The sequence below is a fragment of the Ceratotherium simum genome, chromosome 9 (assembly GCF_057802395.1).
Source record: "Ceratotherium simum simum isolate JZ-2026a chromosome 9, ASM5780239v1, whole genome shotgun sequence".
Lineage (NCBI taxonomy): Eukaryota > Metazoa > Chordata > Mammalia > Perissodactyla > Rhinocerotidae > Ceratotherium > Ceratotherium simum.
Window position 1 is genome coordinate 41652415 of NC_141908.1, and position 144179 is coordinate 41796593.

Genomic DNA, 144179 nt, shown 5'->3' on the forward strand with positions numbered 1-144179 from the left:
GTGTTTGTCTTTAGAGCTGAGATGTGTTTCCTAGAGGCAGCAAATTGTTGGTTCTTGTTTTTTAATCCATCCAGCCATTCTGTGTCTTTTGATTGGGGAATTCAATCCATTTACATTTAGAGTGATCATTGATATATGAGGGCTTAATGCTGCCATTTTATCTCTTGTTTTTCAGTTGTTATGTATTTCCCTTGTTTCTCGTCCCATGTATTTTGGACTGCTAATTCGGTTTGGTGGCTCTCTATGATGGTTTTCTCAGTTTTCTCTTTATTTATCATTTGTGTCTTTGTTTTGGTTTTTTGTTTAGTGGTTACTTTTGTAACCACCAGTTACATACTTCACATTGCAACACATCAGGAGACTCATGATATCACTTTGCCCCTTTTTTGGTGATGTTAGGTTAGATCACTTAGTTATGGTGGTGTCTCTTTGGTTCTATTTTTAAGGGAAAAGAAATTTGTTTTAAGAGAGGCCCCAGCTAACTTCCCCTCTCATGTCATTGGCCAGAACGAATCACATAGTCACCACTAACCCATTCATTGACAAAGGAGAAGGATGTCCTGTGACTGGCTTAAAACAATCATGATTCCATTACTGGGGCTGAGGAACAACCAGCCTCCCTGGAAGTGGAGGTTTGTCAACCTATGGGTGGGTCAACAAATGAGGGGAGCTGTTAGCCTGGAAGAGTGGCATTTGGGTAGACAATCAGGAATACTCGCCATACTTACCTAACATTACAGAGCTCGTTAGAGGAAAAACTGCTCTCTGATTCCTATCCCAACATGGCATGCTGCCTCCTCAAGAGATTAAGGATTTATTGCTTATAACATACTTTATAGGCCTCCTGTGAGAAATCCAATATTTATTTACTCTGTAAGATAAAAACAGAAATTTATTTTTTCTTATTTTCTTTTCAGTTTTTCTCAATCCATGATTCTTCACAGTGTGATAATGATATAGCCATATATATCCTGTGCCAAAAACCCCACATTTTTCCTTACAAAATGAGCAAATAATTTACACACAGAATAAGTTCATGGAATGTAAATAGTATAATTTTAAAGCATTTTCCACTCTATTATTCTCTTTAAAAGTTCTAGAGGTGGAAAATCAAAAGGATTTATAATTCTATCAGGACAAGAAGCCAAAACTGTGGATGTTTTCATTAAGTTTATCAGGACAATTAGTAATGGTCATCTAAACCTCTGGCATCTGCAGAATTGGGTTGGATATTTGCAAATGTAGTTTTCTTATGAGAATTCTGGCACTTTGGAATCTTGTTCCAGCTAGAAACTAGATATGAAAAACATTAAGTAGATTCTGAATCTCAGAAAGGACTTGGTTCTATGCTGAAGATCAAATGTAGGGTCTTGGGGCTGGGTACAAGGGCCATTGGTTGTGCCAACTAGTTGTATTTTTCTCCCAGCTGTAGCAATCTATTTATTGTTCAGTGCCTTCAGAAGAAGTAGGATAGGCAGCACTCTACATCCTGTGATTTAAAGGGTTCAAAAACAGTTCTTTTACTAGCTTGTACAGCACCTAAAGTTTTTACCATTTGAGTCTTAAAGTTACTCCTCACTCCACTTCCAACAAAGCTCTCTACCCCCACTCAACCTCATCCTCACTGGGCCAAAGCCATTTCCCCTCTTTTTGTCTATATAAGGGGCCCCAAAGTTGATTCTGCATAAGCCTAAGCTATAATTACTGCCCCCCCCCACACACACACCTCTCTCTTAGGCATCAGCCAGCACTTTAGCAATACAATTTTAGGTTCCCTTGAAACCTAAGTGCACAGAGGCCCAGATAGCCATGTGGACAATGGGCTTTAGGCAGAGGAGAGGAGTGCAGTCATGGGGAAAAGAAAAAGGAGAGAATATTGAAGGCAATCTTTACCTGTTTCACAGTTTTGCCAATACCAAGCTCCCATTTTTAGAGCTCACCACCCTGTTTTCTACAACCACTGACCTCAACCCTCACCAACTCCTTCTTTCTTTGCTCTAACCTTGACTTCAGTAGAATGGTGCTTGTGATTCATTTAACCTTGTTTCACCCTGAAACAAAAGAAAAAAAAAACAGGAGATGCCTGAATACCAGGGAACTGTGGGGTTATTTTTATATGAGCACCAAACAGCATTTCTACATAGATTTGTCGTCTCTTCCATACAATGAATGGGTTTTAAAAACGTGGAGAAATTTCTCCAAACTATTATTCCAGCTATTTCGTTCTTTGGAATTTACCCACATACCCCAAGGGAGGTAGATATGAAAAAGCAATATTTGACCGTGTAGCTATAGTTACAGGCCACAGACAGCCAAGGGAGCAGAAATTTAAAGATGAATGTAATATGCAACATTGCCCTGATTCTGTCTTCCTGGATAAACTCTACTCACCATTTAAATCAAAATGTTCCCTAGTCCTAGATAATTGACAGGCAGTAGGAGAAGGTAGAATCAAGTAGAAATTGAACAGTGAATAGAAAAGCACCTCCTTTCCAAGAAAATTTCCATTTCATTGTGGAATGATCAAAATGCCCTGTTCTTTTGTTTAGATAAATTCCAATAGTGTTTATGCTGATTTCTCTACAGGGAGAAAAAGAGACTATTTCTTTGAAAAGCCGTTGACACAAAAAGACTCAAGTTCAATTTGGTTTCATCTTGAAGGTTTAAAGTAAAACAATCCTTTGTAAGGACTTATAAATAAGACATTCATTAATTAAGCTTCACAATATCACTTTGAAGTGAATACTACTGAATTCATTTAACCAGTGATGAGATTCTGGCAGAGAAATTGAGCAATTAGACTTGTGCAGTAAAGCATTTAAAAGCCTAGAAAAAGAATCCAGGAGTGCTCAAGGCCTCCTTCTGCGTGTTGAATTACTCTCAGCTTTGGAATTAGGTACAGAGTATAATTGTAGTAGGAAGGGAATTCTGCTGTGACCCAGCTAGAACTGTAGGTATAACCTACAAAAACTGCTTAGAGTATCAGCATTTCCCATTCAGAACAGATATCCGATACTGTCACAGCTGGAAGAAGAGGCTTCTGGGAAGTCCATGAGTGCTTTCCAGAACTGAACATCTGCCCTGACCTCTTCTCTAATTCTAAGGCAACCTCAGTCCACCAAGTCAGTGCTGCTACCAAATGTTTCTGATATTAATGGCCCAAAAGCATCTTGGGTATCAAAGGCTTTTCCCCAAGGTCAGCCTAATGATCTAACTTGGATGTAACTGTGCCTGCCTCTGGTTCCTCTCTTTCCATACTCCACCAACATCCGCACACGTCAACTCACTGTTGGTCCCCAAGTGCAGCCATTTTTTTGTGGTCATATCCCTTTTCACTCTTATTCAGGACTTAATTATAGTACTTTGTACTCCCTACCTTCAACACTCCATTCCTGCCTGTCTGTCCTTCTGTCTATTGCAAAGATTTCTGTCATTTTGTCATGAAGAACACCTTCACTGCCTGCCCATCACCCTCTGATCCAAGTCACTTTCCCCCTTGAGCTTCAGGATCTTTTCCCCTTGAGCTTCAGAGTCTTCTCCCCTGATATCCAGTATCCCTGATTCTCACCTCTTACTCAGGCAAGCAAGGCCTCTCCAGGTGTCCAGTGGCACAGGCATCTTCCTTTTGCCTCGTGTCTTTGCTTCAGTAACACATCCCTCTGGTTTCTTTTTGTGTCTTCAGGATCACCTCATCTACTAACCTTGAACTGATTCTGATGCCCCATTTCTTGTCCATGCTTTCCTTGTGTAATTACAAACCTTAATTCAATAAATATTTGTTGATCTGTCCTATGTACAAAGTACCACATGTAACAAGGAAGATACAAGGATAATTTAGGTATGCATCCTGAACTTGAGGACCTTACCATCTGTAGAGGGCTAAAATGTAGAGCAGTAACATAAATAATTCTAATACACAGAAAGTATTAAATGCCACTACAATGATACAAATATGGTGATAGGGCAGTTCAAATTCAGGAAAAATTACTTCCAGAAAAGGTGAACAAGAGCATAATCAGGAAGACTTCACAAGAGAAGTAGCTTCTTACCATAGCCTTGTAGACAGATATACCAGGCAAAGAAAGGTATTTCAGGTGTTAAAACTGTACTAGCAAAGGCATGGAGCAAGGAGGAAACCAGGAGTGAGACAAAATTCGGGCTGGCTAGAACGTAGAGTATATAAAAGGATGTTTGGGGAAATAAATATGGAGCCAGGTGCACAGCATTGCAATGATATGCTAAGGTGTCTAAACTATTGTTTTGAAGCCTTTGAAAGCTGTGTTGAGGAGTGAGATGATCAGTGCTAGACTCTAGAAGATTAAGCTGGCATTGGTGCAGGCAAAAGCAAGGGCAAGGAATTTTAGGAAACTATTAACAAACAACTCCAAGGCAAAAAGCATTGAGAATCTGAACTAGGGTAGTGACAGTGGGAATGAGAAGGAAAAACATATCTAAGAGAGATTCCAAAAGTAGCATCAACAGAAATTGGCAACTGGCTACATTAGAGAATAAGATAGACTGGGAAGGAGAACGTGACTCCAAGATTTTATACTAATGCTGGTATATGGACGCACTAGAGAGACAGTTGCTCACTCATTCAGTCAACAAATACTTGTTGAACACTTACTGTGTGCCTAGAACTAGGAAGGAAATTGGAGATAAAGTAGCAAATGAAGAAAATAGACTCCTGGCATGAGGGAGCTGCCAATCTAAAGGAGGAGCTACATACATAGAAAAAGTGTCAGAGACGCTGTGATAGATGCTGGCTCAGAATACAGAGGGAGCTCAAGGAAGAGATGGTTAAGACACTGTTGGATGGAAAGATCCTCAGAGACAGGTTGTGTAAGAGCCAACTGCATATAACCATATGCACAACTGCAAAGAAGCTTATCTCCTCTGTGAACATTCCTCTCCCACTCCTTGGGTGCCTGCGTCCCAGCCTCAGTTGAAAGGAATACATAGATTACACTGCATTCTTTCTTTCATTGTTCATTTTTACCCAAAAGATGTCATTTCAATTGTAGTTGTATCAGGTAATGGTTTCAGGTGATGTGACATGTGGTGGGGAAGGTAGGGGACAGGCAGTTTGACGCAGTGTAAAGAGCTCTAAATTCAGTCATTAAACCAGACATGCTCTCTGGTTCTCTCACTGACCAGTGGAGTGAACTTTAACAAGTATTTAACTTCTCTTGCTCTCAGTTCTCTTATTCATAGAATGGTGATTTTTTAAAAGTCTGCCTTATTTACATCGTGTCTTGTTGTAAAGATCAAAAAATAAATATAAAAGCAATTTCAAAACATAAAATGAGTTATAAAATATTACTAAATATTTTTGTTTCAGTCAAGATTCCTAGGGAAAGCAAATGGCATACTCACATTAGATTAGAGGAGAGTTTATTTACAAAGAGACTGTTTACAAAGTGCAGGCAAGGTTAAGGGAACAGCGCAGTACTCCAGGGCAGGTAACATCAGAGGAGCTGTTACCGTATCTGTGCCCAAAGGGACAAGGGGCATGAGTCATTGTAGGAACTGGAAAAGAGAAAGTCTTGGGGGTTGCAGAAGGCCGTCTGCAGGCAACACAGCAAAGAGAAAGCCCAGGAAATAAATGCCTCCATCACACTCCTCCATTCCTCCAATCAGCTTCCAGGGTCCATTGGCCAGAGCCAACCAGGAAGCAGAGAGGGAGAGATTCTAGTGATGTAGTTCACTTGGGTCATCCTTTGGGATCAGTGAATTGATGGAAAAGGTATCTGGCCCATCATCAGTGTTTATCTATTAATCAACTTCAGTGAACATAAGAATCACCTGTGGGAGCTTGTTAGACGTGAAAGTCCTATGTGCCCAGCAATGTGGTGTTTTACTGAGCATCCCACAGATTCTCATGCACATTGTCGATGGACCACATTTTCAGAACATGGAAATAGATAGGTTAATTTCTAGATAGGTTAATAAGTTATTTCAAGGAGCTTAATCCAGGTCTTTTCCCTTTTCATGGGGGGATCTTAGGAGTAAATTCAGACCAGCCCATGAGGAAAAAAGGCATTTGATCCTCTTTCCAAGTGACTTGCATATCCTGGAGACTGTTTGTGTGAGCCACAGGAGTTTCCATTTTTGGTAGGACTCATCACTTGGCATAGTTCAAAGGGACTCTAAGACTTCCTTTGCTTCTAGTAGGACCCAAATCAGCCCAGAAAAGAGACTTTGGATACGATGTTATGTTTCCTTATGCATTTGTTTAACCAACTTATACAAATGTCACTCTACAGGGAAGAGTTTTTAATTTTTTTTTTTTTTTTTTTTTTTTTGCCAAGGAAGATTCACCCTAAGGTAACATCCATTGTCAATCCTCCTTTTTTCTTTTGGCTTGAGGAAAATCAGCCCTGAGCTAACATCCACGCCAATCTTCCTCTATTTTGTATGTGGGACCCCACCATAGCATGGCTGGTGAGTGGAGTAGGTCCACGCTGGGGATCCGAACCCATGAACCCAGGCTGCCAAAGCAGAGTGCACAGAACCTTAACCACTCAGCCACAGGGCTGGGCCGGAGTTTTTAATTCTTTTATGGTATGCTATTGCACTGGAGATCACCATGTTTTCTCCCTCTTTGTGTCTCCGGTACCAGTGCATTGAGTAGATGGTAAGTGCTTGGTAAATACCCCTGGGCTCCATTTTATTATTGGACACAAAAGGAAAGTCAGTGCAGTTTAAATGTATGTTGTAAAGTCTAGTGTGCGTTTATAACAAAACCAAAATCTTTTTTTTTTTTTTGCTGAGGAAGATTCACCCTGAGCTAACATCTGTTGCCAATCTTCCTCTCTTTTGTATGTGGGTTGCCGCCACAGCATGGCCGCTGCCGAACTTAACCACCAGGGCTGGCCCCCCAAAATCTTTTTTTTAATGAGGAAGTTAAACTTCTGTTTAAAACCAAACCCAACAAAAGTACAAACAAGTTTTAACATTGTATATGGTTGCCATATTCCTCAAACATACTAAGCGGGTCCCCGGGAAAGAGAACACTGCAAATTGCAGTCTATCACTCCTCTCAGGCTCCCACCTACTGTTTTGCACTTCTGTGCAGTTGTTATTCAAAGTAACTGAAATTTTTTAGAAATGATGAATTTGTGAGGATAATGCCACAGTGGAAATGTAGGCTTCTCTTTTTGAGTCTTTCAGCGTTTCTGTCATATACCTCTTTTTCTACATGTGTTACTCAAAAAACCACATCTTAGCAACTAGATTACATAGCTTCAGCCTACAAGTGAATTTATTCCATTCCAGCATACACTGCCCGTGCAACACCTGTTCCCTGCAGAAGACATTAAGCATTTTGTGCACACCTACACAGATTCTTGGGGCAGGAATCACAGCTGTTTGTAATTTAACTGTAACTGTAATCCCGAGTGTGAAATAGAGCTGAAATAGTCAGTTATGAGACATTAAAATAAGAAATCATGCAGATGATCCTTTCTTGATAAGGTCAAAAGTGTAAAATAAAGAACAAGCTAGTTATTCAATAATTTCCAAAAGTACTGAGCACAGTTTTATTATTTTCTGAATATGAAAAATGTTTTCAAGATTTCCTTCCACAGCATGAAACAGCCTATAACCATAGGAGAAGATCTCTTTGCTACACCTCTTTTCCTACTTTTATATTGGTCCTATAGAGAGATAATAACTAGTTTCTGGACTCTAAAATGCATTCATTTAGTCTGACCTTCTAGGCAGTGAAAGTAAGTTCTTTGTCATCTGAAAGAAAATGACCCAAACACCAATATGTCATCATCTTAAACTCTCTAGGTTTGACTAATTGTGATTATATACATGGTACTAATTGTTTTCCGATGGTTTTTGTATTAGTATAGTACTTTCAGCTTTAAGTAACAGAAGACCCAACTAAAAATGGCTTAAAGAATAAAGGGATTTATTTTCTTTCATCATGTGGAGTCCTAAATAAGGGAGGCTCCAAGATTGATTAACTCAGATGTTCAATCGCATTATCAAAGACCCAGGTTCTCTCCATGTTTTTACTCTCTTATCTGAATTTCCAGACTGAAAAAAGGATGGTGTATCAATCAGGGTTCTCTGAGAAACAGAACCAAAAGGATATCTATCAATCTATCTACCTATCTCTCTCTCTCTCTCTCTCTCTATCTCTCTCTCTCTCTCTATCTATCTATCATCTATCTATCATCTATCTATCATCTATCAATCTATCTATCATCTATCTATCTATCTATCTATCTATCTATCTATCTATCTATCTATCTATCATCTAGCTACCTATTTTATCATAGCTTGGCTTATGCGATCATGGGAGCTGGCAAGTCTGAAATCTATAGGCTAGGACAGCACGCTGGAAACCCAGCAGAAGCTGACACTGCAGGCTTGGGGCAGAATTTCTTCTTCCTCAGGGAAACATCATTTTGGCTCTTAAGACCTTTCAACTGATTGAAAGCCCCTCCAGATTATCAAACATAACCTCCTTACCTAAAGTCAACTAATGGTAGGTAGTAACCACATCTACAAGATACTTTCATAGCAACACCTAGATTAGTGTTTTATTGAGTGACTGGATACTATAGCCTAGCCAAATTGACACATAAAACTATCAAGACAGTTTCTTCCCTGTGCAACTCTCTCTAAGAGCAAAGAAATCTTTCCCAGAAGCCCTCCAACAGATTTCTTCTCAAGTTCCATTGGCCAGTGCTGGGATTTATACGCTTTATGAAATCAATCCTTCACAAAAGAAATGAGATCAAGATTGGTTTAAACCGATTGGGTTTCAGCTGAGCCATGTGGAGCAAGAGTAGATGTTAGAACTAAATCTGGGCTATGCCACATAGAAGAAGGCGAAAGTTGCTGTTGGGAAGGCAAAAAGAGTATCTGGGACACAGTAGGAGCTCAATAAATACTTGAATGAGTGAATAAGTCAATGAATGAATGGTGACGCATGCTAAAGATAATGTGTGCTAGTGATTTTTTCCAAATATATAGCCCAGTCAAGACACGAATTTGGCAGGCAAACTGTGTATGTGCTGTAGGTACGATGTGTGACGTTTGTATGCTGTCACATTGAAGTCTTTGCCACACGCTGCTGGGGACTATCACTCGTAAATACTAAGTGAGTGCTAACTGTGCTCAAGGGGCCAAACTGGAAAAGAAAAGCAGAGAAATACCATTCTAAGTTTATAATCTATTTAATTTAGTACATTAAATGTAAGGGCTTTCATGTAGATGTACTTAAACTCCTAAATATAGAACATACACCAAGATATTATTTTTTGATAAATAAGACTACAGTTTAGAGACATCTCCTAGGAAAACAGAGACCCTCACCCAGGGATGATTTATTTCTCCAGGGAGTATCAAAGTGTGCTCAGAAAAAAATTATGCTTTTCTTGTTGCACTTGTTAACAGAGCTCTTTGTTTATGTTTAACTGTCTTGTCAGGACCCGCTCTGACCAAGAGTCTGAGTTCATATCACAAATGATATAGGAACAAGATGGAGATATGTTCAGAATAAATGGAATACTGATTTATCTCACACACGTGCACATGCACGCATGTGTGTGTGCATACACACTACCGCCACCACACCTAGCATTTACTGTGTTCTCACCACCTTAATAATTAGGGACAGTGTTATGTTCCTTTCATATTAACTTTTCAGGAAAAAATACTCAGCTGGTCAACAAGAAATTACTTTCCAGTTGTCTGACTAAAATGCAACTTTATGTATTAAAAATATTATCAGAAACTTGTGAGGATCTCCTGTGGATAAGAGGAAGTCTATGACTAATTTCTCCTTCTTAAGCACTTTGAAAACTACTTACTCTTCATCTCCCTTCTTTCTGTGTGGATCCTGGCCAACTGCCACGTATTAGTCTTGTAACCCTGGCACAATCTTTTAATCTTTCTAAGATTTAGTTGGTTTCTTTCCATGCAAAATAGGAAGAACAATAGTTTTCTGAAATGCCTTAGAATGTTCTAGATATCTGTTCCCAAAGTCAGTTTTTTCCACTAAAATGTGATATCCTTGGGGGCAGGAATTATTACATTTTCACCTTTATCCCTAGGTGCTCAATAAATGTTGACGGGCTGAGGTAATGAAATATCCATGTTCTATCAATTAAGGTTGTACTACAAATATTTTTTTATTGAGGTAACATTGGTTTATAACATTATATAAATTTCAGGATTCATCATTATGTTTTGACTTCTGTATAGCCTACATCGTGTTCACTACCAAAAGTCTAGTTGCCATCTGTCATCCTTAAAATGTGCCCCTTTACTCCTTCCAAGTATTTCTAAAGTATTTCCTTCTATCAGCCTATTTTTTGATTGTTCACATGAGCTCTTGCTATAGAAGCACTTTTGTATTGTCCTCCATACTTGTTCTTCCCAGTGGAGTTGTGTTGAGTGGGAAACTCTTGAGAAGACTTTGTTTTGGACCTTGCTTTTGGTCACCAGGTCTGACTTTTAGCTAAGATTGGTTTGGGCGTGGACAAGACTGTAGATGAACCTTATACAAGGTAGGAGGTTGTTAACAAATACATGTTGATATTATATTTGATGCATATTAATAACAAATCATCACACATTGCCAGTCATAATATGGTGGTCGTTTAGAGGTTTGAATAAGAAGTTGGAAATTCAACCAGGAAGACTAAGATTCCACTGGGAAAACTGCAGAAAGATGTTTACTTCATGTAGACCAATTGAATGTGGGAAAATCAGTGGTAATTGAAAGAAAGTTTTATTAATGAGAAAAATAAAAATAAGGTCCATACACAAATATTTCCATTATACCAAAACAAAATAGACAGGAACAGTAGTAGGTGTGTTTTTAAAAGTGCATGGTTTGAACAAAATAATCCTCTCCCCTTTGATTAATTGAAAGGATTTCTAGATGTGGTTAAATTATCAGGTGCTGTTTTAATAAGATTTGAGAGAGCGCCTGGTGACCTGAAAGTAGAACTAAGGCTGAGAAAGGCAATCCAGGACCAGAGAGAGTATGTAAGAGTGGGGAGAAATGGCAGCAGGATCACAGATGGAGAGAGGAGTGAGAAAAACTCAAGAAACAGGTGTATCAAGGAGAGATGTAAGCAGCCCAGGTTGAACATCTGGGTACCTAAGGAAGGCGAGCAGGCTCATTAATGCTGCCATCTTGAATTTACTTCTCAGAATCTTGAGCACACAGAGGGGACTTAATATCCTTAATTTAATTTCCTGCTAGAGACCAAAAGGAATAGAGTGTTAAAATGCAATCATTATGTCCTTTTTTGATGGGTGTGCCTCTACAAGTGCAGAAGATAAGACACCTCTTAAAAGGTGCTAATGCTCCAAGAACTTTAATGACTTTTGAACACTCTTGATATCTCCTCGTCATTTTCCAAATCTGAAGTGAGAAATTTTCCAAAAATGTAATGCTAAAGGGACGGGGGGTATTTTTTAATTTACTAGACTGTAAGGAAGCAGTAGACATTTTTCTAATAATGTATTGTCTATGCAGAGAAGTTTGAACTATTTGGCTTCCCTAGAAATTGAGAGCAGGGATTTGCAATTGTGGGGGGCCGTGGGCCCTGTAGTGGGGAGGAGAGGACATATAGTGTGGCACATCATTACTTTACCCACCCAGGAGATGAGTGGGGAGAGTAGAACCTCACCTGCCTTCCTTACTTTGAGTTTGACTTCTAGAAGGCAATGAAAGAATGCAGGCAGCCATTGGCAAATTGTTGTGCGAACTCACTGGAATTAGATATGTACATACAAACAGTACTTAACATCTGTAAAATCAGTCTAGTTTTTTCTAGATTCTACAGGATTTGGAGTTCTGTTCTCTACCTTCAGATTTCCATCTGTGGTATGCAATTATCAATCTTCAAATATATTGCTAAGACAATTTTGCCCCCTAAAACAAAGCCGAAAAGTGTCATTCTAGGCATTGTGTAATGTTCTTCTGTTGGGGATACTTGAGATAACATAGATAAACATGCTTTATAAACCATAAGTGCTATCTAAATATAAGGTTTGTGGCTAAGGCATGGACAGACTAAGCTTTGCAGTTAAAGGGGAATTGTGATTGAACTGCAATTCTCAGTCTGGAGCCCACTTTCAATTAGGTTTACAGTTTCATCAATTTGTTATTTAATTGTTTTAAGTCATCCAAGTGCCAGGCAGTGTTCTTGTACTCGTTCTTCAATACAGCATTCAAACAAATATTTGAATGAGTTTAATGTAAAAGTTGACAAAGATAGAGGCAATACTTTTGTTTTTAGAACATTAAAAGGCAGATATTTGGGGAAATGCTTTTAAAAGATTTTGAAATCTGGCGAAGTCCATGGCTCTCACTAGCTGTGCCCCTAGTTTGTCTTCTCAGCTTCCTCCCCTACCTTCCAGGAGGCAGCAGAGGAACACTCCTCACTGAGGACAGTTGCTTCAGCAGACTCCACACGTGGTCAGGACCTCTGGAAGTCCAGAAAGGCCCATGTCACTTTTTATGTTTAGACTCTTAGTGACTTAAAAATTAAGAAATACCATAATGACGTTAACAAAATTATGGCATATTTTAAATGTTTACAGTTAACACGTGAATGTCTTTACCACACAAGAATACACACATTAACAACTTAAGTTAATGCACAGGGCATAAAGATGAATAAGACATAACACTCCCCTTCAAGGAATCCTCAGTCCAGCAAACTGTGAAATATCGTACAATAAATAATTGCACACAAATGCTGATAAGGTCATATAACCAGAAAGTACTTAATGAATAGTCTTTTTTCGTAGAGAATGTCAAACTCTAAACTGAAGGTCCTTCCTGTGTAGAAGCCTAAGTCAAGTGGCTGTCCTGATCCCTTCCTGGGCCCTGAGTGCAATGGTCTGTCTGTTTGCCTCCCCAGGGACCCACTATCTGGGCCATTGAGGTTGCTGGGCATATATACAGCCGTACCTTTGTTCATTGCTGTTTTCAAGGTGTCGGTGTGAGTTGCCATTTCACAACTGGGGAAGCCCCGTTGTCTCTGGCCCATCAGCAGTGCTGAAGCTTTTTTCAAGATGGTTCTCTCACTTTGAAAGCTCTTTTCATGTTTCAAAACACCAGAAAGAACAAACTGATGCTAAATTAGGTAATCTGTAGAGCAATCCATCAGACTAGAAAAAAAGTTGGTATTGCTATTCTGTTCCAGTCTCCACAGATAACACCAACATCCTAATGGAACTAAAGCACATTACTGTCTAGGGGAGAGAGAGAGACTGAGAGAGGGAGACTGAGAGAGAGAGAGACTACAATAACAAGTAGTCAGTTTTCCTTCCTGAAAAACTCCATTTTGAGAAGACATATATTCTACACAAATCCTAGTTCCTGCTTGCACATTGTAATGCCTCAGTATACCTGAGGATTCTCTGCCCTAACGAGTTTCCTGCCCAACCCATGATTCCCTCCACATGCCCTATATATCTCCTTTCTCACCATCAACTCAGAGCAACTTGAAGAGACTAAGAGATTAAATTCTGAAAAACAAGCCTCATCATAATGGAAAATCCAATTAACTTTAGACATAGTTGCTGCATACCAGCAGCAGCACTGTAATTTTACCTTCTATGAAAATAGTTTAGCAGTTCATTAGGTAGTATGTCAAAAATTAAACAATGCCAGTTATTTTCCTTGTCCTGAAATCTAGCATTATCTGGGGAATTAGAAGACTGACTACTGATATACATTTTAACTAGATGTAATTCCTGCAATCTTTGTTTTTTACTGTTTTATCTTTTCTTGCATGTCCTGGTGTGAGGGAAAATAATTATCTCTGGGGAACCCAGACTGAACTCCTGTACAACGGTTTGTAGATTGGGAAATGATGATGTCGATAATGTTGATGTCATTTTTAGCTTTCCTAAGTGAAAAGTGATATTAAATAGTGATATTATCATGCTTACGCTCTCAGCTGCTTTGTGAGAGAAGTAAGAAAGTGATTGCTATCCCTGCTTACAGGGAGATTAAACTGGGAGACCACAGGACTTGCTGAAATGTTCACATGCGATTATTGGTAGAGCTGGAAACAAAAGCCAGGTCTTGACACCAAGCTCAGTGTTCAGCCTCTGGACTGTGGTTGCTCACATTCACAAAGCTGACACCCCCTGAGTTTCTATTGTAAGCCTTGTTTTTATTACTTTTTACAGACTTGGCTTAGTTGCATTAAAAAAAAAATATCAGTTCTTTACCACAAAATGGTGAAGGATAGAAAGACGGTTAAGATGTAACCCTGCCCTCTACAGAGTTAAAACAGTACCACAAATACAAAGCAGAGAAATAATAACTAGCATATTAGACATATAAGAAAGCTATATTAAAGTCTGTTTGAAAGTAGGTGAAATTCAAATTATGGGTGTGTATATGCATACTTATAAGTACAAGAGTGACATGGAAGTTAAAGGAGATCTCATCTGGTTGGGAGTAAAGGAAAATGAGGGAAAGCCATTGAGGAAGGAGGGGATGAGGACTGGGCTGCACTTCCTCCTCTGTGGTTTCTTTTGATTTAGCCAGCATGCCCTTCCCCATGCAAAGTTTCTCCAACTTATTGGTGTGAATAAGACTTACTGAAGGAATTTCTTAAAAAATGCAGATTCATGGGTTCCACCCCAGACATCCAGATTCCACGGGTCTACAGTGGAATCCTGAAATCTGCCTTTTTAGCAAGCCTCCTGTGGCTGAGAGTCAACCTTTGGAGTATGAGTTGGGAAACAGTGCTTTCAAATCATGCCACTCACCAGTTTTAGGGAAAGGAGAGCAGTGACTTGGAAGATATGGATAACGTAGGGTGGTTTTTGTAAACTCTGTCTTACATAGTGGTAGAATAGGATTGAAAGAGGAAAGAAAAAGAGAGATCTAGGTACTTGACTAACGCGTCCTCCTTACAGCTCGAGTGAACTTGAGCACAGCCCCATCTGCATGCATCAGAGAAATTTGACTCCTGATAGCGCTTCCACTTTCCCTGTCCACCTCCTACATTTCCTCTGACCCTCGTATTATGCTCCATCTGGGGCACGGCTGCTCTCATTTTCCATTTATGAATAATTTGGGGCTATATATAGGCATCTCCAGTCATTAGGTACCCACATTCCTGTATACAGCCTGTAAGGTTTTATTGTTTTAGAATTCTAGAAATTCATGAGAAAGAAAGCTCTTAATATTGGGTCACTTAGTCAATTACCTCCTTTCCTGCCTAATGCAAGATTATTCCCAATTGTCCTGTTTCTAGTGCTCTATTGCCTATTTTTAAATGTACTAACTGATGGTGATTCTGCCACTCTTCTCAGGAGACCATTATCCTGGCTCACCATTCTCAGTGTCAGGGGGCTTTCCCTGGTAATTAGCTCCAACTTGCTATTTCTTCCCCTTCCCATTATCCTTGGTTATCAATTCCCTTGTAACAACATTATTTCGCTCACATTAGTTATATATTTTTAGATAGTTTCCACAGTTTCATAAGCCACTGTTGAAAAGAGGAGCTACTCAGTACTAGCCCATATCTTAATTAGTCCCACTGTTGGAGGATGAAGATGGAGTTAATGAAAACGGTCACTGGGTTCTGCTGTGTCTAGCTACGTGCTGTATCATCATGTGCCTGCATCTCTGTGATTGCCCACATTGATTTTATCAGTCTGAGGTCATCCTCCTCTACAAAGCAATGTGTCCTTAAGCATAATGTGTCTAGGTCATATGAAGGTGTATAAGAAAGAGCCACTTTATTATCTGAAAAATGGAGATGAGACTGCCTGCTTAGTTAGATGGCTATGAATGTTAAATGATACCAGGTACACAAACAATTTGGCAAAAATTCTAACATGCAGTAAACATAATAAAATCCTGAGACATATCTATATACTAAAATGAGTATGCCTCATTCAATTTTTACCTTTGACACTTGCTGGTTCTATGACCTCATCAACACTTATGTGCAATTATTTATTATATAATACTTCACAATTTGCTGGACTGAGAATTCCTTGAGGGAAGGAATTGTGTCTTATTCATTTTTATGCCCAGTGCATCAAACTTAAATGCATCAATTTAAGTTGTTTAACCTTCTTGAGCCTCGGTGTTCACTTCTGTGAAACAAGTGCATATTAGTGCATATTATCTACCTCTGTGTCAGACACATTTTATGCCCTGGCTCACATCTTCTTAGCCCACTTTTTTGCTGCAGCCATTGCTACAGCTACCACATGTGCACAGGAATAGCCTGGTGGCACCTCACCTCAGCTGCACCCTGAGGAATTCTGCCATCACCCAAGGAACGTCTGTAGGAGCCTGGTTCCTATCATCCAAGCAGTTGTTCTCACCAGGGATATTTGGTTTTCACAACCGAGAGAGGGAGGTGCTTTTGGCATCTAGTTGATAGAGGCTAGGGAGGCTATCCTACAATGCACAGGATAACCCCCCAACAACAAAGAATTATCCAGCTTAAATGGCAATAGTGCTACTGCTGAGAAACCCTGAGCGAGTGACCCTGCAAAAACCTCACCTGAGGAAGACGCCTCGTAAAATATGCTCCTCCCCCTCATGTTCAGACCCCATCCCCTTCACTGCTCCAGACTGGACCTATCTGAAGGTTATTTCTCTGCTCTATAAGTGCATGTACTAAACAGCTAGCATTGGTTCCTATCCTGTGGAGTAAGAGCTATAACGATAGGAATGTTTAGGTCACAGCACAACTGCGGGGGATATATGCTCCCTGCTCAGGGAGGAAACAGCACAGCCAAAGAATTGCAGAATAGAAACCAGGCGAATGAGTGTAGGAGTAGATCTTGAGGGGGCTCATATATGAGGTTAGAGCATAAAGCTGGAGAGGGGAGACTTTATTGACTTTGGAACATTCTCCCGTGATATGGAGTTCAATATCTTAGCAAGGACAGAGTTGGCCCTAATACACGCTGGGATGGTTCCTTGAAGATTGGACCTTACCAAAGTAAATCAGGTTTAGAACTGCCTTGGCAGAGGACTAGGGAAGGGATCAGAAGGCTGAGGGAGGTGGGAATGTTGTAATGGATTTATTATGTTAGATCAAAGAACCCACCACCTGACTATGTTTCCTGAGGGGGTCCAAAGGACACTCTTCCCTGGAGTCAATAAAGAACACATAGCGAAAGGAAGCACCAACATTGTGGAGAAGCTTGGTTGTGGCTGTTGACAGTGGAAGGTACTTCATTGGAACTGGTTTCCTTGGTATTATTGAAATTGATAGAATCCTTAAATAACAGAGGCTATTTTGTCTTTACCAAAACAGGATGGACATAATTATTAAAATGGGCAGCAAGGCCAGAGTGACAGTTAGAGTGCCTTGACCCGTAGGGATCTGTGGCAATTGTTAATAGATCGTAGGAGCAAGATGGATGGGCAGCCAACTAGAGTTTTGTTTAATCTGTATAAACAGAAGTTGAAATCTGGCAAGGGAAAAATGGTGTCAGCCACCACAGTGGAAAATCACAATCACTCACCCATTTTCTAGATCTAAGTCAATTCTCAGGCACAGAGCTCAGCCTCAGACCCAGAACCCATTGACTAAGGAAGAGGTTAGGTTCCCTTGAGGAAGTATCCTGCAACACCACTACAAATATATGTAATAAATATCTCCTGATCCTTCCTCAAAGGGATCTGAAAGTATTTACCAGAATAAATGTACACTGGGGAAAAGAGAACACCCAGACCATTCAAGTGCTGTTAGACACAGGGTCTGAGCTGACTTTGATAGCAAGGAATCCAAAATGCCTTTGTGACCTTTCGTTAGAGAGAGGCTTATGTAAGCCAGGCAATGAATGGAATCCTGGCCCATGTCCAACTCGTAGTGGTCCAAGGGGTCTACAGACCATCTGTGCAGTTACTTTCCCATTCCCTTAGTGCAATTAGAATTGGTTTCTTGGCCAGCGGAATAAGAGCCACTGTGTTTGGAAGGGACAAGAGGAAGTCCCTGAAACTTCAGTGCTACATCTCAGGAGGAATTGTAGAAATTAGCACCACCATCAAAGAGTTGAAGGATGAAGGCATACCCCCATTCAATTCATTTAATTGACTCCTGCAAAAACTAGAGGGATCATGGTGAAGGACAGTGGACCAAAATAAACATAACTAGGTGGTAGCCATAATCACAACTACTCTGCCAGACGCAGTATTTCACTAGAGCAGAGTATGACAGCTTCTGGTACTTAATAGGCAGCTTTTGAGCAGACAAATGTATTTTTCTCAATCCCCACAAATAATAAGGATCAAAAGCAGTTTTCTATTTTTGTACACATTGTGTACAGTAGCATATATTGACAAGTTAAGTCTCCTGCTCTCTACTACAATATAGTCCACAGAGACCTTAATTGTCTTGATATTCCACAGAACCAGCACGATTGCTGGTTGACAACACTGATGATGTCATGGTCATTGGACCTGATGAGCAGGAAGGGGCAAGTATTTAGGGTACCCTGGTAAGAGACATACATGCCAGAGGGTAGATGATAAAACCCTCAGAGTTTCAAGGACCTACCACATGGGTTATGTTTTTAAAGATCCAATGAGTTGGAACATGTGGGAAAATCTCCTTTAATATAAACAACAAATTGTTGCACCCACACCTCCTACCACTAAGAAAGAGACACTTGGTAGGCCTATTCGGATGCTGGCATCACCATATACCACACACGGTAATACACAGTTAACCATTTATTGGTGTCTTGGAAGCCTGCCATTTTTAGGTGTGGTATATGCTGCCCAGAACAAGAGAGGATCCTGTAGCAACTCCAAACTGCAGTACAAGCTGCCCTGATGCTTAGGCAGTATGACCTAGAAGATTGATGGTGCTAGAGGTATCCTTATAGCTTAGGATGCTATACAGAGTCTCTGTTAAACCTCAATATGAGAGTCACAGCACAGACCCCTGGGTTCTGGAGCAAGGCCAAACCTTCAAAGGCAGAGAACTATTTGCCATTTTAAAAACAGCTCCTGGCATGCTTTTGAGCCCTAGTAGAGGCTAGGCCATCAAGTGTGACTATGCAACTGGAGCTGCCTATGATGTGTTGGGATTATGAGATGCACAAAGTCATAAGGCCATCCAGGAACAGAAGCAGTCCACTGTATGATGTAAATAGTACATTTAGGATTGGGTTGAGCAGGTCCAGAGAGCACAACTAAGTTGTATAAGCAGGTGGCCTTGACTTCCTTGTGACTTTCCTCTGCTACTCTGATGCCTTTCCTTCAACTCACACCCATGCTGTCATGAAGGCTTCTCTATGACCAACTCCTGGAGAAGGAAATATTTGAGCCTGAGTCACAGACGGATTAGCTCAATATCTATGCTAATTGAAAATGGATTGCCACAATACAGCCCCACTCAAAGGTGGCCCTGAAGGGTAGTGGAAAAGGAAAATCTTCCCAGTGGGTATAACTCTGAGCAACACATTTGGTTATACACCGTATATACAGGGGAAAACTGCCTAAAGCACAGATATACAGACTTCTGGGCTGACAGGGGGTTTTGCTGTTTGGTTGGGATCCTGAAAGGAGCTTGGAGACAAGAAAGTTTGAGAAACAGGTTTTTGGATGAGCCTTTGGCAGAGGGCCCAAAACAGGTAAGGGTGTTTGTGTCTCGTGTTAATGCCCACTGAAGAGCATTCTAGAGCATCCAGAGAGGCACTGAACAATCAGGTGAGTAGGATAACTTGTCCAGTGGATGTCAGTCAGCCTCTGACATCAGCCACCCCAGTGCTTGCATAGTAGTCCGTAAATGAAGCAGCCTTGGCAGGGATGGAGGCTATGCATAGGCCCAACAGCATGGGCTCTCTCTCTCACTATAGCTGATCTAGCTACTGCCACTGCTGAATTCCCAAGCTGACAGCAGCAGAGGTGCAATATGGTGCCTCAATATATAAACATCTCTCAAGAAGGCCAGTTGCTTGGTGACAAGTTGGTGACATCCTAAAAAGGCAGCAATATAGCCTTGTCAGAATTTATACCTACTTTGATTATGAGTTTGCCTTTCATAACCAAGGTGCCTCAGCCAGCATCATCTGAGGGCTTGAAGAGTGTGTGGTTTACCAACACAGGATCCCCATAAAATTGCCTCAGACCAAGGGACACATTTTACAGCGAAAGTAAATGAAATGAGTGCATGACCAGAGAATCCTCAGATGCCGCCATATACCATATCACTCTGAAGAAGCCAGCCTATTAGCATGATGGAATCGTCTATTAAAGGGCCACCTAAGGAGCCAGCTTAGGGACCACATCCAGCAAGCTTGGGTGCTGTCCTCCAGGATTCTGTATGTGTGGTGAATCTACAGCCGATATATGGTGAAGTGTAACTAGAATACATGGGTCTGAGAACCAAGGGGTGGTAGTAGGATTGGCCCCTCCCATCATCACTCCTAGTGACCCAGTTTCAGAATGTGTGCTCCCCATCCCTATGTCGTGAGGCTTTCCTGGATTAAAAGTCCTGAATCCTGGCACTAGGGGTGAAGATGGAGGGTAAGGGAGGAGGCTTCTGACAAAGAACACAGAAAGGCAGAAAGACTTCCATGGAATTTAAAGCTATGACTACTATTTTGTCATTTAGGGCTTCTCAAACTGATGGACTGGCAAGCAAAGAAAGGAGTTGTCACAGGTGGAGCAGCTGACCCTGATTACCATCAAAAAATTAAGTCTTTGCTACACTATGGTGGCATGAAGAAATATAGCTCCAACCCATGATATTCACTGGGGCTTCTCTTGAGGCTTCCATGCAAATTTAGCAAATGCAACCTGACAAAGGTAAAATAACTAAGGGATCCAATCCCCAGGGATAAATGTGCCAACCCGGAAATACAAGGAAGTTGACAGCCTCCGGAGTAACCTTTGGCCAAGGGGGGCATGGAAGCTGGTGGGTAAATACTTTCCTCCTATCTCAGGTGGATAATTTTGAGGCATAGCCTACTTAGTTCCTCAGAAGGCCCCTAAGTGGGCCCTAGTTGCCCATGGTGGTAACCACCTCAACAATGCACTCCTAGATTGGCTTTCCCTCCTTCCCCATTTCACTCTTCCCAGCACCCCAGTCTTGTTCCCTGTGGTAATTTCCCAAAATAAACTACCTACATCAAACCATTGTCTGAGGATCTGCATTGTGGAAGAACTCAAGCTAAGACAACCTCCAAAAGTATTATTGTGAATATCTAATGAAATAGCCCAGAGTGGGGGTAGAATATTGAAAAAAATACAAGTACTTAAATAGATCCTAGTAAAATTTCTGAAACACAAAGATAAAGATAAACCCCTTCAAGCTTCCATGCAGAAAATAATGATAATAATAATAAAGGAGTCACCTGGAAACAAAAAAAAAATCAGACTGGTATTGAAATTCTCATCTGTAACACTAAAAACTAGAACACACTAATGTTTGCAAAGGACTTCAGCGGAAAGAATGTGACTCTGATTTATAGCCAGACTATCCTTGTGTGACAACAAGAGACAGACACTTTCAGATATGTAAGGATTTCAGAAAGCCCCACAACAGCATAGATTGAGGAAATCTCTACCCAGAAGAAACTGCAGAAAGGATTCAAGGAAATGGAATACATGGTATATAAGAAATAGTGGTAAATATTGAAACCAGTAAAATGTGTAAGTCAGTCTAGCTATAATAATGATGTATTATTAACTTTTATAATGGCTAAGAAAAACTCCTAAAATAAAAAAACGTCTAATATTAAAAACATGAGATTACATATTTAATGTGCCTATAGCAGGGCCAGGCATTAAAAACCAATTAGTTCTCTTCCATACTTGTTATTTCTTGTTATCATCATGAAACACACATACATAGAAAAGAGTGCATATAATATATTGCAAATAGCTATAGCTTTAAAAATAATAATGATAGCAAAAAATATGTGCTTCTTCCACCTAGCTTAAGCTATATCTGCCCACTTTTTCAATATGCTTAATTTTCATAGAGAAACCTTCTGTTTTTTATGATGAAAAAGCTCTCAACTTCTTTACTTACTTTTTATGTACTTACTTCTTTAAGTAATAAGGCACTAGAATAAATCCCTGCTATCACTGTTAGCTGTGTGAACTAGACTCAGGGACTAGATCTCCTTGAGCCTCAGTTTCTCCTTTTGTAAAATGGTGATCAAAATCCTTACCTTCCCCACAGAAACACATTGAGATGGGAGTAGGAGGGAGAACACAATTACTGTGGAAGATGTGGTGCATAAATATAACTATTACTGTTATAGTTTCAGCTAAAGTGGAGCACAAAAGAGCATAAACATCAGAAAAGCACCTGGTACAACATCGTCAATCCAGTTAGTCTCTTCCCAAGCGCGAATGATATCAATTCTGCAGAAAAGCTTAAACAGGGCTGGTTTTCTCTGGATAAACATCTTGAATGTCTATGATCTGGCATGTCCTAGTTCACTCTCTTTACCATTAAAAACTGTGCTCATTAATACACTATTTTACTCTTTTCTCCCTTTTAAAAGTCCAACACACGAAGGAATCACCATTGTGTTAGAAAAACTGCTTGAAGGAAAAGCTAAAATATACAAATGTATCTGTTGCAAAGTACTGGCAGTAAATTTTCAAAATAGCTCTGTGCAACGGACAGAATTAACTTTCCTTTTGTTCTTCTGGCAGTATGTCTCTGTAGAGTCTGGCAGAGCCATTTAAGAGAACAGAACAAAACTTTATTTTCTCCTTGTACTGATGCGATGCTGTCAGCCTGAGCATCTTTTGGAATGCCCTGGTGCACTCAGAACGGGCTCTGTGAGCTCACAGGAGGCAGGAACAATGGTCTGCAGAAGGCTGAAGTGGACAGTGCTGCAACCTGGAGCCACACCAGCCCCGCTGGGAAGGAAGCCTGTCTGTTTATCAAATTGACAGCAAGGCAGCAAAGGGAGCAGCTGAGGCATCCTTTGCCAAGGACAGTCATATTGCAGAAAAATACGTCATTGCTGCTGTGAATAAATATATTTCTGGTTCCATTGTTGGACTCTATCACTAGTCATCTAAAGTAATGGACGGTAAAGAATGGCCAAGAGTTACATCCTCCAAACAAAGCTGAAAATAGGTTTATCTAGAGTGAGATACTGAGTTGGAGTCAGACTTGCTGGCCTCATATAAGGAGTAGAACATTGACTAGTATCTTACTTCCATCCCAGGGTCTATTGAAGCCCTCACCCTGATGAACACCCAAGGTACCATAGCCTTTTCCAGATCATGAGTCAAGTTTACCCAGCTTTAGATTAGAACCTCCTCTTTTCCATATGGTTCAAACTACACTGGCAAGAAGCTGTTACTGTTTAGACAGACTTCAACTAAGCAAATTCTACAAGACAACACTGGAGACAATACTACGAGACAATACTACCTCTCAGAAGGGCACCTTCCAATGTATTTTGAAACAGGATAAGAAACATTTGCACTATTTCTAGCTCCTATTTTGCCATCTCTACAAAAGACCATTTTGCTTGGGAAAGCCAATATTACTACTAAAATATAGAAGGCAGAATAATTGATTGTCATTCTTTTCCATAGTATATGCTTTCTTCAAATCAAATACATCTCATTTATAGCACCATCGCTATTGCAATTTTACATGTATTTACGAGATTATTTGATCAATGTTATCCCCATCACAAATTATAAACTCCACGAAGCCAGGCTATGTCTCTTTTTGCTCACTTGTTACAGTCTGTGGTACACAGAACATAACCAAAACATAGTTGTTGAATGAACATTATTTAGCAGGATCATTTTCAATGATTTTGTATTAATTACTCATGATGTGCTAAGAATTGGATAATAAATAAAGGAACTAAGAGTGTAGGCTCTAGTCTTGAGAAGTTTACATTCTAAGATTGTTCTAGGTAACAGTTAAATATAGTGAAATATTCATCAGTATATCAGTGAAATACCCACACATCCCACCCCAGCATTCTCTGTCCATTTCTTTCCCATGAGGTATTTACCACCTTCTAGCATACCATACAATTCACTTTTTTGGTTTTTTTTTTACTCTGTATCCCCTCACTAGAATGTCAACTGCAGGAGCAGGAGTTTTTCATCTGTTTTGTTCACGGATATTGTCTCTGTGCTTAATAATTATACTAATTGATCATTTCTTCCTCTTTGAAATACTTCTGATCTGGCCGTCTTTTCTCTCCTCCCTTGTCTCCTACATCACTCACTCCATTCCAGCCCCGTGAACCTCTTCATTGTTCCTCAAACAGGAAGCTCCAGCTTTGGGGTCTTTGTACTTGCCATCACTTCTCAGTAGAAGGCTTTTCCACCAGTTATTCCCATGGCTCACTCCCTTACCTCCTTCAGATCTTTGTTCAAAAGTCACCCTGACAGCGGTCTTCCCTGATAATCTTATTTAAATTTGAACTCCTCCCTTCCCTGCAACACACACACATACTCTTGGAACTTGTCATCTTCCTGCCTTTCTTTTTCTCCATAACATTCATCACAGTCTAACATACAATATTATTTGTTGTCTGTCACTCTCCCTCCCCACCCCCAGACACAATGGAATTCTAAGCTCCATGAAGGCAGACATTAGCCTCTCCTTCGCTCACTAACATATCCCCAATATCTAGAAAACTGTGTTATATTGGCACTCAATAAATATTTGTTGAATAGATGAATTATCATAAAAGCAATTTTTACACATGAAACACCAGATTTTAGAATGCTCCACTTTAGTTCAGAAATCATAGACATGATTATAATAAGATGTTTGAATTTCAAATAAGAAGTCAAATATGAAATAAAAAGTATAATAAGAAGCAGCTGGCTTGGAAAGGTTAAGTAATACAAGGCACACATCTTTGCTTTTTGATGAATACACTGCTAGCATTTAGGTGGTTGATAAATTTTGGCTTGAAACTCTCTAAGCAGTTGTTTGCTATCATATGCTATTTTTGAAGGCAGCAATCAACACATACACACACACACACACACACACACCAGCCTTCATGTACAAGATTGCCTCTGGTGCCCAGGGAAAATGAAAGGAAATGACTTTTAAACGGCTAAGGAAAGTATTCATGATTTATTAGTTCAGTGAAACAGCAGAGCAGGAGCCCACTTAAAGCAGGCAGAACCAACCTTAGCCAGGTAGATGTCAACGTGGAGACTCATTGACCAAATGCCTACAGTTACAGCTGTGTGACTATGAATGACCCTGAAAATCAGAAACCCCACCGTAACACAACAACATCTTCTTCTTTCTTTCCCATCAGCCTGGAGACAGGAAATTTGCAGGGAATAATTTTCTCCATGTGAAACCCAATTCAAAGTATGCATTCTCCCGTCCATTCAGGGACTCCTGAGTAGGATTTGGAAGAGCGGAAGCGGTTGTTTGCTCTCTTTGTGATCAGCAAAGAATCACAACACTTCAGAGCACAAAGAGACTTGCATCATCATGCCCTCCAATTGCAGCGTTTTCTGAAGGAAAAAAAATGAACTAAGCCAAAATTCCCTCAGCTAACTTGGAGAGAATACCCCAACCAGCCTCAAGATCTCTGAGACCCATATCAATGACCTCTCTCTACACCAAAGTGTCATTGCTGGCGTCCTAGTTAGATCTCCAGATCAAGTATTCATTTCAGCCCGAATTAGTGCATGCATTCAAATCTCTATATGTATGCACAGGTAGAGAGACAGAAGGATAGGTATAGATAAATACAGATATGCCATGTATAGAAAATCAGTATCATAAACTTCATTGATCTTGTTTGTTTTTTAATAAAGAGAAAAATGAAGGAGAAAATAGAAAGTATCCCATAATCTCATAGTTCTGATAACACCTGTTGATATTTAAATCCTTCTATCTTTAATGCTTTTATGTCTTCCATCTTAGTTATATAAATATAGTCACCATTCCTTGACCAGTTACTGTGTACCAGGTCCTGTCCTAGGCAATTTATTTATTTAAACCTCACAACAACCCTGTGACGTAGGTATTATTAGTCCCATTTTATAGAGGAAGGGATGCAAGTTCAGGAAGTTTATTCAGAAAGTAACTTGGCCAAAGCCAAACAGCCAGGCATGGCTGGGTCCATCCTCAAACCCAAACCAGTCAATCTCCAGGGTCGGTGCTGTTCATAGTGCCCCACAGTGCATCCCCATCTTCCCTCTGGGAAACGAAAGCCGGGTTTCCTTCCTCTTTCAAGATAGGTACTTCAACCCTATATTTATGAGGACAGATAACAATACCCAATTACAGTCACTCTATTTAGATAAAAATAGAAGTAACATTGTTAAAATTTTAAAAACAAACTCGATTGCAGTTTTAAAACTATTTAAGATTATTGTATTTTTTGACAAAATGCTTTTGACAATCAACCTGAGCAAAGCCCTCTGGGCGGCAAGTTGTGCTTCTCCTGCTGCCAGGTGAAGAGTTTAGCTTCATGTGGAGACAGAAGCAACTCAGTGATTTTTCTTGTCCATTGCCTGCCTAGAACGCTTTACTCCAAGCAGAACAGATTTGTACATTTGTAGGGGAGGGTTGGCTTAACCAGGCAAGACATGGTGGCTCCTTTTGAAATGAACAGGCAGAGCTGGGAGGAGACTCGGCTGTGTTCTTCCACAGAGGCAGTGCAGGTGAATCACCAGGGCTTGGCCCAAAAATGCAGCTGGGATTCCCTGCACAGCACCTCTCCAGAAACGGCACAGGGGCAGGCAGAAACATCCGTGCTTCTTCAGATAACTCGTTCCTGCTTTCTACACCCCGCGCCCAGGTCAAGGAAAGATTTCTTGTCAGAATCTTTGGCAGCCAAATCATATGATTTAAAGAGGTTCCTGGAGTCTTTCCAGAAATAGCCAGAGCCCCACTCTGGCCCTCTGGCTATTTCAACCTCCTGGGATCCAAACTCTGAAAGAGTGGGAGATGGCTGTCCAGAGCTCCCTCCCAGCTCTGATCCACTTCTGCATTCTCCTCTCTGAGGAAACTTGCAGGGTGGAGGCCAGAGGAGGGAAGGAAATCTTTGGGTCTGCTCTTTATCCATTGTCCCATCATTCCGGTCACTGCCAGTCTTTATTTTTTTAAGCAATGAACACGTAAACAGCGTTGCTTTATTTTTCTTTACAGGAGATAATGCTCCACTAAGAAGGAAAAAAACTTCTTTGTTGCTTCCAAAGGAAACAAGATGTTTAGTTTTGACTTCAAACTAAGAGGTTTCAGAATGTGCAAAGTGAGTTCTGCCTTTCTTACTTAAGTTATCCTGTTTTTTATTTTCCTATTTTCTCACTGGCAGAGAATGCAATTATTGCCACCCTTTTTTGACTAGCTAGCTGGCTCTTGCTTATGAAAATGTGAACCATAAGTTGAAGAGGCTACTTGGCAGGTCTGTCTATGGTGAGTTCTTCCATGCCGTAGGTCACTAAAATGCTCTTGGTAAGATTTCCTTGTAATTTTTTTGTTGTATTGTTCTCAGAAGACACAATTTATTAAATTGCCTTGACTGAACTACATAGCATAATTCACTCCAGGAAATTTCCTTTTTAATATTTTTCACTTCAACCCATCTTACGTCTACTAGTTATGTTCAAATGTGTACATATGTACAACTCACTATTGATTCTCAGCAGCCAAAAAGTCTCAGAGGTGCCACCACCATGTACATTTATACATATATAAGCATACATATAGATCTGATAAGGTTAGTGCACCCAATCATCCAGCATCAGTGATCTCTGCTTTGAGGAAGTCAGAATGATATTTTTAGAATGTTTTCATAAATGGAAACATAGATGACAGTTATTCTGCATAATACAAGATGTTATCTCTATATTAACTAGGAGAACAATATGGATGCTAATAAATATAGTTCACTGACGTTCAGCATTATTGATGTTCTTTTTCTTTGTTCAGTTTCTTCCCCAAATTAAAATTCTTTGCTAAATATGGTCTTGTTTATCAATTTCTCAATCATTTAGAATGTGGGTATACATGTTCCTGTTTCCTATTTACTGAATTCAATCACAGGAATTTAAACATGCATAGAAGCTAAGAAAGAAGATAATACCTCTGAGTATCCTTAAACACATTGTCCTTCTAGAACCTATTTTATCACCAAATAATACTCAGAGCTTTGTGGAACAGAAAGTATCCTCCTCATTGTAGAGAAAATGAGTCACAAAGAACTCAAACAAGTTGTTACACACTCACTGATAAGATAATAGAACTCAAAAATCCTATTACTGTCATATGTTTTTTCCATATGGAGACAGATGGAAAGCCATAGTAAACTTTGGTCAAAAATGTAAACTCTCAGGGAGAATAATTTTTAAAATGGAAAAGCCTACACTTAACACTTTGTTCAATATACCACTGTGCTTAATGATAAGAAGAAACAAAACGTTCCTTTGTGGAGATATACTCCATTTCATTCTAAATAATTCACGCTCCCTAAGACACATGTGGACCAAAACCTAACTTTTCTTATGAAGTTCATAGTATTCCCAAAGCAAGTTGGGAACTGGCTTTGTGAAGCGACGGAAGCTTCTAGAAGATTTCATCTGTGACACCTGCATGCTATACTTAGCCATATATGGCAGTATACCATTGCCAGTGAAGACGTTTAGGAAAATAATCACTCCACAAGCTCCCAAGCTCTGCCCTGCATAACTCACTTCTGCTAGACCACTAGTGTGAAGAGAATAGACAATGCCAGAATTTTGAAAGAAATCACAGAATTTCCAGGCTGTAAGAGACCTTAAATTCTATCCAGTCCCACTGCATCCAAGTAATCTGCAAGCATCCTTGAAAAGTATTTTAAAGTAAGATAATATTACAAATTCCGGAGGGATAATGGCAGACAAACCACCACGGCAACTATAGGTAGAATGCTTTAGATACACCAAAGAGAATGTGGCTGGAACTCAGAAAAGCACACGAAAAAGATTTTGTTCTTCTTTGAAATTTGAGAGGTAACAATTCCTTCAATGCTTTCTAGTACCTCTGCAATTAAAGGGCAAGTGTTACAGATTTTGGATTGCTTTTTTTGTCATTCATTTATTCAATAATATTTATGTATTGCCTACCGTGTGAAAGATAATCTATCAAAGTGAGGATTAACACTCATGACCACTACAAAAGTAATTTCTGTTCCCAGCAGTATCTCCACTCAAACTTTTTTTTACCATGTCCCACATAGGTCACCACAGATCATATACACTCCTGCCCTTCAGAAGAGAAAAGTATTTCATAATAACAAAGATTGAAGGAAAATCTCATAAAAATGATAAAAATTTTAGAAATCCTTAATAACTCACTAGTTAGTTACTCAAGAAAACAGGCACCAAAATCTGATAGATATCTGAGCCCAGAGATAAAACACCAGAGTATTGGTTAGTATGAATAAAGAGAGATGAGAATAAAGAGAATGGAGAAATGAAATCATGCGAAAATGTTAAAGTAGGTGCTGAGGAAAGTCTCAGTTACTGACCTATGGGAAGATTATGAAAGGGCAAAGAGCAAAGAGAGGGAATTTTGTGAGGAGGTTTTCTCTGGTGCAAGCTGAGCTGTGAGTCTCCATCACTCTCCTCTTCCCCAGCAGAAGGGGTTGCTGACACTTCTCTCCAGGACTAGAGCTGGGGGCTCCAACAGGACCTCTCAGAGATGTGTGTTCCCTGAATTTGGAAGGCTTAGTAGACTGGGACCAGACTCACCTGATAAACTTCAAGCAGCTCATGGCAGCACAGAGAGGACTGCAGCTGGGATATAAATACTCTTCTCTCCAATGTCAGGTCAAAGAGGCATGTCCCAGGGACGAGATGTGGAGTCCACAATAGGAATGCCAGGCAGACGGCATGTGAAATGGAATTCTGCCTAAGAGATCAGACTGCCAAGGTGAAAGGACCACAGGAATAAGAGGCTGAGAGCAGAACATGTGGGGTATCATGAGTGCTCTCAGCAAGTATATGTGTCCTGAGTCTTAGACCTTTATCATCAATTCTCCATGACTCTGACTTGCAAACATTAGGGCCAAGACCATCCTGTCAGGTTGGCACCTCCAGAGACTATGGAATGTACTAATAATGAGATCATTGAGAACGTCAAGTCAATATGAACTGACAGAGAAGGACTCTCCCTTATGGAAAAATTTAATTTTACAAAAACAAAATTTGGATGCATAGCCAAATTTCAAATTCAGAGTGTGAAATCTCTGAGTGGGAAAAAAGGAACCAAAGTCAGTGAATAGGAGCTTAAACCAAAGCAGCTCATAGTTTATACCCTTAACGGATATAGAACTTAATAGGGGCAGGGACTTTGGAACCATCACAAGCAGAGGGGTTTAAGATGTTATTCCATGTGTGCAAAGAGACAACATAGACTAACAGGAGATGTCCCATTGGTGACAAAAGATGCCAGAATGCAATGGAGTAATATTTTTAAAGTGGTAAAGGGAAGTTACTATTCACCAGGTAAACTATGTCAAGTGAAGGTAAATAAATACAAAGACTGAAAGAGTTTACTACTCATAGAAACTTACTGAAAAAAATTACTAAATAACCTTATTCAGCAAAAATAATGGTAACTCTAGAAGAAAAGAGTGGATGCAGGAAATAATGATGAGAAAAAGAAGCTAGTAAGCATGTTGGTAAATCTAAATGAATTTTGGTTGTAAAAGAATGATAACATACTAATTTGGTGGTTTAGGTGCAAGAAAAAACTAAAATACTAGATAACAATTTGGAATATACTGTTCAAGAGGAAGGTAGAAGATTTGGTTGACTTTACATTTTGGTAAGTCAGATATACATGTTAGAAACTTAAAGGAAAATTACTAAAAGAAATAAAAAGCAAATGTATATTTACCAAGTGTGTTGAGAGGAAGTAAAGAGAATAAAGATTTAGTCAATTCAATAAAAATCAATAAAAGAGAAAAAACTCCACAAAAACATAAAACCAGATAGTGAAAATAGGCAGTAATATATTAGCCATTATAATAAATACAAAAAAAGATTAAAATTACCTCAAGTTGGATTTTTTCAAGAGAGAATAACATCCAGCTATTTTTATTTTAAGAGATATACACAAAATGTAATGATACAGAAAGACATGTACAAGTATAAACCAGGCAAATGTTGATCAAAAGATAAGTGGTGTTGAAATATTCAAATCAAACAACATGGAGTTTTAAGCCAAGAGGCCTAGCTAGAAACATAGATACATAAGAAAAAAATAACAACTCAACTTGGGGGCCAGCCCGGTGGTGTGGTGGTTAAGTTCACATGCTCCACTTTGGTGGCCTGGGATTTGCTGGTTTGGATTATGGACATGGACCTATGCACTGCTCATCAAACCATGCTGTGGTGGCACCCCATATATAAAACAGAGGAAGATTGGCACAGATGTTAGGTTAGGGCTAATCTTCCTCAGCAAAAAGAGGAAGATTGGCAACAGATGTTAGCTCAGGGTCAATCTTCCTCACTAAAAAAAAGCAGTTCAACAACAAAATAAAGCAGTCATGAAATTGTACGCACCTAACAACATAGCCTCAAAATACATAAAGTAAAAAATGACAGAATTAAATGAGGCATTGACAAATCTACAATCACAGTGGGAGATTTTCATACAGCTCTCTCAGAAATTGATACACCAGGCAGACAAAAATGTATTAAAGATTTACAAAATATTTGAACAATGCAAAAAGCTAATCTAAAAGACTTACTATATGTAGAAACCTGCACATAATGAATAGAAAGTAGAAAATACGCTTTTTTCAAGTACAAATGGAATTGTCAGAAAAACTGACCACATAGCAGGTTACAAAGGAAGGTTCAAGAAATACCAAAGAATCTATAGCACATATCTGTATCATAAAAATAACCTATAGTCAAATAGGAAACCACATGAGGATATTATTTAGTATTTTTAAACTATACAAAAATAAAAGTGCTATTTGCCAACATTTGGATATGTTTCTAAAGCCATAGTTTAGCCTTAAATGAATTTACTTAAAATCAAGAAAGAATGAAAATAAATGAGCTAAAGATTCCATTGAGGATTAGGAGAAAAAAAGCATAACCCAAAGAGAGTAGAAGAAAGGATATAATAAAAATAAGAGCAGAGGGCCGGCCCTGTGGCTTGGTGGTTAAGTGCGCGCGCTGCGATGCTGGTGGCCCGGGTTCGGATCCCGGGTGCGCATCGAGGCACCGCTTCTCCGGCCATGCTGAGGCCGAGTCCCACATACAGCAACTAGAAGGATGTGCAGCTACGACATACAACTATCCACTGGGGCTTCGGGGGGAACAAATAAAATCTTTAAAAAAAAAAAAAAAAAAAAAAATAAGAGCAGAAATTAATTAATTGGAAAACAAAAGAAAATCAATAGAGATGATGAGGCCATCAAAATATTCTCTCTGGGGGCCAGCCCCGTGGTATAGTGGTCAAGTTTGCACGTTCTGCTTTGGCAGCCTGGGGTTCACAGGTTTGGATCCTGGGCATGGACCTACACACTGCTTATCAAGCCATGCTGTGGTGGCGTCCCACATGTAAAGTAGAGGAAGATGGGCACAGATGTTAGCCCAGGGCCAATATTCCTCAGCATAAAGGGGAGGATTGGCAGTAGATGTTAGCTCAGGGCTAGTCTTCCTCACCAAAGAAAAAAATTCCGTCTGGCTCCTAAAGAGTCCCTCATTGTCCATGAAGAGGGATGAAGCTGTTTCATTTTTCAGCTGCCTCTGGTGTAGAGTTCCAACCAGCACTTCCCAATAGAAATACAACATGAGCCACATATGTAACTTAAATTTTATAGTGTAGCCACCTTTAAAAAAGTAACAAGAAACAGGTGAAATTAATTTTAAAATATATTTTATTTAAGCCAATATATCAAAAAGATTATTAGTTCAACATATAATCAATATTAAAAAATGATTGAGATATGTTACATTTTTTTCCATACTAAGTCTTTAAATCTGGTTTATATTCCATACTTGCAGCACATCTCAATTCAGACTAGTCACATTTCAATTGCTTAGTAACCATGTGCTACTGTCTAGTAGGTATTGAATTGGACAGAACAAACCTGTACTCAAATGGCATGCCATATTATTTCAGAATTTTTTGGCCTTCACAGGCACTATTTTATCATATTTGTTTCTTAATTTGGCCTTTGGGACAGGATAAAGACTTGTACAAGCATTGTCTTTTTGTCTGCATTCTAGGTCCTGCAAGATGGTGGCAAAGCTTCAGTTACGCTGCTGCCAATTTCTAAGTCTTTTCCAACCAGATGTAAAGGCATTAATTTAGCAGGCAAAGTTTTGATGGCCACATAATTGATGCCATCTGAAAAAGTCACCTCCTTACTTTTCATATTAGTGTTTGCACAACAGAGATTCTCTACAGTCATCTCTATTCCCCAAGAGTTTCATGTTGAAATAACAAAATGGCCTAGATCCACCTGAAGATAAATTGCTTTAATTATTAGGCAGATTGTGAAGCTCACAGTTTCAAATATCAGGTCAGCGCAACGCCCAGCGTCAGCAGTGGTTTTACTGTGGTATTTCTCCAGGTGATACTATGGAGCCTTAATATCAGTGAAATGCCTCCATTTAGGACTAGCTTTATCTGTGGGATTTGTTCAGTTCTTCAACAGAATAAAAATGATCTCAGTAATCGTTGGAAGAGACTATTATTTTCCAATGTTGCAATATTTGCTATTTGACATTTTAGTCTAATTGTCAGCATTGTTGCTAATATCTACAGAAATCTCACAGAATAATTATTTTTTTAGGTCTTAGAATTGATATTATGAAGCTATATAGATATTTAACTCTTGCATTTGTGTGTGTGTGTGTGTGTGTGTGTGTGTGTGTGTGAGGAAGATTAGCCCTGAGCTAACATCTGATGCTAATCCTCCTCTTTTTTTTTTTGCTGAGGAAGACTGGCCCTGAGCTAACATCTGTGCCCATCTTCTTCCACTTTATATGGGACGCCGCCACAGCATGGCTCGACAGGCAGTGCGTCAGTGCGCGCCCGGGATCCAAACTGGAGAACCCTGGGCCACCGTAGCGGAGCGGGCACGCTTAACCGCTTGCGCCACGGGGCCGACCCCCAATTCTCGCATTTTTAACACTTACGTGAGATCATAAAAGAGAATATAGTGGTTAAGACTAACAGCACGTGGACTGAAGTCGGACTACCTGAGTTTGAATCCCAGCTTTATTACTTAACAGCTGTGTTCTGAACCTCAGCTTCCTGAGCTTCAAAATGAGACAATATTAAAATTGCAAAGAGGATTACACAAAGTAACATATGAGGTGCTTAACACAGTGCCCAGCACTCAGAAGTATTTCAGAAACATGAGCTAGGTCATCTGTAGGTTCCTAATTCCTTCAGGCAAATTTGGGAGCATTGCAAAAAGTGACCATCTGACAGCATTTCTAAAGCTCTGAAGACAATTCTCTCCAAAAGAAATTCCAGTTGACCTGCTTCTCTCTAAAACCTTCATCAGAAAGGTTTCCCTAAATGTGATGACATTGACTTCCTTTCTAGATATTTACTATGCAACTATGCTAACATTTTGACTTGGAAACTCCCCCACTCAGATCCTATTATCAAGAATCAAGCCAAGTTAAAGCTTTCTAAACGTAACTGGCATCAGCTGGTGGAGTAACCCAGTTTTGATAGGTCACTTTCCCTAATCTTGTCATTCTGAATCAGGAGTAGGCATTGTAAGGCCAAAGATTTAATTCTCTTTTTCCTAACTCTCTGACTTTTTTATAACACTTTCACTCAAAGTAAGGGGAGGCTAGGTCTGAATTGAGTAAAGAGAATAATAGAGTTTGTCAGCAAGGTACTCAGATTGGAGTTTCATCTCAAGGCATTTTCTCCTCTTCTCTTCACTGTGAGGATGTTGTTCACCTTTATTTTGTTGTTGTTGTTGTTCACCTTTAGAACTCACCTGTCTGGGCGGGCAATTCTCCCCTGTCTTGCCATTTGGATTTATACTTCTTCTGTTTGAGGTTCACATTCATCAAAACTATAAATTTCATGCTCACACTATCCATCTGCTGAAGTTTTAGTATTCTGGAGCTAAAACTGCACTTTCAGATACTTTTGTCAATTAATTGAGAGTGTGGTATAAAACTAGACAAGTTTTTGCAATTTTTCTCGTAAACCTACTTTAATGTTAAAATAGTTTCTCTTGAAAATATTAATAGTTAATATAGTGATTAGTATGTGCCAGGCACCATTCTATTTTGTTTTACATAAATAATGCTATTAATCCTCACAATAGCCCTATGAGGGAGATATTAATTATTATTATTCCCATTTCATAGATGAGAAAAGTAAGATATAGAAAGGTTAAGAACTTACCTAAGGTCTCATAGTTGCCAAAAGGTGAAATCAGGATTCGAATGCAGCTCTCATGTCAGAGTCTAAGCCTTGAGCCACTATGACATATTCTGTCTCTCACAAAAAATCGTTAGTAGCATACTAAAACGAAAAAGAAAACTTTGTGCATTAAAAAGAAAATTTGTCACATTTTCACATATCTCTGGAACCAAAACTATATAACCTACTCTAAATTTATACATGTCTCAGAAACCATATGCCTCATAAACCACCAGGGAGACAGGCAAGGATATCAAATAATTATGAAAATTAACCAAAAGGTCATTGTAGCTTCCACCATGGTTACTGTGGTACTTTGGTGCTCTTATTTACAGATTAGGAAGTATCTTTCTTCCTCTCCCCACATTCCCAAGTTGTGAAAAGGTAGGGAAGAGATCCTGTGCTTTGGATGATGTTTACATTGTTTTGTTTTGTTTAGTTGAGCAGGAAATCATTATCTAAGCCCAGCCACAAATATGTGCAACAAAACAATTTGTCTACCAAGAGTTCATGGGCAGCCGGATTGGGAAAAAAACACATTAATTATCATTCAAGTGGAAATGCCCCCATAGACATACCATTTAATTAACAGAGAGGCCAGTACTAGAAATGAATAATTTGAGGCAAGGCAGAGAAAGATGTGTGAGTTAAACCCTTAGGTGATTTCAGGCTATTATCTGTGTATAAACATACAAAAATACATGAAATAGATCTCTATCTTATAGACCCCTTAAAAAAATAAAATGGTACCTTAGAAAAAAAGACCCTTCCGAGGCTTTTCCTGGCCTATATTAAAAGTCATCATCTGTGAGCAGGAAACTGCTTGGGAACATCAATTCCTTAGAGCCTGGAAGATCCCACTCCCATGAACTCAAACTCTGAAAAGATGAGAGCTAAAATCGCTTCATGTAGCAGAGTTTCTCTGCCTCCGAAAACCCTTGAAATTTGTAGCTCTGCCAAGATTATAAATAGAAGTGATATGGCAGCAGCGGATTGATCATTCTGCTAAATGTGCTCATCCCACTTGGGATAGTTTTATGAAGCATGGTGGCAGCTGGGGCAGTGGTGGCTGCCGCCGCCGCCTGTTCTTGCTCCTGCTGCAAAATGCTTTTCCGTTTTTTATTTCTTTACCGAGAAAAGCCAGAAGAGATTTTCCTAAAGCATAAAAAAATGAAATAAAATTACAGCCCAAAGGCTGTTTTCCCAAAGGAACAGTCTGAGAAACAAAGAGTCTGAAACAAAATCACATGCACCCATTGACTCCCTGAAAATAAGCCAAAAATAGGAATTCTGGGACCCAGTTCGGCATCCTATGTGGGCTTCCGTAGGTTGTTGAGACACTGTCACATTTTGTGTTAGGATTCTTGAAAAAAAATCACCCTTAATAAGATAAGCCAAATGCCCTATCTAGCTGGAGTGGGAGGTAGGATTTCATTTTAGACCTTGGTATTTCCTGGCAGCCATCTGTAAAGAAAGACAAGTTCATCTTCAATGATCTTTCCTTTTTTTTGTATTTTTGCCTCGACTCGCAGCATCTCTTTTCTTCAACAGCACCAGGGTTCTTAATTTAATTCAGTTCAAGAAGTATTTATTGAACACCTACTGAGCACCCAGTATTGTACTAAATATTTGGAGAAGAGAATGCACTTAAAAAAAAATAGCATCTTGGGGCCGGCCCAGTGGCGCAAGCGGTTAAGTGTGCGTGCTCTGCCACAGCAGCCCGGAGTTCGCAGGTTCAGAACCCGGGCGTGCACCCCTGCACCACTTGTTAAGCCGTGCTGTGGCAGCGTACCATATAAAGTAGAGGAAGATGGCCATGGATGTTAGCTCAGGGCCAATATTCCTCAAGAAAAAAGGGGAGGATTGGCATCAGATGTTAGCTCAGGGCTAGTCCTCCTCCCCCCCCCAAAAAAAAAAAAGAATAGCATCTTCATAATAAACTCCCTTTAGCACTGAAATAAGAAATTGGGGCAGGCAGAAGGGTGGGGAGAAGGAGCTTCAAGACCTGATTTCTGACCTCCTCGCCCATATTCTACCTTCACCTTGGAGGCTTTTCCCTCTGGTTTCCTCCATCATCCCCATGGTCACCTCTAGGAATGATCACAATGTGAGCAAAAACTTTCCCATAACCCAGCTGAGATACTTTCAACCAAGATACTTTCAACATTCTAAGAATTAATAAATGAAAGAAACATTGAGAATGCAGTAATCAAAATAATCTAGACTACAAAGAAGATTGTTTTTTCCCCTAATATTTTTTTTCAGCAGGAAAACCTGTATTTCAAATAGACTCTTACACAAAACCCTAACAGATACAACAAAAAAAACCCTGGAGCTGCTCTAGTAAGTGCAGAGGAGGGACACCCCTCCAGGCTCTTACTCACTACTGACCTGCACCCCAAGGAGACCCAGGAGACTCCTCTATGGAACCCTGGGGAGTCTCTGAGCATCATTCAAAAACAACCTTAAATAGAGACTTCTATGTGGTAGACACTATCTTTAACACACCTTATGACTACAACCCCCACCCCGCCACGCACACGTCTCTGACATCCAAACCCCTCCTTCAACATCAAGACCAAGACAGCACTCCATTGCTCTCTTGCACTCTACTGTGCTCTACTACATATATTCCTTCCTCAAGTGACAGACACTAGTCTTAACCTTACTTTTCAGCTGTGGCTGGGTCCCTGGTGTGGGTGTGACCTATCCCAAATATAGGTCCATAGTGTAATACCATCTTAATACAAAATAACAACCTCAGCATTCACATAATAGTGAAGTGATATAGAAGAAGTAGTTTCCTCTCAAACTGAAGTGGTTCCCATCTCCTGGAAAATTACATTTTAGAGAAGACAAAAAAATGTCTATAAATGAAGTAATCTGACTTGAAACAGATATAAAACAAGGCAGTAAAAAATAAGTTTCTAAACTCAAAGTGAACAAATTACTAAAGGTGTAAGTATTGGGGTGATAAGAAAGGAGAGGGATCAATATTGGCTGGAGTGGTCAGTGAATGTTTGAAAGAAACTTAAGATGGACCCTAAAGGAGGGATTTAGAAAGGATAGATGGAAAGAAAGGGAAAGGTATTCCTGGCAAGCATCTGGCACACTAAGGCATATTCTCCAGGACATATTTGCATTCTAAGGAATCAATGCCCAAATAGATCTAAGTTTACTCATAAAAATAAACTTCTAAGAAGAAATTTAAGCGACACTAGATCCTTGATAGAGGAGATGTAGGTGGAGCGTCTCAAATCAGCTTCAGCAACCCAGAGCTACCATCAGTCTCTGTGTGATGAGATTCCTGCCCAAGGCATTTTGGAGGGAAATATGGAAACCTAGTAGTTTGCTTTCCAGTGCGTTACCTTAATAACTTTGAAACACTAATATATTTCTCTTCCTACTTTTACCTCTCTTCATCTTCCCTTCCAGCTGTTCTAAACTCATTGCCTGAGAAAGAGAATATAATCACAGAAAGTAGAAAAGAAAGGAGTCTTTTCCTGGGTTTGACTTTCAAAAGCCTAGATGAAAGATTTGGAAGAAAATGAGACGACTCTTAGGAAGTTATCCTCATCTATACCTCCATCTCCCCACCCTCCATCCTCTCAAAACTAGAAAAGAATTCCCCAGGCTTGGAAGATGGGAGGGAAGTGATGTGAGAGAAAGGTCCTAGAAGAGGGCATTGGATCCAATGAGACCTTAAGGACAATAGTAGAACCAAGCTCAACAGCCAGTGCAGCATAGGGATTATGCTGCCTGTTCCTTCCCACGGGTCACTAGTCAAGACTCCTCTTTACAGCATTCAGTACTTCAGCCATTGACTCACTTGAGCTCCATCCCTTTCTTCCAAATGACATGTAGACATTGTATAGGTCAGTGGCTTTCAAACGTGAAAGTGCAACATAATCACCTGGGAGGCTTGTTAAAACACAAATGGTCAGGCTCCACCTGCAGAGTTTCTGATTCAGTAGGTCTGGGGCAGGGCCTGAGAATTTGCATTTCTCACAAGTTCCCAAGTGATGCTGACATTGCAGGTCTAGGGACCATACTTTGAGAATCACTGCCCGAGGCAATGCTGAGCACAGAGAAGGGAGATGGGATTCTATACATCTAGATTTTAGCAACAAAGATGAATGAGAAGGCCCCCACATTTGAATTTGGGGGGGTTAAACAGAACCAGCTTGGGATGTCCTCTAAGCTTGAGCAGTGGTCCAACACCCCGGAAAAAAACAGTTTGAAAACTTTGGTGTGTTTTATCCTTGGGTATTGAAAACTACAGTCTCAACTGAGTATCCTTGGTCTCCCCAGTTTTATTAGCAAATCTTTGCCCCAGAAATTCTCTGAATAGATCACTGGAGAAAGATATCTCGGGTCACTTAGGTGCACTGTTCCATGTGGAGCTCCCCTGCCCAAATGACATCGGGTTCACTGAGGGCCTGGTTCCTTTAAGACTAAATGTAGCACTTAGCAGAAGGAAAGTACTGGGATCTAGGTCTCCCCTTATCTGGCATTCTTAAACGGTTACCAAATACGTCTAATGTGAACTTGAGAGCTTGATGTCTATGCTATGTCATCTATAAATCACAATACAAGGCAGCAATTGATCGAGTAGGCTCTGGTGTTAGAAGGCTTGACTTTGAATCTCAACAATTCTACTTACAAGTTGCATGACCTTAGCCACATTTCCTAACTGTCTGTCCCTCAGTTTCCTTATGTTGAAAAAAAAACGAGTGTAGTACTTAACGTCATACGGTTCTGGTGAGGATTAAATGACATGTTGCTAAAGCATTTGGCAAGGGGCTGGCTCATGGCTACATAAATACTTCTGATTATTATTTATAACAGCACTCAATATAATGCCTTTCACATAATTAAGTGTTCAATGAATGTTTTCTGGCTGGTTGAATTGTCACCAAATTTTTGACAGTCTCAAAAGTAAGTTGAGTGTATCTACACACTCCCTTCCCCCCTCTGGATCCGTGCCCACACCTCAACAATGACAGGACCAAGAAATTGCCCTCTGGTTTCTACTGCCTGAAGCTTGAGTATGTGTCCCTCTAAACCCATGTTCCAGACCCTGCTAAGGAAATTTAAAGACTGTGAGGCAGCAGGCCTCTGTTGTTAAGGAGAGGCAGTCTCCTAAATATGTGGTCCCAGTAGGTATTCTAAACCTCCAGTATTCTTAGCTTCCGCTTATCTTGGGTTGAGCCTTTGTTAGGGTTAAAAAAAAAAAAAAAGCCAAGCAGTCTTGTGAAAACCAGCTTCTCAGCAAACCATATAGGCACTTCCTGGTTACCCGTGATATGAGAATAACCTTTAAACTATTTCCATTTCTGATCCCGGCTGGAAACAGGAAACGCATGGGGTACAGCTTTAAACAAAAACAAAGCGACCAAAAGATAAACCAAATTGTCCCAGGGTTCAGAAGAGGTTTATGCTAAGTGCTACAAGGTTCAGATTGAATGAATCCTCCCCCAGATTCTGCCATTCCAGAAATTCCTTTTGGGAGGAGGAGGAGTGGGGCGGGGGGAGGAGCCAAGGGTTGTACTAAATTGCACAGCACTGCCATCTTCAGGGCCAGTTGGGAAAATTTCTCAGGGTCAGTCAGATAAATCATCTTCCTAAACTTAAATATAATCAGATGGTTAAAAATTTGACAGCAGACAGACTGGAACAGATTTTTCTACTGTTTCCAATGTTTGAAAAAGTCAGTAGACACAGCTTTTTTGTGGTGTATGCACATTTTTTAAAAATATTTGCTGATTGAAAAGCCATTTACAATAAATAGGAAAGTTTAAATAGCTCATACTGCATTGCCAAATGATGGGAGTAACACAGACACAAACATATTGTTCTGAAAAAAAAAATTCCTTAAAAAGAAAAGTATGAATCAAATGATTTAGAAGTGCTGTTGGAACAGATGGTGTGATTAACAGCTAGCGTGTTAGCCATCTCAGGAGCTTACAGAGAAATAAACAAATGCCAGGGGAAAAATCACTTTATTCCCCCAAAGAGTGTTTAGTTCATTTCATCAGGAAAATTTGAAAGTCTGCATTTTGAAAGTTGGGTATCCCTAGGGGATATTGGGAATAAGGAGCGAGGAGAGTCTTTTTGGAGAAGGACGAATGCTGAGACTCCATACATAGCCTAGGAGGAGATGGGAGAAGTTTAGGCTGTCCCAAATGCTGGAGGCAGGTGGTGCAGCACAGAGCACACTGGCCTTCAAGTCAAAGGGCCAGGTTCTCATCCCGGCTCTAGCACCAGCTGATGCTGGCCTGAAGGCCTTCCTTGCTCTCTCCATACTACAGTTTCTTCATTTGGAAAACAAGAGTGAGAACTGGATGAGCTGTACAGCTGTGCTTTAAAAACTTTAATGTGCACCTGGGGATCTCATTAAAAATGCAGATTCTAACTCCTAGGCCTGGGGTAGGGTCTGAAAGTCTGAATTTCTTACAGGCTCCCAGGTAATGCTGTTGCTGCTCATCCACAGACCACATGTCTACTCCCAGGGCTCTAAAATCTCTTCCAATGATGATACTCTAGCATCTTCTGATGTGCTAGATGCTGCTCACAGCAAGGTAAAAAAGACCAAGTATCTTCCTTCCAGGTAGAATGACTCAGAAATTTGTATGGATAAAAGTGCCTAATGAACATGCCAAATGTTGAATTGATTTTAAAAGCAAATCAAGTATGTATTTACATTACATAATAAACAGTTTGAATTGACTTTTGTGAGCAGGTGAGGGGAGGGGAGAGTTCTGGGAATTGGATGTGGAGACCAAATATATGGGGATGAGATGAGAGGGAGGTTGGGAGATTGAGTAATCAACCAGCATCCACACAGAGTAGTCAAGACTGATCCTGAGACTTTATCGGAATTAAAAACCTTTACTCTATGAAAGACTCTGTTAAGAAAATGAAAAGACAAGCTATAGACTGGGAGAAAATATTTGCAAATCACATATCTGACAAAGGACTTGTATTCAGAATATATAAAGAATTTTCAAAACACAAAAGTAAGAAAACAACCTAATTTAAAAATAGGCAAAAGATTTAGATACTTAGCTGAAGAGGAGGTATGGACGGCAAATAAGCATGTGAGAAAATGCTCAACATCATTAACCACTAGGGAAATGCAGATTAAAACCATGATGAGATACCAGCACAGACCTATTACAATGGCTAAAATAAAAAATATTGATAATACCAAGTGCTGACAAGGATGTGAGGAAACTGGATCACTCATATATTGCTGGTGGAAATGTAAAAATAATATAGTCATTCTGGAAAACAGCGTTTGGCAGTTTCCTATGAAGTTAAATATAAATGTACCATATGACCTAGCAATCCCACTTCTACATATGTACCCTACAGAAATAAAAACTTCTTTTCACACAATAACCTGTTCAAGTGTATTTATAGTAACTCTATTCACAATCACGAAAAACTAGAAACAACCCAAATATCTTTCAATAAGTGAGCAGGTAAACAAGCTGTGGTACATTCATACATACAATGGAATACTACTGTGAAATAAAAAGGAGCAAAATATTGATACAAACAATGACTTCGGTGAATCTCAAAGGCATTATGCTGAGTGAAAGGAGTCAGTCTCAAAAATTTCATCCTGTATGATTGCATTTTTATGACACTCCTAAAAAGACAAAACTAAAGTGACAGAAATCCACAGTGGTGGCCAGGGGCTAGAGGTGGGAGGAGGGTGTGAGTACAAAGGGGTAACAAGGGAGTTTTGGGGGGAGATGTAATTATGGTTACATCTGACTGTGGTGGTGATTACACAAATCTGCACATGTGTTAAAATTCATAGAATTATATACCCCAAAAAGTCAGTTTTCCTGCATGCTAAATAATTTGTTTAAAAAAAAAAACTGATCCAAAAAACATTGAATAGTTAGCTTTTTAAAAAAACTTTGAGTAGAAGTGAAAAGATTTTGAAAGTCTGATTAATAAGGTAAATGTTTCCTAGCCACTGCTATAATACTTTACCAGTGGACTTTTAGGGTTAGCTGTCACGTTCCTATCTCGTCACACAGCCTTGAAAGACACTCCTGTACTCGAGTCCCAACAGCATATCATTTTAAGTCTACAGTACCTTTTCTTTTTTTGATAACTTATAAGATGTCAAGCAAGTCTTTCCCTACAAGTTACAGCCCAATCCTTAACACAAGTTAGGGGTGAGTCCAGGAGACCAGCTCATTACTGACAAGGCCTTGCTCTCCAAGAAACTTAACACGTTTGAAAAAATAAACTAAGTCAGTTGATTCTCCCATTGTTTGCACCACATAATACTCCTCCAGAAATTTCACAGAAAGAACATATACTAAGAATTCCTAAAAAGAAAGAAAGAAAAGACAGACAGACAGACAGCAATATGAAAATATTCAATCTCGTTAGTAATTAAAGAACTGCACATTAGAGTGAGATGGCCTTTTTTAACCTATCAGCTTTGTAAAGATTAAACAGAATGATGCTATATGGCATGAGGAGGGTGTGGGGAAATGGACTGTGGAGGTACACTGATTCACCCTTCAAGAGGTCAGTTTAGCAGTAGGTAGCAAAGGCCTAAAAAACGTGCATCCACTCTGGGGTGGCAATTCAACTTTTAGGAATTTATCCTAAGAAATAATCAAGCAAGGATGTTCAGCTTAGCATTGTTCAAATAGTGAAATATGGAGAGCCAGGGCTCTAAAACCTCTTCCGGTGAATGGATAAAGATACTCTATCGTTCTCTGCTGTGCTAGATGCTGCATAGAGCATAATATTATAGTCTGAGAGCACAATATGATTCAGAAATCTGTATGGATTGGGCGCATACAGAATACACTGAAAACCAAATATTGAACTGATTTTAAAAGTAAATAAAATATTTATTTAAATTATGTAATTTAACATAATCTATATATCAAAAAGGTAGAAGATTAAACAACATAATGTCCAGACAACACGGACATTAAAAATAATGATATGTATCTCTATTTATTGACATGGAAAGATCTGCATTTCATGAGTTTTTAAGTGACAAATGCAGACTAAAGAATAGTAATATCTTATTTTTATATAAAATTTACAAAAAGACGGAAAATGTATGTATGGAGGAAAATCTCTAAGAAGATACTTTAAAATGTTAGAACGGTTATTGCTGGATGGGGGGATGATAATTGATTTTTATGTTCTTCTTTATATGTCTGTATTGCCTAGATTTTTTTTCAATGAGAGTACATTACTTTTATGATTTTAAAAAAAATCCAATAAAACTATTTTTAGAAACAACTAGCAGATTAATCGGGGAGTTCTCTTTATATTAACATTGTTGCCTTTCTCCCCATGGTGGTTATGGTTCTTAGGTGTTTGGAGTCCTGCCCTTCATCACAGATTCCACAGGCTCCCCAGGGGTTCCAACCACTGCCCCAGAGCATTTAGAGTCACACGGAAAACTCCCCAGCCACTGGCACAGGGGCCCAATTAACAGCTGGTAATATATCTTCAACTATGGCCGTACCTAAGTCCATTCAAAGATCTTGGGTGGGGATCAGCCTCTCCCAGTGACCTTGCTGCATGCACCCTGACTTTTTCCTTAGTAGCTCATACCTGTCTGCTTCCAAAGTTAATTTGGAAATGGGATTCAGCCTTAACATCTTTCCATAACATCTTCCTTTGAAATAGAAAAGGCTATGAAACTTTTTTCAAGCAGTTTTCCTTAAAATTGGGTTTCATTAAAAATCTGGGATGTTTCTAATTTTTTCAGGTAGTAAAAAGTCAGACAGCAAAAGGGAGAAAATCTGTCTTTTCTAAATTATTCTTTTTTCTTCTTAGATGCTGCTTAGGTGCATTTCTATTAAGGAAAAAAAAGAATAAATGAATTCACTGGATACATTACTTCTTTTTCATTCACATGTTTAACTTTTGCATATCTATGCAGCTTGCTGATTTGATGTCTTTAAAAATAATCTTGTTATTACTAATTTCAGAAAACTTTGCAACATGCCTCCAGAATTATTTAGTCATTTAGTTACTAGTTCACCCCTGATACTTGGACATTTTGATTTATCTGTGGCAAACAATTTTCATGCGTTTACAGTAATGTTTTTACTCAACCATTAGGCTTTTTAAAAAGTTATCTTAGGGCCGGCCCCGTGGCTTAGCGGTTAAGTGCGTGCTCTCCGCTGCCGGCGGCCCGGGTTCGGATCCCGGGTGCGCACCGAGGCACCGCTCCTCCGGCCATGCTGAGGCCGCGTCCCACATACAGCAACTGGAAGGATGTGCAGCTATGGCAGACAACTATGTACTGGGGCTTTGGGAGAAAAATAAAAAAAAAAAAAAAAAAAAAAAGTTATCTTAAAATCTATTGCAGCCAAGTTTTTCTGATAAATGCTTGAATTTTATCTACATGAATGTTTTTGGCTTTACCCCACCTGCTAAAATGTTGGCCTTGATGTGCTATGATCACAGAAAGGATCACTCATAAACATCTGACTAACCAGCTCCTGTTCATGACTCCAACAGGCTGTGCCACTCGGGGTTATTCTACTTGGTTAGAATTAGTCATTTGTCTCATCCTAAAATCTCATCTCTGCACTTCACCCTGAATTAGGTAACGTGACAACTGACAGGGAGATAATTGAAGTTTTTAATTTCTTACCTGACTTAACTTTTCAGCTTCCCCAGTTTCCTTGGGAAACTGATTGTCAGTACGCTGGTCAGGCACTTTTTTTCTATTTTTATTATTTTTAATTTTTTTAAATTATGGCATTTATGCTGGCAGAAATTTCAGAGAGAATACTTGCTCAGAAAGAATTTTTGCTGTCATCTCTAATGGTATTTTCCCTCACAAAGATACAACTCCCTGAACTCCAGCCGCAATAGACCATTTGTTACTCATCTTCCTCCCATTATTTCACACTGAAATAAGTGTCCAAGATCACTGATTTCACACTGTCCCCTCCCTCACGTACCACCAAGCATTCCATTTCATCCAGTTAATGGTTTTTGAATTTTTGTATTTTGACCTGACTTTTCTCCCAATTCCCACAAATGTCAAATAGCTTTCTACTGATAAATTGGACATTATCTTCCTCAAATAAATCACTGACTTCCCTCCAATGACTCTAGCTATGTATCACATGTTTTTCTTGACTTGTTGGTTTCCCTGTAATTTAGAAATTGCTCTATCACCTAAAAAAATTTTAAACCAGCTTCCTGATATTCTCCTTCCTAATCTATTCCCCATGGCCCCAAAAGTCCCCTCATTAACAATAATAGCTACTAGCTATCAACTGCAATGTACCAATCACTTTTGAGACATTGTATCTTATCCTTATAAGAGCATTGTGGGGGAAAAAAATTGTTATTTCAGTTTTACAGATGAGGAAACTGAGACTCACGAGTTTAAGTAACTTGCCCAGGCAAGCTCAACTAGTAAGTGACAACTGGGATTCAGATTCAGGTCTCTCTGATGCCAAAGCAATTTCTTTCTTTATGCCATGATGTCTTCCGTGAAACTAACGTTCCCACCAGGCACCCATGTCTGACCATCTTATCTGGTTCATGGACCACTGCTCCAGTATCACCGAGGATGCTTAGCTTCCTGCCTGCAAAACTAGCCCGTGCGAAGTGAGACTGGCATGGAACTAATCATATGTTTCTTTCCAATTCTTACTATTTGGCTTTCTCTTCAGGTCCTTAAAGATCCTCCTAAATGCATTGCTCTTTTCTTTCAAATACTTAATTCTCTTTCTAAAGTCGTATGTGGTTCCTCAAACTAACACTGCTTTTCCCTGCTTTCTCAACAAAGCTGGTTATTGATTTATTACTTCTTCAATGTGACAGCAAATCAATACACCAGGAAGCAGTTTGTCAGATGATCCAAAGAATACAGAACAATTATTTTCTTGGGGTAACGAACACCAGGGCTTCCTTTCTGGGAATTATGGTTGACCCCATCTTCCCAGCCCGTCTTTTGTTCTGGAGCAGAAAAAGCTGGTTTGGTCATTACTCACATCACATTTCCAGCTTTGCCATTCCCTTGGGCACTAACTTATTTTCTGGCATTTGAAAAGATGACTCCTCTAGGGTTTAATTGCAATTAGAGGAACAGGTTGGAGAGAACATCAAATTGTGTTCTGGGAAAAAAAAATTTTTTTTAATGTGGAGGAGGGGAGCTAGGAGATAAGAAGAAAAAAAATTATTAATTTCCAAAATACGTTTTACAGAAACACAAAGCTAATAACTTATACTTGGTGTTCATTCTATTTGTGTTATTTGGCTCTTGACGGGCAATTTTATTTACCACTTTCTAAATTAATCGCAAAATCAAACTACTGCTTGGCATGTCTGCTCTCTCCACAGATCATCTCAGCAGCCTCCAGCAGACAGGTCAAACAAGCGCAGATAGCCCCCGATTGAAATGCTGACCTAAGTCTATCTGAGATATTGACATCTCTTCTCCAACCCTTCAAGGGTAGTTATCCCTTCCGCAGAACAGATCGCCGCTGTCTTAGCCACCTAAACTTTCCGTGGTGTCCCTTCAGCCTTTTGGGCTTTCCGGATTTTGTAGAAAACAGCTTTTAAGAAATAATTATTCTTTTTAAGGCATTTTGACTATGGAACTTTTGTGTGTTTGGTAAAATATAAAGGAACTCTTTTAAACATACCAAACTTGAGGTCAAATTCATTAACCAAATATCTTAAAATTAGATTCAATCACAGATTGAGTCGTTACTTGCTCTTCAGAATTCTAAATTATCTACTCCTCCATGCTGGAGTCCTGGCTCCTTGGAGTGATCCCCTCACTTGCTGTGTGTCTCATATTTCATACTTAGTTTTTAAGAATTTTACTCTGCCACTTTGTTTTTTATATTGGTAAGCCACTTTAAATTCTCTTTGGAACAAAGGAGGGTATACATAATAAATCAAATGTCTGGAAAGGATCCTAGACCAGGAATTAAGATGTGCCATTAATTAGCTGCAGGATCTGGAACAGGTTACTTAAATTTTCTGGGTCTCAGTTCCCTCATCTGCAAAGTTATAGGGTTAGCATGAAATGATCTCTAAGGGTTTTTTTTCTCATTCTGATGTTGGTGTGATAGAACTGTCAGTCAAAGCAACAGATAAAAACAGAGGGAATAGCTCAACCACCAGGGCCCAATGTACTCACTTGGCACCTATCATCCATTCCCACTTCCTCCTCATGTGCCTTTCCATACCACAGAGGCAGCAAAGCTAAAAATTGCATTCTCCAGGCTTGCAGCTAAGGTCTTGGATGCAAATGAGGTTCCACAACTAGGTGTGCTTGCATGAGATTTCAAAGGTGGAAATGAAGCAAAAACTATCTTAGTGCCTTTCGTTGCAGTTAGGAAACAGTGTCACAGAAATACCAGTGTCTAGTCTCCAGCTTCAGGGGGCAGGAGGCAGTGCTAAGAGTGGTGGATGTCACACTCCGTGTTCTGGGCCTGATCACTACATCCCACTGGGGGTTGTCAGGAAGCATTTGTGATAGCAGTTTGTGGCTTCCTCAGCCTAGATTTCTTAACCCCCATTTTCTATTTTGTGGTTGAGATTGCAGCACCTCGAGAGGGTCATATCCGTGGTGTTCTGGAAGTCATTGCTTGTCCCCTGCTGGAGCCTGCTCCTCCATTCGTCTAATAGTTTTGTGAGTATCCAGCTCTTTGTATTAAAGCTATGTTTCCTTAAAATACTGAAAAGGGTCAGAATATTCCACCCCGAAATATGCTACTTTGGCATAAGGATTACTTTGAGCTGAAGGCAATTTAGAAATAGCAGATGCAGAGAAAGCTCTCCACTCTCTCCCTTTATGCCTAAAGACAGAGTACAAATTTGCCTTTATGAAGGTGTCCCCTCTCTCCTCTCCAACACCAGGAAGAGGAAACAACTCTTATCACTGGAGACAGCACCAACTTGAATCTGCATAAACAAACCTTACTGTAATAACACTTATCTCCCATTAGTCTCTCTCCACACATTTACTTTCCCACAATTTACCACTCCTAGAAGCCCACACACTTTTCCTTTGTCTTGTCACTTCTCCACAAATGTATCACTTTTTGTTAAAATGGTATATAAGCTTTCAAGCCTAACCTCTTTGAGTTTTCGTTCCCTTTTCTGTGACTCCTCATGTACACATAAAACTTAAAATATTAACATCAAATAAAATTTGTATGTCTTTTCTCCTGTTAATCTGTCTTTTGGCAGTTTAATTTGCATGAGCTCAGTCCCTAAACATAAGAGGGTAGAGGAAAAAGTTTTTTCCTACCTTACAATATGTAGAGTGTTTTTTTATCCCTTTCCTCTAGCCTATATCTATTTTTGAGTTCAAGTTTCTTCTTCCTTGGTTCTTTTTCATTTTTGTCATCCAAGTATATTTTGTTTACATGATGCCAAATCTGACAGACAAGTGAAAATGTAATCAACTCGGTCCTGTGAGAGCTTATTTTAACATCCATTCCAATTCGACCTTATTTTTTTCTTTGAATCAAGCCAAATGGTCTTCCAGCCTTGCTCAGTGTGATTATCTCCTAACTGCTTTTTTGTGCTGTAGCATACATGACCTCAGGATTTTCTTTGGAAACTAGGTGTATTATTTATTTGCCTCTGGTTTGATTTGTTATTTTGAATTTAAGCTTTTTCCCCTTCAAATATCTGAATTAATTTATATATATAAGATCCTGAAATACATTATTCATTATGTTTTTTAGCTTTTTACTTTGAAATAATTGTAGATTCACTGGAAGTAGCAAAAATAGTACTGAGAGGTCCAGTGTACCCTATATATTTTTTGTGTGTGTGTGCGGAAGATCAGCCCTGAGCTAACATCCATGCCAATCCTCCTCTTTTTTGCTGAGGAAAACTGGCCCTGGGCTAACATCCGTGCCGATCTTCCTCCACTTTATGTGGGATGCTGACACAGCATGGCCTGACAAGCGGTGTGTCGGTGTGCGCCTGGGATCCAAACCCGGGCCGCCAGCAGCGGAGCATGCGCACTTAACCACTACGCCATGGGGCCGGCCCCCAGTGTACCCTATATTTTAACAAATACTTTTTACCACCAATAAAATTTTAGTTACTAACCCTCTAACTTTTCTAACACATACCACACCACATTGTTTCCCTCCTCAAAACCTGAAGTAGAAGTGACATCACTGAAAATGGGAGAGTAGGAAACTCCAGAGCTTCCATTCTTTCATAAAGGCAACTGATGATAGAAGTGATGGTTGCACAACAATGTGAATGTAATTAATGCCACTGAATCATACACTTAAAAATGGTTAAAGTGGCAAGTTTTATATGTGTTTTACCACAATAAAAAAATTAAAAATGAATTCATGAGAGAAAAAAAGCACCTACTAAGCTGGCAAAAATTGTCACAATCAACTTTTGCAGAACTCTGGAATCTAGTCAAAAATTTACAACAACTAAGGAAAACTTAATGGTGAAAGAAGCTGCCGCACTGTGGTCAGAGCACCGTGGCATTTCGGATTCCCCTCCACTCTTCCCGAACCCCCAGAGCAGCAGTGGCCATGGAGGTGGTAGCATGCACTCCTGGTATCAGTTGCTAGTGGCAGAGAAAGCAATACAGATATTAGTCTCAAAGAATTGCGGTTGTGTGTTTCAACTTCTTTGGTGGCTCCCTAAAGGACCAGTGCAAGGGCCTGCCTTTGTTTTGCTCGACTGGGAGCATTCCCAGGGCTGGAGCGACTTCCCAGGCATTTGCCAAAAGCATTTAAAAGCAGAAGTATTGGGCACAGGAGTCTGAGGCAAGGGATAGCAGTCAGGACAGACAGTAGACAAACTGAAAAGCCTGGGAAAGAAGTGATAAGGAAGGGAGATACATGGGAGGATAAGGGCTTTTAAAAGCTCCTACATATACTGGGGAATTGATAAGACCACACACATTCTCCGAGCTGGAGGAATGCTCAGAAAAGTCCTCAGAAGACCCTAAGCATTCACCTCTGACTGACCTTCAGGCTGTGAGCAAGCAGGGAAAGGCAGAGTTGTAAATGGCCTGGCTAACAGTTTAAGAAGTACCCCCACCCAGAGCCAATCTTCAAAGAGTGGAAGAGGTTTTTTTTCCTTTTTTTGCCTCCAGGCATTTAAGGAAATTCTGTCAAAACACTGGGTGACCACTGAGCTAACAGAGCACAGACTTCAGTAGCTACACATGACAAAGAGTACAGACTTTATAAAAATAGTTTATAAAAGCCACTAAACCAGCAAAGAACCACCAAAAACAAGCAGCATCAACAAAACACAGGGAGGGAAGAGAATTTGATTTTCAGAGTGGCTACATTATAATATTAAAGATGTCCAGTTTTCAATAAAAAAAATTTGAGGCACACAAAGAAACAAGAAAATATGGCCAATTTACAGGGCGAAAAAAAAGAGAGAAATTAATAGAAACTGTCCCTGAGAAAGCAGAGGCATTGGACTTACTAGACAAAGACTTTACATCAACTTAAATATGCTGCAAGAGATTTAGGACATCATGGACAAAGAACTAAAGGAAATGAAGAGAACAATGTCTCACAAAATTGATCTATAGGCTCAATGCAATCCTTATCAAAATCCCAACAGCATTTTTTGCAGGAATGGAAAAACTGATCCTAAAATTCATATAGAATTGCAATAGCCAAAATCATCTTGAAAAAGGAAAACAAAGTTGAAAGACTCATATTTCCCACTTTCAAAACTCCTACAAAGCAACAATAATCAAAACAGTGTGGTATTGACATAAGGAAAGACATATGATCAATGGACTAGAATTGAGAGTGAAGAATAAACACATACATATATGATGAATTGATTTTTGACAAGATTGCAAAGACTATTCAGGGGGAAAGAATAGTCTTTTCAAAATATGATGCTGTGAGAGCTGAGTATCTACATGTAAAACAATGAAGTTGGACCCTTTCTTACACCATATACAAAAATTAACTCAAAATAGGTCAAAGACCTAAACGTAAAAGGTAAAACTATAAAATTCTTAGAAGAAAATGTAGGGAAAAACCTTAATTACCTGGGATTTGGCAATGGATCTTAGATATGACACAAAAAGCACAAAGAACAACAACAATAACAAAAACAGGTAAATTGGACTTTATCAAAATTAAAAATGTTCATGTATCAAAGGACACTATCAAGAGAGTAAAAAGATAACCCACAGGATGGGAGAAAATATTTGCAAATCATATTGCTGATAAGAGTCTAGCGTATAGAATATATAAAGAACTCCTACAGGTCAACAACAGAAAGACAATCCAATTAAAATATAGGTAAAGGACTTTAGTAGACATTCCTCCAAGGAAGATATACAAATGGCAAAAAGCACATGAAAATATGCTCAACATCACTAATCATTAGGGAAATGCAAATCAAAACCACAATAAAACACTTCACACTCACTAGGATAGTTATAATTTTTTAAAAATGGAAAATGACAAGTGTTGTTGTGGCTGTGGAGAAATTGAAATCCCACGTATGTTGCTGGTGGGAATGTAAAATAGTGCAGCCATTATGGAAAACAGTTTGGCAGTTCTTCAAAAAGTTAAGCAGAGAATTGTGTACAACCCAGCAATTCCACTCTCAAATATATATCCAAAGAATTGAAAACAAGTATTCAAACAAAAACTTGTACATAAACGTTCATTGCAGCACTATTCATAATAGCCAAAAGGTGGAAATAACCCAAATGTCCATAAAGTCTTGAATGGATAAATATGTTCAGCTATATCCATACAATGGAATATTATTCAGCCATAAAAATGAATGAGGTACTGACTGATACATACTACAACACTATACTAAGTGAAAGAAACAAGACATATATGGTCATATATTATATGGTTCTATTTAAATGAAATAGCCAGAATAGGTAAATCCTTAGAAACAGAAAATAGATTAGTGGTAGCCAGGGGCAAGGAGGAAAGAGGAGTAGAGAGTAAGTGACTGTTTAATGGGTACAGGGTTTCTTTTTTGAATGATGATATGTTTTGGAACTAAATAGAAGTGATGGTTGGGCAACATTGTGCATGTACTAAATGACACTGAACTGTATATGTACTTTAAAATGGTTAGTTTTATACTATGTGAATTTTGCCTCAATTAAAAAAACGAAACAAAACCTGAACAGCTTTCCCTTATCTTGTCTGCAGAATAAAGGACAAACTCCTTACTTAATTTGGCATTCACCACTTTTTATTATTGGGCCCTGTCTCTCTCCAACCTCATCTCCTTCCACATCCCAAACTCACCAGGGATGTACTGGCAATTGCTTGAATCTTCTACACTCTCATTCGCCTCTATGCCTTTGTACATGAAACGTCCTTTCCTTCCATTTTTTTGCTTGGCTAACTTCTACTTCTCCTTCAAGATTCTGCTCAGATCCTCCAAGATTTACCTTCTCTGGAAAGCCTTTCCTAATTCCCTCCCCCAGTCTTATTCCTTAGCTCCAGCTGGAGTATCGATCTCTAACCATAAGCTCCCATAACACCCTTTGCATACTGCGTTTGTCACACTGTCTTCTAATTATCTCCCCCTCCAAACTGTGAGATTCTCACGAGCAAAAACTCTGCCAGAGATAGCTCCTGACAGTGGTCCTGGCACACAGCACATGCTCATGGAGTGTTGCATCGTTAAACTGGATCACAGCTTTCTCCAGCATGATTTTCGCTCATGTGCCTCCTTGTTTGGGCACCAATCTTTCTCTGTTTCGTTACTTCAGACCACAATCTAATATAGTCAATGTCCTCAACTTCGTGGACTCCACCACCAGGAGCCCCAGGACAGTGTGTAACTGGATCCTAACAAACACATGACCTCTGGAAAAACAGCTCTGCATTTATGCCCTTATTCTGGAAGATCAGGAATGCCATCTTTGTTCAATGGTATACAAGGGTAAGAACATGAGGGCCTAGGAGTCCAAAGAACAAAGTTCAAGTTCCTATTGCACTATTCGCTTGTGCAACCTTGGCCAAGTCACCCATGCTCTATGGGATTCCTATAAAACAGGGATAAAAATAACTGCCTTGTCTTATTCACAGAATCATTTGAGGATTAAAATGAAATCAAACAATGTATTCATATAGATTGTATTTTTTAAATGTTATAGGCCTCAAAGCTTTTTAAATCCATTCATAATAGAAATTTAGAGTCAACCAAAATTGACTACCTTCCCAATCATGGTCAGCAATTTTTTACAGAATACATGTAAGTAAATACAAATGCTAATACACTAGAGAAATGTCAATGATTGTGTATTTATCTTCATTATCTCCCTAAAGCAGCGTTATTGAGACTTATGCTTAGAAATAGCAGTGTTCTGGAGAGTTCTGTCCCACATGCGTGAGTAACTAAGAGAACTGGAGCAAGTCGGAGGATCTGGTTAGTCCTGATATCCTGGTACCTGATCTACAATTTCACTGTTGGGAAATGGGATGTCGTGGAGCACTTACGCCCAAGCTCATCACACCATGAAAGTTGCTTAAACTCCTGCCCAGATTTGACAATATAAAAAAAAAATCCACAATAAATAGCTCCCTAGCTTGAAATTGGAGTAAAAATTCTTTAGAGAATGGAGTTGCTTAATTTTACTACATTTGGGAAATATTGCTTTATACTTTTCCAATGAGCTATATTTTTTAAAATATTCTTCTTGCACTGAAATATTTATGATCCCATTTTGTGACTCTCACTAGTAATGACTTAAGGGTCACTTTAACCTGTCCATTTATCATGGAAACTTGGAGCCATCTAAGATTGACCAGCTTTCCCAGCTATGGTCTGTTTGCTTCTTGTTAATGGCTAGCCCATAACTATAGTAAAATGGATAAATAAGCAATAATTAAGTGGGTACTTTGAGCTCCTTTTGTATCTGTTTGCTATGAAATAAAAATTGAATCCGATTTAAATAAAGTTATTCTTGTCATAACCTATCATAGGAGCATGAAATTATCTAAGAAAAGGTTCCAGGCCATGTGAATCATGAGAGCTTGATAAAGTAAGGAGAACCACTTCTAAAAAGTAGCAGAAACATTGTCTTCTACTTTCAAGTACAAAACAATCTGAAAGCTGTTCTCTTTTCCATCAAAATTAAGAGCGGCTTGTATAGCTACCCTCTTCCCTCAGCCTGTCCTTACTGACAAAGCAAATCGTAACTAGAGAGAAGAAAGTGAAAGAGATCTAGAGACAAACCTTTCCTGGGCAACAGCCACTTACAATTTGCAGAGAATATTCTGAAGAAAAGCAGTTTCTTAAGTTCCAGCTTTGCTTGAATCTGTGCAACAGCAAATTGGTGAAAGCAATAGCTTGAGCAAGAGAAAGATGATGCACGAAGGCTTAAGTAAGTCTAAGTTTCGATCCAAATCTAAATATTGAGCAATCACTGACTGTCCACAAAATGAATACCAAATTCTTATGCAAACTGGCATGGAGCAGGAAAGAATGATGGACCAGAACGACCAAGAAGATAAAAGACGTTTACTTCCTGAATAAGGAGAGATTGGAAGTTAACATCAAAACTGCATCATGTCTAATGTTTAAATTAAATGTTAAAGAAACTCTAAAATATGGCAGATAAGGAAGGCTTTTCCAACTGGTCCCGCTCGTTTCGTCTCTGGCCTTCTCTCCTAATACCTCACCCCAACCCATCACAGCTACACTGGCCCGAAACGCGCCTTTACCCAGGCCACATCCTTAGCAAACCCCGACTCTTTCTTCATGACCCGGTTCCCTTATCATCTCGTCTGTGAATCCTTTGATTCCCCAGATGCTCCACTTCATGGTGTCACAGGACATTGTTCATTTCTCTATGAAATTGTAATTTAATTACATTAAATTGCAATTCCTTGGAGTACTTGCCTGTTTCTCATGTCTTATATCTTTGTGTTCCTTGGACTTAGCAAACTGTGCAGCACTGAACAGGGGTTCATAAATGTTTGTGGAAGAGTTAGTGAGTCCCGCCCCCCTTCCTCTTCTAGCCAGCCAGCTATCTACCTCTACAATAGCCTTGCAATCCCAGTTCCTATTTTCTTCACAAAGGCCCAGAGTGTAATCCTCTGATATACTAACATAGGGGATCAATGAGTAAGTTTTAGTTGCAAGATCTTAACAGCATCATTAACTGTGGTTATGGAGAAGATGCTAATTGCCTAGCAAAGGCCAGAATGACCGCCTTGCAGTATTTGCTACCAGTGAATTTATATCAAAGGAGAGCAAAATGTAAACAAGGGAGTCTAAAGATATGTTCATGGATGTTGTGCTCTACTCACAATGGTAGAAGAAAGGTAAAGCAATTAGAGGAGATAAAATACTACCCACATGCTTTAAGATGCTTCAGCAGACTTTTTAGCGAAGATATATTATGAGGATTTATAGAGAAGGGAGGGAATAAATATCTGATTTGTTATAAGTTCAGTTTTCTTAATAGCATGTATACACTGTGCTCTGCTGTCATGGTCTGTTGTTCCTGAAGTGTGGTGGTACTGCTTAGTTTTTTCCTTGCCACTCCTTATCCATTTCCTGCTCTACTCTCTGCCTTGCTCTCTGTCCCGGGAGGCTGTCTTGGATTAACTGCATCATCAGCTGGCTTGCCCTCTGGCTTCCAGGTGGGTCTGATCCACGGGAGTCACCAGCAGAAATCGGAGGGCGGGGAGAGAGACTGATGTCTATTTCTCCTGGCCCCTCCCCACTCAGGGTTCTGGCAGTGGCCGCATTCCATGGTGGCCCCTCTTCCACACCTCCAGCTCTCGCCAGACTCCTAATCCTGTTCTCAGCAGAGGGTGCCTTCTGTTTTCCAGAAGGAGCCTGACTGACACAATAGTCACCTGCCCACAACTGAAAAAATATGTGAATAAAACAAATGCTGCTTGGGTGCTTCTATTTCTTGCTCTAGTGTGTCTTCCACTGAGCAATCCCCCTACTAGAACTTGTAATATTGAGGGGAGATTGTAAAGATTGAGAAGAGCAATGCTAGAAATTTCAGTTATAAGCCCATTGATTTTTGCCCATTTCAGAAAGATCAAAAGCTTCGGTGGAACGATAGATGCTTCCTCCTGGTGATTGTTATGAACACTGACAATTAGACTTTACCAGGGGCAAATGTCTGAAGTTGCATCTCTCCTTTCTCCTCCAACTGACCTCCTCAGAAAAGAGCTATGCAACTGTGGCTCACTTCCATTCAATTCTGTAAACCTGCTTTAAGCATCTTCAGTGGTTCATTGGTGTCACAAAAAAAACCAGAGTGAATATCTAGGGAGACTTGTATGGCCGTGTGTTTTCTGCATAAGATTTACTTGTATTCTTTTGTTTAAAAATATTTTGGGGGGCCAGCCCAGTGGTGTAGTGGTTAAGTGGGTGAGCACCGCTTTGGTAGCCCAGAGTTCGTGGGTTCATACCCCTGGCGCGGACCCACACACCACTCATCAAGCCATGCTGTGGCAGCATCCCACATGCAAAATAGAGGAAGAATAGCACAGATGCTAGCTCAGGGACAATCTTCCTTATCAAAAAAATAAAAATAAAAGATAAATAAAAATACTTTGGATTCCCTTGAGGTTATTACTGATGCAGAACCATATTTTCAAAAAGATTTCTTAATTCTTGATAGTAAAAGTAGCTCACCTGATCTCTGCTCATTTTTCACAATGGCTTGAGTTTCCTTGCATCATCTCATCCCTCCCTATCCAGTTGCTGAATGCTCACAGCAGGTCCCGCAGGCGAGAATGATGGCGTCTGTCACTTCTGAGACACTTCTAAATGCCTTCCTCTAGATAGGCCAACTCTCTGGGATTTAAAAGTAATGAATGCCAAAAATTGTTTTTCAGATATTTGGGTTAATGAAACACAGGATGTGCATGGCCAGAGAGCATCAGTGTTCATTTTTAAGCTTTCTTTGTGTTACCATATACTCGCCTCAGACATTGTCTTATATTACTTTGCCTTTCTGTTTGCCTACATTTTTGTGTAACATTCCTAAGACTCCAGACTTTTTAAAGCCCATTTTAAAAATAGCCACCAACAAAAGAAAGTTCTTTTTTTCTAAAGTCCTCAGGCAATTGCATTCAGGTAGGAGCAAAGAATTATATTTGAGGCTCAGAAGTAACAAGGTTTACGGGAATTCCAAACATGGCCCAGTACTACATGCTTGAGAATTTCTTCATATAAATGTCCTTCTCTTTGTATTAAAATAACAGTTTGAAGAGAAATGGGTGAACTGTTTTTGTTTTTGGTTTTTTTAGTTTAAATAAATTAAATTAAAAAAAAAAAAATGGGCACTGGAGCCTGGAGCCTTAGCTTGGGCCTCTGCTGGCCTGGGAAATATTCACCCAGGCGTGGGTGCTCCATGAGCCTCAAGAATATTCCTACAAAGAGGCCACCACCACAGGAGGACACTAGGAAGGGAGGAATCCAGGTGACAAAGAAAGGGGCTCATTTGACAGCAACTCTAAAAAAAAATGCAGTTTGAGACATAAATAAAATCTACAATATCAATTGTAGTCAGAGCCACAAACACTGTTGTTATTGAGGTAAACAGCAGATCTCAGCTCTGGACCCCTGAAAACCTGATTTTTGGAGGCTGATGGTTTTGAGTCAGCAGGCACTATCTGGGTTTCTGTAGCAACCATGGAGGCCGTCGTCCCCCATCTGACTCAGAGGGTCAGAAGACAATATTCACCTAGCCTTGCTCTATCTAGCATTTGCCATTAACAGTGCTGTTAGTGTAACAAGAAGGAAGGAAGAAGTATGCACCACCCTTGCCCACTAAAACTATATCCATACAAAAAGTATGTTTCCTAATACTATTAGAATGGCCAAACAAGAATGCAGCCTAAAGGAGTTTATTTCACCCTCTGTATTGCATGTCTAAGAGAAGAGTGTGATCAAAATGAATTTCAATTCACTTTACTACGAGGCCATTCTACATCTCCATGGCAAGAAGCATGTTAATTACAGTCATGAAGACCACCAGGGTCTATATTAGTGCCTTTCAGCCATATTATAAGTTAATCAAGCAGTTTTAGAGCCTATAAAGTTGTATCTACTGAGCACTTTACCAGGGATCTGGGTGGAGGAATATGGATAATCAAATATGGCTTCTGACCTCAGGTTTGCCACCTTGCTGAGAAAAGCAATCATGATTAGATAATATGGTTGGAGGGAATAAATAAATTCATGCCCCAAAATACAAAATAACACAGTCCATGTTGACTCCATCGGAGCTAAGGTAGGCAACCAAGTTAGTAACAAGAATGGGGTTGAGATCATCAAAATGCCTTTTGTCATCTAGTCGTTTGGTAACTTTGTGTCTCTCAGGCAAAATCCAGCCCTCCTACAGGCCCTTCCAGAGAGCTACAGATTTATTCCTCTTCTTCCTGCTGGCTGGAATGCTTAGTTTAGATAAATGGTATATTGAGCTTTAAGACAGACATAATTTCTTTTTTTTTTTAATAATTCTATTTTACTAAGAACGCAATGTTTTTAAGACCTGATGCAAATTCTTCCAAAGCTCAGGAAATAGTTGTCAAAGTGAGTTTTAAGGGCCTCCTACATCTCAATCAACCAGGTGCACGCTAAAATTCAGTTTTCTGTGCTGCACCACCCCCAAGACTTGCTAAACTAAAATGTCTGGTAGAATAGCCTAAGAATCTTAATTTTAATAAGTATCCCAGGTCATTATCATGCCCCCACCACCAATAGTTTGAGAACCACGGGTTAAGGGCCTGTGCTGATTTTTTGAGCATCTTCCTAACCCTATTCTTGCCAATGAAATCCATATTAAGAGTCATCCCGGGCCAGCCACAGTGGCCTTTTGTGGTTAGGTTTGGCACTCTGCTTCAGCAGCCCAGGTTGAGTTCCCAGGCACAGACCTACACCACTCCTCATGGCCACGCTGTGGCGGCGACCCACATACAAAATGGAGGAAGACTGGTACAGTTGTTATCTCAGGGCGAATCTTCCTCAGAAAAAAAAAAAGAATCATCCCTTCTAGTTACGTTCTTCTCTACACTGCAGGAATTTTTAGCCCCCAGGCCCATGAATTTCTACAGAATCCCTTCATGGCCTGCAAGACATACATGCTTAAAGGCCTTTGCATGTGTATGCAAAATGGTGTAGGTGTATACTTTTTTCTGGGGTAAGAATCCATTGATAACTTCAGATTATCAAAGAGGCTCCAGGACATAAAATAGTAGACCCATTGTTTTAAGGGACTGATTATATGTAAACTCTAGGTCCCCATTGCTGAAATTAGTTTCTCCTCTGGAGTCAATATACTTATGGATACCAAGCAATCTAAGCAAGAGAATTCTCAAGCTCAGTAAGAAAGTGAATCAATATTTATTGAGCACCCTGGGTGATTACGATGCAATGAATACATATTCTTTGCTCACAACTCTTTAGCTCTTTAGAGTGGAACGTAGTATTATCTCCATCTGGGTTTCTAATAACAATAATTTATTGAACACTTACTATTTGCCAAGTACTATTCTTCACATATAGTAGCTCATTTAAATCTTACAATACCCCTATAAAGTGGGTTCTGTATTGCTGCCATTTTACAGATGAGGAAACTGAGGCTTTTCATGAAGTCTTCTTCCTTCATCTCTGCATCCCTAACAGTATTATAACAATAATAGAAATAGCAGTAATAATAATAATAGCTGACTTTCATTGAACGCATTATGTGCCTGGCGCTATCCTAAGCACTCATTTTCTAGAAGAGGAACCTGAGGCACAAAGAAGTTAAGTGACTTTCCCAAAGTCATGCAGACAGCAGTTGACAGAGGTAGGATTCAAACTTTAGTCTGGTTAGAGATTGCACACTAACCATGCTTTCTACCACCACAAGTTCTAGCCTCTACCTCACTGGATAATTGTTGATTCCATGGGCCTAAGTTTCTGTGGATGCCCACCTCTAGGCTAACGGATTCCTTTTATTTTCTTCCTATTTTAAAGCCTCATTTGCATCACAGACTTCCAGGAGTGGCCCCCAAGTTTCCACAGGCGTCCCCATGACCCCTGTTGCACATGGGTCCTGGGTCACATATGCCCAGCCACTCTTGGCTCTGTCCCGATTCCCAGACCACACAAGGTCACAGCAGTTGCTCAGGAATGTCAGAGCTCTCAGATGCCTTTTACAATCACAGACACAACAGGACCCGACAGCCCCGCCGGCTTGCAGGAGAACTGGGCAGTATCACATTTCAAATATTGCTTCTGCGTAATGTTCTGAGACCATTCAGATCCCGGTTAAAAAAACACAGTCACGACTCTCCTTGGGGCTGGGGCTGTTGATATTGTTAGGTGAGATCACTTGAGAAATATAAAACGCAAGAGAAAGAGTGGCAAAGAGGGAAAACAATAGGTGGATATATAGGGTCAAACAAAAGTCAGAAAGCAGGGGAGGCACAGCCTGGCCGCAGCGTTCCACTCAGTTTAAACCTAGTGTGTAAGACCCTAAGGAGTTAATCACTTTATACTTGTTTCAATTCGTTCCCAATTGTAAAATGTTTGCTTGCACGGTGGCTTTTAGTTCAGCATGTGTGTGTGTGTAAAAGAGGCTAAACTATGCCTCTCTTAAGAAACCTGACAGTAGTTCATGGTCCTGTGCTCAGCGCACACACCGTTTTTTGTGTTCAAAGCACACAACTTTCGTACAGCTAGTCATCTATTTACACTGGGCTTTTAATGTTATGCAAGAGTTTTCCCTTCCTGTACTCACCAGTGAGTGACTGTGCTGATTCAACATTTTATAGGCGCATAAATTTTCCTTTAGAAGCTGTGCCGAGAATGTGTGCCTCCCTGGGCCAGTTTCTTATTGAAATCAGATGATGCAGCAAGTATCTTCTCACATTTCAGTGAGAGGCTGCCCCCTAGTGAAAATTTTCAGCTGCACATTCAACCTACAAATTTATTGTTGCAAATACCGCAGAGGTTTCTTGACACAAAAGGAGAAATGTCCTTCAGTTGCCGAGGATGTGACAGCATTGTGTAATTTAACCATCAATCAGATATTGCTTTCCCTTCAACTTCCCCAGCCTATTTTTGGTACATTTCTGTGTTCTATAAAGTGTTCTTTGATAATTCAAGACGTCTCTAATTTTTAAATATATACACAAAATGTATTCTTTCCTAAGCCAATAAAAATATCTTCGTGGAACTAAGTGAAAGCTGCTGATGACAGGTTTTTTTGTTGTTTTGACAGTGAGCTGTGTGTATTCTTTTTTTTTTTTTTAATTTTTTGTTTATTGCAGTAACATTGGTTTATAACATTGTATAAATTTCAGGTGTACATCATTATACTTCTATTTCTGCATAGATTACATCATGTTCACCACCCAAATACTAATTACAACCCATCACCACACTGTGTGTGTATTTCTGTTTCCACTTATTTCATGTGGCTATTTCGTGGTATTTTTTCCTATATAAGATAACTGCACAAAGCAAACAATTTTTGCTTTTGGAAGGTGACTGTATCAGCATTCTAAAAACTCCAGGGTTCAATGTTTCTATTTTTAATTGAAGTCTAATATTTGTTCTTATGCAGACCTGTGAGATAATTCAGATAAAACATTTTGCATAGCACTTACACAGTAAGCCTTAAAAGTAGTCGCTACTACTATTATTACAGAATTACCTATTTTAGACAAAAATCATCTTGAATGTTAAACAAGAATACAGTTATTGTTTTGTTTACAGGTTGTTTCTACATTGTTATACAGAGGTGAAACAGTTTTCAGGACAAAGTCAAACATAGCCTCTCCATTAAAAGCTAGTACTTAGAAACTTGAAAACAGTGGCAAATTTGTACTTCTTTGTTACTTTATTTCCCCATCTCCCACCCCTCCCATCCATCTAATATCAGTAGAAGGGATAGTATGTTGTCTGAATTAAACTTTTTAAAACTTGTGGGACTTAAAGGTAAAAAAATCAGTGACTGTGAACAATTGATATAACATCTGGGTACTTGAAAACTCATTCCTCTCTGCTCTTCTGCTATCTAATTTTGTACAGATGCCATCCAAGATTAGAATCAAAAGGTGCTCTTCATTTCATTTGGTGATTCTTCTATGGATTTTAAGCTCTCAGAATCAAAGTTCTTTTAGTTTCTCCTACTCTTGTATACTAACGAATACCCTCCATTTTGTAGGTAGCTGAGGAATAATTTGTGTGAAACTCACGGCAACGCTGTGAGGGAGATATTAATGTCCTCTCTTTAGAGATAATGAGACTTGGCTCAGAGAAGTTGAGTCACTTTCCCAAGGCATACAGCTCATTAATAGCCATCAGAATTCAAATGTTGGCCAATCGAGGCCAAGCCCTGTGCTTTTTCTCATCAAGATTGCTCCACATCCTGCCCTTGGCTTGTTGCTTATTAAATCTTAGAGACGTAAGTCATTGTTGTCCCCACTTTAAGAGAGAAAATTACATCAAGAAAGAATAAAAAGCCAGGAAGTACATACAAACGTCAGCATTTCTCCACTAAGTCTATTCAGATGTTCTAAATTAAGGAAAGCTACTCTCGTTGATCCTTGGGAAGAATGAATGAGAGCTGTCTCTAAGGAAGTGAGAAGGCCTGGTCATGCCTCTCTGCTGACTCTCACCAAGCTTGGACCCTCATCCATAGCCATGAATAAGTTATGAAGGTGAAATTTCTCTACTTACACGAAGATGTTGTTGTGATGGAAAAGGAAGGGACTTCAGATAGACATTGCTAAGAGCAGATGGTATTATCTGAAACAACAAACAAACAAACTGTTCCTCGTGGGATTACGGTATCATGGGAGCTCAAAAAAGCTGCTGGAACAACAATATCCATCAACTGTGACTCAGAATTGGAGGTGACATTTCATGGCTTAGGGAATATTGGCAATAGTGTTACGTTCTGTTATTAGACTGATTTTTGTTTGGTTTGGTTTGGTCCATACCTGCACTCTTAGGATGAACAACAACAAAGAGTCCTTGCTTCTGGAAGTTTTTGAATCTCACTAGAATGCTTAGCAAAGTGATCTATAGTTCATTTTCTTTTTTTAAAAATATGAATAGACTTATAAGCAACAGCAGCTTGTGGTCCATTAAGTAACTGGAGCAATTACTCACTTGCAAATGAGTAATTGCAAAAAGCAAAATTCACTTCCTCTCTTTGGTTGTTCCCTTCTCCTTTGTTGTTGATCTTGACCAAGTGATTTGCTGTGAAAGGTGGGTAGAAGTAAGAGTATGCTAAGTCCAAGAGCAGGCCATAAGAGGCATCTTGTGTCTCTGCTCACCCCTCTTCTCCTATCTTTTGGCTCAAATGGCTCTTGGTCCAAGAAGACATGTTAGGGCAGTCCTATATCCAATCCACTGTTTTGAGCCAAACCCAACTAAACCCACCTAGATTAGCAAAGCTCCAGCTGACCCACAGACAAAAAGAAATAAATGCTCATTGTTGTATGCCGCTTAGTTGTAGAGTGGTTTTTTATGCAGCATTATCATGGCAATAGCTGACTAATAAAAAGCCTAATAACAGAGAGTGAAATCTACATCCTAGTGGACTCTATGATGTATAAATAATATATTTACCTCTGAAGAATCAGGTAATCATGTAACTGGTCAGCTTATCATCTAGTCCACAAATGAAGAATGGGAAGAATGCAAAGCTGGTCCCTGACTTACCAAAAGAGATGCCCCATAGTCTGGACACTAACGCTGGCATACTTCATTCTTACGAGCGACTCTCACTAAAAGCCTATTTACTATTATTCCAACATGCTCTGTTGTCTAATTTCCTAGCCACTTTACCATAGGCAGGGAGAAATTGTTAGAAGCAAACTTGATGGTAATAAGACAAAAGATAATTGCATTAGGGAAAGAGGAGACAGAAATAACATAAAAAGGCAACAAGATTTCAAAATCACAGGAATCTAGGATAAATTAATAGGAAAACAATATCTCTAAATGTGTCATTTTCCCAGTAGGTAGCCAATAAAATAGGGAATTTTATGATCAATTTTAAAAAGTTACTTCAAGAATTGCTTAAAACAGTAGTTCTTAAGGTTTTGTGAATTATGGTCCATTTTGAAAAACTTATAAAAATTATAGATTCTCTCTTCAGAAAAATGCATGTGAGAAAAAAACCCACAAAATCTTCCATATAATTTTAGGCAGTTCAGAAACTCCCTAAAACTGATTCATGAACCCTGGATTATAAATCACTATTTTAAAATAAAAAATAGTCTTATTTCCAGGAGGGATATAATTTAATTATCCGAAATTTTTTATTTCTGTGAAACAGCTTATTCTTGTGAAACATAATTCCAGATAAATGAGGTGTTCTGAAATTCATAAAACTGTTAAGAGTCCTTTGCCAGTCACCACCCTATTACTGGCTAGACTGGCCCTGGAAGAGATTAATGGTCTTTACATCTCCTAAAACTCCATGATATCCTTTGGTGACACATTTCCACATCTCTCAACTTCATTTTTATGAACTTCAAGTTTCAAGAGCTTAGTAATTAGATCATTGTTCTATACTCTTGTAATCCCAGCTTTCGTGTCACCAGTCCATTGCTTGTTAGAAAAATAGAAAGCCATTGGATCCGTTTTATTCTTTTTGGTGATACAATAAGGAATTTTTCCACATCTGTTCCTTAACTTTAACTCTCTCTCTGAAATATGAGTCATCCATCTTGCTTTTCCTTATGGAGACCCCTACTACATGAGTAGTTATATTAAGTTTTTCATCTCAGATCTCTGAACACTAATTTCTATTATCCCTATTCTCTCATTCAAAAAGAAAAAAAAAGAGCCCACACTGACAGTTATTGTTATAGATATCACAACAGTTCAGCGTTCTGCAGCTACAACTGGTAGTTCTTAGGATCAAATTTACAGTCTTAAAAAACCCAAGTGGAAGTACAGCAATGATTCTTAATAAAATTACTGATATCATGGTGCTGTTATGACTAATAATACCTTATTGTTATTACATTTTCAAAACATATATATATTTTAAGAGAAATTATGAACACTTATGACATTTTCCAAACAGGGAAGAGAAATAGCATTTATTATATGCCTACTATGCATCAAGCACTGAATTTTATTCCTTAAACATTTATCTGATTAAATCCCCACAGCACCTTACGAAGTAAGAATTACTTACAGATGATGAACCTGAAATCAAAGAAATGAAGTATGGGCAAGTACTTGGGCAAGTATGACCTTCCCCAAGGTCATACTTCATAAGTGACAGAGCAAACATTTACACCCAGGTCTGTCTCATTGTATCATTTTTGGGAAGTAGAAGTGACAGGGAGGTTTTGATACTCTTTTTGAAACAACCAAAAGCATTTCATATACAAAAGAGAATAGAATTGTTCTTTCTAAGTCCAAAAGAAGGGATTTATACCACTGGGAGAATATAATAGGAGGCAGATTTGGGTCCAATATTACAATGTTGATGAGTGTCTCTGAGAGGGTATGATATGCCCACTAAGTTCTGAAATTGATAAAAAAACAAACTCACTCATATGCAAAGCTGGGAACTGCCTTTTGATGATCTAACTTCACAGTGTCCCTGCACCATAACGGCAACAAAGGCATAGACATTGTACCATGAGGGATCTGAGTGCCCCTGCAAAACATAGGGAATAAACCAATGCCTTCCCCCAAGGCCAAGTATTTGAACACAGCTCAGAGAAGGCTGAAAAGATCATGGAAGCCTCACAGTTAGAATGAAGAGAATTCTGTGTGTCTAGGCCAGAGGCCATCAAAGTGTAGTCCACATACTCCTGGGGGTCACTGAGACCCTTTCAGGGCATCTGCAAGGTTAAAACTATTTTCGTAATAATACTAAGATATTGCTTGCCTTTTTCATTGTGTTGACATTTGCACTAACAACGCAAAAGCAATAGTGAGTTAAATTGCTGGTGCCTTAGCGGGAATCCAAGCAGTGGCACCAAACTGTACTAATTGTCTTTGTATTCGTTATCATCACACACTCATATTTTTTTTAAAATGCCAGTTTCACTTAAGAATGTCCTTGATGATACAATACAAGTTATTAATTTTATTAAATCTAGTCCCTTGAGTATAAGTATTTTTAATATTCCGGGTGATGAAATGGAAAGTATGGATAAAGCACTTCCGCTGCATTTCAAAGTATAATGGTTGTGTCAACACCACAGGTGCAACTGAGTTATAAGCTGAACTAGTTGCCTTTTTCATGGAACATCATTTTTACTCCCATGCAAGACTGAAAGACAAATTATGATTATTCAGACTTGAGTATTTCAGACTCGAGTATTTTCTCCAAAATGAACCAAGTAAGCCTGGAACTTCAAAAAAAAACACTGTTGACAAAATTTGTTGCCCATCATATGATTCAAGCTTTTAAACAAAAATTAGAATTTTGAAAAACTTGTATCTACCACTGTGAGTTTGACAGCTTCCCAGTAATTAAAGACTTTTCTCATGAAATAGGTGGTGATATTAATGAATCTGTTTTTGATGTTATATATTGAAATATGTCAATATTTAGAAGATCTGCATAACTCAGTGAATCAATTTTCCAAATGACCAATGCACAATGTTATGAAATTATGCATGGGTAGAAGAATCACTCAAAGTGCAAGATAGACCATTGGATTTTAATGTGGCAGAATATGAAAAGCTTATTGCTATGGTTTCAGATTCCACATTGCATCTAACGTTTAAGAAACTACCACTTGTTGAGTTTGAGTATACTATTAAAGAAGAATATGGACAGTTACATGAAAAAGCTATTATATACTCTTCTCTTTTCCAACTACGTTTGCATGAGGCCAGATTGTCTTTATAGGCATCAACCAAAACAGCACATCACAACAGACTGAATATAGGACCAGGTGAGAATCCAGCTGTCTTCTATTAAGCCAGATATTAAAGAGACTTGTGGAAATTTTTTTTATTGAGGTAGCATTGGTTTATAACATTGTATAAATTTCAGGTGTACATTATATTCTATTTCTGTCAGGACTATATCGTGTTCACCACCCAAAGTCTAATTACCATCTGTCACCATACCCATGTGCTCTTTTACTCCTTTCACTCTCCCTACTTCCTTCTTCCCATCTGGTAACCACCAATCTATTCTCTGTATCTATGTGTTTGTTGTTGCTGTTGTTACTGTTTTTATCTTCCACGTATGAGTGAAATCATATGGTATTTGGCTTTCTCTGTCTGACTTATTTCACTTAGCACAATGTTAATATATTTTTAACATTAAATAAATGTTTTTTTACAGCTAGTCTTCTCACTAACGTTTTATTTTGAAAAATGTAGTTATTTTTGTAAACATGTTATTTATATTAACATGGAATCGTTTTTAGTTTTTCAATTAATAAATAAATATTTCAAAATTCTACATTTTTATGACCAATATGATAAATATTGATAGACATAACCACAAAAATATAATTATTGGGGCTTCAATAATATTTAAGAGTGTAAATGGCTCCTGAGACTAAAAAGTTTGAGAATGGCTGGCCCTGGTCAATGATTTGAGATAAATGGACATCATGGTGAGTACCAATGTGAAAAGGAGCTGAGCCCAGGAACCAGGCAGGACTGCATATCGCAATGGCTGCCAACATAGTACATTCTCCAGGACCAGAGGCCTCCCAGATGCTCTGATACTATGTAAGCATTCATGGCCTTAAAGCCTGCCACTAGAGAGATAGATTTGACTGAAATGGCTGAGTTTAAAATCTGAAAAGACTAAGAAACTTGGAATAGACTAGATGAATTTTTTTCTGTCACTATATGAAATGGGAACTTAAAAGAGACACTCCTGTTCAATCATTGAGAAACAAAGAAAGTTATATTGTTTGCAGACCTAGCTTTATGGCTTTGAAACATCTTGGCCACTGGCATCACTAGCAGCCAAGTAGAAGCCAGATGACTACTGGGTAGAGATGATGTAGGGGGCTTTCTGCTTGAGGGAAGCTTAAAACTACAAGTGCTCAAAGTCCTTTCCCAAATCTTCAGAATTCTACATGTTCTCATATTTGATGTTACAAAAAACCCTATCAAATAGATAAGGCATCTATGATTATTCCCATACAGAAAGAGAGACAAAGACCCAGGAGGCACAAGTTTACCAGAGATAGCCAAAGAAGCAGATCCACCAAAGCCTCCATTAATTAAACAGAAAATGTGTGATCAGCTAGGGGACTGTAAAGTCTGTGAAATATCTTAATTCTCTCTTACTTCAACTGAACAGATGTTCACTTCATACCTGTTAAAAACAGAGAGAATATTAAGATGAACCAGGATGGTCTCTACACTTGAGGGACTCTCAGTTCAGGTTGGATGGAGGGTGTGCTCCACTAAAAGTGGAATAACGTGCTAGAAGAACACAGAGCAAAGAGAAATTAATCCTAACATTAAGAGTTAAAGTCAAGACTTCCAACCTTCAGTTCTTGGTCAAATAGAAACATTCACTCACTTCTCCATCAGCCTCCTCCCAACGGAGAGGCTGGCCACCAAGTGGGTTTGAAGATGCACATCAGTTCACATGTAATTTAGCAGAACACAGATCTTTCTACTCTGTGTCCCTGGGGGCCCTCCACAGGACTTCACTGCAACCCGTCATTCACAGCCTACAACGACATTGGTGCCCAGAGTAATTGGTACAAGTGGTTATTTTTCTTTACATGTTCATGAGAATTGGCAGGAAGGCAATGCATTTTGCATGAGGAAATAACAGTTTGTTAAACCAAATTGCCCCAGTGGTAGTCTCTTTTCTAGGAGGACTCCTGGCTTTGTGACCTTGGCTGGTGAGTGGAGGGCATTCTTTTCCTGGGATGAGTTAATGCTTCTCAAGTCTATCTCCCTACATGCACCAAGGGTAACCAACTGCTTTGTATTCTGAAAATCCACCTCCTGGCTGCTCTGTCCCACCCAACGGTTGCTGTTCTGCTGCTTTTCCAAGTGCAATTAATATTAAAGCCATGAGTGCCATAGATGACTGATTGTATTAAGCTTTATGTTTGGGTTCTAGACACAGTAAATAAATCACAAATTTTTCTTTTGTTCACCAAGGCATAATTTGTGTTAGGAACTTCCGTCAGTCATCTAAAAATACATATATATTTTGCAACAGCTGTTATATTTTATATATTGATTATCCCCACCAACCCAAACCCATGTCCCTTGGAAGAAAAATAGAACTGTGTGTCAGTAACATAGTAAAATGAAAAACATATGTCCATGGTTAATAGTATACCAAAAGAGAGCTACGTACATGTGAAAAGAAAAGAAAGAAAAATGATAACACAAGCCTTAGCATTTGGTTTTAAATGAGTATTTGATTCCCTAAAGGTGTGAACTATGGCTTAACAATAGAAAGAAAGAACTTCTGGGAATAGTGCCCTCTTTCTCCTTCAGAAGTGTAAGAATCTAAATGGTTTATTTATACAGAGTGTTATGTATTGATTACATTATGTTGAATATTATGTGATACAGTAACCATTAAACGCATTCTGATTTTTTCTGGTTCTGTTTCATTCTAAAATAACCTCTATGATGCAAAGTGAAATAAGTCAGAGGGAGAAGGTCAAATACCGTATGATTTCCTTCATTAAGTAGTAGATAATAACAACAATAAACAAACACATAGGGACAGAGATTGGATTGGTGGTTACCAGAGGGGAAGGGGGGAGGGAGGAGGGTGAAAGGGATACTTGGGTACATGTGTGTGGTGATGGGTTGTAATTAGTATTTTGGTGGTGAACATGATGTAATCTATGCAGAAATAGAAGTACAATGATGTACACCTGAAATTTTTACAATGTTATAAACCAATGTTACTGCAATAAACAAAAAATTTAAAAAAAAAATAAATAAAAAAAAATAAAAAAAAAAATAAAAAATAAAATAAAATAAAATAAAATAAAATAACCTCTAATTTTTCAGATTGTCATGAAGCAATGCTATCAAAATTGAATTGTATAGCTGAGCTATAATTGAATTGGTTCCAACCCAGAGAGAAGCAGTCCAGAAAGACTGTCATAAATGACAATTGTATGAGTGAAGAGAAATTGGGGGTCTTATTCCTCTAAGCTGAGGTGCTACCACACTAACGCTCTCTCAGGGCATCACTGAGCAGAATGTCAGAAACATAGAACTCCCTTAGGAGGACCTGGAGGTACCACCTCAGTTAGGGGGAATGGGAGCTCTAGGAAGGTAGGGACCATGCTTATATTCACCATTTTGTCCATAGACCCTAACATAATACTATATAGGTGTTGCTCGGTAATTGTCTGTTGAGCGAATGAATGAAAGAAAGTATTTAAAATGGCAGGGCAACAAATCACAGCAGATCACTTACTGATGGTTCCAGAAGAGCAGGAGGTAAGACAGGCAAGGTGTTGCTGAGCCCTGAGTAACAGAGGCATTCTAATGGTGTACCGAAGTTGGCTCCCACTCTCAAGAGTCAGAATTGTATATCTTTTCCCAACTCTGCATTCAGTGATTTTAAGCTGATAGCTTGAAATTGATCATGAAGGAAGAGTTCACACCATGGAAATCAGCAAACACCACAAATCAAGCTTTTTTTTTTTTTAAGAGAGCCAGTTTACTAGCACACCAGTGGCATAGCTACTAAAATATGTCAGCTCAGAATTTTGACACTCTAACACTAGAAAGTCCTCTAAACCCTAACCAAAACAGGGAGTATAAGAAGGAAGCTGGGCCAGAGAGGGTAATGAAGGGGTTTTCCACTCTTCTTACAAGATCGTGGAAGGGCTTCTGACTTATCATTGGAAAAGTTAGAATCATCTGAGAAATTCTCAAATACGTCCAGGAATCCTGTTTTTCTTTCCTTCTAGCCCATGAGAGTTCATAACTCAAAAGCAGAATTGGTACACCAGCTCTCCTTCTGGCCAAAAGTCAGTGACTTCTTCATTAACTGAAAAATATTTATTGGGTGTTCACCATGTACCAGGCACTGAGGATAAAAACTATGATAGATTGGATCAGAGTGACGTCAGCAACATGGTGGAACGAGCTGTTCCCTGTGTCTCTCTCCCTTTGAACTACAACAAAAAGGACATTCATGAATCAGCAGAGGATATCCACACAGCACACCAGGTTGCCTGAGAGACCCAAGAAGCTGTATATCTGAGGGTGGACGGATTACCAAGCCCCCCAAGGAAGTGGTGGAGATAGGTGAGCACCCTCTGGACCCCAGGCAGCCCAGTGCACATGTGTGACTGCTTTTCCAGCTGGAGCGATCATAGCACTTCTGTGGCCCCAAGAGCGGGAGCATACCTCAGTGCAACTGTGGAAACAGGTGACTGCAGCCCTGAGCACCCCATGTGATCACTTCCCCATCTAGTGGAGGAGCCCTCAGGGCCAAGCAGTCCACAGAGAGCATCACAGGCTTGGAAACAGTGGGGAAGCCCTGCCCACCAAGCACAACGGCTGGTGTGACAGAGGAGCAGAGGGTGGCTGAGATCCCAGTCCGGGCGAACATACTCCCAGCTGCCGTAAACACCCAGAGTACTGCTGTGGCCCCAAATGGGGGAAGCATGTCTCAGAGGGACTGTGGGAGCAGGCAGCAGTAGCCCTGAGCCCCCATGTGAACACACTCTCATCTGGTGGGAGAATCCACAATCGCACCCAGTCCCAGAGAGTGGCTGGCTCCGTCCCAGAGGGGAGGTCTGGCCCACCAAGCACAAAGGCTGGTGTGACCTAGGAGCAGAGGCAGCTGAGATCCCTGTCTGGGCAAACAAGCTCCCGGTTGCTGTGAACACCCGTAGTACTGCTGTGGCCCAGAAGCAAGGAGCACAACCCCCAGGGTCTGTGGCAGCAGTAGCCCTGAGCCTCCTACGTGACTACTCTCCCATTCTGTGGGACACCCCACAGGGCCACTGCAATCCCAAGGAGTGACCCAGGCTTGGACAGGCACAGCTGACAGGGATCACAGCAATGGGCTCAGATTACACAGCTCCTGCTCCCCCACCAAGTAGCAGCAGGCGGAACCTGCATCAAGAAATTATCACTATATCCCAGCACAAATCCACTCCATCAAATGGTATAAACAAATTTATTAATACTCCAGACCAGAAGGAAAAAGACAAACACCCAGAAACCAATCCTGAAGGCATGAAAATCTATGATCTAAATGACAAAGAATTCAAGACAGCCATCATAAGAAAACTCAACAAGCTACAAGAGAATTCCGACAGACAGTTCAATGAAATCGAGAACCAAATTACAGAACAGAGGGAATTTTTCACAAAAGAGATTGAAACTATAAAGAAAAACCAAACAGAATTGTTAGAGATGAAAAACACAATGGATGAGATAAAGAAAAATCTGGAGTCCTTAAACAACAGGGTTGATAATATGGAAGATAGAATTAGCAATCTGGAGGATAGGAACACAAAAATGCTTCAAATGGAGGAGGAGAGAGGACTTAGATGAAAAAGAAATGAAGAAACTCTCTTAGAAATATCTGAGTCAATTAGGAAATGCAACACAAGGATTATAGGTATTCCAGAGGGTGAAGAGAGGGAAAAAGGAGCACAGAGCTTGTTCAAAGAAATAATAACTGAGAACTTCCCAAACCTGGAGATGGAGCTGGAATGACATGTAAAAGAAGCCAATAGGACTCTTAACTACATCAATATAAAAAGACATTCTCCAAGGCATATATTAGTAAAGGCGGCAAAAGTCAATGATAAAGGAAAAATATTACAGGCAGCAAGGCAGAAGAGAATAACCTATAAACGCAGCCCTATCAAGCTTTCAGCAGATTTTTCAGCAGAAACTTTACAGGCTAGGAGAGAGTGGAATGATATATTCAAAATTTTGAAAGACAAAAGCTTTCAGCCAAGAATACTATATCCAGTGAAAATATTCTTCAGATATGATGGAGAAATAAAAACTTTCCAAGATAAACAGAAGCTGAGGGAGTTCACTGCCACAAGACGCCCCCTACAAGATTTGATCAAGAAAACCCTCATATCTGAAGAAAAAAAAAAAAAAAAGAAAGGGTTTACAAAGCCTTGAGCAAGCAGATAAATAGGTAGATAAAATCAGAAATGGCAGCTCTCTATCAGAACAGATTGGCAAACACTTAATTATTACTCTAAAGATAAAAGAAAAGAAAACAACAAAAATAAATATTATCACTTCATTTTAACCACAAATTCACAACACATAATGGAATAAGTTGTGAAAACAACAACTTAGAAGGGGAAGAGGAAAGGGAGAAAAGCTGCTTAGACTAAGGGAACAAGAGGCTATTAGGGAATGGACTATCTTATCTATGAGATTTTTTTATACAAACCGCATGGTAACCACTAAACAAAAAACCCAAACAAAGACACAAATGATAAATAAAGAGAAAACTGAGAAAACCATCATAGAGAGCCACCAAATTGAATTAGTAGTCCAAAATACATGGGACGAGAAACAAGGGAAATACATAACAACTGAAAAACAAGAGATAAAATGGCAGCATTAAGCCCTCATATATCAATGATCACTCTAAATGTAAATGGATTGAATTCCCCAATCAAAAGACACAGAGTGGCTGGATGGATTACAAAACAAGACCCAACAATTTGCTGCCTCCAGGAATCACATCTCAGCTCTAAAAACAAACACAGGCTCAGAGAGAAGAGATGGAAGATGATACTCCAAGCTAACAACAAACAAAAGAAAACAGGTGTTGCCATGCTTATATCAGACAAATTAGACTTCAAGATAAAAAAGGTAATGAGAGACAAACAGGAGCAATATATAATGATAAACAGGATACTCCACCAAGAAGACATAACACTTATAAATATATATGCACCCAACACAGGAGCACCAAAGTACATAAAACAACTATTAATAAACCTAAAAGGAGATATCAACAACACAGTAGTAGTGTTGTTGTGACCTTAACACCCCACTTACATCAATGGAAAGATCATCCAAGCAGAAAGTCGATAAGGAAATAGTGGACTTAAATGAAAAACTAGAGCAGATGGACTTAATAGATATATATAGAGCACTCTATCTAAAAAGAACAGATTGCACATTCTTCTCAGGTGTGCATGGAACATTCTCAAGGATAGACCATATGTTGGGAAACAAGACAAACCTCTATAAATTTACAAAGATTGAAATCATAACAAGTATCCTTTCCGACCGTAATGCTATGAAACTAGAAATCAACTACAAGGAAAAAGCTGGGAAAGTGACAAAGATGTGGAGACTAAACAATATGCTACTGAACAACCAATGGATTATCGAAGAAATTAAAGGAGAAATCAAAGAATATCTGGTGACAAACGAAAATGAAAATACACCAACCAACTCATATGGGGTGCAGCAAAAGTTATCCTGAGAAGGAAATTCATAGCAATACAGGCCCACCTTAACAAACAAGAAAAGTCCCAATTAAGCAATCTTAAACTACATCTAACAGAATTAGAAAAGGAAGAACAAAGCCCAAAGTCATCAGAAGGAGGGAAATAATAAAAATTAGAGCAGAAATAAATGAAATTGAAACCAAAAAAAAAACAGTAGAAAGGATCAATGAAACAAAAAGCTGGTTCTTTGAGAAGATAAACAAAATTGACAAACCCTTAGCCAGACTCACCAAGAAAAAAAGAGAGAAGGCTCAAATAAATAAAATTAGAAATGAAAGAGGAGAAATCACAATGGATACCACAGAAATACAAAGGATTATAAGAGAATACTGTGAAAAACTATATGCCAACAAATTGGACAATCTAGAAGAAATGGATAAATTCTTAGACTCATACAACCTCTCAAAACTGAATCAAGAAGAAATAGAGAACCTGAATAGACCAATCACAAGTAAAGAGATTGAAACAGTAATCAAAAACCTCCCAAAAAATAAAAGTCCAGGACCAGATGGCTTCTCTGGAGAATTTTACCAAATATTCAAAGAAAATTTAATACCTATCCTTCTCAAACTATTCCAAAAAATAGAGGAATATGGAACACTTCCTAACACATTCTACGAGGCAAACATCACCCTGATACCAAAGCCAGACAGGGACAACACAAAGAAGGAAAATTACAGGCCAATATCGCTGATGAACACAGATGCAAAAATCCTCAACAAAATATTGGCAAACCGAATACAGCAACACATTAGAAAGATCATACACCATGATCAAGTGGGATTTATACCAGGGACACAGGGGTGGTTCAACATCCATAAATCAATCAATGTGATACACCACATTAACAAAATGAGGAATAAAAACCACATGATCATCTCAATATATGCAGAGAAAGCATTTGACAAGATGCAACATCATTTATGATAAAAACTCTCAACAAAATGGGTATAGAAGGAAAGTACCTCAACGTGATAAAGGTCACATATGACAAATCCACAGCCAACATCATACTCAACAGAGAAAAACTGAAAGCCATCCTTCTGAGAACAGGAACAAGACAAGGGTGCCCATTCTCGCCACTGTTATTCAACATAGTGTTGGAAGTTCTGGCCAGAGCAATTAGGCAAGAAAAAGGAATCCAAAATCCAAGAAGAAGTGAAACTCTTGCTTGCAGACGACATGATTTTATATACAGAAAAACCTAAAGAATCCATCAGAAAACTATTAGAAATAATCAACAACTACAGCAAAGTTGCAGGGTACAAAATCAACTTACAAAAACCAGTTGCGTTTCTGTACTCTAACGACGAACTAACAGAAAGAGAAATTAAGAATACAATCCCATTTACAATCGCAACAAAAAGAATAAAATATCTCAGAATTAATTTAACCAAGGAGGTGAAAGACCTATATAATCAAAACTACAAGACATTATTGAAAGAAATCGATGATGTCATAAATAAATGGAAAGATATCCCATGCACATAGATTGGAAAGTAAACATAGTTAAAATGTCCATACTAACTGAAGTAATCTACAGATTCAGTGCAATCCCAATCAGAATCCCAGTGACATTCTTCACGGAAATAGAACAAAAACCCTAAAAGTCATATGGGCCAACAAGAGACCCCAAATAGCTAAAGCAACCCTGAGAAAAAAGAACAAAGCTGGAGGCATCACAATCTCTGACTTCAAAACATACTACAAAGCGATAGTAATCAAAACAGCATGGTACTGGTACAAACACAGGCAGACAGATCAATGGAATAGAATTGAAAGTCCAGAAATAAAACCACACATCTATGGACAGCTAATCTTTCACAAAGGAGCTAAGAACATACAATGGAGAAAGGAAAGTCTCTTCAATAAATGGTGCTGGGAAAACTGGACAGCCACTTGCACAAGAACGAAAGTAGACCATCTACTTTCACCATACGCAAAAAGTAACTCAAAATGGATCAAAGAGCTGAAGGTGAGACCTGAAACTATAATACTCCTGGAAGAAAATGTAGGCAGTACACTATTCGTCATTGGTCATAAAGGGATATCTCAAATTCCATGTCTACTAGGACAAGGGAAACAAAAGAAAAAATAAACAAGTGGGACTTCATCAGACTAAAGAGCTCCTGCAAGGCAAACGAAACCAGGATCAAAATGAAAAGACAACCCGCTAGCTGGGAGAAAATATTTGCAAACCATATATCTGACAAGAGGTTAATCTCCATAACATGTAAAGAACTCACACATCTGAACAACAACAAAACAAATAACCCGATCAAAAAACGGGCAGAGGATATGAACAGACATTTTTCCAAGGAAGATATACAGATGGCCAATGGGCATATGAAAAGATATTCAACATCACTAATCATCAGGGAAATGCAAATAAAAACTACACTAAGATATCACCTTACACCCATGAGAATGGCTATAATCACCAAGACAAAAAATAACAAGTGTTGGAGAGGATGTGGAGAAAAGGGAACCCTCATTCACTACTGGTGGGAATGCAAACTGGTGCAGCCTCTATGGAAAACAGTATGGAGATACCTCAAAAAATTAAAAATAGAAATACCATATGACCCAGCTATCCCACTTCTGGGTATTTATCCAAAGAACTTGAAATCAATAAGCCAAAGAGACTTATGCACCCTCATGTTCATTGCAGCATTATTCACTATAGCCAAGACGTGGAAGCAACCCAAGTGTCCATCAACAGATGATTGGATCAAGACTATGTGGTATATATATACAATGGAATACTACTCAGCCATAAAAAAAGACAAAATCGTCCCATTTGCAACAACATGGATGGACCTGGAAGGTATTATGTTAAGTGAAATAAGCCAGACAGAGAAAGACAAACACCGTATGATCTCACTCATATGTGGAAGATAAACTAACACAGGGACAGAGAGAACACTTTGGCGGTTACCCGGGCAAGGGAGTTGGGGGGTGCCAAAAGGGTTGAAGGGGCGCATTTATATGGTGACTGACAAATAATAATGTACAACTAGAATCTCACAATGTTATAAACTATTATGACATCAATAAAGTATATATATATAAAATAAAATAAATAGAATGCAAATTGTTATAAGGCAGAACGTGATAAATACCCTAAGCATTGTGCCAAGTGCCTGAGGATTCAGCAGAGGGAGAGAGCAGGGAACTCAAGAGGCAAATGACAGGAAAGAGAGAATGCAATGTCTGTCTCCTTCGTGACTGCAAGTCATTTGCACAGATTATTAAAAAATAGTTAAGGCTAGAATAGATCCCATAGATCATCCAGTACAACCCCTTCTTATTTGCTCTTAAAGAAAGAGGCTCTCAAGTAAGTGAGTAACAAAGCCAGAAATAGAACCCAGGTTTCCTGACTCCAAAACCTGTGTGATCCCTCTATAGTCATGAGACATTTAAGGAAAATAAATTTCTCCTATCCTTTCCTGTGCCCTAAACACCGCTTATGTCGTTACACTCTAAATATGGAGAAAGGCCATTTGATCTTGTCACTTGGTGGGGTGGCAGTGAGATGTATGTTCTTGGGGAGGATGGTGGTCACAGGGACTCTGAGGGACTGACCTGGTATCCCTAGCAGTCAGAGGTGACTGCTTAGCTTACGTGAGACGCTGACAAATGCACTGCTCTAAGAAAGCCCCTCAGCACATAGGTGCCTGGGGACAGTCGGGAAAGGTACAGAGACTGCCAATATCTGCTTCTGGGGACTGAGGCTCTGAAGTGAGAATTGAAAATTCAATCTGAAATTGAGTCGGTTTGGCTGTAGTTCTGCCTGAGCAGGTGTGAACTCAGGTGTCTCAGGTTCAGGATGTCGTCAGGGTCACAGTGCAGGGCAGGCTTGGTAGCAGCATGGAAAAAGGTGGGAACGCCACACACTTTGTCCACAGCCAAGAAATCAGAGCCACAGAGCCTAACTGGGCTTTGAAATGAGCACTTCATGGAGGGGAGGTTGATTCCTCCTTGGTTCTGTTCCCTCAATGCTGGCAGCAGATTCTGCCTAGTAATTAGCTGGAATTAAATATTCCACATCATTTCTTTCCCAGGGAGCTCCAGAGCTGCATATACCCTTGATATACCCATGCTAATTTTTCTTTCTCTACTTTCTGGGCATGGTGTTTTTGTTCTTGTTTTATTTTGTTTGTTGTTTGTTTTTGGTCCCAAAAAGAGTTAGTTGGCTTCATTAACTAATCTAGTGGATTACTCTGTTGATTTTCAGATATTTTCTTCTCTTTAATGTCAAGACCATAAACCAGCTATTAGCAAGTATCTTGACCTCAGGCTGGAGTCTCTAGGTCTTCGCAGTGTCACTAAGCTACTTGTTGGAATGTAGTAGACAGAGAAATGCCCAGGATTGTCACGCTGTTGGCATTGAGGCTTGCTTGTGGGAACCTGTTTCCTGCAAATAATGGGCCCACTACGGTTAGTTGTGACTGGTTGTGGTCTTACCAGCATCTTTGCTGCCACCAAAAACAAAACAGTCTTCAATACATTATAACCTGCTCCAATTAATCCACCTGCCAGTTCCCACATCCTTAACTATTATAAACTTTGTGAAGATGGCTCTATAATAATCTGTGTGTGAAGTCTGAATGGCATGTCTTTTTATGGAAGATTTCCTTAACGAGGCATCAAAGTCAAGTTTCCTTTCATATTGACCAGATCAAGTTCGAGAGAGAAGGAGAAAGCAGACTCCATCTGAAGCCCAAACATTCCTGAATTGTGACAGCTGACTATGGTGAGAGAAGTAGCTCTCTGAGACAATAATCGGTCACCATGGCACTTTCTAGATGCCACTACTATGCTGGATACCTTGGGAGCACCACACAAAGGGATGATTTTGCCCATAAATCCCTTGTACTTGTATTGTACCTCAGAAGCAACTAAGAGGCAAACTGGTTGGTGTGACTTGGAATCAGGAGACCATGGAGACTCCTGGTTCCATGTTTGACAAGCTGAGTGTGCCTCAGTTTCCTCTTCCGTCACCTCCTCACAGAGGAAATAGACTGGAAAAGATCTTACCTTAGAACCTTTACTGCGTCTACAAATGCAAGAATGATTTGTTCATACAGGACGTTTCCCTTTTAGTGCATGGCGGTGAATGCATTTCCTGATCACTCGTAACGCTTTCTTCCTGTGAAGGGAGTTTCAGCCGGGTTCAGAATCAAGACAGAATGATCAGGGGTACTTCACCTTCCTCCTCCAGTCCTGCAGTAAAGTGCAGTTTATCTCACTGGCAAAAGAAAGTGTTCCAACTAGGCCCCGCTCTCTCCATGAGCTTTATGGTTCTCAGTCTCTGCATCTAAGCCTTCAGGGGCAGCCTGATCTGCATGGGTATCAGCTTTTTTCACATTTTACAAAACAAATTAAAACAAGAGAATTTGGATTAGATAATAAATTAGAGTAAGAAAGAATTTCCTAATTAGGAGCTTGAACACTAAAACATTGACAGGATCTTCCTCTGGGCTCCTTTAAAATTAAGGTTGATAATATCATCTCATGTGCAATGAAGCCAGATAACAGAAGGAGGAGAAACTCACATTTTTTGTTTAGATGTTATTAATGTATCACTCACTTATACATGTGGCACTGTGAGGGAGATATTAATGTACTCACTTTACAGATGAGGAAACAGTGACTTTCTCAAATTCAGACCTTTTAGAATAGAAAGTCAAAATTCTACCTGGAGCTGTCAGATATCTAAGTTCACAATTTTTCCAATACAGCAGTTCATCCAAAGAGTCGTGTTGTCATTTCGTTATAGACCTCTGACTCCACAATTCCATTCCTTAAGCCCGTTGTCTAGTACCATGGGACCCTTTAATTTTTTGTCGGTAAACCAAAATTTGCCTGTAAAATGATTTTGCCTTGCTGAAAAACATTAGAGATTCTAAAATATCTTGGGAAATAGACACACTTTAGAAAAAACAAAAAGAAAAGAACTCTCCAAGTAAAATCTTTGGTGGAACAACATCCTACGGCCTGACAAGGGTGACAGGCCATGGGGGCAGTCTCCTGGAAGATGTCTAGCCCCACATGCAGAGTCTGATTGAGAACAGTGGGGAAGAAATTAGGAACTGAGCAGGGATATTGAAACTCCCCACAGATTGGTAGCAATCCTCAATTCCACACACTAGTATGAGTGGTAACAAATTATCAGGAATCCTGTCTTGTCAACAGAGATCTTAGGAGGTCAGAAATCAGGGTCACAGCAATTGGTGCAGAGGTTCCCCTGATCAGCTGGTCCCACTATGGCTTTCTTGAGTGCTAGGATTTGGAATAGACAGGTGTGGTTCAGTTTAAGAAAGTCCCAAGTCCACGTTGCTTCAAATATGACTTTCTTACGTCATCTCAGAACAAAGGTACTCTTCTGAAACTTTGGTAACCCATCATTTCAGATCTCTATAAAAGGTCTGGCCTTCATTGACTGCCCATCTCCCTCCACCCCTATCCTTGGTTGGATTCCAGAGATGGCTGGCAGATGGGGTTCTCTCCAGGGCAAATATTTGGCCACATGTTGCTACCTCCCGCTCTCTTGCCCCTGGCACACATCACTAATTGATTATAGTGCTCTTCCCTGCAGAAGCCTCAGGATCCTTCTCAGCACAGCTCCAGGCAACCACCACCAATCATTCAGAGTTAACATTCAAAAGGAAATTTATTTTGCCAAATTGCCCTAGGGACTGCTAAATAGTGTTTCAAAACTCCCTGTCAGATGTTTTTGTGTGCCTATCCTCCCAGAATCTGAGTCATTATTCAGAGAAACGTACAATAAAGGATGAAAGAAGAGCTTTGCTAATTACTGCCTTAAGAAAAAAGACTTGAGGGGCCAGCCCAGTGGCGCAAGCGGTTAAGTGCGGGCCCTCCACTGCGGCGGCCCGGCCCGGGGTTCGCCGGTTTCGATCCCCGGCGCACACCAACGCACCGCTTGTCAAGCCATGCTGTGGTGGCGTCCCATATACAGTGGAGGAAGATGGGCACAGATGTTAGCACAGGGCCAGTCTTCCTCAGCAAAAAAAAGAGGAGGATTGGCAGATATTAGCAAGGGGCTGATCTCCTCACAGAAAAAAAAGAAAGAAAGAAAGAAAAAAGACTTGGGAATAATTTATTCAAGCATTCGACAAAAAAATATTGGGTCCTTCTATGTTCTAGGCACTGTACTATTTTTTACAGATATAAAGAAGAGTAAGACATAGTTCTTACTGTCAAGATGCTCTCAGTCTAGAAAGAGATAGAGATAAGTAAATCATGATGTGTTCCCTGATAGCTACACCTTAATCAACAAGGCCAAAGGAGGCACAGCGCCCTATCTACTTACACACATGCATACACACACACTCACACACCGCTCCCATACATTCTCACCTCACTGCCTGAGGAAATTCATCCCTCCCTCTTGTTACCCAAGCAGTGATTCTTGCTTCAGAAAGCTACTAGCTAACTCATCAAAAGGGCCCTACGGCCTTGGGCTAACTGGAATATACAGAAACGGGAAAGCGTGCTCCTCTGATTAACACATGATTTAGTAAATAGTTCCACTTGGCTTTCCAATTTCCACATTTTTCTTCTGAGGTTTTCGAAACTTCACTAAGAAAAATTTTTTCTTATCCCAAATATTTTGGTTTCAGCATCGCTAATTACTAAAGCAGTTCTTCTCAATATTTAAAGTGCGTGTGAATCACCTGGGGATTTGTTAAAATTCATATTTTTATTCACAAGGTCTGGGATTTATTCCCTCGCTCAACTTTTCTTCCATCTCTTTACCTCTTTGTGCTGCATTTTGAAAAACTTAGGGAGTTAGTATGGCAGTGATAAATACAAGAGCTCTCCTTGAATTCAAGACTAGTTGTGTGACTTTTGGCAAATTACTTACCCTTTCTTTGCTTTACTAATCAATAAAATGGGGATATATAACTCTTGCAAGGATTAAATGAGATAATACATGTTAAATGCTTGAATAATGCCTAGCACATAGTAAGCACTCAATATATATTAGATAATATTAGCACTTATTCTGCTCAATTTTACAGTTCACTAATTCACTTTTTAATTACATCCAGTCCATTATGTTTAGTTTTGTTATTTCAACAACCTTATTTTTCACTAATTGATTCTTTTCCATAATATCCCATTCTGGATTCATAACATCTTATTCTTATTTCATAAGCTCTTGTTCTTATTTTATAGTTACTTTCACTCCTTTATCTCTTTACATTATTTACATTTTCAGTCATGTAAAACTGTTACATTTTCTTTACTTCCTCAGATGTAAATTCTTTCTTTTATTGCATTTTCCCTTTATATCTGGAGGTTTAGCTCCTGAACTCATGGTCAGGAACCTTTTCAAGGCTCTGTGCCGGATTACAATTTCTACATACAAAGGTTGAGTCACAGCACAGTGTTGGCACACAGCTTGCTCAGGTAGTTATGTAGAGAGCACGCTGCCAGGAGGTAGAGGTCCAGACCCTGTTGCCATAGCAGCTACACACTGTAGCCCTTAGGCTTCATATAGATGTCACTGCTCTTACTCTGGTCTTGTGCTGGCTGCTCTGCTGTACCTTCAGGATCTTCCCATTTGTAGACAGGCAGGGCAGTTCCACCCCTGGCCATCCTCTGGCCTCGTGTGGACCCACCTTCTTTGAGCCTTTTCTTATATCCTCCAGGTCCAGCCATTTACTCAACAGCTTGGGGCCCTACCTGGCACTTTTTCCTTCTGCTTCATCTCTCAGGCTTCTCTCACGTGCTTTCTTTTCCCACCCTCCCTTGCTCCACATGTTCCCCTTAACTCTGTCCTCAACATTACAACTACATGTAATGACACAAGATATTCTTTATCAGAAATACTTAGGGACAAGTTTGTTTTCCCCTCCTACCTCTATATGCCACGTTGCAGAAGCTTTCAAACCTGTCATGCCAGACTCTTTTGAAAACTTACAATCTCTCCAAGCCTCCCATTTCCTGTCTACAGTAATCCTTTCAAGAGACACCAGTCCCAGGACCTGTCTGGGCTTTGGCAACACCAATCACTTGGCATGACAGCAAGTCTTGAGTCCAGGAAGTAGGGGTGGGGAACAATAAAAGTGCCAGGAAGTAAAGAAGATTACCTATTCGTACAGATCTCAGTTCTCTGCAACCTCTCCCTTGTCCTATGGTTTTGTCTTTATAATTACCAAAGAATTCCCCTACAAGATATAGTTGAGATATAGCACTGCACAACACATCAACCACCATGTCAACCTCATGGTAGACACCTTTTTCCTCTCTCATATAGTGTGGACTGGACTTAGTAACATTTTATTCCTCCAATCATATATATATGAGAAAAGTTAACCTGTGTATGTGCACACATATATGTGTCTGTACATGCACACACACACACACATTCTCAAGATGAAATAAGTTGTATGGTAATACTGGCTGCCTTCTTCCATGATTCATTTCCCCCTTTTCCATATGCTGTCTGCCTACATAAATACCTTTAGCCTGTTCATTAATTCCCTGGTAAATGTATTCAATTCTTCTCTCTGTTCCTTTTTTCCAACACTCCAGTTGCTTTTTAGAAGTTTTAGTTCTAACCTTATGCTCTCTGTCTCTCTAGCCCCGCAGTGATTGTCACTATCTTTCTGTGTTTCTCTTTCCTCAAAGCCTTGCAAAATATAACATACTGCAAAGCAGTGGTATTCCTGGGATTTAGCATTTGGGGTAGCAGATGGGGTGGTAATGAATCTGCTTGTAGGGGCTGGGTACATCCCCTAGCACTCCCAACTCATTGCATACATTTTGAATTAAAAATATTAAAGATAATGGAATTAGAAGCACATTAATGTGCCATTTAATCTATTCAGCAGTAGTTGAGAAAACTAACTCCTTACTAATAACTAATCCAACACCACTAACATAAAGCTAAACATTATCCCCCTGATAGCAAATAGCTATGAGAGGTTTAGCTTTTGTGGTCTCACTACAACTCAGCCATCAGTGAAGAAGGCATTGGCAAAGGGGTAGCTTGAGTACAGGAAGTTGAGGTTGGCTACCAACCATGTTTCATTTAAACTCTCTTGTTGAACCCGTTTACCATCCACTCTTTTCACCCCAGCTATCCACAGACCCATTTTTTCATAAACCAGAACAGCTGTTGCTTAATCTTAGTGTTATAATTATTCCCTTTTACTTATCCCCCATCTAGATTGTAAACTCTATTGAGGATAAGGACTACGTTAATCTCCTGCAATCAGATGCATGGTGCGCATAGTAGATGGAAAGTAAGTTATGTCTGCAGAGCAATGCTTTGTGCAGGCGTTTCACTGATGTATTCTCATGTATTCATCACAGCAACCCATGTCCGTAGATGTCAGTATGGAAGCTCATAAAGGTGAAGTCATTTTTCCGAGATCACAAGACTTGTGAGAGAGCCTGGATGCAAACCCCAATCTTCCTGACTCTAAAACATATATTCTTTACACCACATTATGCCACTCAATCTGAATGAATGCATGATGAGTAATCAATGAACGAGTCAATCAACCTTGGACCCAAGGCACTTCAGTTCTGCCATTTCAACTCTCTGATCACGAAACAAAGGGTGATCCCTTAACTGTGGATGTGAAAAATAGGATTGTTCTGTGCAAAGAACAACATTGGGTTCTAAATTAAAATTTTCAGCACTCAGATATGTAAAAAACTGCACAGCAACAACTCTCCTTACAAGGCTAGAAGGCATATCAGTTTTATTATCCCATCTGACAACTGACTGAAGGGAAGTAGACTAAAGAGGACTGGGTCAACATCATATGGGCTGTTGTTGTCAATCTAGAATTAGAACCAAGAGCCCTTGAAAGCTGCATCCTCTGCTCAGCAATCCGTAATTTTTCAAATACTAATGTATAATTCTTTGCCCCAAGCACTAATGGAAACTGAGCACCAGGAGGAAATCTTTATTATCAATTAACCAGTATTGAATACCTATCTAAGATAGACACTGCATGGGTGCTTTTGGGTTTTCTAGAGTAGAAAAACAGACTTCGGCTCCAGCCTCCTTTGTGATGTAACCATAGCGAAGCTGGAGAATTACATCAAGCACTGCAGATGATATAGAATACCCTAATTACGATTCCAAATGGCACTAAATGCTTTTCTAAGTAGCAAAAACCCCAGATAAATTAATTTGAAAGGACATACAAAATTGCAGTCAGAGGGAGATAAATCTTTCATTAGCAAATCTTTCCATTTTGCCTGACCACTTCTAAGTAACTTTTAGATGACTAAGGACACACATGCACGCACAATTTTCCAAGGTTTATGAAAAAAGAAAAAGCATTTCCATTATGTTCTGTTTCTTTTGAAGAATTCCCTGAGGAATTCTTCTAAAGTTGAGGCAAATCAGCATACACAAATACATCCGTTTACAGTCTCCTTGGAAACTAGAATTGCTGGCCAATTCAGGCAGCAGGCAGCAAAATGTTTTCTCCAGGTTTACTTAAGAGAGAAAAAATATTGTGAAAAATGCAAAGGAAGGTATATGTTGAGTTTCGGGGTTTGATGTGCTATCCTCTGGGGGTCTACGTTTCCATGCACCAGAAAGACTGCTGCTTTCTGCCAAGTCTACATGCTGTGCCATCAAAATAAGCCAAAGAAAAATGATGATAATAAAAATGACTATCATTTATAGAGCACTTAGCAGGTGCAGGTACTAGCCCAAACACTTTACCTATATTAGCTTGTGTGATTCTCACAACCACTCTAGGAAGTAGGCATTATTTCCCTCAATTTACAGAATACTAATAGAGGCTCAGTGATGTTAAGGAACTCACCTAAGGTCACACAGCTAATAAAGAATGACGCTCGGCGGACATCAACCCAGGTCTGTCTGTTCCCTGACTCTAAAGCCATGCCACCATGCCTATGCCCTGAACACAATGCCACATTCCTATAGTCACAATTGTGTTGTCAATAAGACCACCTTGACTGCCCCTCCACAGTTCACTGACGTAGTCAACGCCAAGCTTCAGATGGGATTTTCCATTGAAAATGTTTAAAAGCAACCACAGATTTTCAGCAAAGACCCAGAACGACTAAAATAAAGATATAGGAGCTGTTCCCACAGATCGTATGGCCATCTATTTACTTGTTCCTCATGACTCACTTCTACACAAATCTATACTGCAAGTAAAAACCCACAATGAGGAAAGTAAATTATTTGGGCTCTACCTCTAGATGGACAAAAAGATTAAGAGGCATACTGACACACTCATGCACACACAAATGGAAAACACAGATTTGTTTTGACAACCTATTATACTACAAAAATATTTATGAATGTAAGCTGCGGCAAAGTGCATCCATCTTCCAAAAGCACACACACCCCGCCAAGGCTGCCTAAATGTGGGGAAGGTTGAGAAAATCCCCTCACAATGAACTGCCCTCAGGCTGAGAGGGTGCAGAAGAGGAAGCCTCTGGTTTCCTATTACCAGGATTTCTCATAATGTCGTTCTTTTCACAGAACCCTCTTATTTTTCACATTCACTGTTAAGTGACCACCCTTTATTTTGCAATCAGAGAGTCGAGCTGGCAGAACTGAAGTGGCTTGGCAGCTGCAGAGATGAAACTCAACTGAACAAACAGATTCTTAAGTGATGCTTAGATGGAAGAACTTGGACATGGTTCAGATTTTTTTTTTAAATTCATTTAAATGTGTGATTGAATCCTGCTCATTACCCTCTCGGTAGTATATTATATATTCAGCTCTTTATTGTATAATAATGTTAAGGGTGGAAAATAAGAAAGGTACAATATTACCCACTCTTCTTATTATGGAAGAAGAGCAGCTTTGTTTATGTCATAAACAATAGTCAATAAATGCATATAACAAGTTAATTTTTCACAGCAATCCATACCCAGAACTTGAAATATGCTATTTTGTTCTTTGGTCCAAATTTCTTGAGGCAAATAAATCCTTCTGTACAGTAATCATGCTAAAATCTTGGAGTAAACAGCACATAAGAGCTTACAGACCCAGTTTTAGAAGGTTGCTTAGTGCAGACTGGTGACAGATGACTTTATTACAGCGCTGCCCACACCTCTTGACCTCTTGCCCCAACACTCTCCTCTGCTCGCTCTCACTGCTCCAGCCACGCGGGCCCACTCACTTTCCATGAATGTCCCAAGTAAGCTCCCTCGGGTGTGGCCTCCGGATCATTGTGCCCTGTTTCCGCTGCCTGCAACATTCCTTCCCCAGACAGCCCCATGACTTAAACCCTCACTTCTTTCAAGTGTCTGCTCAAATGTTACTTTACATCTTCACCTATCGTGCTCTGTCCTCCTAATCTGCTTAATTATTTTCTACATATTTGAATCATCTGATATATATTTATTTGATTCTTGACTTTCCTCTCCTGCCCGGAAGGTAAGCTGCATGAGCAAAGGGACTTGGTTGTTCACTGCAATAACCCCAGCCCCTGGAACGGTACTTGCGCATGGCAAGGGCTCATGGATGAATAAATGTGAATATCACCAGAGTCAGTTTATGGCTGGGGGCACAATGGGGTGGCTGCCTAAGGTGTCAGTCTGTAAAAGGGGGCACAAACATCACTGGCAAGGTAATAAGATGGAAAGTATTTATTTTAGAACTCTCAAGAAAAATCTCTCAAATGTTTAGCGGGAGGATGAGCCATCCCTACCCCCCAGGGAGATGTTAAATAAACTACCCTCTAAGGGTACAATTAGCTATAGGGCTTTTCTTCTACTGAGTGGAGTTTGCAAGTCTAGGTCAGAGCAGAATTACCTGAGTCTAACTAAGAAGTGCCAAAAACCGCCACTGTGGTTCTCCTTCTCCTCCCTTTGCTGTGTCCTGCTCAGTCTCTCCCCTACATCAGTGTTGCATGCGTAGTTCCGAAATACGGGTTTGAAGGAGTGCCATATCGTCAGCCTGCCCCGTGTACCCACAAACCTCTCCTCTGTTCAAGGACCTACAATGTTTCTTGATTACCTTTTGGATCCCATTCAAACTCCTCAGCTTTGGCACTCAATCCCTGGAACCTGAATATATTACTTTATATGGCCCAAGGGACTTTGCAGATAGAATTAAGACTACAGACTTTAAAATAGGGAGTTTAGGAGATTATCCTGGATCGTCTATTGGGCCCTTCAAAGTGGAAGAGAAAGGCAGAAGAATCAGAGAGATACAGCAGACGAGGGAGGCATAGGAGCGATTCAAAGTGTGAGAAAGTCTCACTGCCATGGTTGGCTTTGAAAATGGAGGAAAGAGACCACAAGCAAAGAATATAGGTGGCCTCTAGAAGCTGAGAACGGCCCCCCTCCGATAGCCAGCAAGGAGACAGAGACCTCAGTCCTATAAACACATGGAAGTCAACTCTGTCAACAACCTGAATCAGCCTGGAAGCAGATTCTCCCACAGAGCCCAGTCACACCAATACCTTAACCTTGGCCTTATGAACTCAAAACAGAGAGCTAGTCAAGTCCACTGGAATTCTGACCTACAGAACTGCTGTAAGATAGTTACTTTGTGTTGTTTAAAACTGTTGAGGGGCCAGCCCAGTGGCATAGTGGCTAAGTTCAGCGCACTCCACCTCAGGGTCCCAGGTTCACCAGTTCAGGTCCCGGGCACAGACCTACATCGCTCATCAAGCCATGCTGTGGCGGGGATCCACATACAAAATAGAGGAAGATGGGCACAGATGTTAGCTTAAGGCCACTCTTCCTCAAGCAAAAAGAAGAAGAATGGCAACAGATGTTAGCTCAGGGCCAATCTCCTCAAAAAAAAAAAAAAACACCTATTGAATTTGTGGTAATTTGTTATGGCAGCAATAGAAAACTAATACAAAACCTTGAGCAATCTGCATCCAACTTATATACGCAAAATATCCCATTGCTCTGAAACAGGAATCCACTGCTCCAGTCAACCTGGTCTCCTTTCAGTCCACAAACATGCTCATTTGCTATTAATCCCCCACTGTCCCTCCACTCAAGCTGTTTCTCCTGCCACACCAATTCAAATACAGTCCTCCAAGGCTGAGTCAGACCCAAGTCCCACCTCTTTCACATTTTAATCCGGTTGCTCAACAGGACTTTCCACTTAGGGACTTCCAAGTGTCATACTATGCTTCATATAATTGTGTATTTTTGTCAAGTGTCTTATTATTTTCTTTCCCAACGAAACTTTAAACCCTTGATAAGCTGAAATCTTGTCTCCTTTGTGTCTGGCAAAGCACAAAACAATGGATGACTGGGAAACATTTCCTAGGAACTTGCTCACTTCACTTTAAAAAGCCCACTTGGAGATTTTTACATTTAGGGTATTTTGAAATCTGTTTAAATGACACTATTGGCAAATAATCTTTTGCAGCATAGTTGATTTCGGCTTGTATCACAGATCAGAAGTGTGGAGTCCTAACAGATTTGATCCAGAGACAGGAAGTGCTTAATTTCATTTAGATCTCTCAGCTGGGTGTTGCTTGCGGTTACAGAGTTCTCACCTGATGCCTATTTTTCCACTTCATCCTGATTCCGAGCACTTCAGTGCTAACAGCATGAAAGTCTCAGTCATACCATGTGGGGACAGCTCAGATACCTTAGTGAGAGCAGTATTGTGTCTCGTTGCCTAAACATCTCCAATTTTCATTGCAGTAGATAGACCAGATAAACAATGACACCTGCTTTTCTCTCAAGAATAAGCTCTCACTTTTCATAATAAAGAGAATTTGAGGGGCCGGCCCAGTGGTGCATCGGTTAAGTGTGCGCGGTCTGCTTTGGAGGCCCGGGGTTCGCAGGTTCGGATCCCGGGCGCACATCGACACACCGCTTGTCAAGCCATGCTGTGGCGGCGTCCCATATAAAGTAAAGGAAGATGGGCATGGACGTTAGCCCAGGGCCAATCTTCCTCAGCAAAAAAAAGAGGAAGATTGGCATCAGATGTTAGCTCAAGGCTAGTCTTCTTCACAAAAAAAAAGAGAGAGAGAATTTGAAGTTTTCATCTTGATACTAAAAGGTTTTTAATTAATACACCTATACTGAAGAAACTTGCTCTATGGACCTCATAAAAGCAATGTGGAAGGTAGAAAGTTGTAAAATATTCATTATACTATCCTATGTTTAAAAACATGTATCTGTAAAATTTTATTTACCTCACATTTATCTTCATCAAACTCTCAGAGATGATAACCAGCAGGTTCAGGCATCCATTTAGTAAGAAAATATTTTTTTTCATAGCAACGCTAATAGCTTTTATTATAAATTGTGTCCATTTTAATACAAAGTCATTCAGGGAATACCTAATGAGTATCTACTATATAGTTAAAAGTTCCCACCCATTATGTGTGGTTTGCTAGATTAAAACTTGTGGGTTTCTCCCCTTCATCTTTGCATATGAGGCTCTCTTTTATCTGGTTCCTCCTTAACTTTCCAGCTTTGGTTCCCAGAAACTCCTGACCCCAACGTTTCCAACAACTCTGTAGTTTCCCACACATGGACACATATCATGAGGTCTGGCTTCTGTGACCTTGTTCATGCTGTCCTCTTTACCTAAAATTATTTTATTTCCTAACCCACCAGCCTAGTTAACCCCAGTTCAACGTTTAAAACTCAGTTTAAATATCACCTCCTCCAGGAAGACTTCCTTACCCACCTCCCCACTTAGACTTCATTACCTCTCTAGAGACTATGACTTTCTTGAGGGCAGGAATGAAATCTTAAGTATTTTTGTAACCTTGGGACTTAAAACAGTACCTGACATATAGTAGGGTCCCAATAAATAACTGTTGAAAGAAAAAGTTTCGAACACAGTGGTTGTTAACAACTCCTCAAGTAACTAACAAGAAAGCCAAAACATGTATGCAAATATTAAACATCAGTATAAGATGTGGGTATATATATAATATACCCCCAAGATATGGTGGGTATATTAGCTTCCTAGAGCTGTCATAAATATTATCACAAATGTGGTGGCTTAAAACAGAAATTTATTCTCTCACAGTTCTGGAGACTGGAAATCCAAAATCGACGTGTTGGCTACACTCCCTCCAGTGGTTCTGGAATAGAATTCTCTCCATGCCTCCCTCCTACCTCCTGATGGCTGCTACAATTCTTAGTGTTCCTTGGCTTGTAGCCTCATCACTTCAATCTCTGCCTCCTTCTTCACGTTGACTTCTCCTCCAAATGTGTCTTCTTCTCTGTGTCCGTCTTATGAGGATATATGTGATTGAATTTAGTACCCACTAGGATATTCCAGAATGAGCTCCTGTCTGAAGATCCTTAACTTAATCGCATCTTTGCCATATAAGGAATATTCACTCTTTTACTATATACTGTAATATTCAGGTTCCAGGGATTAGGATGTGGACATATGTTTTCAGAGCCACCATTCAATTACAAACAGTTACAGTTCAATTACAAACAGTTCAATTACAAACAGTAAGTCAGTGGGGTATCCAAGAAGAGCCATGGAAATCCAGAGGAAAGAGAGCACAAGGTGTTGGAGTGATGGCCACGTGGCCTTAACACTTTACACGTGGCCTTAACACTTTAAAGTGTCAAGGTAGTTTGCTGTTGTCACCATGGCTCCTTTGAGAGAGCACAGTGATGCTGATCCCACTGAAGAAGAAACTAAGGAATGGAAAGGTTATGTGCATATTACAGAAATGCTAGTGATAAGGTCAAGATCAAAATTCAACTCTCCCCTCCTCAAGTCTTTATTTGTTTTCTATACTCTGTTACCATCCAAAATGAGTTTAAGAGAGATTAAATGACAGACACACCATAGAACTTCTTACCATCATTTAAATGACAGTTTTTCAGTTTCTTTTATTCCTGCTTAAGTTCTCATACTATAAATGTTAATGATATACACTGGACAAAAGGAGCATAGTAAGAAAAGCTAGGTACTTCCCGAAGTCAACAAATATTGACTCAGCGTCTGCCCTTAGCAAAATATTTTGAGGAATATGAAGACGAATTAGATAAGCATTCATACTCAGGGAGCTACCATCTTATAGAAGACGTGTGATCAGGTGACAAGCACAAGGCAGTGCATCTCAGAGTGGCCCAGATAGAATGTTATGGGAGTTTAGAGCAAGAGAGATCACTCCTGACTGAAGTCATCAGGAAAGGCTGCACGGAGCAGACGGCATTTGAATAGGACATTGAAAAGAAAGTACTTCAGTAAGGAGAGCTGGAGGTGGAGAAGAGGGGGAAAGTGGGTGAGGGCAACTTAAGCAGAAGAGAGAATGTATACAAAAGTGTGGATGCAAAAGACTATAAAGTGTATTGGAAAACAACAAGAAATTCAGAGTATATGCCAAAGAACAAAGGGAGATAAAAATGAGAAGGAAAACTGTTATATGTGATCTTTGGCTGTCAAGCAAATGATATGGACTGTATTAAATAGGCATGGAGCTGTCGTTAAAGATATTTGAATAAGGAAAAGACATAATCAGGCATAATCAGAGTTGTTTGGGAAGATTGCTCTGGCAGTGGTGTGAAGGATGTCTTAGAAGGCGGAGAAGGGGAGATGCTCAAAGATTATACCAATAGTATAGCCAAGAGCTAAATAAGGGTCTTGATTAGGAAGGCAGCCATGTGAAAGGAATAGAAGCAAGAGTAATTTCAAAGGAAAACTCAATAGGAGATAATGACTTATTGCGTATATGGGATTGGAGATATTGGAGGCATCAGAGATGAGTTTTAGATTGAAATATGGTAATGCGTAATAGCGATGCCATTGGAGGAATTTAGAAAGTCAGGAAGAGGAACAAGTTTAACAGCAAAAAATGATTAACTTAGTTTACAAGTGTTAAGTTTCAAGAACCAGTAGGACATAATACATGCAAGAATCATTCCATGGAGAAAATAATTGAAGTCATAAAAATGTGTAACATTACAAAGGGAGAGAGAAAATATCCTAGAGTTTAAGGAATGTCCATAATTAATGAATGGTAAAAGGGTAAAAGCTATCCAAGAAGACCAAGACCAAGAAAAAGTGATTTGACCAAAGAAGTAATGAGAACCCAAATGCTGAAGAGAACAGAATTCAAGGGAGAAAAGAATTTCATGGAAAGATCATCAATATCAAATATTGCAAATTTCAAAAACTGTATTATCAAGGCAGACATTGCATTTGTATTTAGGAGGTCATTTTTTCAACGGACACAGAGGCCAAATTTCAAAGGGACAAAGACCAATTGGTAATGAAAAAAGATTATAAATAAATTTTTCAAGAAGTTTAAGGGTAAAATACCAGAAGCCAATATCAGAGGAGGAATAAGATCAAAAGAAAGTTGACATGTTTAGGTGTCTGTTGCTTTTTTCTTTTTAGAAGAAATGGTTATATTCCAATCAATGTTTATTTAGCACCCACATTGCGTCATTGTGCCAGTTGGTGAGATCCAGAGATGATTAGAACTTGATCTTTACTCTCAAGCAGTAAATAATTTAGTGGATAAAATATAAATTTAAATACATTTCTCAACATAGTGTGGTGAGTACTGCAATCAAGGCAGGCAGAAGGCTATGGGAGCACCGTAGAGGGGTATCACCTGGTCTGGGACAAGAAAAGGTGATGGTGCAGAAGGGCCTCCTGGATAGGTGCTGCCTGGCAGATCTTAAAGCACTAGGAGTTAGATTGGAATATTTCAATCAAGGAGTTGGGGAGAGAAGTACTGCATATGTTTTCAGCAAAGACAAATAATCTTACAGGAGGGGAAAATGGAAGTTGATGAGAAAGGGAGAGGGTAAATAATGGCAGCTTGGTTCTGCGTGAGGTAGGAAAGGATGAGATCGAGCAGGCCAGTGAAGGAATTTGCCTTTTCCAGGAAGAGAGGGAAATTGATGGAGAAACAGGGCAACATTCAAGTCGTAAGGAAAGAGGCTGAGGGAGTGAGGTGTTCTGCCTCTTTCTTTTTTGTACAATGGAAGGTCAACCATCTGCCAAGAGCAGGGTGGAGGCTGGGCAGGACAGAAAAATGACAATTACTAGATTGATAGTCTTTTGTTCTTTTTAAATGAAAGTACTTATTTAAATAAAAGGTGATTTGGGGCTCAGTCTCTTTCTAATGCATCTGGTTTGAGAAGCAATTCAGCATGAAGGTGTAGAGTTTGGGCTCTGGAGCCAGACGGCCTGTGTTTGTCTTATCTGTTCCACATATTAGCAATGTGATGCAAATGGTTTTATGATATAAATAATCTCTCCAAGCCTATGTTTGTACATCTATAAATGGGACAAATCATAGTGCCTAACTCACAGGTTCGCTGTGAGGAGTAAAAGAATTAATACCTGTAAAGTGCTGGCAAATCATAGGTACTCAAAAATATTAGCTCTTATTATTACTAAACCAATGCTATCTACTAGAACTTTCTAAGATGATGGAAATGTCCACTGTGCTGTCCAACACAGTAGCCACCAGCAACACGTGGCTATTGAGCACTGGAACGGTGGCTAGTATAAGTGAAATTTAATTTTTTTTTTTTTTTTGGAAACTGTATTATTTTATTTTTAAGGGATCCACTTCTATGACTGTCATGAAGCCCAGGCTGGGTTAACAGTGACAAGTTCTGGAGGTAACTACTCCCCACTCTGGGCTTTCTGGTTATAATCACTGTCCTCTCTCTACCTCAGCTAAAAACCCAGACCTGTGAGGCTCCAATCCCTGCCCTCCTATTCCTGCAAGATGCCAAAGCCGTATATGTAGGAGGATTTTTCAGAAAAGACAACTTTGTCTTCCCAGAAGACAAATCCTCTACTTTGCTTTATGAGGCAGATAGCAACCCCAAACCACGGACAGGTTGGGACCTGCACAGGCCTCAATTGTAACTAAAATTTTAATTTTTACTCACTTAAATTTAAAACGCCACATGTGGTTCTGCAGCAGATGGAGCAACCATTTTAAACAGGGTTTTATTGGTACAAAAAAATACACTGAGTTCCAACCTTCAAGGACGCTGGTCCTGAAATACTATAGAATAGGCCCAACCAATTAAAGATATGGTTGTAGATTTTAGGACTCAGCTTTATTTTGTTGGTGCTGATGATCTAAAGAGAGCATGGAGAAAAGATGTGCTCACGACCCTTGTAATTCCAAAGGAGGTTTCAGTATCTGGTAGGATATTTGTTGGATAAACAAGAGGCAAGTGGCATAGTCCCAGGTGAACAGAATAGAGGTTTGGCCAGCCTTTTGCTGAAGTGGGTCAGTTGAGGGCCATTAAGAAGGACAGCTGGAGTTCTAAGAGAAACCGAGAGCTGCTACCCAGATGTAGTCTCGGGCCCTGTTAATATCTGATGACAACGGAGTAATGTCACATTAGAGCCACCAAAAGAGCCAATATCACAGTCTGTGCGACAACATGAAACTCAGAGAGTCTGCAGTATTGATAAAACGCAAACGGAGAGAGGAGAAAGGTTATCAATGAATAATGCATTTCCTTTTGTGGAAGCAGGCAGAGAAGAAACAAATGGATCACTAATGGGCTTAATGCGATTAGGGTCCACAGAAGAAGGGGGGCCAGCAGCGGCTCCTGCCAGCAGCAAAGTCTGCTGTGAAGTGGAAGGGGAGGGGAGGAATTTGTGGTGGTGTTATTTTGGAGTTTCTGCCTTTTCTTTCCAGTATCTCAGAACCTATTCTCGAATCCAAGATTAGTTGTGTTATCTCTGTTTCTAGAACAAAATAGCATAGTGGTGAAAACAGCATACTCCTAAGAATTTATGAAAAGGTATAATACCACATTTGAAAAGCTTAATTAAGATGGTGTGGGGAAATGAAGGCTAAAGCAACTCATATAAAAGAATGGGAGGTAATTAAGTGAAGAAAAAACATTCTTGAGCATTGCCAAGAAAACAAACACGCAAAAATTGCAAGTTGTAGCTTGCTCTGCGCAATAAGGCACTTTCCTGCAGAGTGGCAGACTTTGATCTTTCCAAAATGAAATGTTTGAAATTCACTAATAGATTTCACTATTTAGGGGAATTCTGTGTGTTTAATGTGTGTGTACATGAAAAAACCCTTTCTGGCGTAAATCCTACCTAATCAAGATCCTATTGCAGGAATTCTCATCCTGTTCTATGAGTAGCGACAGGCTTTAGAGGCCAACAGACCTGGGTTCAATCAGAGCTCTACTGCTTATTGACTATGTGATCTCAGGTGAGTTATTTTACCTCAATGAGCTTCAATTTCCTCAACTGTAAAATGGTGACGATAATATATACTCATGGAACGTTGTAGAATTGAATTTAATGAGGCAGCCTATACAAAATATCTGAGAGTGCCTGGATCATAGTAATAAATGCTAGTTCGTCCTTTAGGAAGGTGTCAGGGCCTGCATGCTCCTGAGAGGAGTCCGACTCCACAGAAGCTTGACGCAGCCCAAAGCTGACTTGGCCCACATTAGACACAGAAACCAAGAACGCTTGTCTCTAGGACTCCTTCTCCCAGCGAACCACTCTTGTCTTGGTGGCTCTTGGAGGCCTTTGGGATAAATCAGAAAAGACTTAAGTGACCAGGAATAAAGAGCAGCTGCTGCCTCAGGCTCCAGATAAAGCCCTAACTCCTAGGAATACCCCCTGAGGCTGTTAGGACCCTTGCTCCAGCTGGCCAGTGTCAGCACTGAACTGTGACCCACCCTGACCCCATCTGCCATCCCAATCTCTAGTGTCAGGCTGCTGCTGCATGCCTTGAGTTCCCAACTGGTCAGCAAAGCGTATTGTTCCCATCCAGGACAAGGAACACTGCCTAGTCCACCACATTTTAGGTTTTCAAATACAGATTTTTAAACATCATGTTCCCTAACACTGAACAATGTGTGTTTGTACTATAGCCAAAGAAATAGAAGCATGTTTTAGGGAAGCAAATTGCTAGCTTTGCCTGAGGTAGGCAATGGGGACAGACAGAAGCAAGGCTGGATATGGGTGGCACAAGGGTGTGGCAAAGGTCAAGGAAGGTTGGACACAGTTTGGGACAAGTAGTTGCCCTGGAGTTAGTCAAGCCAAGTAGGACACGAGTTAGGGTGGCCTGACATTGGAGCAAACAGAGGCCAGAGCTCAGACACTGGCCACCAAGAAGGGAGAGCTCCAGGCAGAGACAGAATTGTTCTTGTCCTAGGTTTTTGTTAGAGAAGATGACCTGGAAGATTCATTAGTTCAGAGTCCTCCTAGAACTCTCTAGATCTTAAAGGAACCACAGTCTTTGTATTCCAGGTCTCGTCTCTATGACATTGGAAAGCCTCCTTATGCCCCCATGAGTCTTTGGTTCCCCTCAGTAGGGAGAACAATATTCTAGATTGACTGAAGCCTCCAAAGAACTGTATCTTCATGGAAACACATCATCATCATCCTTAGAAAATTTATGAGAATTCAATTTTTCTGCAGGCTCTCCTCTTCTGGGGCAGGAAATTAGCAACAGGCTAGAATTCCAAAAAAATTATAAAATAACTTGTGGAAGGATGTTAAAAACTGGCTTATGCAAATACAAAGCAATTTCCAGGATAAACATGGGGAATGTTTGGAAAAGGTACAGAAAGTAGAGTCCTCTTGAACATACAAGAGGCCTCTCTACCTCAGCCATCAACATGCATGTGTGGCTGTGATGCTACAACACAATCGGGCAAGTCCTGATTTTAGGATCTGGCCCTAACAAACAAGCACAGTCTCAGTGGTATAAATCCATGGGGAGAAATTCCACTGAGCTGACCGTTGAGGATGAAACCCAGTCTTCTTGTAAGAGTTCCGTTAGGATAGCTCCATTGTGGAATGTGATTCACTTTTAGGCCATGGAATTCACTTAGAGCTAAAAAGATACATTTACAACCATCTAGGGCCTGTATTCCATTTCTAGGCAGGGCCTCAGTATTCTTCACAAGCATCCAAGAGGATCATCACTCCCCCACAAAATGAATGAAAAAGACGCTAAACAGTCTAAGCCACCTCCCGCTCCCCACCTCCTGTCTAGAAAGTTGATTAGATTTTGAGTCTTATGGTGATCCAACCATGAGTTATATGATCGGGAAGAACACACCCATCTCCCCTTTCGTCCAAGTCTTCTTGGAAAATGTATATAATACACAGATGGCTTATCTTCATCAAGAAGACCTGAGAATTTCTAAAACTCTTGAGTTCCTAGTAAGAAAGCCCATATTCCTATGAAATACAAATAACTACAGAGAAATGCCCTGAAGTAAAACTGGTTTCCATTTCAAGGGAACTGGAACAAAAGGTTGCTTTGAAACTGAAACAAAAGGAGCAAGATAAGAAAAACAAATAGCAGCCCAGATGTTCTGTTTCCCTCTCAGTTGTGAATGCTTACAGCTGGTCTTGCTAGTCCTGACTGTAGAGGAGGGCTGAATTACAACAGCAGAAAGCACCTGTTGACTCAAACCACCTGTACTCTAACTCGCTAGCACTCTGGCCCCAGGTGGGCCTCTATCACAGAAGCACTGGCTCTTCTCCTCTACTATAGAATAGCCTTATGAACAGATGTGGTCAGAGTCATCTCCAAAAAAGAATGAAAATTAAAGCCTCTAGGGGCCGGCTCGGTGGCGAAGTGGTTAAGTTCTTGTGTTCCGCTTGAGTGGCCCGGGGTTCATGGGTTTGGGTCCCAGGCGCAGACCTATGTACGTACCATCATCAAGCCATGTTGTGGCAGCGTCCCACATACAACATAGAGGAAGATGGGCACAGATGTTAGTTCAGGGACAATCTTCCTCAAGCAAAAAGAGGAAGATTGGCAACAGATGTTAGTTCAGGGCCAATCTTCCTCACCAAAAAAAAAAAAAAAAATTAAAGCCTCTGGATATTCCAAGGATGTCTCTCTGTCACCCTGCCCCCTCCGTACCCTACCCTATCTTACCCTACAGAGCTATCCTAATGGAACGTTTACGAGAACACTAGGTTTCATCCTCAAGGGTCAGGCCAGTGGAATTTCTCCCCATGGATTTATGCCACTGAGACTGTGCTTGTCTGTTAGGGCCAGATTCTAAAAACGAGACATGACTGACTGTGTTCTAGCATCAAATTGTGTTCTAGCATCACAGCCACACCGATGGCTGAGGTAGAGTAATAAGTGCTCCTTTCCTCTTCCTGCAATCCTTATCTTTATTCCCCTGCTTTGCTTGACGAATTAAAGTGGGGCTTGTGGGGAGAGGCAAGCCACAGCTTATATTTCAAGGGCTCTGAGCTGGAAGAAGACACCAATTGCTTCCCACACACACACACTTTTCCCCAACAGAGCCCATCTTTTTCCATCTACATCTCAACCCCTACTTATTGTATTTATGATCTGTGATGTGTTTCATAAGCTATGTGTAGTAAAGTTCCCTAAGAACTATCCCCTTTAATTCATTGTTTTAAAAACACATTTATAGAGCACTTATTATGCCAAATCAATATATTAAAATGTGTCCCTCCATGTGTGGTTTTGTAGAACATACACACAAAATATGCAAGACCCACTGTCTGCATATTACTCATCTCTGGGCGATAAGAACTCCAATCAGCCCCAAGGGCAATCAACAATTCCTTGCACACAGCTTACCTGCAAAATCTTTTTGTTTTAGAAATGAAACAGGGCAGTTGAGCCAGCCATTACCTCAGAAGTGAATCATATGCCTTTTACCCAAGCTTGGCCCAATATCTCTCTTCTTACTTTTTCTTGGCTTTGTTTTTTGACGTTTTCTTTTCTTCTTGAAAATTATAGACATGATAATTCACTTGCGATGCATTGAGAATCTTAATCTGGCACCAGCGTTACTGGTAAATTGCTTCATTTTAGCGTGAGATAGAGCAGCTTGCACTTGCAGCAATGGATCAAACAGCCATTTTCATGCCTATGCACAATAACAAGCAGAAGCTCACATTTTTTTAACATAACAGCCATGTTTCTGTCTCAGAATAACAAATGAAAAATACGATGGCTTATTTTGGAGCTGGAGGAGAGAGAATCCCAACAAACCACCAAAGAAAATCACCCTAGTTAGCTTGGATATTTGTATGGATTTGGAGGGAGGCAAGTACAGAAAAGAAATCATCACCTGTTTATTATCTCTCAATAAATTTATCCTAATATACTAGCTGAATCCAAGAACTCTGAATTCTAACTGACCTCAGATGCTGGGCAATGAAGGCTGGCCAGAACTGCCATCAGCCAGAATGTCAGACGAGTATGCCATAATTTGTGGTATAAATTCTCTCTCTTTTTCCTATCTCTTAGTTTTCTAAAAAGAATGGATGCAGTTGAGCAACTTCTTTAGAGTCACTCAATATTCTCATTTAGGGGGCTTGGCTGTTGCAATGTTTCTTCGTCAGCTGGAAATCGGTTGTAAAAGCAAACCCTGGAAGGCAGGATTCCCCTTGTTCTGCACCCATTTGCGATGTGGCGTTGCACAAGGGAACGAGCAGCTAGTGTCTCTCACATTTGGAGCAAACTTCCAGAGCCAAAGGAAGGACAAGCCTCCTGTTAATCAAGAGCTCCACAGTCTTTGAGTTAAAGATACTAACAGCTGTGGCGATACAAAAGAAAATATCTTTTGCATAACGCCTAATATAAGGGCCTGTGTAATACCTGTGCAAAGGGGCCTATTGCCAGTGGGTACTGAGTTTTTAGCAAGGCACCAAGAATTTCAGACAAGAACGTGCCGTTCAACAGGCAAATGCAACCTATCTCTTATGTCATCTTGAGCTGTTTCCAAGCAGCTGATATTTTCTAATGTGTGAGAAAATATACCTTCAATCCTTTCTGCTTGTCATTTTTGATGTTTTGATTCTGGCTACCAAATTAGCAGTTAGGCCGCCGAAGAAGGACCTGCTATTGTTATGGTCTCCCTTCATTTTGGCCTGCCTGTTCTCAACATTACTAACTCTGGGTTGCTGAGTAGAAAACTGCTGGGGTTTTCTCTCAGCTACACAATGACCTAATGTGCAATCACTGCCCCCTGCCTCCTTGTCATACACAATGTTTATTGCTGCCCTGATGGCACAGCCCCAGCCTCCTTTACCATTGCTCATTCTGAAAACCTTTCAGAATCTTCACATTTCCAAGAGAAATGCCCCCTCTTGTGGTGGCTGCTGAATACTGCAGTCCTAGCTTCCAGCAGGAGAGCTGTAACATACCCGACATCCTCCTACATGTAGACCTGTGGGAATACTAGCAATTCCAGTCTGCCCAGAGTGTTGAAAGCTTCGAGCTTCTTGCTGTGAGAGCTAAATTCTCTCTAACTGCATCAGGCTCTCGGATACGGTTTGAACCATATGAAATTGCCGATAGTCAATCATTTTTTACCTATAAAATGGCAATTTCATACAGTTCAATGTAATACATAAAGATAAGCCAGGCAGGGAAACTTCTGCCAGCCTGTATGGTTTTAGCTGATCCCTATGAATACCAGCTAAGAATGGGAATCCTTCCTATTCTAGTAACTACAGTGAGGAGTTTTAAACACAATAAATAAATATTTTTCAAGCCCCAAATGCTAGGTACATTGCCAAGCTCTGAACATAACATTCTCATGTTTCTTGGTCAATTGGCAGTTGATTATAAAGAGCAGGCTTAGAAAGTTGGACTTCCCTAGATCTGTCATTTATTTGTTAAGGAGTATGTGCCAAATAAATGACAAAACTACCTCTAGCCCAGCACAAGTAGCTGGTATTCTGAACAGGTTTCTTTATCTGAGGCAAAGCAAATAGAGTAACGCTAAATGGAGTATTGCAGTTCTCTCACAGATGTGATTATTTTTGCAAGTGCCCCATGTAATTATTTTTAATATGAGAAATTAAATAGTATGTGATGAATTATGTTAAGCAATCTTTTTCAACAATGTTAATTCATCATGCTAACCAAATTTTATCTTAAAATTTTAAGATAAAAAAAATTTTAAGATAAAATTTTGTTTAATTATTCAATATTAAAAATCATTGATGTCAAATGGCAATAAACATCTATAATCTCATATCAGAGACTCTTTATCATAAAAAAAGAGCTCCTAGAAATCAATAAGAAAAAAATCAAAAACTTAGTAGGGCAAAGAACGTCATCAGACAATACATGCATTTCAAAAAAAAATGGTTAAACAAATGAAAAGATTGACTTTACTCAAACTTAGAGCAATGAAAATTAAACCTACATTGAGATATCATTTTCACTTCTCAGGTGGGTAAAAATTAAAAACTTCGTTGACACACTCTTGACAAGGTTATGAGGAAACAGGCACTCATGACATTTCTGGTATAAGTATAAATTGGGGCACACTTCCCAGAAAGGGCAATTTTGCAAAAACTATTAATATCATAAATATAAATACTCCACGCCCTGGCAAATGTCATGTCTGGTAATATAGCCTACAGATATGTTATTAATTGCAGAATTACTTGTAATAGCACAAAATTGCAAACAACCTGAAAGTCAGTTGAGAAGAATACAGTTAAATAAATGAAAGTACACCCATATAATGGAAAATTAGGCAGCTGTTAAAAAAATAGGAAGTTCTCCATGTATCAATATAGAACAATCTCCAAGATAAGTTACTTGGGGAAAAAAAAAAAAAACAAGGTACAGATGTGTATATAATATGTGACTTTATAGTTACAGAAAAACATATTTTTATTTTTGCTTTATAAACATAAAGAAACTCTAGAAGGATACCCAAAAAAAGTAATAACAGCGGTTAATGGAAAAGGCGGATGGTGGGAAGAAAACATTTCACTGTATTCTTTTGGTGAGGGAGATATATGCAAGTATCACATATACAAAAATTAAATGTAATAAAATCATTTATGTCAGTAGGTTTTTATCTTTTATCTTCCACAAATTTAATGAATTGTGTGTTGATGTGTAGGAAGAATGTGAGTAAAACCGTTTAAGGGCTGCATAATACTTATTTCTTACTGATAAACTCGTTGTCTGATCCCGAATAAACTGAGGGTGCTGCTTCTCAGCACACTAACAGTAACAGACGTTGAGACCTAGTAGAGCACCTGACCCCAAGTTAAGAGCTCTGCTGAGTGCCCGACTTTTCTTCAAGATCTTGGGCCACTTTTAGCACGAGCAGAGATGTCAACAGCCGGCAGATGAGTCAGTGTCGCTTGTTTCCATGTGAAATGAGTTTAACTAATACTTAAATAATTTAAAAGACAAATAGTTCTCAGTCTTTCTGAGCTCTGCCCTTCCCGCCACTGCGTTAATTCAGTTATGAGCACCTACCACATGTCAGCTGCTGTTCTGGGAGCACCTGAGTAGACAGTTCATAAGCTTGAATGATATACACTCTAGGATCAAGACTTAACCCCAGGGCCAGCTGACTCCTTGCCGTTGACCTCCAGGAAGTTGGTTACTTATAGCTTAAGGGTGAGATGACAGCATAAATAAGCTCACCTACAAACCCAGAAAGAAATTAAGTTAATGAGGAAGATGTTAGAAGGAGATTGTTGAGCTTGGCAACATGATAAATGGTTCTTGTGCCTTTTGTCCCTAAAAACAGTGGATTTTTAAAGTAAATACATGCACGTACACCACTGACTAGCTGTGTGACTGGGCAGTCATTTTCTTTCTCTGACTTTCCTCATCTGTTCCCTGAAAAACAAAGGAGCTTGAGTTAGAACAGTATTTCTCAACTTTTTATCATCATCACCCCCCTAAGGAGCCTTTTTAGCACTTTTTCCCCAATCACGCTCCACCGTAAAATGTTAATACCACAGTTATACTGCATATTGTGTATGTACGGTATATACGTATCTGTGCTTTATACATGAAGAGTCTTTTTTGCCCCCTGTGATAGTTAATTTTATGTGTTAACTTGACTGGGCTAAGGGATGCCCAGATAGCCCATAAAACATTATTTGAGGGTGTATCTGTGAGGGTGTTTCTGCGAGAGATTAGCAATTGAACCCATAGACTGAATAAAGAATTATGGCCCTCCCCAATGAAGGTGGGCATCATCCAATCTGTTGAGGGCCTGAATAAAAAAAAAGGCAGAGGAAGGACAAACTTGTTCTCTTTACTTAAGCTAGGACATCGATCTTCTCCTGCCTCATACATCGGCGCTCCTGGTTCTCAGGCCTTTGAACTCAGACCGAATTACACCATTGGCTTTACAGTTTCTTCAGCTTGCAGGGAGCAGATCATGGGACTTCTTGGCCTCCATAATCACATGATCCAATTCTTATAATAAATCTCCTCTTATAATATCTATCTAGCTATCTAGCTATCCTATTGGTTCCACTCCTCTGGAGAACCCTAACTAGTACACTCTCCAAGAACCAATTTTTGTCCCTATTGAAATGCATGAACTATGTCCACAAGATTCATTCTAGTTTTAAAACTGAAGGAGTGGTGCAGTGCTTTGGGGAAATGCACAAACCGTGGCACCAGTTGTGTGTGAGTCAAATCCTGACTCTACCACTTGCTTATCACATGGCCTTGAATAAGTTATTTAACACATCCTCTTGTGTAAAACAGGTGTAATGATACCTCTCACGGGATTGTTGTAAACAACAGCTAAGGCAAAGTGGGTAAAGCCCCTGGCACTGGACCTGGCACGCTGAAAGCAATCAATAATTGGCAACTTTTCATTTGCTTAATTTAAAACATCTATACCTTACATCTGTATATATAAAAAATGAGACACTGATCATAGTAACATATGCAACAATTATAATCGATGACTCTATGACCTATAATATGCTTTCATTTATACCTGGAATGTAGACTCACCCCAAATGCGTGAAGAGTGACTTCAAAATTCTGACTTTCAAGACCAAGATCAAATGTCACCTGTTTCAATGAAACTTTCCCTAGTTAGTTTCACCAAACGTAAATCTGCCCGTCCTTTCAACTCCCATATACCATTAGGGTGTTGAATACATTCTGCTTTATAATTTATATAGATTTAAGTACCTTAAGGATGGGAACTCTGTTTTATTCCTCTGTGCTGTACACACACAAACTCACATAATAGATTTTTAGTAAATATTTGTTGGATAAATGAACTAATGCTACAAAGTTGGATCCCAAAGATCAAATGTAACATTAGCACCTAAAAACAAAAGGAACTAAGTAGTCTCAAGTTAACAGCTATGCTAACATAATGATGTATAAAAGTAACTAAAATATAGATAGAATTGAGTTTGTTTTCATCATTATTTATCCCTAAAATCCTAAACATGAATCCCAAGTAAGAGCTCATCTTTTCATATTGTAGAGATTGGGGGAAAGTTCTTCTGGTAATAGCCAATTTGTAAGACATAGTAATTTTTTAAAAGAGGTTATTCCAGAGAGGGTTAGGCTACCTTCTAATGTGTCTCAAACTTGAGTTCTATTAAAAGGGTACAGAGGATTTGTGTACCAGTCAGAACAGTTTTCTGGATCTCTTCTTCTACTCCCATCATCGATGGTCGTTCTTTGTCGTGCTCCTGCTTCGGCTGGGGGAAATTCTGTGATAAAAGAAACACATACGTCAAATGTAATAGCAGAAAGCAAAGAGACGCCAGAAAGAGAGAGTGACTACACGAAGCATTTGTTTTTTAGACCCTATGATGTTTTAAGCATATACCTAATGCTTTTTACACATGCTGAATAACCAGGCTAATTAAAAAGCCCATACAGCTCTTGTTAAAATCTGTTCAAATTTTTTGGAGCACCTGTTATAACAGAATGCCCACAGACTTGATAGTTTAGAGCCAAGACACCTGCTACCTTATGTCTCACAGTATGTTCAGTTTTATACTGTTAGCAAAAAAAATAAACACTTTTTGACATGTAGCAATCTTATACAAGTGATATGAAATAATCAGGAAAGAGCGCTAGTTTAACCCTTTCTGTGCTGCTCTAGAAACCACACCCTTTCTTCTCTAGGAAATGGATTGTGACTATTTTCCCATGAAGTTACTTACAGCTTCTTTATTCATCCCTAATCACCTCTTTTTTTGAAGAGTCCAAGTATCTCCTTGGAAGTATGGGGCAGGGAACTTTCTAGTTAAAAGAAGTTGTCAGGGAGACCCTTGAAGAAGCACACCACTGTTTTGACTCTGTCAACTGTTTATGAAATTCTTAGACAGGTTTGATATTATTATTCCTGGTGAGATTTTTACCAGAATATTATTTGAAAATGCATTTACTTTTGAAGGAGAAATATTATAATAATTTTCCACAGTTAAGAAATTTTCATAGTCCAAACATGTACATAGGAACATTTAAATATCTCTTTTAGATTCAGTTTTATGGTTGATAAACAAATTTTATGAGGATAATGTGAAAATGGTTTTCAAGATACATAATTTCTTAATGGCTGCCATTTTATCTACAGTATTTAAGTCCTTTGAGTCTGGAACCATGTCTTATTTGACTGTTAGCCCAGAGTTGGGCAACAGACTGAACAAATATTTCACCTTGATAAAAAAAACTTCTTCAATTTTATGCTGTCACATAGTTTAAATTTTAATTCATGCTAATGACATTTCTATTTTAAAAAATCTGCCTTTGATATAGCAATTCCACTTCTAGAATTATGTCCTACAGTGAAGTCACACATATATAGAGAAACTTAAATATAGAAATATAATTTCCAGGATTCTCCACATAGCAAGAGATTTGAAACAATATAAATGTCCTTTGATAGAGAACCAGGTAAATTAATTACGATAGATCAATAGAATAGAATACTATGTAGTAGTTAAGTGAATAAAGCAGCTCTGTATATTGTGATATGAAACAACCTCCAAGATACACTAAGTGGAGAGCAAAGTGTAAAAGCAAACGAATAAACCACACACACACTCACACACACACACACGCTTGAAAATTCATAGCAATATGCAATATCTTTGGAAGGAAACACAGTAAACTAACAACAGTGGTTCTCTCGGAGGGGGAAATTCAAAGATTAGGGGACAGAAAAGAGGAACACTTACTTTTCACCAAAAAATCCTTTTGTAACTTTAGCTATTTCTTTTACATACACATCCTACCTATTCAAAATATTTTAAGATGCAAATTAAAATAATCCATTAAATTTGGAAGAAAAAAGAAAATATGATACATTATGCGCATACTTTAATATAACATAATATCCTAAAGTACTTCTAAATTTCCAGACTGTTACTCAGTTAACTCCAAATCAGTATTTAACAATATAAATCACAATTTAATGTCTAATTATCATAACAAAAACAGCTTTTGAATGTTGAATGTGTATAGCTATATTCAAATACAAGCTGTTTTGACTTTTAACCAGCATACCAGAACTAGGACTGATTTCATTGAATAATTAGAAAACAACCTAGAATATATTTTCCTCAGATTTTTTAAAGATAATGGGAAGTATTTGTAAATGTTCAAGAGAAAAGATGTTTTGGTTCCTGGATATCTATCAAAAGAGACAAGTAGGATTCTCCTTGTATTGGGTACCAGAGAATCTACAGTTCAGCATTCATCTTGTCAGTTTGTACTGGAAGCAACACAAACCTGGGACTCCTGAGGCCCAGTTCCTAAAATGAGAAGAGGCCACAAAGCCCTGGAGTAAATTGTTATAGGCAGAGAAAGTTTTGGAAAATATAGAACTTGATTCTAAGGATGTCACTATCCCACATTCAATAGCACTTTACAATCTGAAGAGGACTTTCTTCACTATGACCTTTCTCAGGCTCTCTCTCTATCTTGCGCGTGTCTTCTCTTTGTATGTATATGTCCATGCAACAATACTGCGTATTTTCCAGGACCAGTTCTCTTAACTCCACATTATTGGTGTGGAAATTAAAGCTCAGTGAGTCCAAATGATTAACTTGTCCAAGATCTCATAGGTAATAATTGACAGAGTCAAGATTCAAAATCAGATTTTCTGACTAAGTCTAGGGAATTCTCTCACTGTCCTACCTTGCTCCATGGAAATAGGGACAATGAAAAGAAAAAGCCCAGAGAAAGCCTAACCTATGGTCAGGGAAAGCTTCCTGGAAGAAGTGATACCTGTGCACATCCCTGTCCCTGCACTTCTGGGTGTCTGTCTTCCCACTAGTTAGTGATTATCTTCAGCATAAAGCTTGACGTTTGTTGGATGAATAAGCAAATGTACTAAATGAGTAAAGATGTTATTTTCAGATGTACAGTGAACTTTTATTCTTAAGAGAATGCACATTTAATTCCTGAATTCACAATCCCAGGCCTTGACTCCAGGCTTATCTCCCACATTTGCAGGACCCAGGGCAACAGTACAAATGGGAGCTCACATACCATACGCCCAATCATTTTAAAAGTGAAAGCAAGTTAACAAGTGGTTAGCTAAAATATATTCTATTCTCCTGCCTTGACAAATACGTCTTCATAATGATAAAAATATTTTAATGTGTCAAGATATGATTTTTACATAACTGAAATTTGACAAAATAACAAAAACAACTGAATTTAATTTTTATCATGCGTGTCTTTTGGTAGACCAGTGATGTTTGGTTGAGAAATAAAATAAAGATATATATAATTTGTAAATTATTGCATTTTTTTCATAAAATTTTTCTTTCTTTAATTTCAGTAGAATCGCTAGTACTGTTGTTATAATCGAGATTTTCACATTATTTATGTTTTATTGGCAGTAATGCCAAATTAGACAATCTTTCTTGAGTCATTGTTGTTTTTAAATAGATTTTTATTAATTCCAGTTTGAAGAAACTTCGCTCTGCTGAAGTAATAGCAACAGGAACTGTCAAATTACTAACATAATAGATTTAGAAAACAAGATATATATCTTAGTCAAACATTATAATAGAGTCATATACGATAAATTATTACAGAAAATATTATAAAATGTTTTTAATTTCACCATATGCATAGCTATCACTTATATTACAACTTTTATCATCTCTTAAAGCAAGAGATGTCATTCGGTAATGTAGAGGATCAATATTCTTTACATGCTTCATGCATTTTGTTTATACCTACATATATATAAGTTTGAGTAATATGAATTATTTAATATTGCAGAATTTCTACAGCCTTGTGCAACTGTTTCAAATATTACACTAATTTATGAGTACTTCTGGAACCATGCATTGGAATAAGAAGTGAAGCAAGAAAATAGACACTCGGTACTAATGGGATATTTCATCATATAAAAATCTATTTCATTCATGCTAATTAAGAAAAAGAATTTGACAAGTTAATGTATTTATATTTTTCTCATGCCTAATGTTGCCACTCCTTAAATTATCCCCTGGACTCCAAGTAGTGTGTATCTCCAATATCAATGGTGATTCAACCTACATACCTTCATGCCGTTTGAACAGTTGACTTTAGTTTTGAAGACATTGAGCAGATTTAGAGAAGCACTTCTCTGGGGCCTGAGTGGTATTGGTCATGAGAACTGAATGTTTTTTAGTTTTTGGTTTTGTTTTGTTTTGTTTTAGAGGACAAACAGCATTGCTTTAATGAGAAGCATTAAATATGCATTTGCTGAAGGCCCAAGAACAGCCAGGCACACCCCCTGAGATTCCAATCATCCCCAGAGGGTCCTCCCCAATGGTGGGGGGACGAGGCCTAGGCAGGTAGCTTTGCCTTCTGGCAGCTGTGGTTGGTGTTACAGGAGAGGTGCAGGCAAGGTGTTTGGGCCTTCAGTGGCAGGGACAGAACCTCTCTGGGGGGGCTCTAAGGAAGCAGCAGATTTTGGCCCAGCGATAATGAGGGTAGAGGAGGCATTGACTATGATAAATTCCCAGCTCAAGTGATAGAGATACCCATGTGTTCTTCAATGATTTTATTTTATGTGTAACACAAGGAGCTCTCTATAGCGTGGGACCTGGGCAGAGGCCTCTTTTGCCTGGGCTAAAAGCTGTACTGCTGAAGACCCATTGCAGCAACACTGAGGGACATCCCAAAGGGATTAAGCCTTTTCTGTAAATTGCTCAGGAGAGATTTCACCAACCCCTTTTCACTTTACTTTTTTACATTTTACCTTTTCACTTTACCTGTTCATCATCAATTACACGTGGCTGAGGATATGTAAGAAAAATAAATAGTAATAGTACTGTTTAGCACGTATATTCTCAAGCATTGATACAAGTATTTCACATGCCTTACACACATCGTGTTTAATCCTGACAGCAACCAATGAAGTAGATAATCTTACTATTCCCCCTTTTATAAATGAGAAAATTGAGACACACAAAGGTTAAGTCACCTGCCTCAGGTCCAAGAGCTGGTAAGGTGGAGCTGGTACCAAAATAAGGAAGCCTGCCTCCAGAGCTTTCACTCATAGGACATAAATTAGTCATGATCCTTTTGTTCCATGACTTCCTCCTTCTTCAGTTCTTAATTTTGATTTGCTTTTTTTTTTTTTATAAATTTTATTTGTTTATTTATTTATTTATCTCCCCCAAAGCCCCAGTAGATAGTTGTATGTCATAGCTGCACGTCCTTCTAGTTGCTGTATGCAGGACGCGGCCTCAGCATGGCCGGAGAAGCGGTGCATCGGTGCGCGCCCGGGATCCGAACCTGGGCCGCCAGCAGCGGAGCACGCACACTTAACCGCTAAGCCACGGGGCCGGCCCTTGATTTGCTTTTTGATCCCTTAAAGTAATTTTTCAAACAAGTACAGGTAGAAGAGCATGTAGAGAGTAACAAAAGTGCGTGGGTTCAGATCCTAGTTCCACCACTTACTGACTGCACGGCCTTGGAAGTCACACTCTGCAAAGCAGAGATAGTCATAGCACAGACCTCACAGGGTTATGAGGAATAAACAAGTTATTAATGTAAAGCACTCATAATAGTAAGTGCCATGTAAATATTTGCTTTGTTGATGGTGTTTTAGCTATAGTTTATTTTCTGAGTCTCCAATAGGGATAAAAATAGTACCTTCCTCAGAGGTTTATGAGTATTAGATGAGTTGAAATACAGAAGGCACTTAGAACAATGCCTGACACAGAGGAAATGCTATGTTTGCTAATTATATCATCATCATTTTTTATTCTTATTATTCTTATTATGTGTGGCATATTTTCTGAGCCTCTCAACACATGAGAAAAATCTTTTTATTTCTTTCACTCATGAATGAAAATTTAGCTCAATATACGTAGTTGGGTCACTGCTTTTTGTGCCTCAAAACTTTGGATATGGTGTAGTGGTTAAGTTCAGTGTGCTCTGCTTCAGTGGCCCAGGGGTCACAGGTTTGGATCTCAGGCGTGGACCCACACCACTCATCAAGCCACGCTGTGGCAGGACCCACATACAAAATAGAGGAAGATTGGCACAGGTGTTAGCTTAGGGCCAATCTTCCTCAAGCAAAAAGACGAGGATTGGCAACAGGTGTTAACTCAGGGCCAATCTTCCTCACAAAAAAATAAAATAAAACAACTTTGCATAAGAGTGAGGCTCATCTCAGCCTTTTTTTTTTTTTTTTTTTTTGCCCCAGCACACTGAGGCTTGAGGTACACTCCCAGAAGTAGCAGGGGCTATTGAGATATTTTGAGACAATTTAAATTGTGAACAGAAAGAATAAATAATGGGAAAGAGGGAAGAGAGAGAGTTAAACACGAAAAAGAAATAAAGAAGGATGAAAAGAGGGAGGCCTTGGAGGAACTGTGAGGAATGGAATTCCAAGCAGTTATTAAGGAATTACCCTCAGAAAGAAAGAGGAGCATATCTTCATTTGTAACTTGAGGTAACAAAGAAAGTAATGAGGAGGCAGAGAAGTTTACAAGTTTGTTGACGGAATGTGGGGAATTTTCTCTCTGGTGACCTCAATTTTCCCTACAAAATAGGAAGTGAGGTCATCTGCTGGTAGTGAGGGTGGAGGTAGTGAGGTCTGGGCTTTGAAGAAAAGAATAGAGGAAGTTTGAAATAGTAGTTGTGGAGAAGGGGAGAAATGATGAGCAGTGTTGAGGGCCTAAATGACTTTACCACGGCCCAGCAGACGTGGCTGTGTGGTTTCCTTCAGGAGTGCTCAGAAATGTTGTATAGGCACAGGGAAGACAGACAGCTGGGCTGGGGGGTCGCAAGGCCATTGCAGTGGAAGGAAAATAGAAGTTTAAAGATATTGACAAGACATAGGATGAAGTGATAAATCATAATACCTAGATTAAGTTGGGAAGGAAGGAGGGAATTGGAAGGGAGAAAGTGAGGTTTATCTGGGGATATCAGTGAGATTAAAGAATGGATAAAGTGGGAGTACCCTTGTGTGAAGATTGCAAAGTAGTGTAACTATGGTCAGAGATTAGTAAACAGTACAGAATTGAGTACAGTATTTCATAAGTTAGCAATTCTGGATTATGACAACATTAGGGTGCCACCCGAGGGGGTGGAGGGTGGGGCAATGGACTGACAAGGAACGAAAATGAAAGTCCCTAGAGATGAGAAAATAAAGAAACTGAGAGTCCAGGCAATTGGATGGTGCCTTAGTTTACTAAGACTGCCGTAACAAAGTGCTACAGACTGGGTGGCTTAAACAACAGAGATCTATTTCCTCATCATTCTGAAGGCTAGAAATCCAAGATCAAGGTGTCAGGAGGGTTGATTTCTTCTGAAGCATCTGTCCTCCACTTGTAGATGGCCGTCTTCTCCCTGTGCCTTCACATCGTCTTTCTTCTGTGCGAGTCTGTGTCCTAATCTCCTCTTGTTATAAGGACACCAGTCATATTGGATTAAGGCCCGTTTCAGTGATCTCATTTCACTCTTTGAAGTTCCTATCTCCAAATACAGTCATATTCTGAGATACCAGAGGTTAGGACTTCAATATATGAGTTTTAGCAGAACAAAATTCAACCCATAACAGATGAGTCACCCCCAAAGAGGCTGAAGGCACTCAGAAAGATGGTAGAAGGCAAGGAAGAGATGAAGAGGATGAATAAAGTATTAAAAGCTTCAGTGATAGGGGGACTAAATAATCAGCTTTCTGCTGTTTCATAGAGACCATGTCTTCTTGTATATTATTAGGATTTCAAACCATTTTCTTCTTGCAGTATTTTTTTCATAGACCCATAACCCATGTTAGCTTTTTGTTGTAGTTTTTACTTTCACCAAAAGACAGAGTGTGTGGCTAGCACAGCTCTAGCCACTTGGGCGTTGGTGTGATCCCCTCATTGGCTACACAGCTGGAGATCTGACTGATGTGAAGAACCATGCCCAATATCTGAGAGACATTCACCTTGTGTGACCATGCAAGACTGAAATAGAACCCACTTTCATCTCACAGCTACATTCTCTGAAATGCTGAACATGGAGAAGGCATAAAACAAAGCTAAACCTACAACATACACAAAACTGCTAGAACTGTTAGAACTTTCCCATTTTCTGCCCTTCTTTGCAATAATAAAAACCATATCTACCATTTATTGAACAAAGCATTGTACCAGTCCCTGTGCTTTGAGCTCTACATTCATTATCTCATTTAATACTTACAACAACCGTAGGTGAGGAAATTGAGTAAAGAAAGGTTGATTAACTCACCCAGAGTCACCCAGCTGGTAAGTGGCAAGTCTATCTGGCTCTTAAGTACTGTACTCGACTACAACGCTTAATTCGTGGGGACCAAATCTCCCCAGATGCAATGACGTACCACCAATCCCATTTCCTGACAGGATGTTTATGAATTGATGTAGAAATTAGGAACAAAGGAAAACAGTATGCCTCAAAAAGTACTTCTTATGCTGTCCATTTTTTTCCCAATTGTTCCAAACCCTGGATCAATTCACCAGGGGTCAATGGAGAAATAAATATGGGTTTTTTTACCTTCTTTCAGCTTAGCTGGGCTGTTCACTTTCAAGAGGCAAAGATTAGTTAGGTCACAAATTGTTTCCCTCAATCGACTTTTATTTGGCTTGTGGTAATGGGTAAATTTTTCAGAGGTTTTTAGCAATAGATTACCTGTCAGTTTTAGTTTTTAGCATGAGGTAATGTGGTTTTGTCTTTTGTCAATGTTTATAGACATTTTAGAGTGAGATTAGGAGAAACTGAATCAGGGGCTAATAATCATGCCATTTTGTCATAGAATTTTTACCCCTTGTGTTGTTCGTTTGTTTAACTTCTTTCTTCATTAAACTTTCTACCATCTTGGAAAATCATTGGTGTCATTGACAATTTGGTGTTTAAAGATGCTGAGCTAATGCTGGGAGGGACATTCATGTTAAATCATAATGAGAATCCATATACCCATTAATCAAGTAGGCTTTTCCTCTTTGTAGATACTTTGGGCTTTAGGAATTGAGGGTAGAAGGACTTGGACAGAATATAGAGGATTATTCTCACTATGGAAATTGGCTTTTGAACACCCACTCTGCTTGACCTGGGTTCAGATTAATAATCAAACTCATGAGACACAAAAGACTTCACCCATCTCCAAATTCACTTTATTTTAAGAAAGAATCAGAACAAGTAACAACACAGCATACAAATAACAGTATAGTAGAAGTCTCTTGAGTCCCAGGCACAGCTCCCAGTGTACCAGTCCCTATATACTTGGGATGTGCATGGTCACAATGACACGTGAAGTTGAGTGGACACAGACTCCTCTCAGCTCAAGGAAGCCATCAGTTCCTGGGCACCTTCAGTTTTTGTACCTAGCTAGTCATGCGGCCCCCTTAGGGGTTTAAGACTCATGCCCCTTCTCTGGAGCAATTGCATCTCATCAATACAGGCTACTCGTTACTTGATAAACAACCTCAACCATGAGTTGCAGGTGCTTGGTTTGGTATGTAGTATGAGTCTCGTTTATTTTGGATCTGCCATAGGGAAACTCCTAAGAGTTCTTCAAGTTGTGCTGCAAGAAAGATAAGACCAAGGGTCACATCCTCAGGCATCCTGAGGCTAACAAGTTAGAACCCAATGAGAACTCTTTTCTTGAGTCTACAAAGCCAACTATAAAAACAGGTCTCCACTATCCAAAGTTCATTGACTTTATAGGGAACACTTTTCATTTTTCAAAAGACAAATGCACCGTATAGAAAACAGAGAGAGAGAAGAATTTCAATTCCTGAAATTCCTTTCCCTTTCTAAAAAAATAAATATTAGCTCTCTAACTCAAAACACAAGTTTCATTCTAACCAGTGTTCTGTCAAATGAACATCCAGAAACATAGTAATTGGATTAAAGTTTGAGGGAAACTAATTGATCAGAAAACCCTATCAAACTCAAACACATACATTCACTAATAACTCATTTCTGCTGTTTTGCTGATCTTATACAAAGGAAGATATTGCCCATCATGGAGATACTTTTATTTCTATATGTGTGTACTATATGTGGTTATGCACAAAAACATATTATTCCATCTATAAAGGATATAATAGCTTTCTTTTATATCCTCTTGTCCTCAACCATCTGTTACAGTTATTTATCCTGAAAAAATATAATAATTAAAATTTTATGCATATATATATATAAAACCTAATTTTAAAAAAATTCTTGGGGAAAACTTTATTATGCCTTTAAAATCCTTATTATTTTGACACATTTCATTGCTAAATAAAACTATTTTAATTTAAGCTAAGAAAACTAATTGGTATCAGACACTAAAAGTTCTTGTAAGTTGTTGAAAGTGTTAGTTCTGGGAATAGCATCTTTATATTTTCCATATTGATTTGCCTTTGGGACAAACTGCAACAAGAAAACAGGTGATAAGCCTTTGTTAATGCCTCCGGGAGAAAATGCTGTAGCTACGGACTACTGTTGATAAACAGATTTTGAATTAATTAGTTCTGCATAATTATGTGAGCCATCAAGTCTCTAAAACCAAAAGCAACTGGTCTTATATTGCTCTGTATATAAAGAAGAAAAGGAAAAAAATTGTTTTATAACACCTCTTTTAGAATATAGTTTAATTTTTTAAAAGCAATGATTGAAATCTTTAAATGGCGTATGTTCAAGGCATATTAAATATTTATTCTTAGATTTAAAAATGAGATAAGAAGGGATTCACTTTTTATAAATTATTACCATTAGTGACAGAAGTGGGACTCAGAGCATGTTACTAATCCTGCCTCATACTTCATGGAAGTTATATTTTGTTATCAGAGAATGCCAAAGTGAATATCTTAAGAAAAATAGGTTTACAATAAAAGGGCAGAGCTTTCAGTAAGACACTTTAAAGAATTTTGCCCACATACCTACAATAGCAACAAAAAATTTTTAAAAGAAAGGCAGAGGAAAAATGCTTAAAAAGTAATAAGCAGGAAAAAACTGCAAATATTTCTGAGAGACATAAAAGAAACCTCAATAAATGCAGAGATACATGAGGAAATGACAGAATATTCAATATTGTAGAGATGTTAATTATTACCAAGTCAATATATACATTTAATACAATTTAATCAAAAGTCCAATTAGATTTTTTTGCAATTTTGGCCAATTTTTAAAGAAATTATCTATAAAAAAAAATATGAGGATAAGAAATACATTTCAAAGAAAATTTGTGTAGGGTAAATTTCTCTATTAGAAACTAACATATTATAAACTACAATCATTTTTTTTTTTAGTTTATTTTTTTATTGATGTTTTAATAGTTTTTAACATTGTGAAATTTTGGGTTGTACATTTTTGTTTGTCCATCACCATATATATGTCTCCCTTCACCCCTTGTGCCCACCCCCCACCCCCATTGCCCCTGATAACCACAATACAGTTTTCTCTGTCCATGTGTTGGTTTATATTCCACATATGAGTGAGATCATACAGTGTTTGTCTTTCTCTTTCTGGCTTACTTCACTGAACATAATACCCTCCAGGCCCATCCATGTTGTTGCAAATGGGATGATTTTGTCTTTTTTTATGGCTGAGTAGTATTCCATTGTATATATATACCACTTTTTCTTGATCCAATCATCAGTCGAGGGACACATAGGTTGCTTCCACTTCTTGGCTATGGTGAATAATGCTGCAATGAACATAGGGGTGCATAAGCCTCTTTGGATTGTTGATTTCAGGTTTGTTGGATAGATTCCCAGTAGTGGGATGGCTGGATCATAGGGCATCTCTATTTTTAATTCTTTGAGGAATCTCCATACCGTTTTCCATAGAGGCTGCACCATAAACTACAATAATTTTTAAAAAGTGATAGTGACTAACGTAAGAATAGGCAGAAAAATCAATGAAACAGAATGGATGGCCCAAAGACAGACCAGCATAAATTAAAATTTACCCTAAGGACATAATCCAAGGTTTGTACCCAAAAATATTTGTTTTAGGGGCTGGCCCAGTGGCATAGTGGTTGGGTTTGCGCATTCTGCTTCAGCGGCCGGGGGTTCGCAGGTTCAGATCATGGGTGCAGACATATACATCGCTCCTTAAGCCATGCTGTGGAGGTGTTCATATACAAAATAGAGAAGGATTGGCATAGATGTTAGCTCTGGGACCATCTTCCTCAAGCAAAAAGAGGAAGATTGGCAACAGATGTTAGCTGAGGGTCAATCCTCCTCACCAAAAAAAAATATATATGTATATATATTTGTTTTAATATTTCCTTAAATAGCAAAAATATTAAGAAACCCCTAAAATAGCCAGCCAAAGAGAGTGATTAAACAATAATGGCACATCTGTCTAGGTGATGGAGTATTATATAGCGATTTAAAAGCATAGTTTTGACAAATAAATAATTGCTTGGAAAAATGTTCCTGAAAAAATATTAAATGAAAAATACATGATTCAAGGCTATGTATATACTTATATATTTTTATATGTGAATGAATATAAGTAGAAAATGTATATTCATTTGTATTATACATATTTGATTTTTAAAGGATTTAAAGGAAATACATCAAAGTATTAAAATTAGTTAGCTGTTTATATTAGATTTTTATGTTACTTTTTACTTTCTTTTTTACATTTGTTTGTATTTTCTAATTTTCCTATAATTTTTGGCATCTAAGAGACTTTATGTCTACCTCAATAAAAGAATGTGATACATAAAATATTCTTAAAGCTTGCTTTATTTTATTTTATTTTATTTTTATAGTTAGGTTATGGCTTATCCAACTCTGTTGATACTGACTTCGGCAATTTAAAATGTAAACTGTGGTTTCTCTGTTGCCTCAAATTCCAAAAAAATCAAATGTCATGTTTTCCTTTGGGTACAACATGAACCACTAAACAACCCAACAAGAGTATATAAATGAAATATATTCCAGTGTAAGGCAATAATTATTTGCCATTCCAGATCTGACTGTTGTACAATTATATTAAGTCCAGTGTTATACTTCTCAGTAGAACAAAGGCTACCTTTTTATACCAAGATAATAATTCTCAGTAGAACAAGGCCTATTTGTAATTCGTCCTTGAATCATTTCATATGTATTTGGCTACAAATAACAGAGATCCCTAACTCAAATTTATTTGAACAATGAGGAAATTTGTTATCCTACATAAGAAGTCTGGAGCTTGGGTGGGCTCCAAGTGATATGATCAATGGCTCCATTGTGCCAAAAGAGGCCCAAGTCCTTTCCACTTCTCTGCTCAGGCATTGTTAATGTGTCAGCTTTGTTCCCAGGCTGGTTTCCTTCATGGGAACAAAGGGCTACAGTGGTTTTAGTCATAAAAATGTCAATAGGAATGAAATGGACCAAGTCTTCCTGTGTCTCTTTCTTAGAAGTAAGGAAACCTTTCACAGGAGCCCTCGTCAGACTACTCCTCACACCTCCTTGGCCAGAATTGGGTCATGAGGCCGTTCTCAAACCAATGGGCAAGGGGAAAGAGATTAACATAATTGTCATAGACAAATCAGGCTTGGGGTCAGCTTCCCCTGAAACACTTGAAGAATGGATATGTGAACACAATCTAAGTTCTGCTGTGAAAAAGGAAGATTGGATATGGAGGCAGGGGCAGGGTTGGGGGTAAGTGTGGGGCATATGGCACGAATGTTGAGAAGGCAGTCTTTTCTGCTCCAATCCTCCATGTTGTTATTGACAGGAGAAGAGTTTCTTTATTAATGAAAGATAGTAAAAGCGACTCTGATGGATGCTGATGATATAATAGTGGACAGGACCCCATGTCTCTCCTCAAGGAGTTTACAGTTTTAAGAGAAAAGATACACAAGTAAACAGACAATTAGAACATACATCATGGTACCAGAGAAGCTCCTTGGACGGGGCACTTAACAGCCTTGAGTCCCAAGAAGGCAACATATGAGCTGGATCCTGAAAGTTGAGAAGGAGTCAGTCCTGTAGCAGTTGAGATCATGGCATATATGGGGAAATAGAAAGCGTTGAGGCTAAAGATGTAAACAGAAACAACAACAATAAACAAACACATAGAGACAGAGATTGGATTGGTGGTTACCAGAGGGGAAGGGGGGAGGGAGGAGGGCGAAAGGGATAATTCGGCACATGTGTGTGGTGATGGGTTGTAATTAGTATTTGGGTGGTGAATATGATGTAACCTATGCAGAAATAGAAGTATAATGATGTACACCCAAAATTTATACAATGTTATAAACCAATGTTACTGCAATAAACAAAAAATTTTTTAAAAAAACAATAAAAAATCTAAACACACACACAAAAAAAACATGTAAACAGAATAGAGATTGTATAGAAAGTCAAAGGCCATCCTAAGAAGCTTACATTTTATCCTAAAGGCAACTGGACTCCAATGAAGGATTATAAACAAGAAATAACAAAATCTGATTTCCTTTTTAGAGCATTCGCTCCATCTGCAGAGTGGAGAATCAATTAGAGGGGGTCAAGTAGAGATTTACAGAGACCATTTAGATGCTTTTACAGACCAGAAATCCAGAAATTAGAGGATTTGAGTTAATGGTTCAGGCAACAAAATGGATACTGGTCCTATACACAGAGATGGGGGACTCAGAGGGTAAAAACACGTGTGGGGAAAGATTATGAATTTAGTTTGGGACGTCGTGAGTTTGAAGTGTTTATGGGACATCTAAGTGGAAACGTGGATTACTTAGTACTGTTTGGTTAGGCTTCTTAATGTTATAGCCAACATTATTAAATTGCTATTAAATATTCCCATGAAAATCTCATCAAACAATATTCATAATTCCCAAATTACCCAGGCATTTTTTTTCTTTCTAGCTCTGACATGATTTGAGTGATACAATGAGAAGTCATAGCAAATGTTTTACGTGCTGACAATTCAAACTAATAGATATTTTTAGATGTTGTGTAAGAAAAGAGCTCTGGGCTAAAAATGATGCTGACATTTAAAGGCTCTCTGTAAACTTCAGAAATGTGTAGCCTTAGACACCGAGGCTAGTAGTTTAGAAATAATGCTTAGCATCTAAACTTAATGCTTTTCCAATTTAGCTTTCTGTCTTGGGCTCAGATTTTCCCACCCCTATGACCTTTTAAGATGTTTACTCTTCTTGGGCCCTAAAAGCCTCGCTTATATTGAATTCAGGATATTTTTGGCAGGTCTGTCCTTATAAAGGTCCTTTGTCCCTCCTTCAAACCCCTCTGGAGGGCAGAAAGTCTTATTCCCCATTTGAGACAAATGGATATAAAGAACATGGATATAAATCCTTTTGAAGGTTCATCCAAACTATATTTTCAATAATATTTTTGTTTTACATATTTGTTATAAAAGTTCATGGTAGAAATTTTGAAAATACAGAAAAGTACAAAAAAAGTACCATTGAATCAAAATGATACCACCCAGAAATAACAATGGTTAACATTTTTTGCTATCTATCCATAGAATCTTCTATGCCTATATACGATATACATATATTGTTCTTACAAATTGGGATTATATCCTGCATAATATTTTGGAAACCTGATTTTTGTTTACTATTTATCATGATCATCTTTTAATATCTTTAAGTATGCTTCAAGAACATGATTTTTTTAATGGCTGAATTACGTTCCATCATATTATATGACAGAAATAGTATTTTACCAAACAATCCCTGCTTCTGTGGACATTTAGGCAATTTCCAATTTTTTATAACCTAAATAAATGCTGGGTGATCATCCATGACCATAAGTCTTTGTGACTTTCTCTGATTTTTCGAAAAATTCTCAAAAGTTGAATTACTGGGTCAAAAGCTAGGAACATTATTAAAGCTTCTGGTGCATACTGCCAAATGCTTATTTCCAGGAAGTCTGTACAAATCTATACTCTCACCACTAGTTTATTATACCATCTAGTTCTGAGTAAATTACTTGTGTTTTTCCATCTCTAATAAATACCATAATGCCAAATCTTCTTTAATATTTTCATAGTTCCTAATCAGCTTTTTTTTTTTCTGCTGAGAAAGATTCGCCCTGAGCTAACATCTGTTCCCAGTCTTCCTCTATTTTGTATGTGAGTCACCATCACAGCATGGCCACTGACAGACAAGTGATGTAGGTCCACACCCAGGAACCGAAGCCAGGCCACTGAAGCAGAGCATGCTGAATTTAACCACTAGGAAACCAGGGCTGAGCCCTAATCAGCTTTCTTAAACTGTGAGATTGACCAGTGACGTTCTTCATTTCCTTCTGAAACTACAAACTGCCTGGGAGGAGGAAAGAGCCATGGATTTGGACCTAGAGAACCAGGTTTTAGTTTAGCTTTTTTATAAACTCAGTGTTGATTCTGGCAACTTAACTTCCTTGGGCCTTGATTTTCTCTGACCAAATGACAAGACTGTACTAAAGATCTCCATAGTCCCTTGCACTAAGTAGAACAATAAAAACAACAAAATTTTTATAAGTAAAACAATAAGAAATTTGCAAACAAACTAATGGTTCCAGTGAATAATATTGTAGAACATGATCTAAGAACACAACATAATGGTCTTCTCCAAGTAAATTTTTCTTTCTTTGACAAGCTAGTATCCTTCCTCTGCAAGCAGATTCTGAGGCTCAGACAGGACCGAACTTAGAAGTAGTGAGGTGGTCAGCCACCTAGGTGATGTGATATGGATAGACCCCAAAATCTCCACCCCACCTCATTTATTCCACTATTATAGCTTTATTCCTTACATCTTTAGTGCAAATAATCCTAGCAGGAAATTCATAATCATGGCCTTCAAGAGGCTAGGTCTCTACTGGGAGTAGGAATCCTGGTTCCATTTAAACTAGCTTGTAATGAGGGCCAATGATATAAAAACACTAAAATCCCTTAGAAATCATCGCAAGACAAGGTCTATAATATTAAAGAGGATTTGATAGTACAACTAAAAGTCACTTGATTCCATTTCCTCCCTTTTCTTTCACCATCACCCAGGAGCAACCAAAAGTGTTTTCCAGCCATTTTTCTTCTTGCCAGATTTTCAAAGCTTTTAGCTCATCCATATTTAAATCCTGAGAGGCAATATATCTGTTGAGCAAAATATTCCAGCTAAGTTTGGTTGACAGATTTTGAACAAGACGTTATTTTTCTGGAAAACGAAAAGCACAGCATTAACAACAATGCAAAAAAAAAAAAAAACCCTCAAATCATTCAATGAAGTATCAAATTATCTTATAGATAATAGGGTACCATACCTATCTTTGGTTCCTAAGGACCTCAGCTTTGCCGTTATTCACTCATGATAAGCAAGTAGATATGCAATCGCCAGCTGTCTTGTGACTCCAGTGAGAGAACATAGGATTACAGCAAGAGCTTGAGGTGAAGGGCAGACAAGCATCATCATGCCAAGGCTACCCAGTGGATCCCAGAGGGAATCTGACTGCGGGTTGTTACTACGACTCAAACACGCACTGCTCAACACAAACCTTGGTAGGCCATTGAACCAAAATATGAGTGCAAAGTTAAAATCAGGTGTTTCGTTTTTACCTTCTTAGAGAAGGTGAATTTCAATGTTTTTATCTAAATAAACTCAAAGAAGGTTATAGGCAATGGTTCTCAACTTTGACTGCCCATTAGAATCACCTGGAGAGATTTTAAAACTCCCACAGCCTGCACTGCAGCCCTAAATAACTAAATCAATATTTCTAAAAGTGGGAACCAGGCATCAGTAGTTTTTAAGATTCCTCAGGTGATTTCAATACACAGCCAAGGCTGAGACCCACTAATATAAGATCTATCTCAGGTAATTATGACATGAATTTGAGCTTACTGTGTTTATTTGACCAATATAGAGCCAAAAATTATGGGAACAACTAACAAAGTGACTCCCCCCAATTCCCCATTCCCAGGAGATCCAGCTCCTTTTGGCTCTTCCCTTATTTGTGGGGTATCAGCTGTGGTGTTTGTCATATCCAAACCTGAACCTTGATCCACTGCTTGGGAGTCCTGAGGTTATCCCAGGGATTCTGACATACCTCATAACATCTTTTGTCTTTTTCTCAGCCTACTCTGAAACCACTGAGCTCAGAATTCCTGAAAGGGCCTAGAACCATCTCTTCCCCTGAGATGCTAAAGTCAGCTAACTTGGATGGATGTAAATTGATGTGAATCTTCTGGGTTCTTTTAGTTCTATGAAGTCTTTAGAAAAGTCTTGGACATGGTAGATTCAAGGGATGATTAGGGGAGAGGGGAGAATGAGAGAGAATCTCTACACCCTCCTCAATCTTCACTCCTTCTCCACCCCCTGTTCTTTGATATGAACAATTCACATTTTCTCTATGTCTTTTATATCTTATATAAGGTGCCATAAGAACACAGCCTCAAAGTGCTAGAATGATGCCCTTAGCAAAAAGACAAGCACTCGCTCAACCTCTCCACTTAGTCACCTATGCTTTCTCTTAGGGTGTACATAGGTGTCACAGTACGAGGAATGGTATATTTGAATTAACCTGTTAGGATTTTTCTCATACCAGTTTATAAATATTCACTATGATTTCTGCACAGTTTGCCTTCCAAACTCAAGGCCAGAAATTTTAAATGGTGTGAGTTGTTTTTGACTTAGAATGACTACATTTACACCTACACATTTAGAAAGTAGATAAATGTTGTTTGTGTGCTGCAATTGTGATGAGCATATATAATATAATGATTATCAAGCAAAATTTCCACGTGCAATTTCAGACAACAGTCTCCAAAATGTGACCATATCTAACCACCCCTTTCCTATTGAGTTATGACAAAGCAGGAAGTTAAAAAGCATGTTTGGTCCTGTCTCCTTACCTCAGACAATAGGAATCTTCTTAGCAGAAATTTGTTTTGATAAAAGAACAACTTCAGTTTTTTTGGAGAGTCACTGAACCCAGATTTACAGTTCAAACACAGCAGCGCTCTATTTCTATCTGGCCTTTCATTTTTTTCTAGCTTTGTTTGCAGGCTGAGGTTGCTGCAATTAGATCTCCTCACTTCATCCTTTAGTTCTATACATTATACATCTCTGAGTCATCTAGCAATATAAGACCAAATTAATCCAGTTCCTGACAATTTACCTATTATGCCTGTGGGTAAACTTTCATTATCTCTGGGACTGTTGTGCTTCCATTATTTTGACTCGATAAAATTACAGCTCAGTTCAGATCTCAACATGGAAAGAGGTTTGCAGGGTTTGTTTACCAGTAAAGATGCCATATGCTCCTCTAAGAAAAAATATGCTAATTTCCAAGGAAGAATTGAGATAAGAAAACACAGAATTGCTGCAGACCTACTAAGTAAACAAGCAAGATACTTTCTGTGCAATGGGAATAAACATGGCGAATCCATCCCCCTGTGTTTTCTTGTTTGGCTGAATCTACACAGAAAAGCTTCAAGAGCAAGAAAGCCACTTTCCAACAGTTATATAATATATATGTAGATTTGACGTATTTCATATTTTAACTCCAAACTGCCTCACATTCTTGTTTTGGTCCTGGTAAGGGTAAATATAAAATAAGATATTGAATCAAAAAATCTGTGTACAAGAACAACCTGAATGGAGTAATTACAGCTGACCAAATAAAAGTAGGTTTTTCTCCTTTGCTTTGTGCTACTTAAACTTGCCGCTTTTCTCCAAGGTTTCATCTTCACACTAGAACTTGTTGCTGGGGAAAAATGTTAAGTTCAGTCAATCATTTGTCTTCAAAATAACGGATGGTGTTTGAATTCAACTCTTCAGAGTTTTTTAATTTCCTCCAGCTGGTTTGTGATTATGGATAAATCTTTGTTTAGGAAAAAGAAAAGAGAAAGAAAGAAACCACACAGCTTTTTTACCCAACAACACATTGGCAGGAAGTTCTGGCAGAGTGAGCTATGCCTTAAAGCAGAGTTTTCATACCAAGGAACCTTCCTCCATGCTGTACACGCTACCCAAGTCTCTCTCTTCGAACACTGGCGTCCACACAGAACTTCCTCCAGAAGCACACTCAGGCAGTATCTAATAACCATCTATAACTCGGTATCCCCACAAATTAGGATCTGTGCTGATCATCTATAACAAGGGCCAGCCCTCAGCTATTTTATAAAGTAGGCAAAGAGGCAAGTAGGTTTTGTCTATTTTGCTGGCAGAACTAAAATAAGAAAAACACAGGCAAACTTTTAGCAAATGGCCCCTTAATGAGGCAAAAACTTCTACGGGCTAACTCCGCTTCTAGCCAGTTTAGTCTATTATTACAAGAATTCCAGAGGGGCAAACACTTAACATTTATCCCTGGGGTTTCCCAGGAGACACAAATCTCCCCATCTCCTTAGCTCTCAATATTTTATCCACCTAGGAGTCAGGAAGGTATACAACTCTGGAATTACATAGACCCCAGTTCAAGTCCTGTTAAGTTGTGTAGCACAGATAAGTCTCAGCCTCTGTTTTCTCAACTTCAACATGGAGATGATGATTTTGCAGCAGCATCATGAGTATTTGGAGCATATTTTCTCACCACTTATTTGCCTCTGTCCAGAGGGAAGATAACCCACCATGCTCTCTCTCTCCCCAACATGAGGGTCAGTATTAGAAGGAACAAATATTGCCTTCATGTTGGAAAATTCAACAACAGCATACAGGATCTCCTACATGGAAAATTTTAGCAGGCTCAGTGGAATAGTAAGAAATAAAACACAGAAGTAGATAACTATGGCAGAGCAAGACTTGGTTTTATATGAGAATAGATGGGAGCCTTATGTGTTGTCATGAGGTCATCCCTCCACGCCATCCTAAATTAGGGCAGAGAAACCCTCAGTTCTGGGCTACTTTGACCTTGTGGGGTCTTCCCTCTGCCCAGACTGCTGAGACCACCAGACTTCAGGCACACATCTGTTTGCTGGTTAGATACTAAAACAAAGCAAAAGTGACCTTAAGCGAGTCCAAGTCATCATTCTTGACAATTCTCTAATCTGGCTGGATTTTGTGGTTGAGAGTCACTCTCCATGGAACCCATGGACAATAGGGTGACTTTATAATTGTCCCTTTTACAGATGAAAAATGTGGTAGAAATTGAGAGGCCCAAGGGAGGTTTGATACTCACTAGAGTGTAAGCTCTTTAAGGACAGGGACCATGAGCTATTTATCATAGTATTCTCTGTGTATACCACAGTGCCTGGCACAGAGTACATGTTCAATAAATAGTTTTTAATGAACTAACTTATGATCAAATGAACAAATCGTCATGGCTTTCTCTCTTCTAACCTTGAGAAGGTGGGTACCAGTGGCCTTGAAACTAGAGTCTAAAGAGAGGACACTGGACATCCCTGGTTCCACATTCTTTTTTTTCAGTTTGGACACCTAATGCCTCAAAAATGAAATGGAGTTTTTTTTTGGAAAGTAAAATGTATACTTACCCTATGATGCAGCAATTCTACTCTTAGGTATTTACCCAAGATAAATGAAAATACATGTCCACAAAAAGACTTGTATAAGAATGTTCATAGTAATTTTATTTTAAATGGCCAAAAACTGGAAACAAGTCAAGTGTTCATCAGCAGGTGAATAGACATCTTGTGGTATATGCATACAAAGGAATATTACTCAGCAATCAAAAGGAACTCTGTTATGTGCAACACAATGTCTTAAACTTCATATAAATGGAATAATACAGTGTATACTCTGGCTTCCTTTGCTCAACATAATGATTTTGAGACCTATCCAGGGATTGCTAGAGTCAGTTTGCAACAGTTCACACAGCTGATTGTGTACATCTCTTCCCAACTCTACACTCATTGATGTCACATTGGTAGTTTGAAATTACCCTTGGTGGGAGTATTTATACCATGGAAATTGGCACATGCTACAAAAATCGGGGCTTTTCTTTTTTTGGAGAACCAAAAAAACCAATTTTTTTTTCAATCTTTTTAAGTTAAGAAAGAAGATGCAGAAGTCCTGAACTCTTTTCAACTAAATCATCTCTGATGTTTACACATTCAATCCATCACTGAAAATACAGTGCCTCACCTAGGATGCAATGAGTACCTCTAGGTGTCTTTTGCATAGTGGACTTACCAGCTCTACAAACTCTCAGCTCAGTTAAGCAGCCCATCCAGGACGAGTGCCTGGCTTGACATGGCCATGCTCTTAAAGACCTAAAGACAAAGATGCTTCAAACACTAGTTCCTAGTTGTGTGAGCCAATCCCTTTAGAAGCAGCTTTTGTGTTATGCCACTAGGACCAGCAGTGGGAAGTTCTTGGTGATGAAAGTAATCATCTTCCCCACTGTTTTGCCTTATCAGCTTTCACTTTGATCTCTTCTTATCTTGGTCCTTAAATCCTTGATTCCATAATCTCAACCTGCACCCAAATTCTAGTCCTCCAGACTTGATGTTTACCCTGGCTGTCTGCCCTTGGTTTCTGGACACTGGATCTCTCTAGAGAGCTGTGACTTGGCTCACATCAGGCATCCACCTATGGAGAGAGCTTTCTTTTTTCCTTGAATAATTCATTAGATAAGTCATATAATGAACCACAGTACAACTTCCTACATTATTGCTCTGAATAATAACAAAAACTTCCATTTACTTGATTCCTAAGGCATTGTTGTTATTAATGATTAATAGTTAAATATCACTTCACAGCTTACAGAATGCTTTCATATATTGTCTCTTTTAGCCTAATAGCAACCCAGAGAAATAAGTATTATTATTCTCTCTTAACAGATAAGGAAATTGAGGCTGAAAAAAGGTTAGGTCTCAGAATCATTTAGCTAGGAGGAAGTGGACCTACAAGCGAGGCACTCAACCTAGTTCCTTCTATTTATCATATCATGGAGCTGACCTTGAAAAATGTATGGTGTCGTCAACTTTGTGAAGAATATATAACGGCCTCAATCTTATGAAGTACGTATGGTGGCTTCAACCTTGTGACTTTGGAGCATCTCCAAGACTTCAAGACACCTGAATAATTAAGATCATCTGATGACAGCTAATATACGTTGCTATGGCAGTTCCTAAACTTTATTAAAATGAAATTGTGGGGGAGGCGGTGAGGGGGAGAGGTTCCTTATTACTTTATTTCAACAATTTTTATTATAAAATAATGTATATTTATCATTATAAAGTAATGTTATTGAATTCACCTACTTCAGTTCTCTTTCTGTATATCATTCCAGAAAGTGTATTTGTATATACAAGCATATATGTGAGAAGGCTGTGCTGCGTCACTGGCCAGGTCTGCCTAAGTACGCATGCTGGGCTTTCCCTTCCTGACTCCCAGTGTCCTTCTGGACATCAAAGACCTTGCACTACATTTCTAGAAGGGAGGAAACCACGTGGAACAATCAGATGGGACTGAACAAAGTATCAGGTCACAGCTCTGGGGTCACACCTGTTGAACAATCCACAAGCCATGTGCCGGCAACTTTCCATGCAAGACCCTCACCAGAGCATTAATATAGAAACAGCCACACAGTCTCTCAGCACAGGCTACAGGTGGTGTTCTCTGGATAGCGACAAATGGTCTGCACTGGCTGGCTCCCACGGGAGTCCCTGCTGCCTGCGACTGGCAGTACTCAGCTGTCTGACAACGGTGACTCTGCTACTCTCCATATGATTCCTGCAAGTCCAGTCGCCTCACCTTGGGTCCCACCAACCTAATTCATAATCATTTTCCACCCACTCTTCTCCCATCTCTGCCATCCCAGGTGACTCTCAGCTGCTCGTGACCATTGCCTGGTTTTCTATTGAGTTATCCATCTTTTTCTTATTAATTTGTAAGTGTTCTTTGTATATTAAAGTAATTAGTTCCTTATTTGCCATACTTGCTGAAGTCATTTTTTCCCCAATATTTGTCTCTTAACTTGTTTAACAGTGTGTGTTTTTTTTTCTATTCAGAGTCTTAAATTTTTACTAGCCAAATGTATGTGTCTTTTTCTTTATGATTTCTTGATTTGGTGCCATGCTTAGAAAAGCTTTCCCTGCTCCAAGATTTTTTTAATTGCCCATGTTTTTGTCCAGTGTGTTTTACAGTTTTATTTTTTACATTCAATACTTGACTTATCTGCAATTTATTTCAGCTACGGAATAAGTTAGTGATACAACTTTACATTTTTCAGATGGCTAGCCAAATCCCAACATTTTTGCTGAATAGTGAAATAAGTAAGAAATAAGAAATTGCTTCTCTAATTCGAAATGCCAACACACTAAATTCCTTACATTTGGGTCCTTTTCTTCATTCTCATTTCTATTTCTATTGGTCTGTCTAGTTTCAAAGTTTTTAAATTGTTATAACTTTATAATATATTTTTTGGTGTAGCTCTTCTCTCCTGGTCCCACCTCCCATTATTACTCTTTTGTTTCACAATTTGCCTGGTTCCCTACCACCACTTCAAGACAAACTTTAGTATTATTTTGCATGATGTCTGAGCTCAGGAATGCAACAAGGAATGGAAAATGAGAGGCTAGTGCCTGCTAGTGAGATAACACATAGACTATAGACCTTGACCCACAGACTCTAATTAGTTTCCTTTATTTTTATAGTTTCTGAGAAACAGCGGGGCTGGCACTGAAAATTGAACCTGGCCAATTATTCACTGGCTAGTCCAAGCATATGATACAATTGCTCCTCCAATTGCTGGCAAGCAAGGAGGCCATATTGAAATCAGCTTTTAGCTGGACTACAGGCAGTAGAGAAGTCTGGTTATATTGCTCCTGCCACCACAGTGCTGGAAGCTAACGCAAGTTGACGTGAGAGGGAATAGGCAGTGAAGACTACATTTGCCATTCAAAAGCACAGGGTTAAGAGAAACTACATTCCTTTTCTTATCTCCAAGGCAGGGAACCAAGGTCATTTCCTTGCTTCCTACAACAAAGAGCAAATAGATGGGCTATCCTATGGATTCACAATGGTATAAACCAAGTCGGAGAGGAGGATGTGAAGAATTTGTCTTACACACCACTGCGTAGGTCTGGTGTACATTTCCTAGGATTTGCAGCCCTGCCAGAAAGTTATCTCTTTTCCTGCTATGGATAGCATTTATAGTAATTGGAATAATACAGTCTTACTAACCAGAACTTTTTTTAGAAAAAACAAAAATATAAAATTTGTTTTTTTGTGAAGTGTGGTTGGAAAACCACATTGTGAAATCCACATCGAAGGCGATTCTGCAAATTGTAATCTAAAATAGGGGGGAAATTCAGGGTACAAGCAAGTGGCACGTATGTGTAATAGAAGCAGTAATGCCTTCCCCAGGTTATAGATATCATCTGTGGCACGTATGTGTAATAGAAGCAGTAATGCCTTCCCCAGGTTATAGGTATCATCTGTGAAATTGAAACCTCCAAACAATCACTATGTTGCTATGAGCAGAACTAGGGTTGCTTCCCCCACACTGAGCTAGGTTTTAGTTAGGTTTTCTCATCACGAAACAGAAGTTTTAAGCCAAGTACTTCTATTCTCCCTTTATTCCCTAAAACATACCACACCAAACAGTATTCAAATAATGCCTCACAACTTCCAGGCCTCTGTCGAAGGTGGGATACTTTGAGTCTAAGACCCCCCTCTGCACTGCTTCTCTTGTTTTTAGGAACGGCTGCCAGGGAAGCATTGGACCTCAGACTACAGCCAAGCTCCAAGGGGGCCAGTGAGCAATTGCTTCATCAGGGGAAAAGATTCTTTCCCCTTTTTTCACCTCCACAGAAGCAGAAATTGAGAGATTGCAGGGGTCTTACGTTATTTAAGTCAGGATCCATGGTGATATCAATCTCAAATTTCTTGATCTATTCGATTCACTGAAAGGTAAGTCCCACTCTGTTCTCTAACAGAAACATTAGAGAGTAAACGAGCATAATTTCTTGATAATGAGGGACTTTTCATGATCCTTGGACAACGTTACATGATCCCTTCCCTTGTTGCCATGTGTGTAATGTATCTTTTGGGAAGAGACTTGCAGATCCATCCCCAGTACCTCACAGTCGTGTTCACTGTTCGTTAACCCCAAAATATGTCAAGAGTCTTTAAATGCACATGGCCTTTGACCCAGTAATTCCACTTCTAGCATTTTATCCAAAGTACAAAATTAGTAAATCAAAGTAAAAAAAAATATCAAAAATTATTTCTAATAATAAAAATTGAAAACAACTAAAATGTCCAATAAATAACTATCTATCCATATGATAAATTATTATATAACTGTTAAAGAGCATGTTTTCAAAGAATAGCTAATGACACAGAGATATGTACCAAAACTAATGTAGAGTATTTACTAAAATATTTAGAGTATTTGGGCCGGCCCCGTGGCTTGGTGGTTAAGTGCCCGCGCTCCGATGCTGGTGGCCCGGGTTCGGATCCCGGGCGCGCACCGAGGCACCACTTCTCCGTCCATCCTGAGGCCGAGTCCCACATACAGCAACTAGAAGGATGTGCAGCTATGACATACAACTATCTACTGGGGCTTTGGGGGGAAAAAATAAATAAATAAAATCTTTAAAAAAAAATATTTAGAGTATTTGTAAATGTATAGAGTATTCACAAAAATATTAATATATAAATCTAAATTTCCTTTAGTCCTATCAGCTTGTTTGTAAGGAAGGCCCCTAATCCAAGGGATCATTAGCTCCTAACTTCCAGGTTACAAACTCTCAGGCTTCCTTCTGCTGAGTCCCCCTTTGGAAGTCACCAAAGGGCACATGGGATCTCCAAGGTGAAGAGCATGCAAGACCCAGGCTGGGGTGGGTGCAGGAGCCTTTTTCTGCTTAGCCTGGAACTCCTCCTCCCTCCTAACAATCTGGCCCTGTGAATGGGCAGGAAACAAAGGAACATGTCCTTAATAATCAGCTTGTAGAAAATGACCAGAAATTGCACATATGACTTCTACTCATGTCTCATTGGTGAGAAGATTGTCACATGGCCATACCCAGCCTCAAGGAAACCTGGGAAATGTAGATTTTAGTTGGATGGCCATGTATCTGGGAAGAAGAGTAGAATGAATTTTGAGGTCTACCGGTAGTCTACCACACCACATTCTATACACTAAAAAAAAAATACCCGCCAGAAGGATAAACACCCAGATATTCACAGCAGCCATTTCTAACTAGTAGGGTTCGGGGCAGTTTTTCTCTTTACACTTTCTGAATTGTCTAAACTTTCTGCAATGGCTGTTTCCTTCATAAGAAAACGAGAAACTTTATTAATTTAAAAGAAAAAAGACTGGAAATAAATATTCCTAAATATTATCGGCAGTTGTATTTGGAAGATGAAAGTATATGTAATTTTTTTCTTTATATTTTCTGAATTTTTTATAATTTATTTGAAGTTTTAGAAAGTAGTTCACCAAATGTCTTAGTTCCTGCAGGGGCAGGTAGAAATATTGTTATGGCCTATATTTGGGTTTCACACATGGTCACAATTACAGTGTGCTTCTGTCAGAGCCCTCTGTTTTCTTTGTTTTAAAATAGAAAGTAAACCTGTTTGTATATGACTGTCAGTAAGACGATGAACGAAATGAAATTCTTCAACCCGCCCCCCAAAGCAATCATTTTAAGTAACTCGTCTGTTCAATTCTAGAATGGAAGCTGTATTCAACTGCTACCTGGTTCTCTACATAGCAAGTTACAACTCACCCATCTACATAACAACTTCTCACCTCCCTGCTCAGCCATCCTCTTGAAACACTGCTGTCGCCTCTATCCTCACACTTAGCCTATGCTACATCCAAGCAGGTTTTATCTCACTGAAGTAAGTCCACTCTCACCCACCTACCCTGGTTTCCACTATTGGAAGCTCAAGGTGTTCTCTCCCCTGGTATTTTTACATTTCAGTGGGACATTTTGAAGACCCGAAGAAATAATCCTGAATAGTTAAACCATAGAGACCAAAAGAGTAAGAAACTAAAATATTTTGGAAGAAATAATACTCTCCTGGTAACACTTAAACCCTACAATGAAGGTAACACCTCACTCATAATGATAGCTCTGTTTATGAGCATGTACAACAGAGAGAAACCAATTACAGCAAACTTAAGAAGTAGACACCCGTACTCTGGAAATGTTACAAAACTGTAAAATATTTTTCCTATCTTTGCCCCGTCTTGCTTGTCATTTCATCTATCTTTCTGCCCCGGAATACTCAGTACCTGAACATCACACAGAATGCAATTATCATTGTAAAAAAAAAAAAAAAGTAATAGAAACATCATTTATCAGTATTCACAAGCACAAAAACTTCACTTTTTCAGGGGACAAGTGACATGGTTCATAATGTGGCATTTTACCCTGTGACTCCCGTGAAATGATTTAGTTGAAATGGGAATATTTATCTATTTAAGCACATTTATCAGAATCACTCTGAATCACTCTGAATAATGTAAATCCATCACATTTCCTGACGTTCTGGATGACTGATGTACACCCTTATGAGAAACCAACCCAGATTGACTGGTTTCACATGTCACAAACCCTCAACATGATGACTTGGTGGGGAGGAAGGAAGTGAGGACAGAGAATGACAGAAAGGAATACAGTTCTATTTTGCTTCTCATCGTACATTAAAGTTTCGAAGTGTCTTATTTCTTTCTCACTTCCCCATTTCCACAACCTACTAACTGCCTTCCTCTTGGTAATTTATTTTCTCATTCAATTGTTCTCCTGATATTATGGTTCCTTTAAACTTCACAATGGTGTAATTTCTTACTCATTTGCCCTGGCTTGGTCCTTATTTCCTTCAGTTTTTCTTCTTTCCCCCTGAGAAACATAGATTACATTGATTCCTGGCAGCTGCTCTGCATCATTCTTTGTAAAGACTGAGACAAATAATTAGCTAGGTCTGATATATTTGTCAGTCAAATTGGGATTTTGTATTTATAACTATTATTTCATTTATAATATAAAAAGAGTAAGCTTTTATTTATTTCCTTGCTTCCACTTCTATTTTCCTATTGTTTATGAAATACAATAGACAACTAAGACATAGGTAGATAATTTACTTATTTTAAAAAAAGAAGGAGGAGGTAGAGAAACCTACTTGAAACATCCAGTAACTCAGGGCTTTGTAGAATAATCCAAAGATTATTGATGCCTTTGTAGACATAGTTTTTTATAACTCCCAACATTTTATATTCTCCAGGTCTTAGATCTTTTGACTTTCTGAATTAGGAATTATTATAATGTCTGCATTCATACCAGTAAATTCTTTCAAATGTTGGTCTGGGTAACTGTGCTAAAGTCATCATTGTCTAGAAAATATTTTAAAAAGAGCCTTTTTGTGGAAGTCTATTTTTACTATAAGCTGACACACTAGGTCACTGCCAATTTTTGACTAAACTAGGAACTCTTTCTTCCCAGCAAATGGGTCTTCCAGAAGAGAATGGCACATCTAGAATGAAGTGTATGATGCTAATGACACATATTTCTTTGTTTGAATATAGCCCACTTCCATTGTCTCCCCATAAGGAGAACAGTCCCCACTGGTTCCAGGACAGCAGGACAACAGAGAACTAAGACATGGAATAAGGCCTAGTCATTTATGTGGTAAGCTCCTTTCTAAAATAGAAAGCTTCGTTGCTATTTGTTTTGTAATGGGGAGGAAGAGCATTTTGCAAATCTGTTAACTGACAATAAATTGTTAATCAGGGCTAGGAGATTTTTTTTTGAAAGATAAGCTCTATGAAACCATCAGTACAGAACATGTAGAGAAAAATGAGTTGCTATTGCCACCTGGAAGGCAAAGTAGGGAGGTCAAAGATGTCTAAAACCTGGAGAAATGTAGATGAGCCCATAGGATGAATAGCTGCTCCTTTTACAAAAGCTGTTGATTTTCTTAACAAATAGCGATTCTAGACTTTTTATTGGATGCTTTATTGATTATTGTTCACAGCAGCATATGATGAAAGAATATAACTATGCAGACGGGTTCTGAACAGTGAATTGCAGGGGGAAAATGTCAAATTTGTGAAATAAATATGAACAGGGAACATAAATGAGATAACTCCTTTTGACATCCAAGACTAATTCCACATTATGAAATAAAATTCGCACTTGCTTGCATATAATAAATGCTGCCCAGATTTGCATGGCGCTAATACAATAAGATTAAGAATATTCTATCTTTGTTTATCCTTTGTGATCAGTTGTTTATCCCGTGTTAAACAAATATTGTGGGAAGAATAGATGGGAACAGGCTCCAAAACTATTCCTTGGATGCTCATCAACAGAAACACAGAGAGACAGCAGAGCTCAGAACTTGGACAGATAAAATCCAACAGCAAAAGCAAAAGAAAACTGACTAGAATTTTAAAGCTTTAACAATGAATAGAGTCGTGGGATTACTGATATAAATGCAAACCTGATGCTGCAGAAAATAACTTTGGATTTTTTATTCCAAAAAATATATATATCAAGTTGTCTTTCCAAGGAGATCCTTAATGATACATGTGCCAGGGTAATGTATGCATGTATATATATAATGTGTGTATTTTATATATAGTCTTTTTTGAAAAAAGCAAGAGAGAAAAAAAGCATGAGGAACATATAACATATGGCATTCCCTATCGCCTCAGCTGGTGTTTGCCATTTCCTGCTTGTAACTTTCTTAATTTTACATCTTCTCCTCAATTTCAATATACTAGACATTTTAATCAGATTTGCAAGTTGGCCTTCCTTTTCTTCATTTGCTGCCCCTGCTCCTATTAGTCTTTTCAGTTATATGACTAGGCCTGTTCTATTTGAAGAAAAGCTAATAATTACAATGCCTAGGGTGTCTCCATGAATAATCAATAATGTGCTCATTGTGATGTGGCTGTCTGGGTAAGCTATGCTCAGATGCAAGAGGCAATAAAATAAAAATGCATTCTAATACTTTAATCAAATTTTAGGGGATTGATATATGTGATGTTAGTGAAAGTAAAAATCAGTGAGTGACAAGGAGGCAGCCTATGAAACAAAAATATAACTTGCTTTGAGTAGCTCAAGCATTAGCCCTCAAACTTGGGCCTCAGTTTTATTAACTTCTAGTCCTGGCCAAAACTAGGCTACCTAATGAAGTCGTTCTCTTTAAGAAAGACAGGAAAACAAAACTGGTCATTTACCCTCAGGAAATGGGTTGAATGTCTGCCTGCCCCAAAGCAACCCAAAGACTCTGGGCCATTAGGATCCTGTCCAAGGCTGGGAAAACCTTCCTCACCAATTCCAAGGTCAAAAGTGAAAGCAAAGGCAAACAAAACAAAGAGAGAAAGCCATTCCATAGATTCTAAAATAAATGCCTTGTTGTTCTCAACTAGAAATCAGAGTTCCTGGGAAATATTAGCAACTCAGGATGATTCCCCATTCTAAGCTTCTTACTGCAGCCCTAAGAAAGTTACAGTCCTCAGAGTTTTTGTAACTTGCTTCAGCAATTAACTCTGCACTTTTAGATATTCCAAGAAGTAATGCTGGCAAATGCAAAGAGTAAACCACTCAAAACACATTCTTTCACACTCTGGCCCCAATGCCCAAGATTAGGCAACATCAGTTAAGGAATTAATGTGACCAGCCAGGGCTCGATGTTGACATCTCAGATGTTAAGGTTTTCCTGAGGGATCTTGAGCTAATTTCCTAAAAGTATACATATGGGATTCCATCACATTTCCCAGCTTCACTGATCAAGGTGGTTATTAGAGAGTTGGGACTTCACATGATCCTCAAGTTCCCAGTACATGTGATTGCAAACTGACCCCAGCACCTTCCTTCTGTACTTCCTCACAAGGTTGTCTAATGGAGAGGATTATTCGTTACCTTTTCACAGGTCCTTCTCCCCATGAGAATGATCAGCTTTTAATGAAACTCTTAAAGACACTACTAGAGGAATCTATAGAATTTGAGAAGAGGGAGATAACAGGAAAAAAAAAGCACACTCTCTAGGCAACTAATTTTGACGTGGTACTGTCAATAGTCATTTCTCATCTACCACCTAGCTCTTGATATAAAAGTTCACAGGCCAAAACGTGAGTCCACAAACACAGAACCAGGACCCCATATATCAAACAGCAGAGACATACTTCCTCAGTTATAGAAATTAAAACTCTTTTTTGATCATAAATATCCAGTTTAGAATTTTAAAAATTTACTCATAAAAAGAGCCTTTATTACCTTATGTCAAAGTAAAGTTAATTTCTCTACAAAACAAAATCAGCTGACAAACTCAAAATTAAAGCATCTCAGAATCTCACATGGATCAGAGTTCCAAAATTGGTAGCTGTAATTAAGACTGGAGGTGTCAGAACGAAATTTTAAGGCAAGAGACTCTTCAAATCTGTAAAAAATCATGTCTAAATAATAGTAGATATATGAATTTACGTTAACAAATGAAACATACACAAGGATTAAAATTACACAAAGAAGGCCAAAACTGTTCTCATCTAAAATTTAAGATTTCTATTCCTTGCCCTCATGCATTACCCTAGCCTAGAGAATTCATAGGAAACTAAGACCTAAAGCAATTAGGTACGACCATCTGTAAATCACCCAGAAAATGATTGAAAGTGTAGTATCAAAAGACTGACAAGGAGGAAACTCTTAGGATGAGGATTTACAGCATTCAAGAAAAAAAAAGCAGTGAAGCCAGATGTCAAAATATGTATTTAGTGACTCATAAAATTTCACTGCCCCAAAGTGAAAAAAAAAAAAAAAATACCACAGTTAGGCAGCATTTTCAGCAGATGCCCCCAAAATACTTGTAACTTGAAAATAGTTCTTTAAATCTTCTTGAAGTGCTTCTTATTCATTTACATTTCTCTTATTTTATTGAAATTTTCTTACCACTGTCCTACAGGATTAGGAGTGGATCCAGGAGCAAAAGAAATTGAGATAAGCTGAATGTCAAGTTCCCCACACTCTCTATACCCGCATCTAACTCAAACTTGCTCCAAACACGTAGCCAGATGGGATAAGCTGGGGGTTAAAATGAGAAAAGGAAATGGATCCATTTTAATCATATTCCTCTCCTCCATCTTTGTAAAAGGCAATCTACAAGATAGACCTCTTATATTTGATGTTTTAACATTGTTTGAAAAACCTCCGAAAGAAAATGGTACTGAGTAGTTCACACTGGAGAGGCTGAAGAAATCTCCAGGCATGAGAAGAATCTCCCAGCTCCCTCAACTCCCAGAACATGTTGTACTCAGGTAAGATTGCAGACCCAAGAGCCAAATCTCTCTACAGACGTGTTTTGTTAACTAGAGTGCCTTTCAATAGAGCTTCACTCTCCAATTTGCCACAGTCCCCACCACTACTATTATATTTCAGAGAGCCACTTCACACATTCACCTTACCTATTAGTCCCTGTAGACATTTCAGATTTTGACCCCTGAGAATAAAGATATATCTTCATATACTCATAAACTCAGCATTGGCAGGGGCCTTAAAGTCCATCTTCTACAACAATCATCCGTTAGAAAATTAGATTCTCTAATATATTTCTGCCTAGCTTTTTGCACATCAGAAACGCCAGAAGAACTTCTTACAAATATAGATGCCTGAGCCCCATCCCTGATCTACTGAATTAAAATATCTAAGGGTGGAGGTGGGGTGGGAGGTAGGGGGAGTCCTAAGCATCTATACCGATGAATCTCATGAGAAGCTAGGGTTACAAATCATTTCTTTGTTATATCCAGTAATGAAGAACTCACTGCCTCCCAACAGTTTTTTGGATAGCAATATAAGAAAATTCTTTCCTTAGGTAAATCTTAGTGTTCAGACTAGAGATAGAGTTACCTGCCTCTCAGCCCTGGGGTAGTTTGACAGTATATCAAAGAGCCTTGTCAAAACTCGCAGTGGTTTGTTATAGAAACTAGTCTTCACTTCTTCCACTTCCTGCCATATGTTTCATTCCCTGCTGGCTCCATTCTGAGAAAATTTTCCATCTCTATGTCCATGTGAAAGCTAAAGCTACCTATTCAGGTTTGCAGCTGTCACCAACAATATCCTTGTGATGGGATGAAATAGATTTTGCTTCAGAAACTATGAAAAGAAAGTCGGTGAACAGAAATGACACGTTATGAAATGATGAAGTACAAAATCTGGCTCAGAAGTGAGTCATACAGGTGCCATTAACGAGACAAACAGGAAGCTTCTTTATTAAATAGCAAAGTTAAATTTTCAGGCTATTTTGAATTTTCTCTACACAGCCCTATTAATCAATTCAGTCAAAATAACATTACAATGGATTTGAACAGATGTTGAGCTGAATTGGTTGAAATGGCTGGTTATTATGATATAACAAAGATTCATCTACATAATTGCCAACAGAAATTTGATAGCTATAGGTCAAAAAAATACATCATTATAATACCAAGTCAAAACTGTACCACACTTTATACCTTTCAAAGCACTTGTTCACAAATAATCTCTTTGAAACTTTAAAGAAATCCTTTTGTCAGGTGATAATAAACGCATATGACAGATGAAGAAACAGAGACTTCTGTCAAACAACTTACCCAAATTTACTCCATTAGGATCAGAGCCTGCACATATCCCAGATTCTCTAAATCTAAGGCCAGGCTCAAGTTCTAAGGACTTTCAGGTTTTTAAACTACAAAAGGAAGCTTAAAAAAACAACACACAAAAAAATTATTGACCAACATAGACCTAACCATGATTCTGGAAAACACGTCACCAAACAGGAAGAAATGCAATAAAGAAAGGAAATGTGAGAAACATCTATCCCTTACAGACAAGGGGACATGTCAGTTTTCAAACTGAGCCCTAAGGTACTGCTGGTGACATAGACATCTGCAACTGATTCCCAGGCCCACCAGGAGCCAGCTGTCAAAGGCACAGATGTAGGGCAGAAAACAGAAGAATGAGACCACCTTACGGTTGTGCAGCATTTTACACAGTTACACAGAAGAGATGAGACACATTTCTTTGCCAGGTCAATACTGGCTGAGGAATATTGAGGCGCAGAAACATTTTGGGAAAGAACATGTGAAGTGCAGCTGAAAGGGCTTTTTGAGTCTCAGCCACCACAATGCTTCCTGATGGTCAACCATGATGGGGGTGGAACTGAGGTCCAAGACAGACACTCTCCTCGGTAAGCAAATAACTGATAACATAGTACGTACTGGGTTATTTGATTCTGTCATATTTGGTTCAGCATGCAGAGTTGTCATGGTAAAATGAGGAAGAATGTCTCTTAAATATCAAGAGGATATTAATGCCTTAAATGATTAAACCCCTGGATCATTAGTCTGAGGCAAGAAGAAATTGACAGGGAAAACAGTGCCCTCTCTATTAAAATGTATGGGAATGAAATTAGATGTGGAATAATTCCCTCTTCCTACATAATTCCTTGCTATTTAGGACATTTTATAGAACTCTGCTATGAAATTGTTAGCAGATTGAAAATTTCTTATGGGTATGACTTCATTTCTTTTTACTCTCCAAATTTTATTAATATTCTGTGTTGATTTTTAGGATGGGGGAACTAATTCAAAATGTTATGTATCCCTATACTAATATTTCTTAATGGGATATATTCATCTATTTTAGGAAAAGTCATTCTAATTATATACATATATGTTCCAGCTTAAGGAAAAGCCAATGTAATAAAATTAAAAATAATAAAATGGATAATTAGAAGTGATTATTTGCCTTCATTAATTCAACACATATTTATTAAGTACCTATTTTGTGTTGGACACTGTGAGATATAAGGATGCAAAGATGAGTAATACAGGACCCTACCCTCAACAGGTTTACTATAGGAGGAGAAGCAATTCAGTGCTATGAGAAGAAAAGTTATTCAGTGTATGGTAGAGACGCAAACCGGTAATCAAAACTTAGGTAATAAATAATGTTATGTTCTGCACTAAGGAATCTAGTGCAATCATTGTAGGGAAGGAGAGACATTGAAAAGTTTTAAACAGTGAGTAATTATCAAAATTATGTTTTGTAAACAGCAACACTCCAGCAACGGGGAACAGGATAGCTTGAAAAGATCAAGACCAAAGATGGGGAAACCAAATAGAAGACTATTGCAAGGATTATACATCTGAAAAATAATCAGAGATTGAACTAGAATCATAGCAGGGAAAATGGAAGTTAACTGGGGTAGAGTGGAGAGGAGGAAATGAGTGCCGTTAAGGGATCCTATTGAATACTCTTTTATAAGAACCTAGCGTAGGGGAGATAAGACCACTAGCTGTGGAAAGTTCCTGACCCAAGAAAGGGAGACTTTTTCCACAAGGTAGGAGGAGACGACAGCAAAAATGAGGAGAAGGAAAATGAGCAAAGGACTAGAATAAACATTTCTCCAAATAAGATATACAAAAGGGCAACCATGCATACGAAAAGATGCACAATATCACTAGTTATCAGAAAAATGAAAATCAAGAGCACAACGAGATATCACCTCACACCCATTAGGATGGCTACTGTCAAAAAAGAAAAAGAAAATGACTAGTGCTGGCAAGAATATGGAGAAATTGGAACCCTTGTGCACTGTCGGTGGGATTGTAAAATGGTGCAAACTGCTATGGAAAACAGTATAGAGGTTCCTAAAAAATTAAAAATAGAACTACCTTGTGATCCAGCAATCCCACTTCTGGGTATATATCCAAAAGAACTGAATGCAGGGTCTTGAAGAGACATTTGTACACCCATCTTCACAGCAGTATTATTCACAATAGTCAAGAAGTGGAAGCAACCCAGATGTCTACCAATGAATGAATGCATAAACAAAATGTGGTCTATACATACTATGGAGTATAATGCAGCCTTAAAAAGGAAGGAAATCCTGTCACATGGTACAATATGATTACCCTCGAGGACATTATGCTAAATGACATAAGCCAGTCATAGAAAGATGCATACTGTATACTTCCACTTATATGAGGTGACTAGAGTGGTCAAATTTATAGAGACAGAAAGTAGAATGATGGTTGCTGGAGCTTGGGGGATCCAAGCAATAGAAGAGAAGTAAGTAAACGCGATGCCTTACCAGATGGACCTAGGAGAGTACCTTGTTCCCCAGAGCCAGCACATGACTGGAGTGATCACAGAAGATTATTAGGGTGTTGGCTGTCAAGCACATGAGAAATTTACCAAGATCATGGATGACAGACTGTGGCAGAGTCACTGCTAAGCTAAGGATCACAGCCAGACCGCAGAGGGTTTGTTTGATTTTTAACTAAAGTGAGGGCCAAGCCGGCAAAGAACATGTTACATCATAGTTACTGGGGGCAAGGGCGCTTCAGTAGCTCATT